The sequence below is a fragment of the Cicer arietinum genome, chromosome 7 (genome assembly GCF_000331145.2).
Source record: "Cicer arietinum cultivar CDC Frontier isolate Library 1 chromosome 7, Cicar.CDCFrontier_v2.0, whole genome shotgun sequence".
NCBI lineage: Eukaryota > Viridiplantae > Streptophyta > Magnoliopsida > Fabales > Fabaceae > Cicer > Cicer arietinum.
Genome location: NC_021166.2, coordinates 5,569,296 through 5,706,410, shown reverse-complemented (window position 1 = coordinate 5,706,410; position 137,115 = coordinate 5,569,296). Strand labels below are relative to the sequence as shown.

At 28.7% G+C, this 137,115-nt stretch overlaps 13 protein-coding genes across 20 annotated transcripts; 6 read left to right on the top strand and 7 right to left on the bottom strand.

Annotated features, from left to right (window-relative positions):
• Positions 1-1,370: 1,370 nt before the first annotated feature.
• LOC101499521 (dual specificity protein phosphatase 1) lies at positions 1,371-5,743 on the top strand. 2 transcript variants are annotated; one of them, XM_004508321.4, is made up of 6 exons: positions 1,371-1,522; positions 1,771-1,910; positions 2,009-2,144; positions 3,461-3,581; positions 4,184-4,329; positions 5,356-5,743. In XM_004508321.4, the coding sequence occupies exons 2-6, from the start codon at positions 1,782-1,784 to the stop codon at positions 5,373-5,375; spliced, it is 552 nt and encodes a 183-aa protein (XP_004508378.1). In that variant the 5' UTR covers positions 1,371-1,522; positions 1,771-1,781; the 3' UTR covers positions 5,376-5,743. The 2 variants fall into 2 exon arrangements, with proteins under 2 accessions (XP_004508378.1, XP_004508377.1); XM_004508320.4 differs by lacking the exon at positions 5,356-5,743 and having other exon boundaries at positions 4,184-4,417.
• Positions 5,744-18,266: 12,523 nt separating this feature from the next.
• On the bottom strand, positions 18,267-20,524 carry LOC101499203 (heavy metal-associated isoprenylated plant protein 32). Its single transcript, XM_004508319.4, has 3 exons — positions 20,260-20,524; positions 20,028-20,103; positions 18,267-19,881 (listed from the first exon to the last, which is right to left on the bottom strand). Exons 1-3 carry the CDS (start codon positions 20,287-20,289, stop codon positions 18,545-18,547), a joined length of 1,443 nt encoding a protein of 480 aa, XP_004508376.1. The 5' UTR covers positions 20,290-20,524; the 3' UTR covers positions 18,267-18,544.
• A 10,010-nt stretch (positions 20,525-30,534) lies between these two features.
• LOC101498881 (protein BUD31 homolog 2-like) lies at positions 30,535-33,746 on the bottom strand. Its single transcript, XM_004508318.4, has 4 exons — positions 33,608-33,746; positions 32,968-33,067; positions 32,686-32,873; positions 30,535-30,930 (listed from the first exon to the last, which is right to left on the bottom strand). Exons 2-4 carry the CDS (start codon positions 33,059-33,061, stop codon positions 30,775-30,777), a joined length of 438 nt encoding a protein of 145 aa, XP_004508375.1. The 5' UTR covers positions 33,062-33,067; positions 33,608-33,746; the 3' UTR covers positions 30,535-30,774.
• Positions 33,747-35,134: 1,388 nt separating this feature from the next.
• On the bottom strand, positions 35,135-35,881 carry LOC101498543 (uncharacterized). Its single transcript, XM_004508317.4, has one exon. It carries the CDS (start codon positions 35,746-35,748, stop codon positions 35,257-35,259), a length of 492 nt encoding a protein of 163 aa, XP_004508374.1. The 5' UTR covers positions 35,749-35,881; the 3' UTR covers positions 35,135-35,256.
• Positions 35,882-37,021: 1,140 nt separating this feature from the next.
• Positions 37,022-41,128, bottom strand: LOC101497990 (uncharacterized). Of its 2 annotated transcripts, none has more exons than XM_004508315.4 (10): positions 40,989-41,128; positions 40,776-40,878; positions 39,949-40,010; positions 39,373-39,427; positions 39,101-39,199; positions 38,592-38,678; positions 38,160-38,276; positions 37,802-37,894; positions 37,589-37,619; positions 37,022-37,360 (listed from the first exon to the last, which is right to left on the bottom strand). In XM_004508315.4, exons 2-10 carry the CDS (start codon positions 40,869-40,871, stop codon positions 37,155-37,157), a joined length of 846 nt encoding a protein of 281 aa, XP_004508372.1. In that variant the 5' UTR covers positions 40,872-40,878; positions 40,989-41,128; the 3' UTR covers positions 37,022-37,154. The 2 variants fall into 2 exon arrangements, with proteins under 2 accessions (XP_004508372.1, XP_004508373.1); XM_004508316.4 differs by having other exon boundaries at positions 40,975-41,111.
• A 2,613-nt stretch (positions 41,129-43,741) lies between these two features.
• Positions 43,742-46,171, bottom strand: LOC101497658 (uncharacterized). Its single transcript, XM_004508314.4, has one exon. The coding sequence runs from the start codon at positions 45,731-45,733 to the stop codon at positions 44,012-44,014; it is 1,722 nt and encodes a 573-aa protein (XP_004508371.1). The 5' UTR covers positions 45,734-46,171; the 3' UTR covers positions 43,742-44,011.
• Positions 46,172-49,168: 2,997 nt separating this feature from the next.
• On the bottom strand, positions 49,169-55,405 carry LOC101497232 (UPF0613 protein PB24D3.06c). 3 transcript variants are annotated; one of them, XM_027337110.2, is made up of 10 exons: positions 54,902-55,405; positions 54,084-54,160; positions 53,192-53,297; positions 52,261-52,353; positions 52,101-52,166; positions 51,353-51,498; positions 50,436-50,544; positions 50,130-50,247; positions 49,640-49,704; positions 49,300-49,534 (listed from the first exon to the last, which is right to left on the bottom strand). In XM_027337110.2, the coding sequence occupies exons 1-9, from the start codon at positions 55,136-55,138 to the stop codon at positions 49,685-49,687; spliced, it is 972 nt and encodes a 323-aa protein (XP_027192911.1). In that variant the 5' UTR covers positions 55,139-55,405; the 3' UTR covers positions 49,300-49,534; positions 49,640-49,684. The 3 variants fall into 3 exon arrangements, with proteins under 3 accessions (XP_004508370.1, XP_027192911.1, XP_073220024.1); XM_004508313.4 differs by lacking the exon at positions 50,130-50,247 and having other exon boundaries at positions 49,169-49,534; positions 54,902-55,399; XM_073363923.1 differs by lacking the exons at positions 49,300-49,534; positions 49,640-49,704 and having other exon boundaries at positions 50,147-50,263; positions 54,902-55,402.
• Positions 55,406-72,412: 17,007 nt separating this feature from the next.
• LOC101496908 (adenylate isopentenyltransferase 5, chloroplastic) lies at positions 72,413-74,316 on the top strand. The gene is made up of 2 exons (XM_004508312.4): positions 72,413-72,738; positions 73,138-74,316. The coding sequence occupies exon 2, from the start codon at positions 73,176-73,178 to the stop codon at positions 74,109-74,111; it is 936 nt and encodes a 311-aa protein (XP_004508369.1). The 5' UTR covers positions 72,413-72,738; positions 73,138-73,175; the 3' UTR covers positions 74,112-74,316.
• An 8,488-nt stretch (positions 74,317-82,804) lies between these two features.
• On the top strand, positions 82,805-84,863 carry LOC101496584 (glycine-rich RNA-binding protein 4, mitochondrial). The gene is made up of 4 exons (XM_004508311.4): positions 82,805-83,098; positions 83,730-83,798; positions 83,976-84,082; positions 84,456-84,863. The coding sequence occupies exons 1-4, from the start codon at positions 82,873-82,875 to the stop codon at positions 84,540-84,542; spliced, it is 489 nt and encodes a 162-aa protein (XP_004508368.1). The 5' UTR covers positions 82,805-82,872; the 3' UTR covers positions 84,543-84,863.
• A 3,082-nt stretch (positions 84,864-87,945) lies between these two features.
• On the top strand, positions 87,946-93,370 carry LOC101495819 (DUF21 domain-containing protein At4g14240-like). Its single transcript, XM_004508309.4, has 13 exons — positions 87,946-88,333; positions 88,437-88,513; positions 88,927-89,010; positions 89,123-89,236; positions 89,854-89,937; positions 90,056-90,127; positions 90,623-90,690; positions 91,010-91,097; positions 91,190-91,263; positions 91,352-91,724; positions 91,808-91,854; positions 91,961-92,042; positions 93,006-93,370. Exons 1-13 carry the CDS (start codon positions 88,090-88,092, stop codon positions 93,075-93,077), a joined length of 1,479 nt encoding a protein of 492 aa, XP_004508366.1. The 5' UTR covers positions 87,946-88,089; the 3' UTR covers positions 93,078-93,370.
• Positions 93,371-102,620: 9,250 nt separating this feature from the next.
• Positions 102,621-107,043, bottom strand: LOC101495492 (ribonucleoside-diphosphate reductase small chain A). Of its 3 annotated transcripts, none has more exons than XM_004508307.4 (9): positions 106,634-107,038; positions 105,496-105,656; positions 105,110-105,158; positions 104,897-105,023; positions 104,039-104,104; positions 103,800-103,916; positions 103,557-103,719; positions 103,364-103,434; positions 102,621-103,038 (listed from the first exon to the last, which is right to left on the bottom strand). In XM_004508307.4, the coding sequence occupies exons 1-9, from the start codon at positions 106,791-106,793 to the stop codon at positions 102,924-102,926; spliced, it is 1,029 nt and encodes a 342-aa protein (XP_004508364.1). In that variant the 5' UTR covers positions 106,794-107,038; the 3' UTR covers positions 102,621-102,923. The 3 variants fall into 3 exon arrangements, with proteins under 3 accessions (XP_004508364.1, XP_073220156.1, XP_073220157.1); XM_073364056.1 differs by having other exon boundaries at positions 102,956-103,082; positions 106,634-107,043; XM_073364055.1 differs by lacking the exon at positions 104,039-104,104 and having other exon boundaries at positions 106,634-107,041.
• Positions 107,044-109,742: 2,699 nt separating this feature from the next.
• LOC101495167 (endo-1,3;1,4-beta-D-glucanase-like) lies at positions 109,743-112,893 on the top strand. Its single transcript, XM_004508306.3, has 7 exons — positions 109,743-109,982; positions 110,223-110,244; positions 110,441-110,567; positions 110,883-110,973; positions 111,138-111,227; positions 112,216-112,316; positions 112,503-112,893. The coding sequence occupies exons 1-7, from the start codon at positions 109,835-109,837 to the stop codon at positions 112,635-112,637; spliced, it is 714 nt and encodes a 237-aa protein (XP_004508363.1). The 5' UTR covers positions 109,743-109,834; the 3' UTR covers positions 112,638-112,893.
• A 6,180-nt stretch (positions 112,894-119,073) lies between these two features.
• Positions 119,074-130,858, top strand: LOC101493569 (endo-1,3;1,4-beta-D-glucanase). Of its 2 annotated transcripts, XM_004508300.4 has the most exons (8): positions 119,079-119,284; positions 119,849-119,870; positions 120,057-120,183; positions 120,320-120,410; positions 120,549-120,638; positions 128,339-128,821; positions 128,934-129,882; positions 130,294-130,858. In XM_004508300.4, the coding sequence occupies exons 1-6, from the start codon at positions 119,137-119,139 to the stop codon at positions 128,413-128,415; spliced, it is 555 nt and encodes a 184-aa protein (XP_004508357.1). In that variant the 5' UTR covers positions 119,079-119,136; the 3' UTR covers positions 128,416-128,821; positions 128,934-129,882; positions 130,294-130,858. The 2 variants fall into 2 exon arrangements, with proteins under 2 accessions (XP_027192244.1, XP_004508357.1); XM_027336443.2 differs by lacking the exon at positions 119,849-119,870 and having other exon boundaries at positions 119,074-119,284; positions 120,057-120,118.
• The last annotated feature ends 6,257 nt before the right edge of the window (positions 130,859-137,115 follow it).

Below are 137,115 nucleotides of genomic sequence, written 5' to 3'. Positions count from 1 at the left end.
TTATTTTTGTGTTATATATATATATATATATATATATATATATATTAATTACACACAAATAATAACATTAATTATTTGGATCTAGATAAATTTAATTGTATTATTACTGTATTATTTAATTTAATCACATTTGAAAATAAATATTATATAATATTATATGTTTTATTTATTTTAGATTTCCTTAAAGTTTATTTACACGATGAGTAAAAAATACGAGTATTTTGTTATTGAGTCAATCATGAAGGTGAATACACTATTTACAGTTAAACAACCACGATGAAAACAAATAAGAGTTCGAGCATAACCTTTACTCCAAGTTTAGTTGTAGGGTGTTCAACTATAAATTTTTACAGTTTCATAGAGACTTTATTTAGGTATGAAATTTATCAAATTTTCAGCCGAATACGCTGCTACTACTTTACCTTGGGGACGATATTGACAAATAATATCGTTAACAATGTAGAATTATATAGAAATATCGTTTGTAATGTTAAAGGCTTCGGTATTTAGCACAATATGTACACTATCAAGGACCTACTGTTTATCAATATTTGGATTTAGGGTTCCATACAAAACTACCTAAATATTATGCGAAGGAGCAATTATGGAATACTATTCCATTAACTGTAGTTAATCAATCATTCTTTTTGGTTGTCTCATAATTGTCTTCTTATGGCCATGTGGGTTGGGTTCAAATTATTTTTGTGATATATTGTATACACCGATTGATGATTATAATGAAGATGAGTTATGGATTACATTCTACCATTTTCTTAGTAAAAATTAAAGTAGCATGAAAAAGTATCACTATCAGTGTACTCATCTCAACTACCTTGAGATCATTACACTCAATAATCATTTGTAGTATTTTATAAATATAATTAATAAATCATAAAATAATAAACAAATTAAGAAGACAAAAACTCTTGGAAAAAATATTATTTGGAACGATAAGATTACAAAAAAATTCCTTTACAAATCCAAAAATGTTAATCCACCAAGTAAAGCCATGTAGAATAAAAGCATAAAAAGTGTAATTTTGCTTCCATGTGAGTTTTTGTATACCTAAGTCTAAAGGTACAACAATTGACTTATGAAGCTGGAGCAATAACAAGATAAGCAAAAATAAATTAATATATTTAATTTAAAATTTGAATTAAATATAACAACTTTTATTTATAAATAATAACGGATAGATAAAATAATTATCAAAAGTATTGTTTTATATCTATAAAGAGGGAAAACAAAAAAAGTCATAAATCATCATTTCTAAAAATATCTCTCATGATCATCTTTAAAATTCCAGTTGATTTTTAAATACGGGACCATTGTGTACCAAGTGACCCATAAATAGAATGATGACACGTGGAATTAATTTGTGCTTCCATCATTTTGATTTTCACGAGACAGGCAAACAAGATCTTTAAAAAAAAAAAAGTCAAGTTAACGAGAGGAAAATTAAATTAAATTAAATACAAGTATAATTCGAGTTTGTCCCTGCAAAATCGTAAACGCTTTGGTGGTGAGTTCTTCTTCCTTCAGTTGATTATCGAATCAGCTTTATATCGCATTCTTATACTGTATTTATAATCACTATTTTCGCATCACACGAAAGCCTTGAATTGAATTATTCGTGCTTCATCGCAATTCGCAATCACATCAGTATTTATATTCGTTATAATTTGATTATCTGCCTTACAATCGATTAAATCACATAATTGATTATTAACCCTAATGTGAGTATTCAACTCGTGTATATTTGATTAATAGAATATCAGAAAATGGCGGCAACGTCAGAAGCTATTAATCAATTTGATGATTCGATGAAGAAACAAATGGAATCATTTTTGCGGGCTTTTCTTTCAATCAAATCACTGAAAGAGGACAAGACTCCTTGCGAAATTGACGAGGTATTTACTGCATTTTATTATCTCAATATTCACTGCATTTTTTTTTTCTTAATTATTCTTGTGAATATTGTAAATAATGGTAACTGTTATTGTTCTAGGATCTCTTTTTGGGTTCGTTTGGCTCTGCTGCGAACAAAGTAGCTTTGAAAAATGTCAATGTTACTCACATTTTGACTGTGGCTGGGAAATTGGTACCTGTACATCCTGCAGATTTCGTCTATAAAATTATTGATGGTACAATAATTTTGGTAGAACCAGATGATTGTGTTTGTTTTTAATTTCTTTTATTGGTTTTTAGTTTCATGATTTTTATCACTTGTGATGATTTGTGAACTGATTTTGACAATGATGCAGTTTTATTCTTTTAGGTTTTGGTCTTGGGGTAGCTTTTGATTTTGTTGCTATTAAAGTAATGCAAGTGAATTCACTATATACGGGAACAGGGAATGAGACTAAACAAATAGTAGTGTATTAGATGTACACTATCACTATCATTGTGAGAGACTGCTATTTTTTCATGTAATACTATTAATTTCAAAATACACTTGCAAATGCATATTATACCAACTCTGATAGAGGTGTAAAATTAGTTTACAATGATAATGCATATTATACTTTTATTCCAAAAGGTAGACATATAAATGGTGTGGACAAGTTTGGAAATACATACCTTCATTAAAATCAAACATTTACCCAGAGTGATTAAATTACAATGATAGTGAAAATATAAGATTGACCTTACCTATATGTATTAGAAAGATGATTTGGATGTAAACAGTTTTTTTTTACCTCGATTCTCAATGTCCATGTTTCTAGATTATTTGAGTTACATTGTATTTAATATGAGGTTTATTTAAAGAAGTCATGTAAAAGTACAGTTAAAAGAAGTGGTGGTAGGATGAGTTTTCTAGAACCCTGATTAGCACAGAGTAGGGTACCCATTTTTCATTTTGGGCGAGGAGAGGATTGGGTGGGTTTAGGGAGGTGAGGTCTGGTGGAGAGCAAAACCAACTCTGTTGCCACGACCATTGTGTGTGCTTTAGAACAGCATTTCAATTGCAATTTTGAAAGTGCGTACTGTGATCTTTGACAGTGTAGCATGGGTTAAGATCCTTCCACTCCATACTTGATACTTTTACTGAGAAATTGATGTACTAATTTTTTTTCATTCATTTGTGTCTATTTCTCTTCTAATGGATGTATCAAGTACTGGAGAGGATCACAATCTGTTTAGCATGCAGTTGCCGTAAAAATACTTCCTTCGATCATATAAATTGTATTTTGTAGATTCAGATAGCTTTATAATATAGATGCCATCATCTCAGAATGTCACTTGGTTTTTAACTGACTCATATAGTCTTATGTTCTATTAAATGAGACTGCACTGCATTTGAGATCCATATTGCTTGCAATTAAGGTTGGTTATGATTACATTAATTACAATATAATTATGAATGAACTGAGTGTGTTTTGTATTTTGTCTTAAGTTTTTTAGACATGTATTACTGTATCCATACTAAAGTTATGCTTTTGTTGGAAAATTGAGGAAGTTGCTGACAGAGAGGATACCAACATAAAACAATACTTCAATGAGTGTTTTGATTTTATTGACGAAGCCAAAAGAAATGGTGGGTCTGTTTTGGTTCATTGTTTTGCTGGAAGATCAAGGAGGTAAGTTTCGCTGCTCCTATCTTTCTCTCTCGCAGACATGATTTTGTTGTTTTCTCTGTTACATTATTGTTTTCTTTTTCAGAAATCTGCTTTTGTGTCGACCATTTTAGTTTTAGCTTTCAAGTATTAAACATTTGAACCAGTCATTGAAGTGCATGCTTCAACATTATTTGCTGTCGTCTCAATGAATTAGAAGCTCAAAACGCTTTATAGTATAAATCGAGTCAACTTAAGATTTTCCTTACTTCTGTTTGTGAAATGCTATTAAAATTTTTGTTTAATATGTAGAATGGAAAGTTAAGGACATAGCTTGAGTTTCAAGAATGATGATTGTGTCCTCGTTTACTTGGGCCTATGGCTTAAGTTCTGCACAAAGTTCATGTCAGTGTAGAGTTTGCGGGTCGAGAACTGCTTCCTCTTTTTCAAAACCCGATTCATTTTTCATAGAGAAATCTCTGATCAACAATAGAACTTTTTCACTACTTCCTTTTTTAATGTTCACATTGGAACTGAAACTTGATATTTGTAGTGTTCATTTCACTATTTTCCTTTTCAGTAGTTTAACTGGGAAATATTGGTTCTAATTTATTTCCATCTTCCAGTGTGACCATCATTGTGGCATATCTGATGAAGACTTGTGGAATGAGCTTATCTGAAGCTCTGCAACATGTAAAGGACAGAAGACCACAGGCAGCTCCAAATCGTGGTTTCATTTGTCAGCTGGAAGACTTTGAGAAGTCTCTTCTAGGTGAAAACTGCACTAGTCTTAAATAACAACAAATATCAACATATAAAATACATTTACATCTTTCATATATTTTAAATTGATTCACCTATCTAGCCATCAAAATACATTTATGATTTTCATTTAACACATGATACAAGCTTTTATAAAATAAAAGTAAGTAAACTTTGCTTAAAAGCTTTTATAGTGCTTGTTTAAACAAAGAAAAGTTAACTTGTACCCAATATAATAATCTAGCAGAGTGTGCATGGTAAAGGAAGTCACTTGAAACTCTAACGACGATCGATGACACTCATCGGAAGTATAACTTATAAGTTAATGGCCCTCCTAGTCTTTATGACCGAGACAAGACAATGACTCTATCAATGTCATTTTGATAAAAAAAATAAGGGAAGTGTCCCTCAAAACTCAATTCGTCAAACGACACCAATAAGATCACTGTCTCTGCTGTAAAGACGAAGAGAACCATTAACTTATACTTCTGAAGAGTTGTCAATCGTCGTTAGAATTTCAAATGACTTTTAAACAATGGTTCACGGTAGTCCACCTATCAAGGTGGTCGGTCTACTTTAGAATTTTCCCTAAACATTATTGTTACAATTGTCAAACATTTTTTCCATAAAATGATTCAATCACATGATAGTTCGATTAATGTTCATGCTTCATAATACCTCTCTATGTATTCACTACAATCTTTACCAGAAAAATCAGCATCAATATGCTCATTTTGATGTGAAACTGTGATTTCAGAATTTTTTTCCTTTTATTTTGTTTGAATCTCTAAATAGTAATGATCTACATTATGAAAATGAAATATTAATGCAGTGCTGTAAAAAATTGGAGCTTCAAAAATCTATTTCCAACTTTAAAACTACTGCTATTCTCTATTATATGATGGCTTTTTGTTCATTTTCTTCACTGCTGGACTTGGCGTTTCATTTTTTCTTCGTATAGTTTTATCTACACAGATCAAATTGAAAGTAGATTGTGTGAACATACCATTGATGGGTCTAATTTGTTTTTGTAAAGACATCGAAGTGTCTTTGTAGAGAACATGATGGTGATTAGACAAGGTAGTGTAGATGATTTTTAGTGTAACAATGGCAATCACGTGAAGACAATGCAGCATGAGTTAGATATTGGCAGTTTGGCACTGAATCTTCATCCTCATATGAGTAAGTCCCAGTTTATAACAACATGAATTGCGGCTATGCACACCAGCTTATTTCCTTTTCACACTATATATTTTCTCATTCCATGTTCTAGTGCTTACAAGAGAGGATAAATAGCTAGTTTTTAAATAACTTATTCTGTTTGAGGATATATACTTCTCCAGAAACACTTATGAGCAAAGAAATATAAAAAAAATCTTACAATAAGTACGAGTTTTTAAATAAACAGCTTGTGTTTGAGAATAGACACTTGGGTTTTTTGAAGTACTTTTCTGTTTATATTTAAGGTATGCACCTAAAAAAATGCTTGAGTTTTTGAAGTGGATAGCACAAGGGAAAATAATGAGAATCAAAATGCCATAAACGCAATTGTAGGCCTACTTCATATACAACAAATTACACGTCAAATAATCTAATTTTGAGCTCTCGTGAAAAAAAATTATTACACAATCGTGATGCATAAGCAATTGCCAGATATCTTATCATGGTCGTGAAGAATAGGGGGTAATTGTAAAATGGGAATAAAATCCACCAAAGATATATTTTTAGATTAAAAAAAAAAAGTCCTTCTGAAATAACTTTGTAGGCGAGAAAAGAAGGTATAAATACAACTTCTCAGTTCTCCCTGGAAAAGTTACAACACGACAAGCTTTGCCTAAATCCAACGTTTCCGTCTATAAGAAAAAATCGTGTCCAGTTTAGGTGATGGGTCCTAAGTCCTAACTCATGTTTGGAAATTATAGTCTGTACAACTCAAATTTTATCTCTATCCTCACAAATATAATGAAATGAGATATATATGTCTTTGTATAAATATTAAAACTTGTCACTTTTCACTCTCCTATGATTTCAGTTTTTTTAGTATACAAGTGAATATCAATTTTTTCTTTTTTCTTTTTTTCGAATTTTTTTAAAAGTTTTTTTAGTATAAAAGTTATATTCTAGAAAATTTATTTTCCAAATTTTCGATAGCAGAAAACTTATTTGAAGTTTTTTTTTTAAATTTCTGCGATACTTTTTATAAGTTTTTCGACAATTATTGGAAAACTTGAAACCACAAATTTTTCGGAAGGTTTTCTAACTTTTATTTTTTTGTTATTTATTTAATTCATTTTTTAACTCATTTTAAAAAAAAAATACGTACTGAAAAACTTTTTCACTAATTTTTTGGTACAGAAGAGTTTATTAATACACAATATTTTTAACCTTCTATGCCTGAAAATTTTGGACGCTTTTTTATCTTTTGTATCGAAAAACTTATAAAAAAATTCTGGTAATTTTTGAAAATCTTTTACATATTAAAAAATTTAAATTATTTGGTAGTTAGTAAAATAGTAAAAAAAAGTTAAGGATAAATTTGAAATTTTAAAAATATTGTAGGGGTATAGGTAAAATTGAGGGTGCAGGATATAACTTCCATCGTGTTTTTTTTTTTTTGAAAATATATAATCAGTTTTTGGGTCTTCATCCACCGAGATTTGAGTTTTGGTCAATTTATAGGCCTAACAGAATGACATGAACTGTTGCCGAGAAAAACAATTTTATTCTTTTAACTATTTATAATAAATTTTAAAATTGGTAGTTTTTGGAAGTTTTAAATTTTTGAAATAAAAATTACATTTCAAAAATTTGAAAAGTTTAAACTTTCCAAATCACAAATTTTGAAAATTTCCAAATTTGAAAAGTTTCAAAAGTTTTGAAATATGAAAAGTCTCGAAATTTTCCTATTTCGAAAGTTTTGAAAATTCTGTAATTTTCTATTTAGGAAGTTTCGAATTGTTTGAGAGTTTCAAAAATTCTAGAAATTGTCATTTCGAAACTTTAAAATATTCTGGAAATTTTATATTTTGAAATTTTCGAATGCCTCTTATTTTTTATTTCGAATATTTTGAAAATTTTTAAGGCTAAGATAATTTTTCTAAAGTTTTGAAATAGAGGTGCAAAAATGAGTAGTTAAAAAAGTTTAAAGTATTATATATGGTTAAAAAGGAAAATTGTATTTTCACGTTGATTGAGGGTGACAAATTTATGTGTGGGGTGCAGGGTAGAATCTTCGTTGTGTTGCATCATTTCGTTTGCCCTCGACTTCAAACTCTGATGTTTGAGGTACTTTTTTTCCATCCCTTATATTTTAAAAAATATCTAACAAATGCCTTTGGATTAATTAATTCGAAAGTTTTTTTTTTTGTTAAAATACATTTTTAGATTGACTAATTCTTATAACATTAGGGGAAGGAAAATAAACTCTCAAAGTTTGAACTAGTTACGACAAAAAACTAAAAATAATACTACTTCTGATTATTTATAAAAGAGAAAAATGTGTAAACAAAAAATTATGTATTTGATTTAAAATTATGAATAAGCTTAATAAATTATGTATTTGATTTAAAATTATGAATAAGCTTAATAAATTATTCAAAATATCATCTATTAGAGGAAAAATGATTATTTTTGTGATTAAGTTGTGGTGTAATAAAAAATTATAGCTTAAACAGAATTTTGTTATAAGCTTTGCAAAAGATAGACATAAGTCAAATGATATCAGTGGTTGTGATAATATTATTTTCCTAAAAAACTTGAACGTTTCATTATATAAACCATTTGCTTAGCAACTGTTTGGAACTGCAATTACATATGCTCGAACGTACGTCCAATTTATACACTACTGTTTGTAGTTTTGGAAATTTTAAGTTCAAATATCTTTGGGAAAGCGAAAAATAAAATTTAAACGTGAATCCAAACAATGTATTAGTCAATATTCCTTAAAAGCACGACAAACACTCCATGCTTTAGTGTCAACTTACGATTTGGGATTCCATAACATATAATCTCAATCAAAAACTCTATGTAAACCAATCTCCTTGTAGCACATAATTCTCATATCATTGGTAAGGTGTGTCATAACTCAAAATGTTATTTTTTCACAAAGTCATTAACATTTTCTTCAAATTCTAAAGTTGCTAAAAATTGTTTGTCTTTGAAATAGATTTGCACCACTATATTTATGTGTAATATCAGTATAAACAAGCTCAACCTTTGAAATTAACGGATTTTCACATTGTTGAATATACAAATCTTCATCAGAGCTTTATAATTTTCATATGCATCCAAGTCGCCATTCTTATTTGGGGTATCTAATCAACAATTTTTTTTAATTTCATTAGCTGATTGATCTATTATTGCAACATTTAACCTCATGTTTTTTGTGACCATCAAAACATTGCAAGTTTCTCATAAATGTGAAGAGTTAATAACATTCTTAAGTTTTGTTTGAGTTGATGAAATAAGATTAGAATGAAGTGGAATGGAATGGCATATAATGTAATTTCATTGGTGACACCCATTTTATCTCATTCTATCCTCTTCCCTTATTTTTTCCCTCCAATTTTGAGGATATGGGATGAAGTATTTTATTTTATTTTTTTGTTATATTTGGCCTCTATAATGACTCGAAAAAGACGCGTCCATTTTGTATCATTTACTCTTTTTTGTCCCCCAATTCGTGATGTGAAATGTTTCCTTCCTCAGTAAATCACGTGAATGTCCATAAAAGAAGTAAATCATGTGAATAATACAACGGATTTTATATTGAACTTTTATTAACAGTCAAATTTTGATGTTATTATACTACTACTACTATATAACTGCCCACCTATGTATACCTCTCTTTTGACTAATCAGTCCTCTACTCCTCTCTAAATAATGTCTCTTTTGTCTAATTTTATAAAAACGGCTTTTTTTCTCAAAATGATTTTATATTTAGGAAATGATAATATATTATCAAATCGTTACTAAGTGATGCATCATAATCTTCATTTACTTTTCCTCCATTATGCTTAAGATTTAACAATCTTGTAGGAAATTATATATATATATTTTTTTTTCTTTTCTAACTCTTGCTATACAAGAAGGGGTAAAAACTATAAAATGCAATTTTACTATATTTTAAAGAACAAAAAGTTGAGCCGAAAGCCAAAACTAGCTGCCAATATTTTACTTATGAAAGAAACTGTTAGGCAGCACTCTCACTTATGATATTATTTTCTATTTTCCCTTGGAACCTGTTATCCTTATTTTATTTTATTTTGTCTAAAACATGTTATCATTTTTTAATACAAGTTAATATTCATCTCTAAATTATTTACATGGTATGGACCCATTGTTGGAAAATGGATGGATCTAGCCATATCTATCCATCTCACTCTGACCACAATGCTGTTCCAGTCTGTGTGTATATAATTTCGTCTTTTTATTTTTATTTTTTTTATTCATATGCTTACACGTGATTTAGCATAAATTATAATTGTGCATAATCATTGAATCGAGTTGCTGAGAGTATTTAACAAAAAGCCACGAAGATAAAGACATGGATGCATCCACGTTTTATTCCTAACCCTTTTTCTTCAATGGATTTACCAATTTGCCAACCGATCGTATATGATTTATGATGGGATTCAGCTTCATTTCAATAAGGCTGTTTATTTATAAAAATGCCACTTTAGTTTCTTTGATATCAACTCTTGTGTCTGTCAATCATTTCTCAAAGACATGATTATGTTTTTGGTTTTCTAATTAAGAGAAAAAAAGTAAAGGTTCATTCGAATTCAAATTCCTTTTGTTGGACCCAAGGCTTAAAATTTAACACAAATACTAGTCTCGTGAAATTACATCTTTGTCGTTCAGGTGCCGCATGACTTTAGGGAATTTTAAATAAACATAAAAGAATAATAAAAAGTATAGAATATTATAATACTTAGTAACAAAGTCTTTGAGCCGACAAAGCTACTTTTTTAGATAGGCTCAATGTTGTAACAATTTAAGTCATTAGAAAAATAATTCATAAATTAAACATCATATCTCAGATTCAATCTTAAAATTTTAAAGTTGTTAGTTTCTAATATTTTATTTATAAAATAAATAAATAAATTATAAATACAACTCAATTAATTACTATAAAAATATTAAAAATAAAGTTTTAAATTTAACATTAAGATTTTCTATTCTTCCACATTCAAGGTGTATGAATTTAATAACTAAATTACTTGCACAAATATAATTGTCACAAGATTTAAAATACTTGATGAAATATACATTTGTTTCAATTAATAATCTTTGAAAAAGATTTTCTATCTCACACATGTATGAAGTTGTAACTTCAATTTTCATCAAAATTTACTTATAAACATGGGCGAACCCCAATTTATAGGTAAATTAAATGCTAAAGATACTTCTTAGATTACTAAAAATCAACCTATGTGCCTAACTTTCACAATATGCTTCTAAAGAAAACTAAATTAATTGTCACAGTTACAAAAGTAAATAACTACAAATTATAATAGCTAAGTTCAACAAATTTTATTACACATCCATGAAGGCTCATAACAAGAAGCAAGCAACACTTTGGAATAATTTTTATTCATTAGACTCACCACCAAGTTTCAAACTGAGAAAACTTAAATAACCAAATTGAGAAAAAGAAAAAAAGTTAAAAAATCAAATTATTACTTATAATTAAGTTAAAGGATTAAATAGTTACTGGTATTTTATTTGGCTTGTCACATCAGCTTGTTTTAAAGCACATCATAATTTGTTTTTTAAAAGACCTAATTGAAAAATAAAATGATAAAGGATACTTTTGTACATTTTTTAAAGATAAATGGCGTAAAGGAAGTAAAAAAGATAAATAAGTTACAACTAAATAAGATTAAAAAAAAATCTCATAGGTTTTATAGAACTTAATACAAAAAGTTATTTTTGTTGAATTTTTAAAGTAACTTTCTTTAATTTTTAAATAGGTGGACCTCGTTGTACCAAACTAAGTCAACTTATTTTTGATCGATTTGGATTGATTCGAATTTTGTAAAAATATATTGTAAAATCCAAATCAAAATGACTATTTTTATTGGTTCAAATTTTCTCAATAAAAAATAAAATATTCTAGTAAAAATTAGTTGATAAATAAACCTGAGTGTAAAAATTACATTTACAATAAAAAATTACGATTCATAATTGCACGTTAGAATCATTTATAGAAGCGCAAAATATTATTCAGCATTAATCAAACATGTCAACATAACTTTTATGTGTCTAGAATCACTTTTAATTCTCTACTGAGATATTAAACACACTTAATGTTTATTTGATTATACATTGATAAAAATTATATTTGAATTAATAAATTTTATAAAATTATTTTAATTAAAAGTGAGTTGAATATAAAGTGATTTAAAAATAGATAAATTCACGTAAAAGTGAGTAAAATAATAAATTTAAGTGGAAAAATCATGTTTGTGAATTGGTTATGATCCCTCGAATCGGATAGGACTACAACGGAAGGCAAAATTCTCCCTCAAGAGATTTAACATTGCATTCTCAGTGCTGGATTTGAACTCATAACATCTGATTAAACTGAAAGAGGCCCGACCCATTCCATTAAGTGTTCTTAAGAGTGATAGTCAAGGGAAAAAAAAAACCAAATTTTTTTTCTTCAAATCACATAGATTTTTTTGCCTCTTTGACGTAAATTATATACTATAACGACATCCTACATATTATTTTTCTTTGCATTAAAAATCATATATATATAAAGTTCTTCATTGGTCGTAGAGCGATTCTTCAAATCAATGTTTGTTGTCTTCTCATCATTTATGTGATTTGTTTTGTTAACATATTTTTTTAATTTTTTTTAATTATTGCAATATCTTCAAGTCATAAGGAATCATGGGCGGTAAATTATCGTTGGTAACAATTAAATTTGAATATATCATATTTGACACCATAAAATTTAAATTGACTTCCAAATCATAAAAGATTTTCTAGTTTTGAACATTGTTTTTCTCTTACACTGCATCACCCCAAAAACCAACAATATGCATATCTGCATATTAATGATCTTCTTAGTTGAATTAAATAAACTAGAACCAAATACTTCATGAATAACATTTTTAAGACTCTTTATAGTCTAGATCTCATATTTAAGAAGTATCTCTCGGATGGTTTTTTATTCTCCAAAATCAATTGAGTCATAGTCATAAGTTTATTCACGATTTTTATCAATATTTTTCTGATCATAGAAGAAAAAAAACTTAAATAACACTAGTGTCTCCTAGGTCAACTTAAAAATATAATGGACAAAATAGAGTTAACAACATGATGTGCACTATTACCCTAATTACCTAATCTAAAATTATTTTAACTCGAAGAATATGTAATTTTTTCTCTATAATTTAATTTCAATATGAAATTTATCATTCAACTAATTTCATCATAAAGATATATTTGAATATAAAAATCATTTTATCTTTTAATTCATATTTATAAAAAGATATATATTTTTCAAAGTAATACTGTTTGTTACCAGAAAATCAAACACAAAAGTTTTTATAGGGAACGGGCCCACATGATTCTAGAGGTGGATTCAATATGGTCAAAACTAGAGGGCCCTAATAAATATAAAGAAAACAAGTGCAAAACTGCAATGCATGAAACATGAGCTTCAGCATCTTCCATGATTAACTTCTTTCCACTTTGTCTATATACATTCACCTACCAGTGACCGCACCACCTAAGTGATTTTGAAAAGTTAAAACAAATTCAACTAATTAAGTTAAAACTTATATAATTTGAAAAAGTTATTGGATTTTATATCAGAACTCTATTGTGATTTTCAAAACATATTGAATATAATGCAGACTACAACTAAGCTTATAAGTTATAATACAAATATAGTGCAGACTACAAAAATTTAAAAAATTAATTAAAATTTTTAAACAAAATCATAAAATTAATTATCATCTTTTATATAATATAAATTTCATTAAATTTATAATTAAATCTTTAAATAAATTCATATTGTCATCTCTAACAACATCAAATAAAAAATAAAAATATAAGTTTATTTGAAAATTTTGAGTTACGAATTTGATTAAATTTATATTATATTGAAGAGTATAATTAATTTTATGGATTTTGTTTTAAAATTTTGATAATTTTATTGAATTTTAGTAATTAAAAGGATAAAATTATTGAAATTTTAAAACATAAAAGAACAAGTTGTTATTTAAAATTAAAATAAATGATCAAATAAAAAATAAATAAATAAAAAGTTAAAACATTAATATAAATTAAATTAAAAATTACGGGTGGTATTTAGTGTACACGATATTATTAAATGATATCATTATTTCTGATTTCATTTCGTATTGTTATTGCGGGAGTTAAATGTTTTACCTTTTTTAATACTTTTTATTTCATAGAGTTCCACGGTTGACTTTTTTCTTCTTTCTGTTTTCAATGGGAAAAGGTAAAAAAGTAATAAAAATAAAATAAAATAATAATCTATTAATTTTGTGAAAACCTTTTATATATGTTTTTTTAATTAAAAAAAAAAAGCATATTTTAACTTGTTAACAAGAAAATGGGATATTTCTAAAGTAAAAAAGTGTAACAAAGACAAGGTGATGAAATGTTTGTCGATGAATATATGTTTCAGAAGAAAATAAATAAATTATTTTTAATTATATTTCAATATTTATAAAAAATTATTTACTTTAAAAACATCTCTCAGTTCATTATTAGTTAATAAAATTAGTTAAATTTTTTTTTTTTCACTTTATAATAAGTAACCCTTTGAGTATCTACTACTAAGCTAGAGCAGGGGGAGGGGCATGAAGAACCACAATTGGGAAAAATTATAAATAATGATTTTAATAATGCAAAATATCATCTATTTGTGCAAATAAATAGATACATCAGAATAAATAATAACACATTGCAATTATAATGGCAAAAAACATTAAATATCATACACGATTTTTAATGTAGATAATTTCCTTTAAAGTGAAATAATAAAACAGATTTAGTCTAATAAAATTATAAATTATATAAATAGTGGATACACAAAAAAAAAAAAAAAAACACCAAACATAGATGATTTCCGAATAATATAAATAACATCCACAAAAGTGGATATAAAAATCTCAAACAAAGAGAATATAAAATTATTGATAAAATATATCAATAAATCAAACTCAAAGACACAACATACTAAAATTAGACAAAAATTAAAGAAGTGTGTTGCACAACTCTCCAGAGCCAAATACCAATTTTCTAAGGCAAAGAAAAGAAATTGCAATATGGTTCACGTTTTGAAGAACTTTTTTAATTTTTTCTTTTCTCTTCTCTTTCTGTGAGTAGGATTTATCTTTCCCGGTTTATTTTTGTTTTAAATAAAAATTAAGTATAAAAAATCAATTTTCTTCTCTTTCTCATGTTGCTTGTGTTCTCTACTTTTTATTTTATACCTTAAACTCGTGTATTTCATTTATAACTTAATGATAATACAATATAGAATAAGATTGAAAACTTTTTTTTTTCTTCATAAAAATAGTATTCATTAATTTAAATGGGTAGAATACATCAGGTACAAATACAGATTCAATATTATTCATAATAAAAAGTATAAATCTTGTAATATACTCATAACATCTAAATTAATAATATAAAACAACAAAATGCCTACAGATAATGTAACAAAATCAAATTGACCGAAATATTAGCCACAACTTTCGATTTAATGTTGAAAATCTAGTCAATGATTGAATTAGTAATTGATCGAAGTTGATATATCAATCTAAATCAAATAAGCACTACAATAAAATGATAAATCATATTTAGAATAAAACAGTGAGAAAAAAATGCACAAAAGTGATTAAGTGTCAAAAACTAAACCAAAATCACCCATTTTTTGGTGAATGAAGAAGAAGAGAAAACATAGAAGAAAAAAATTTTTTCTCTAAAAAACTTAGGGCTTGCACTTTTGTAGTGTTCGATATTATTAATTTTAATATGATTGAACTTGGGGACTAGCTAATGACAACATCACTCGTGCCAAAGTATGAACCTTATTGTTTGTTTGTCTCTAAATAAAACTCACATTAATGTTTGGACAAGATAATAACATATCTATGCTTATGAGAATTTTAATTGCGTTTTGCTCAGAAGGCCTAGCTCAATAAATATCTTTTATTTATTTTCTTCTTCTTCTTCTTCTTTATTTTCTATAACTAGCAAAGAATAGTGCATTCGCATATGTCATATGTCGTTAATTAATGGACTAGTCTTGAAAGTGAACTCACCCACTAAATTTTTCCAAAGCAATTCATGTGGAGAAGTATTGTTGAACCATGTAGGTTTTCTTTCTCCAGCAAATATTATTCTCATAAATTAGGTCATTATGATCATATTTGAACTATTTCTTATTAGTATGAATCTTTTAAATTAAAAACGAATTCATGTTTAACATATTTAGCATAAAGACTTTCGTTCAAAGACAATTTATTTTGAAGAACTCGAGTTTATATTATGTCTGGAAAAAACTTTGATCTAAAGTTACTTCTCGATTGAACGCAATTTAAATCTTCTAAATTGTATGTTCGAAAATGAATAATGTTAAATGTGTTTGAATATCACTTTTAAAAGTTAACTCGAGATATGATTATGTCAAAACACACATATTTAATACTGTAAATATCTTCACACTCACATCTAACATAAATACTTATTTAAATTTTCACATTATCATTTTTAATGAAAATGTGATATATATTAAATGTGTTTGAATTTTATCTCAAAAACTAATTCAAAAAACAAAAATGTCCAAACAACATACTTTCAATTGTATGAGATGCTTAAACAATATGGAATTTCAATATATTCGATAATATAATAAAAGAAATGATTTATAGACATTATATTAATATCGAACACCATTTAATAATAAGATTATGAATTGTTTAATAATTAATCATTTGTAGTTGAAATGGTATTTAGATTGTGGGTAGGCGATGTTAAATAATAAAGTGGCGGTAGGTAGTAGTAAGTAGTAAGTAGTAAGGTATATGCGTATAGTGTGTGGGCAGTTGTAGGTAGGTGAGTGGACAATCCCACATAGTTAAGATGAGATCAGGAAACTGTGATTAGATGGATGGATGAGATGACCCTATCATCCTGTCTCTCACACATCACATCACATCCAACCAAACCACATGATCATTATTATCACCATCAACACTGTTAATAAATGCCTCTCACCTCACTCTTTTCTATTTCCATAACTTTGCCGTTAGATTTTCGAAATATCAAAAAGTAGTTAACTTGTCCCCGTCAACAAAACCTATTACTCTCTTCACGTCATTTCTCTCTTCACATCAATTATTTTTTAATATAAGTATCTCATCAAAAACTATTAAATCATTTTAGTAATATTTATTTATTAAATTATTATTTTAAAATTATTAATATATATTTTATTATCATAAATTTAAAAATACAATTGTGAAAATATTTAAATTATTACATTGAAATTAAGAGTAATACTTATTTTAAGATAACTTTTTTAAATAAAATAATATTTATTATAAAATGTGTAAAATAATATATTTATTGTAAAATTCTAAATACTTTTAAGATACTATTTGGTGAGACAATGGGATGAATCATACATTAGTGTTTGGTGTGTAATATTAGAAGTGTTCATAATGTAAAGATTGAACTAATTGGATCATCGAATCAAATTTAGTGTACTTATAAGAGATTTGAAATTGATTTATAAATATAACTCAGTTTAATATTTTAAATAAATTTTTACTTAAAATATATATTTTTTTTTTGAAAAAATGGATATAAAAAAATTCTGATTATTTTTTAAAAATACAAAATCAAAAATATTTTAAGAAAAAATTGTTTTCTAAAAAAAAGTTGAAGAAAAAAATAACTTAAAATTTTTTTTTTTGAAGAAAGATTTCTCTATTTTTCTTTTTTGAGGAAAATAAATTTCAAAACTTTTTTAAGATAAATTTAAATTAAATTTGATTAACTAAATTATTTTAAAATATAATTAAAATTAATTTAATTAACTAAATTATTTTAAATATGTAATTTAATTTAAACTATTTAATTTGATATTTTTTTGTGAAGTACAACCCAATTAACTATATATTTTGTACAAATATTGATAGTTTATAATTAATGCTCTAGGCTTGAAAACATGAACCCATATGATTATGGTGAAGATGATTGTTCCAGTTACGGAACTTTAGGAGTAATTTTATTCCCTTCGAATTAGTTCAGCCTCAGCTGGTTCAACAGTGAACCTCCTATGGATGTGTTATTTATGTGGCTAATATTTAATCTGCACCGAAATCATGAATTACACACAGATTTTGCCATTACTTGCACAACATTCATTTGTAGCAACAATAATAACCGGAATAATTCTGTTACTTGGGATTGATCATACACTGTCACTGTTTTAATGAACATTCATTCGTTCCCAAATCACGCGATTGTGGGATGGCTCATAATCATATCATACGGCGTGCCCCACCAACTCCACTTACTATCTAGTTTTTTTAGATATACTTTCTTTTTTGTATTAATGTAAGTGTAAAATAATTCATACTTAATGCAACCTTAAAATAGAAATAACTGTGAATGTTTGATATCATATTAAATTTGACACAAATTAAAACTTGTAACTTGCAGTTCAACTAAAGTCTAGTGGTGAAGAAGTTCCAAATAATGGTGGGTCCAAGCCAGGCCTGAATTTGGCAAGTAAATGTACGCACTCCACCACACACAAATATCCATAATTTGCCTCACATCTCACATCGCAACAAGGGAGACAAAAAATAATAATATGAAGGAGAGATAGAGAGAGAGAGGCAGAAGATTAGCCAAGCCAATAATTAAATAGAGAAGCATACTATGTAAGAGGTAGAAATGTGGTTGTAATTTTTTTTATTACTATTTCCAAAATATAAACACATATATGATATAGTACTACTACTACTACAACCGAAGAACATAATAATAATAATAATATGATAAGATATAGTACTATATATCTATAAACTACTAGTCCCTCTGATGAAAGAGGATCATAATCAAAGAAAAATGAAGAAAAAAAAACTCACGTTCCATTGGTATGATGATATATATTTGATAAAATAAAATTAGAGAGGATAGGTGAATGATGATTGATAGAGTCACATGATATTGCAGCTGGAAGTATTCTCATCACTGAAAAAGTGAGTGTAAGGATCTGGAGGAGGATAAGGATAAGGATAAGGAGGGTACATATAATTAACAGCAGGAGGTGGCCTTGCATACATCATTGCACGTTGTTGGTTCATCATCGCAGCAGCAGCCATCATCTGTTGTTGTTGTTGTTGCTGCTGCTGCTGCTGAGGATTCCCTGCCATCATTTCCGGACCACCACCTTGGAAGTATCCACCACCGCCGTTTGCCGGTAGACCTTGAACGGCAGGGATTGGCATACCTCCACCCATAGCGGGGTGAGGATGACCACCACCACCACCACCCATCATCATTTTTTGAAATCCATTATTGTTCATAGCTTGAACATTATTACCACCACCACCACCACTTATTGGTACAGAAATACCCTTTTTACCCCCACTGTTCTGATTATTATTGTTATTGTTATTTCCACCACCACCACCACCACTGTTTTTACCCTCTGGTATGCCACCGTTATTTTTGTTACCTCCACCATGATTCTGATTATTACCACCACCACCACCACCCCCATTCTTTCCTCCATTTCCATTTCCACCGACCATGCCCTGCATTTGAAACGGCAAAGGTCCACCACCAGGTTTCTTTCCATCGCCGCCGTTAAAATTTCCAGCTTTCATGGCATTGATAAGCTGTGGATGATTCCCATTCATCATCATGTGAGGTCCATTCCCCATAGGCACAGGGTTAGGGGGTTTCATCTTATTAGGTGGTAACTCATCCATTTCATCATCAAACTCATCATCAAAATCATCATCTTCTTCGTCATCATCCTCCTCATCAAAATCATCTAATTCACCGTCACTAAAATCATCCTCGTCTTCATCAAATTTAACAGCTTTAGCATTCTGGTTCGGATTTTGATTGGGTGGTTTCATACCCTTAAATTGAGGTAGATTCAGATCTTGAAACCCTTTCATCTGTTGAAGCTGCTGTAACTGTTGCTGAAGCTGAAGCTGTTGTAATTGCTGAGGATTAGGTCCTTGTTGACCACTTTTCGGTTGATTATTGTTTCCATCTTTCTGATTCTGATTCTGATTCTGAATCTGTCCTTTGTTATTGTTGTTGTTTCCACCACCTTTACCATTATCAATTTGCATGTTCTTTAATTGATTAACAAGGTGGTTTTGGTTGTTATTATTATTGTTGTTGTTTGGTTTGGGTGAAGGCCATAACTCTGCGTGTTTTCCTGATTTAGCAAGCTTCTTGATGAGAACGTTAGGGTCCACATTCCCTGAAACTGTAACCTTTCCTTGCTCTGCATCTATTTCAGTTGTAAACACCCCTGTTTTTCATTCATCAACGTATATTACTCTAATTAATAACTTTTCTTTTTGTTTTACTTGGGATAATTTCAATTCAAACCACAAATTTTTGTTTGTTTGATTTTAAAGAAAAACAGCAAATGTAATAAGGGTAGTGGTTACTTACCATCAATTTTCTGCAAGATTTTCTTCACTTTGTGCTTGCATCCATCGCAGTGTATGTTCACTTTAAGAACACTTTTCTACATAAGGATAAGTTTCATTTCTTTGTTAAAATAAATCAAATGGGACAAAACTTCTCATACTAAATAAATAAATAAATAATAAACTGTTCAATTTATAAAAATACTATTTTGAACAGAAGAAGAAAAAAACATGGAAGAATGTGATGGGAGTACCTGTATCTTCAAAAATTCTTCTTTACTCATGTCTACAAACACAAACAGAAAAAAAAAAAAAAAAAAAAAGATCTGGGTGATTATAGATCTGAGAAACAGAGAAGAAATGAGGAAAAAAGAAAGGAAAATGAAGCTTGTTGGTTTGGTAAGGTTATAAGAATGAAAGTAGAAGCAAATGAGAGAAAAGAAGAGAAATGGTTGAGAGCAGAGAGAATGGTGAGTAGTGATTGGAAGAAAATGGGTAACGGTGTTGAAAGAGTTTGTTTGGTGCCATTATTTATTAGTACTGTATTTTGCTACGGAAGTGACTTCATCATTTTATTTATCACTGTTAACTTCCCTCAAAATTTAACCGTGCCCATGTGGGTTGTTTGGCTTGGATAAGAATCCACCTTAAATTATATTTCTCTCTCTCTCTCTCTCTCTTCTTTGCTTGAAGACTGTGAGGTGGGAATGCTAAAAAATCATCATAAATCACAATGACACAACACTGGAGAGAGAGAGAGAGAGACTCTTTGAGAAGTGCTACTAGTATATCAAATCTCATGTGAGATTTTTTATTCATTAAAGTTCTTGTAATTATTATCACTACCAAAGTAAGAATGAAGTAAGATCACTTTTTCTTTTAAGTATTCATCTCAGTTAACTATTATAATGTTTAATTATTAAAAAGTAGTATAAAAATTATTAGTAACATTTGTTTTTTTTTTTGTTGTTAAAATGAGATTCATCTTAAATAGTTGGAATACAAAATTAGATGATACAAATTTAATAATGTAATTTCATTGGTACATTTGACACCAATCCTCTCACAATTAAATAAATTTACTTTACTTTTCTATTTCTGCTTTGAGAAATGCCAAGAAATTTAGCTGCATCAATCTCTACCAACAAATTTCTCATTTTTGAGCTCCTCCTTTTCTGGTATTTTTATCTTCTATCAAAGGAGGTAAACATATGGTCCCCAATTTAATAATTAGATCTAATTTTCCTTCTTCATTCCAAAATTAGAATATGTTTTTTTTAATGGGTCACTCATTTAACGTCGGTGCATTCCATTTTTCAGTTTACCTAACATATAACAATGAAAATTTTATTTTTGGAAATTGCAAAATAAATTGTATTTTTTGGAAAATACCGGAAATGCATTATAGAGGATGAGAAGGAAGAGCTACCCCATCTTATCTTATTCTTATCTGAAATACCATCACCCATTTATTTACTACTACTACTACTAGTTATAAAAAGTTCATTTTTTATTTTTTTTTTCATCCCTGATTGCTGGATTGCTGGATAAGCCAAACATAAATCAATTGTATATTAAATACATTCTGATGCACATGGTTATCTGTGTGTTAGATCATCGAGAATTAAAATTACTTTTAAATTAATTAATTTTTGTAAAATTAATTGTAGTTAAATTTTAATTATAAAATTATTTCAAATATGGCATAATTAATGTTTGAATATCTTAAATCAAAAGTGAATTAATTATCAATTTCTAATGTAAAATTACATTTAGATTCAGCAATTACAAATTATAATAATAATATATAATTAATTTTAAAGGAAAAATTAATTTTATTCAATAAAACACAAAGATATTAGAACGACTCATGTACCTTTAAAGCTGGTTTTGACCCAAACAACATTATGTAAGAAATACATGTAACTATTATATATATATATATATATATATATATATATATATAAGTTACATGTAAGTACTTGGGAACAACATTCTGTATACATCTTGAATAAGTAAAATTTGGTTATGTTTTTTATTTAAGTTCAGTTGATCGAGTTTATTATTAACTTATGAAATAATCAAAATGAAAAGAAAATAATTAAATCTAAAAAGATATTAAATATTTTTATTCCTAATTATAAGTATTATTTGAGATAAAAATACGTCCTTAATTATAAACATTTTTTCAACTAATTAGATGTATTTATTATTATTATATTCAAATATGTCATATTAATATAACTAATGTATTTGAAAGCATTCTATAGCTAACGATAACATCGAAGATATATGCGTCACGTTTTTCTTTTCGTTAAAAGTATAGTATAAGTGTTTAAAAAAATCAAAATTTGAACTGACCTGCAAAACTGAACTGAAATTTTTGAACTGAACTGATTTATAAAATTTGAGAATCGAACTATTTTCGAACTGATTTTTTAAAATTAGAACTGAATCAAACCGGTTTTCAATTTGAAAAAACTGAACCAAACTGGTTTTCAATTCAAAAAACTGAATCGAACCAGTTTTTATTTTAAAAAACTTGAACCAAATTTATTTTTTTAGAAGTAATTAGGGATAATTATGTAAATTTTGGTCTATATTAACAAAAAATCTAAGTTAAACCAGCTCAGTTCAAAATAATAAATCGGTTCACCAACTTATAAAATAGTTTGGTACAGTTTTTTGAATTGAAAACCAATTCGATTCAATTTTTTCAAACTGAAAATCAGTTTCGGTCAATTTTTAAACAATTATAATTCAAAACTGAACTTTTATTCACTTCTACTTAAAAGGTATAACATTGCGAAAATCAACACAATAATATAAAGAATAAAATAGTGTTTTAGATTCAAACTTATATTCTAACATATTAAATTTTTGACAGTTACTATTTAAATTATACCTACAAAATTATACCTACAAGACAATTTTATATTTTTTCTGTGTTATTAAATAAGTTTTTTTTTTCTTTTTAATTATGTGATATCCCAATAAAAATTATTAATCATTTCATTTGCGAAGAATTGAATGCATACTGGTGCAATAGATAAATTATTAAACGCTTTTCCGGTCACATAGAAATATATATTTTTTTTGATAGTTTTAAAAATAGGTTAAATTACATTTGCGGTCCCTTAACTTAATTTCAGGTAACGTTTTAGTCATTTATATATTTTTTTTCTCGAGTTGGTCCTTTATTTTAATTTTAAGTGACAATTTGATATTTTATGTTATAAAATGTCAACAATGTTGTCCTTTTTTTTTACAAAAATTCAAAAAAATTATCAAATTTTTCAAACAAAATCCATCAAATTCACTATCATCATCGATAAAATACAAATTTAATCAAATTCATAACTTAAATCTTGAAATAAACTCATATTTTTATTCTTTATTTGATGTTGTTGGAGATGAAAATATGAGTGTATTTGAATATTTGAGTTATGGATTTGATAAAATTTGCATTATATTGAAGATGATTGTTAATTTTATGGGTTTTGGTTGAAAATTTTGATGATTTTTTTTGTATAAAAGATGATAACATTGTTGAAATTTTAAAACATAAAATATCAAATTGTCACTTAAAATTAAAATAAAAGACCAACTTGAGAAAAAAAAGACTAAAACTTTACCTGAAATTAAGTTAAGGGACCACATACATAAAATAATTTTTAAATATAAAATCACATAGAGAATAATTATATATCGTAGATTTTGATATATTTAACTCATTTAAATGGGTAATAGTACTATTCTATAATTTCCAATATTTTTTTAATGATAAGAATATCATTATATTTTATCATGTAGGCATTGATGTAATATTTTATTTTACCTTTGTTAATCAAAATTTCTAAATAAGTCCCTAGCTGGAGAGGTAGAGAGTGGTGGCTAACAAGCTACTAGTGGTGACGTGATTTTTATATTAGTACAAATCAATTCAAATTTATTGTTAAAATTATGTTTGAACAAAAAAAAACACAACGAAACTTCGATAGTAATTGTGATAACATATATATAAAATGCTCGGTTATTATGTTGTATATAAATATTGATAAATATAAACATTAATATTATATATTTTTATTTATTTTATCTATAAATTATCTCTAGTCTTTAATATAAGAAAAAAAAATAAAAAAAAGTTATAACAAATAAAGTTATTCGTTGTATTAACTTTTTGAATATTTTTCTAAATATACTTTCACAGAAAATTATGACGATACTAAATGAATTTATTAATATTAATTTATAAACAATAAATATTTTTTAACAGTTATTATTTTTTTTATAAATAAAAAAGACATGAGGGGAGTATTACAGTCTTGACTAGAAAACTTGCACTTATTACACATCTATGTATCTATATTAGATTAGATAGGTAACTATTTTGTATTTCATTATACTTAAGTTTTAGAAAGTCAAGAGTTAGTTAGATTTGACCCTTTCAGTTATTGTTGTTAGTTAGCCTCTTCTATTTTCTCGTTATATAAGTATTGGATTTGACCCCTAATTAATAAGATAGAGTAGTATTATTCAATAATTCTATTTTATTCATTAATTAGTTTGTGCCCTTTAATTCAATTTGTTTAAAAATTTATTTTATTTTTATAGTTTGAGCTATAATCTAAAATACTGGAGTTGGGATTTACTAGAACGCTGATTCACGTTGTTGGTTGTAAGGATTTGACACACACTTCTAAATTACATCATACACAATTCCTTGTACCGAATAACATCATTATCAAACTATAGTAGACACTTGTACTCAATTCCCTTTCGAAATAACATTAAATACTTAGGTCATGGTAGTTGCACATTTACTAACATCGTTATCCTACAGTACCTCATTTTTTCTACCACCAAGTAACTCATACTTTACTTGATTAATAAATCAATAAGGATGTTTAATTTACTTATAATTAAACATTTTTTTTGTTACATATGCGACATTTGATCATTCACGTTAAAAAAATATTAAATGGTTAGTTTAATTCATAATAAAACTTGCAGTTAATTAAAGTGTATAATTAATTATAATACGTAAAATAAATTAATCATCTATTTAATTGAATAAATTACAACTTTACATCAAATGTAGTAAGTGTAGAAAAAATAATGTGAATAAAATATTATTTTTGAAGGTTTATAATTACTAGACATCTTAAAGATATTAAAATAAGATATAAATTAAATTAGTTTATAATTTTTTAACTTTGATTCTCAAGATAAATGAATCTTGATAATTCAAAATTCAACTGAGAGGTAAGTAAAATTTAATTAATAATTTTTAATTAAAATTCAAATTTGAATTATATCAAGCAATTTATTTATAATTGAAGTTCATTAACCACTTGATTAAAATAGTTTACATTTGAATTCTATAAAATTGTCAATAATTTTCAATCAAGCATGTTAGTAATTATATCTAAATTGAGAGATTTAATTCTAAATTATTTAAAATTTCAGATACTATTATAAAACTTTTTAGTTCATAAACTTAATCGCAAATTATTAATAATTAAGTTGATGGATTCAAATTTTAATTTCAAACTTATTTAATTAAAGAGATTCATTTGAAAATTTCCACAAACATTTCAAAAGTAACTAATACAGTGTGTCCCTTGTTGATAAGTAGTTATCAACAAACTAAGGAAATATACTATGGAAAAATAGTTTTGCCATGTTTGTTCAGAAGAAGGGGCCTCACCCTAATGGAAGACAGTTATGTATGTTATTCCGGAAGAGGAAAAAATTAAATACTCCATTTGCATTCAAAATATAAATAAAAATAGCAGTGAATTTAAAATTAATATTAAATCCATTAATTTTATTTTATATTTTTTTAATTATATTTTATTCTATAATAATATTAACTTTTTTTGAATTAATATAATTTATTATTTTAAAATGAAATATAAACAAAAAAAAAATCATTTAAAATCTTAATCTATCTAATCTTAATCAGATAATCAATTTTCAACTTTTTTATATAATTTTCTTTTTATATTTTATTGCAGAACGATTATTTGTTTTCAGAAAAAGTAGAAACAACCTTATACCCTGTGGCTGCCAGAAATTATGGTTATTTTTGTTGTTGGTACCAAACTTGTGTGAAATGAAAATGGAGTTGCTGCAGCTTGTCACGTTTTATGGGTTTCAAAAAGGCAAAGTTAGACACATAGGTCATTTTTTCAACTGATAATAATGCTTTTTAGCTGATTAAATCATGCATGTGCTACTTTAACAACAATTAGGTGAAGAAAGCAACAAAAAACTAGCCAAGCTAGTAGCCCTATGGATACACTAATGAATCACGTTCAAGGTTTCTTGTTTTTTTCTGTTTTGTTCACCTTAGAAATTTTTCTCCAAGCAAATTATTGTTTCCATTCTTAAAAGCCTAACCGTGATCAAGTTGTCCTTTTTATTTTTATTTTCCCTTTATATCTTTGAATATGTCACTTTACCCGTCAAAGGGTATTTGAACGGTGGTTACAATTATAGATATTAATATTATTTTTTAATTAAAAAATATACTTAATCATTTAAATTGATAAAATTTTCATAAAAAATAATACAATTTAAAATTGTTAAAATAAAAAAAAAATTGCAAACAGATTCACAATACTCCAATTAAATAATATAAAATACAAAATAACTATTGTGACAAAATCTATTTATATAACAAAATTATAAGAATCATTTAGCAAATTGGTTTAGGGTTTACAAAGACATCACCATAAATTTTTAATTATAACAACACATGGCATGTTTTTCTATTATGTAGTGGTATATGCGCATAGTTTATTATAATAAAATCAATAGAGTTTGGCTGAATTGAACATCTTTAGAAATTTTGTCCAAAACTCAAGTGATATTTTTTCTTACGTATTATTTGCTTTAAATATGATTTACATTTATGGTTTTGTCTTTTCTAAATTATACTTTAGTAAATTGAAAAATAAATACTATTTATAAATTACACTTAACTTTAATTTTAATTTTTTAAGTATGTATTTGATTTCAATTTTGAAGTGATTAAAAATGATTTTAGAATTGTAAAATTAATTTTAACATATTTTAATATCGTCAAGTATAATTGATTATATTTCCATAGTTTATTTTAATTTTAAATTAAAACTTATAATTTTTGAATTTAAATTTAATTTTTATATTTAAATTTATTATAAAATTTACTTTTACCTAAATATATTTATATATAAATTATTTTATATTTAATTTATTTTTAAGTAAAATTAATTCAAAAAATTAATTTCTTTAAAATTAATTTCAATCACCGCATGACTAAACACTACTTGCAATTTTTTGGTGTATAGGAATCAAATGCAAAGCTTCTATTTTGTCACTTTGTGACTATGGTAGATCTATTGACGACTTTTTATGACCTCAAATACCACCAAAGAAAAAAAAAACTTTAATAGTTATGATTGTGACTGGCACAGCTGTGATGTCATAAAGTTTATATAAGTGACATAAATATTGGGTAATTTTATTTGTGAGTTTAATCAACTATCTATATTTGGATATGATATTTACAAATTATGTCCCTGAGGTTCTAATGTGGAATGACTTGGGCAACTATGCAAATACCCACTACTGTATATGTTGATGGATTCACATGATCAACCACATGGTGTTTGGACAGTGATTGATTGTAGACAATATGTAATTTGCATAATAAATTCAAAGGAAGTGGAGGGTGGGAGAGATATAGATTCGATGCAGTTGACATACTATCATTCTATACATCTGAACAGTGTAATCAAATTAAATGATTTATATTTTAAATTTTAAAAAATAAATTTTAAAATTAAAATTTAAACCGTCTGATCTTATATCAAACAGTTACATATGTTGATTGTAGAACAATCAACTGCATATAAGTATGATGGAGAGGGACTATTTATTGAATCTCACCTAGAAGAGTACAATTTTAGTTGAAGTTTGCATCTCACACATGGGCTTTTTTTTCTTCTTCTTTCTATAGGTTTAGATTTTAGTATGGTATGGGAAAATAATAATGGAGTTTAGGTGTTGAGAAGCTTTGACCACAAGGGAAAGTTTTGTTTGTTGTACTGTTTAACTTCAACCTTTCCTTCTACTTACTTGGGAGTTGGAGGAGATAATGCATACACACTTTAATTATTAATTTATTACCATTATTCCAAATAATTGTTATAACATTAAAATCCAAAGCAAGTGGAAAAAAGTGGCAACATGTAATTGAAGTACACATGAATATCTATTCTAGATGCCTCCAATTTTTTTTTTCTTTTGTATATTCAAGCATTTTGATTTTGGTCCTTTCTTCATAAAAGATATCAGAATATATTTGAGTCGGTATCTTTAAATTGTAGGGAGTTTTGATTTATACGATGGTACCTCACCCTGCCTCTTGGTTTTTAAACTTTTTATCTTTTGATGAACCAAAATAAAAGGTCTATGATTGACTTTGTCTTTTGTGATATCTAAGAGCTTGTTCTAAGAGAAGAGAACATGTTTTATTTTTATTTTTAAAAAGCTATTCAATTTGACAATAATAACTGTTCTGCAATAATAGTGCCATAATTCTAAAGGTAATTTTTATCATATACAATTATTTTGCCTCTAGTAAAAAATAATACTTTTAAAGATGAAGAATTAGATAGTCCAAATAAAAATATATTTAAGAATTAGCAGAAATTTAAGACAGAAGACTGTCTAATGCAAATTAATTAATTGGACTGGAAATTAGTTAATTATCTTTATTCCATAATTCTGTCAAAAAAGTCTTCACCCCATAATTAATCTTGAGTGGTTTGCCATTGAATCTAGTCAATTGATTACTAGAAGAGACAGATTTGTAGTGCCATATAAACTACCTTTACTATGGTGAAGTGAATTGCAAGAAAGGTCGTTATCATTTTCTAAATTGAGTATCACAGGGGTAGGAATCTTGAAAAACCAATTATTTTTTTAGGGAGAAACTTGGTTTAATGGTTGAACAAATGAATAATGATATTTTAAACAATGTTGTCAATTACAAATAGTAAAGTACAAAAAAGGCTACTATAATTGTTATTTAACAACATTGATTTTAAGCTAAAAAGTATTTAGGCATATGTGATGCAGTTATTGCCTATTTAGCAATACATGTTTAATGTTTTATACTAATTTGAATACATAACAATGCAGACTTCCAGATATTACAAGTTAAACTTATTTATGTTTTTAACAATCTTGAAATATAAATATTTTCTACACCTCAGCAGTTGCAAACTGAAATGGTGAAAACCAATTTCAAATGAAGTGCAGATAAAAAAAGACTTGTTACCTATGATTTAGTTATTCATTGGTTCAAAAGTTAATGTCTGAAAACAACTCAAAGCTGTGAAGATTCTGATTTTGTACCTACATAAACGGTACCTTGTATGGCAATATTAGGTGACCGTCTTTCTTTTTGTTAGTGAAAAGAAGAAAAAAGAACGTCCAACACCAAAGATTTACTTTTTTCTTTATACCACTTATTACATCACATTCATTGATAAACCAACTCTTCAATCAAAGTCATTTAAGAGCAGAAGTTTTTAAATTTTAACTAATGGATAAAGCATAAAGGAAGAGCAAGAACTTTGAACACTATAGCTTTATATTATATATATGATTAAATTAAAGCTATGATAATTTCCAAACAATTAATCAGAGGAACCTTAACCTTCAAGGAGTTGTTTCGGCACATATTATGAGGGGAAATACATCTTCTTCAGGTGAGAATGTGATTGGTTCAAATGCTTCATGGAATAGAGGAATAAACCTACAATGAAGCACCCATCTAATCTAACACTCTTCACTCTCAATTGAACCGTGTTTATCAACTCCACAATATATCATTTTTTTAGTATATATGTTGGACGAGATGAAATATTAATTAATTCATTAATAAATTAAAGAAGAAAAACAGAAATTTATTTTTGAAAATCATCCGTTTAATGACTTGAAATTTGAAAAGTTAAAAAGTGACTTTTTTACATTAAATATTTTTTATTTTTAGTTTATTAAAAAGTGTTTTAGGACATTTATTAGCATTGAAAAAAATTGTACTCTATTTTTGGTCCAATCAGCACTTGATGGTATTTAAGAAAATATTCCAACTCACAATAATTATCGGTGGTCATTGCTTGCATTCATTCGTCAAACCAATGTCTTTTGTTTTTTTTACAAATGGATTAAGGAGATGGATAAACTTAGACTTGATATAAGAAACATGATTTAGTCGTTTTGTATTGACAATTGAGCAAAGACATAAATCTAACAAATAATAATACAACTAAAAAGTTTAGGTTATGATGAATCTCCCAAAACTCCTCCAAGCAGACCTCAAAGTTCAGAAAACAGTAACAAATCCATTTACGGATTATCCACCCATAAAATCCTCTAGCTAACAACGAAATTTGAACTCAAACATTACGGGTATAGGTCAACTCTTACCATCCGAATCAGCATTTGTTGGCAAATAATAATACACGTTTTTAAGGTAAATCTTCGTTCGACTATTCTACACCAAATGTTACAAAACTCAAGTCAGGTTTTGAACTATGCAGATATTAATAGTTATCTAAAAATATTCCCAGTGCATAGCTCATGTGAAGTTATTAAACTGTATTACAAAGTGGAGAAGTTGAGCCTAGATGGAAGAGTTTCAGAAAACAAAAACAGAATGATTCCAACAAATCCTCCAGATAATAGAATTGATGTCCAATCACAAATTAGTCCCCACTTGCACAACCTTTGCAACCACAATGGACACACTCTATAACCTTCTCCTCCCTAAGTTGCTTCGGCACTCTGCAAACACATGTGGTGGCAAAATTGTGATCACGTGGCTGTATGCACCTCAAGCAACATAGCCGTTCATAGCCGGGCTGCAATTCAGAAACAATAACATAATGACTCAAGTACTCGCAAAATAAATATCACTACTCAGAAAGAAGATAAAAAACAACATATATTTCATTTTCATTAGTTCTTAGGAATAAAAAGTAAATCAGTTAACTGAAGGCAATCAGAAAGGCTGCAAACAACATTGATATTAGTGATTTTTAGAATATTTCAACTTTTTATCTCATATAACCTCTTGGAAAAAGAAAAAAATTCCTAAAGCAATGATATAATAACAGACTGACAATATGACTCTCCAATTGTATGGATTAGATATAGTTTATCTCTCACAATCAAGACATCTTTATAGCTAGCAACTATGATGAATACAAAGTTAATCTTTGATGTAAATGTAGAAAGCCCCACTTTGAGTGAGATCATATGACCTAAAAATATGTTTATAAGTGGGAGAAATTCATTGTCTTATAAGCCAATTTTGTAAGAATTGAGTTAGACTCAACTCAAATTCTAAGATGGTATCAAAGTCTATTTAAGTCCGCTTGGCCACGCTATCGGGTCACGCCCCAAATGTCTAGTACTAGACGTGAGAGGTGTGTTGAGAGACTCACATCAATTGGGATATGACCTAAAACTATGTTTATAACTGGGAGGCATCCATCACCATATAAGCTGATTTTGTAAGGGTTGGGTTAGCCAGTTAGATCCAACCCAAATTCTAAGATGGTATTAGAGTAAATATAAGTCTGCTTGGCCACTCGTTATCGGGTCACGCATCAGATGATCAGTCATAGACGTAAGAGAGGTGTGCTGAGAGTCTCACATTGGATGAGATATGACCTAAAGATATGCTTATAAGTGGGAGGCATCTAGGGGTGGGATGCCAGACCAACCGACAATGGTCTTTGGCCAGATCTACAGCAGGCCCATACCAGACTTTATTTATATAAGTCAGACTAAGATTTTTTTAAAAGCCTATTTAGCTAAAAAGGTCAGGCTACATTACATTGAAAACTCAAACAACAATTCATGATTAAACGAGTCAGGGAGGCAGCCAAGATTTGCGCCATTTGGTTCATTCATTGAATGTTAATCTAGTCTGTTACAATCAGTGAACTATGGCTAAACCAGTAAACTACAATCACCTTTAGGTTTTAATTCAGTTTATATATCTCTCAATCAATTTATTTGAGACCTTGGTTCCTTACTCGCATGAATAACTTTAAAAGGCCTCATATAAAACCCATTTTAAAACATAAAACTCACTAAAAGATCAAGTCGTTTGCTTTGGATTTGGACAGTGTTACTTAACATGCTTATTATAAATGATTTGTTGCAAGTTCAAAACCTTATACCACTCTTTCTCCTAAACATGCTTGTCATAAATGGATCTAGCTCAGAAGCATTAAGCAATTTATTCTTGCACTATAAGGTGAAAATTTTCCTATGAAATGGCCTTTTAGGATTATCAGAGAGCACTAGGTGCTCTACCTACTACAGCAATTATTTATGGTTCTATAGCAAATATTTGACAAAAACCAGGAGATTGGAATTTAAGGAACTAAGGAAGCGTGCATCATTTGCAGTCCTACAGAGTGTGTGGTTGGAGAGAAAGTGTTAGGCCCAAGGCAAGTGTTGCTATTTCATATTCTAATATATGGATTTCTCACTGCCTCCTGGTCATATTTATTCTATTTTCCCTCAGCATAAAATTTATTTTCCTATGAAAAATAATGTAAAAACAGAAGCAATTTCAAATAAAAGAAATTCATTATAGGTACCTTCTTCCATTTCGCAATTAGATTGCGGTCAGCATATCCTTGGTCTAAACAGAATTCATACAACTCTTTAGAAATTTCCTTTCTCCGATGGTAGAGGTCAAATACGTAGCGGCTCTTCTGGTGAGCAATTTTAAATATAGGCCATAAAGTCTCGCATTTTCTTTTGCCGTCATGTGGATCATTCTCAGCTGCCATGTAAAGGATATAACAATATTACTTTCAAATATTTCAGAATGAAAAAAAAAAGTATAGTAAGGACTGCATAACATATAATATTCCAACCTTCCCTCATCTTTGCTTGAAGTTCACGAAGCGTAGGCTCAATCAATTCCCATCCTTCTGGGTATTGAACTCGGCTTGTCTTTACTTTCGGCATTTTAATCTGTCAAAGGAAAATATTATGTGGAAGGGTCACTTTAAATACATTCTAAAGTAACATAAATGAAACATGAAAAGGGATAAACTATGAAGTTGGTAGTTAATAAACAAAGATATAAGCTCAAATAAAGTGAATAAGACAAACAGTTTATAATGTTACCACACTTGCTCTAAATTCTGAAATAAAAGACATCTTACAAATATGTTTGAATTATCTTAAACAATAAACATCTGAAAATACAAAACATTACATTTGAAGAATAAAATTAAAATTCAAAATTCAAGAGCAAAAGAACATTGCTAAAGCGATAATGCAATAGTTTGAGTGAAATGGCAATGTTTGGTAGAAGTATTTAAATCCCTAATAATTAAAAAGAGGATTATTGCAACCCACAGAGACGCATGTATAGAATAGAGTAATGAAAAGGGAAGGGGTTATTTCACTCACGGAAGTTTCAAGTGAGGATAGAGTAACGCTCGCAGCAAAAAAACTTTGAAAGGGGTATTTTTTGCTTTAATAAAATAAAATAAAATAAATACTAACCCTTCCTTAGACGAGAGAGTAAACAAAGGTGAGCGGTGGTTGATCGCACAGCGGCCGGAGGAGATGGGGTTTACCGGTCTATGGATGAGACCTGAGAAGAAGAATATGAACGAGACAGGGGAATTCTTTATTTATATGATAAATAAATAAAATAATTTACTCAAATATAAAGTGATTAGTTAATAAATCAGTAGGTAAATTTCATTCTTGAGTAAAAAAAAAAAGTAACTTTCATTCTTTTAAAGAAAAGGTAAATTTCATCAAAATTGTGACCATCTACCGTTATTAGAGGTGTTAATATTAATTTCAATGTTTATAAATTTCAAGGATCAATTTTATGATTTCATCAAAATAATTTTGAGAAAAGATTATCTTGACTATATTACAATTTCAAAATTAACTTTTTTATTTGGTTATTTAAAGATATTTATAAAATCAAAATATCGATAATAATAATATATTAAGTGACTACTAAAAACAACTTAAATAAGTAAGAGTAAAAATTTGTATTATAGATTCGAGCCGAACAATTAGCTATAAAAACGAATACTACGAATCTAAATATAAATATTTTAGAGATGTGATAAGGATGTGAATTTTATTATGGTAAATAATATTAATCTTATAAATTTAATTAAAAGTATCTTCCAGGCGCAAATATAAAGACTAATTCTTCAAGATTTATGAGATTTAAATGAGTGACAAACTCTTTTAAAGAGATTTACACGTATTTATCTCTCCGATCACGAATTTGAATTTGAACTTAAATTAAACTAAAAGAGATTCTTGACATCTCACATTATAATTTGATCAAACTTCTCTTAATTTTTTTGGGTCTGATACAAATATTCCATAACAAATACATATATAAAATTAATAATTAATTTTGCGTTAATTGTTTTCTAAATTTTATTTTATTTTTTATTGATTATCAATATATATATATATATATATATGAATTACAAATGTGTGCTTTATTTCCAAGTCTTTAATTATGATTATGATAAGATGAATATCAAGGAAGATTTCTTTTGTTGAGAAAATAATAAAAGAAGCAAGATGAACCAATTGTAAAAACGTATTTAGGAAAAAAATTTAGTGGGACTACACTTAAATAAGAGATTATATATATAATAAAACCCAAAAGAAGTTGTAACCTCTACTCATTGTTCCCACTTTTTCATTCTTGTGTCATCATCATCATCATATCAGCTTCTCCCTTGATCATAAATCACAACTGTGTAATGTATTCATGAAGTTCAATCTTAAAATTTCAATGCACAAATTTTATTTTATTTTTACTCACTTTCAATACACTAGTTAAACACATGATCATAAATAATTGCATTCTGCAATTAATATCACACAATATAGACATAAGGAAAAAAAAAAACACAAAAAAAAAATGTCACTTCCTACTCATGATAAACAATAATGTCAAGTTCACGTCCGAATTGCATGTTGTCGAAATTGTACGCATTCATGCCATCGACGGATTTGTAGTCGTTCAATTAAGATCAAATAATCTAAATTTCAAGTTTAATTTTATTATTTTTCAAATATAAAAGACGAGCTTACAATTAAAACGGTTTGATTTCAATTCAACGACCACAAACATATCAATTGCAGACAATCCAAATCCGTAAAATTCAAATTGAGCATAAATCTGGTCTCACTCTCTTTCGAACTGAAATAGAACCTTTTTGATGATCCCTAAAGATTTTGATCTCACAAGAATCCCTCAGATCCTCAAGACTAACATACTGCTGCTTAACCATCTTTAAGGAATGACACCCTACCTCATGAATCCAAATATAAGGGTGACTAGTTTCATCATAGTAATACAACATGTTCTTCATGCTTTCACCAACACTTCCACTCCTAGGCATAAATGCCTTATATATGCTTTTACATTTGAATCTCTTTGAAGACCCTGGCTTCAATGTATAAATCTTCTTTAGTATTGATCCTACCCTTATTTGCAGCTCCACTGGCTTATCACTGAGGTTCCATATCCTCGTCCCGAATCCCGAGCCTTGTGTATGGTCGCGGCAGCTATCGAAGCAACCGCCAAGAGATGGAACACCAAAATGTTGCACTTTTCCCATGAGAGACTTCAAATGTTTCTTATTCATGGTCATTTCATATGCAGTATATGTTTATATGCTATAGAGCCTTCACTTTAAAGTTTGATATCCCAAAATTAAAGTTTAGTTCTTTTGTGAACCAAGGTGTCTCATTCTTTCCGGTGAAACTTAACCATGAGGCTATGGTCAAAGAAGATAATAAAAGAAAAAAGTGTGTAGAGTTGCACTTTAGAAAACCTTACAATTATAGAATAATACTGTTTAGTCCTTCCATCAAGGAATTGGTAGGGTCCCTTGAACCCCAAGATTCAGCAACAAGACAGTACAAAAGTTTGTTTGTGAGAAAATTTCATAAAACTAGTGTGTTACTTTTCTTTTGTTTCTTTGGGAACAAAAAAGAGGCTATTGGGAACCACTTTTAGGCGTTCAAATGTTCATGATGAGGTCTCATGTGATGTTGCCTCACCTTTATATCAAGAGGTTGCTTTTGATTTAATCTATCATATGTATAAATAACATTCCTTTTTTCTGTATTATTGAGATTATTTGTTAACACTTGTGAGTCTTTTTGGAAAAATTTACGGAAACAACTAATGACATGTCCATAAACTCGTCACGATAACTTGCAAAAACAATTTATAACTTACATAAAAACAATTTAACATTATTTGATCTTTTGTTATAAAAATAATTTATAAATAAACACTTATGTTATAAGCAGTTCATTAAACTATTTATCCAAACAAAGTGTGAAAGTGAATCTGGTAACAAGCATGACCCAAGGCTGTTGGTTACAGCATAAAATAGATATGGTGGTTAGTGCTGGTTGTTGCCAGTCAAATTCTTGTCATTTTTTCAAACAAACCTTCCTTTTTTTGCTTCATAAATAAGCATGCAGTAAAGAAAACAACAGGATAGGTTGAATATGCACAAATAGCATCAACTATTTTCATTTTTCTTTGCTTTAGAAACCACAAATGAAAACACTAACCACCATATATTTGTTAATTTTAAAACATTTCTATTTTATGACTAATTGCAATTAGAATAGTCAATGCAAATATCCATGCTACACTGCTATGCTAATGATTTTAAGTTGAAAAATTAGGGTTAGAATTTCCCAACCTTCATTACATATTTTAAGAACCGCGGGTTTTATATAATTTATTTTGAAAGAATTGGGAATTTTCGAGCAGTCTATGTTGAAAGAGAATAGAAATCAAGCACGGACATACCTGAGGTGCCCAATGAAGAACCAAATACCCTAATTACGGTCGATTAGCAAAAAAATAAATTAACAAACATAAAACCAGTGCAAAGTAGAAAGTAAAAACCAACAGAAAGAATCTGAAATATTTCATATTATGAACTTTTCTTCTGTTAGACATATTTAATACCATCATCTACATATTGTATGATTAGAAGGCGGAGGCGTAGAAAGAATTTACACGCTGAGCAGTTTATTTCTGATGATTGTCTTGATCCTGGTCTATTTTATTCATGAGAGGCTGATCGAGATCTCGAGGCTGATTGTGATCTACTGAAGGTTCGGTCACAGTGGATGGCTCCGCGGAAGATATAGTGCCCTCCATATCTTCTTCACATTCAGCCAAGGCTTTATCCAAAGCCGACTTCGCAATTTTTGTAACACAAATCATCAGAACCACTGCAAGTATCCAAAATTAACACTTCAGCCTGACTTATAGAAAGAATAGTGGATTATTGGTCTTGAACTACTTTTCCAAGATCAAGAACCTTCTAATTGATTATAGATTCTTTAATATAATATAATATAATATAATTGATTATGGTTATTTATTTATACCATGTGAAACATAGTATGTCATCAAATATATCAATTATATATACTATGTGAGCAAAGAATGCGACTTACCAGATATCACTAGACTAAAAATTATCATCGCCTGCATTCAAAAGAGAATAATTTATGATATATCGATTGAAAATAATTTGAAATAAATCTCACCTATTTGATCCTGTCAAGATACTCAAACAATAACACCCTCCAAGGCATCTTAGATGTTCATCAGAAAAAGATACCTTTAAAGGCTCATTAATAGATGTAACTAAGGATGGCATCTCTTACCCAACGAGATTTTGAGAATTCTCCCCAACCATGTGTCACATCAGATAGATCTTTGAGCGTTGTTCCAGCATACACAAGCGCCACTGTTATTGGCTGCGAAACAAACATTGGAGGTATTAAGAAACTGCTGTAAGTAACTGAAACACCATCAAGTGAGCTACTAAAGGTGTCTTGTTTTCCATTAATCATATGCAACTCTTAAATAAAAATCCATCTGGCATGCAAGAAGAAACTTAAAAGGAGAAATCCTATTAGCACGCAACAATTTTGAGTATTATAAAGTATGAAAACAGAAATTTATTGTTACTTTGTTAGATTAAGTCCCCCAATATATAATAATCAGGGACCAAGAACATACCATCATTCCTAACCAGGATGCCAGCGCGTATTCCCCTAATGGAACTGGAGTCACAGATAGGAGGTAGTTTAACATGTTAAATGGTAGTAATGGAACAAGCCGAAGCAGAAACACAATCTGAAAAAAAAGTCAGATATCAGTCGGAAAAAATGAAAAAGGAACACAATGTAACCAATCAATAAAGTACTGAGCAAAGATTTATAAGAACAAGCCTTCTTAAGCAATGATCAGTAATTGCCATTTATCAATAAATAAGCCACTGACTGAGTAATAGAACATTAGAAAATAAACAAAAAAGTTCGAGAACTTAAATATGTTTCAATTAATTTTAGAGATGCAATAAAACCACTCATTTGCCTTTACAGTTTCACCTAACAGATTAAACTTTAGAGAGAGAGTTGTTTCATGACTACTAATATTAACTATACATACCTTAAAGCCAGATCTCTGAACTGCAACTGACACTGATCTAAACTGTGGATAATCCTTCAACATTGAAGCAACAAAAGATTTCCCGATCTGTATAAAGAGACAAATATATGAATAAATAACCTCATAAGTGTGTTGTCAAATAGCGCCTACAGCGTAACGTTATCTGAACAAACACTATTGTTCTGTGAAACGATATTTAGTACAAAATGTTTTCAAATAGCGGCTTTACTTGTGCAGCTTGCGCTATAGCACTGTACCATAGAGGAATTTGAACAAACTACTATTTTTCGCGATCCGAGATTGACAACACTTCAGGAAACAAATAACTATACACATGGACCAATATGCAGCCCAACTTGAAGGCACATCAAATTTCAAGAATCATGTTCATGAAGAAAGATTATTTGGTATTAATTAAGAGAAACCTCAATTAATGTATATCCAACAGAAACTAGTGGACTAGTTTTCACTTTTTTACTTTCACAAATATAAATTAATGTAAAACTTACTGTTCTACCAAGAAGAAATGCAGCCACAGCACCAATGGTTGCACCAACAGAGTCAGCAACAATGCCAATTGGAAGGCCAAATAGATAACCACCACCAAGCTGAACAAAAAGTACCAAGAATTCGACTCAATAAATTAATTTCTAACTAACTAAAGGATTTACGTATCATGCAGACAGGTCAAAAGTGTTCTGCAGTTACTTGAGAATTCAAAGTACTCTATAAGAAGTTTAACAAGATTTGAAAGAAATGGCAGTTCATTAAAGATACTTACTGTAAGTACAGATGCAGGAACTGCCAATATAGTCAAAGGAATGTAAGCAATTGCCCTGAAAATAACCAAACAAATATGAGTGGTTAAGTTTACAAATTGAAGCACTCAAATCAGTCATTATCCACATTAATGACCTAACATTAATAGCCATGTCATATTTTAATATACTTGTATAAAGAATTTAACTGTTATGCACTGTCAGTGTAAAAAGTTTTACATTGTGAGCACATTACAACCATTCATGGGCATGAATTTAGAGGTAGTTATCGTAAAAGTCAAACATCTCTAATGATCTAACGACTGTGATTGACTGAAAATGTAAAAACTCTTTACACTGACAATGTATATGAATTAAATTCTTGCATAAATACTCTTTTACATAGTATTATGATTAATATTAAAATAATCGGAATAAAGAAGCACATGGACAATCTCCCATGGAGATTACCTTGCATTCTAAACTGAAGTGTTGACACGAACACAAATAAGTATCAAGGCGATGAGATTGACAAAAATTACAACGGGAGATAATTGGCAAGTGAAAATGTTATTAGTCAAAAGTTAATATTGACTTACAAAGCAAGCGGACCCCATGGCCCAAGATCGCGTTCAACCCATACCAAGAAATCCTTCAAAATCTGCAGAGCAAAAATGGGGAGATAACCAGAATGTTTGGGGTGATTTTCTGGTATGAAAATCTAAATGTGGTGCATGTAATGAAGAATAATATAAAAGTGGCATTGCAATTTGATTCTATGAAGCACTAACAAAGATAAAAACACAAAGCTGACACAGACACGTAGACAATTGATAATAATTTTAGAAAATATAAGTGATTGAATGTAACCACAAGGATTCTAGACATGCATTCCATTTGAAGTGTTGGTACTCGGTAATACATAGGTTTGAATGCATGAACAAGGGAGAAGGGATTCCCATATGCAATACTATGCTATGAACTCATGCGATGTCATCTTATCTTCTATTAAAAAAAAATATCAATAGATAGCTGACACCGTAGTATGTAGATTTGAATCAAAATTCGAAAGAATCTTCGTATTTCAATGATACTCCAATTATGAACATTGTATGAGACCAATAAATTGGTACTTATGTTATCAATTGGTTGAATTTCCTGTATGCAAAACTAGGAGAAACAAAAATTCCAAGCTCGCGACATGCATCAGAGAAATGACACCATCATTGTAACATCTTCGGAAAAGGAATCGATATAATTATAATTGCGTGATCAAAAAGTGATTTAAAGCGTATGCATCGGAAATTAATCAATTGAATAGAAATGCAGCCACCCATTTGAACAATTCTAAAGAGCTTAATAAATTTTTTTACAAAAAGAATGAAATTAGAGAGACCCAGAAGTGAAATTGAAGAAAAAAACGAACCTTTTCAATAGGGAGAGTTAAGACAGCGGCAACAACAGCGGAAATAAGGAGAAGCAGAAGAGTGGTCCTGAGATAAGAGACCCATGTGGTAAACATGTTTAACCTGCGAATACGAGGTTGTTTGTTTCATCAACATTCATTCACAAACAATAATCAGTGATGATAATCTTTTAAATCATACGATATCTCTGAGTTTCACCTTGTGGTTTGTACCTGCAAATCCAATCATGACTCGAAATAAAATTTCCGTAACGATAAATGTTTAGGTTTTCTTGCTTTTGTGATTTGCGCGCGTTCTGCCAAAAACATTAATCATCTTACACTTACGTTCATATATTTTGGCTCAATTTATGAAGAGATGTCGTTAACATATGAAAAAACTAATTGTGGAGGTTAAAAAAGAAAATGAGTATTTAATATATTTTTATTTTATTAAAATTTAAAGAAGAGCTTCTATTTTTTTATCACTATATTTTTTAAGACTCAAAATATAAATTATTATATTTTAATATATTAGTTTTTTTTGATTGAAACCATAACTTCTGATCGTGTATTTTTATTTATAGATATAACGTTCAATGTAATAATTTCAATATTTCTCAATTGAATTAATACTAAAAGACACATTAAAAATTAAATTAATATATTATTTTATTTATTTGACAAAATTAAATATATTAATCTTTGACTGAATTTAATATGTTGTTATTGATTAAGAAATATCTTGTTTTTATGGTCAAAAGAAATATTTATGTTTTTCTAATTGGTCAAGAGTTTTAGTTGATTGAATTTAGTTCTCATCTCTCAATTTATAAATATTCATTGTAATTATAAATTAAAAGAATTAATCAAACAATTATCTTTTGTTCGTAATTTATCTCAATATTTATGACACTTATGTTTTTAATTAACTCTTAACTAGTAGACATTTTTCATCGTCTGAAGTCACGGTATTTGAATTAGTTAAGAAATCCTTGTATAAAGGACAAAGTTTATGTCTAGACATAATTGTTTAAAAGTAAAAGAATAGTTTGTTGATATATTTTTAGTCGATTTTGCAGTTCATTTTTAAATTCACAAAACAGTTTTAAATTAAATAAGACTTTCTTTGACAAAAAATAGTAGATGACATATAAACTACTTGATTGATTTAAAATATTTGATAAAATTAACAATTGAGTTAACTAATAAATATAAAATAACATATAAATATATTTTAGTTTATATTTAATATTTTCGATTAAGATAAGGAGAATAAAAGGAGAAAATATTATGAAACGTTATAAATTTCAAAAACTAACTAAAGTATAATATCTCATGAAAACATAGGTGAGAGAATTTCTATTTCGGTGTTACCAAACAACTGGATTCCTTGATCACTATTCACTAGCATTGCTATTTGTTCCGGAAAAGGGGGAGAGAAAAACTCACCCAGGTTTCATGAAAGAAAATTACTAAATTTAAATGATTGGTTTAATTGTGTCAGAATATATGTTTTCTCTTCGTAATGCTTTGGTGAGACACAAATCAGCGATAAATATCATTTCCGTTTCTCATATTGCGATGGTTTACATATATGTTTATTCCCTTTGCTTTTTAAAAAATAAATTAGCTCAAATAAAAGTAATTCCAATTTTTCTAATATAAGTAACGTATTTACATAGTAGTGACAATTGTCTAAAAAAAAGACAAGATTAAATGACGTTAGTTGTCAAATTATTTTTAGGCAATTTTGCCCTTGTTACGTAAATATGTTACTTTCAGACAAAATTACATGGAATTTCATAAAGTTAGATCTGACTTTTATTTCTTCGTAAATTTGATCTTACTTTATAGACCTAAATATCCCTTTAATTCTTTAACTTATTTTAAAAGTCAATTTTTACCTCATAACTCTAAATCCAATTAAATTGATTAATATAAAATTATTTTCCATCGATATAACACACTATTAATTATCATCTTCTATCGTACATAAAGTTATTAATTGCGCCGTCAAAGAAAAATAAAATTTATTAATTGCATGTCTTTACATGTTGAGTTGAATCAAGAATCCAGGTCTGTCAACGATGAATTGATTATATAAATAGAACAGTGAATTTACTGTAGATGTTTTAAGAAATTAATTGGGAAAAATAAAGAAACAATTAATTTAAAAGAAAAAGAATTTTCATTAATTTAATGACAATCTGACATTTGGGTTAAAATCAATCCAATTAAAAAATAGGTGAAATGGATGTCCCTTGTCAATCTTAAAGAATTCCATTAAAATCCTCAGTTAGCTATGGGACTGATGTGTTCTTCACCCATAAGATGACTTATGGTAAAGGGATTAGGATAATGAAGCAGATGTTTGAGTTGATAATTAATTGTGTTCCTTCGTAGTATTAATTAACAACTTTGTTAAGTTGTTTGGTGCCATCATTAGTTGTACTTTGTCCACTACTAACAACAAAGCCACAAAAGCAATTCATTCAACCTAACTAACTAACTACTAGTAGTAGTAACTAACTCACCACATTTTTAAATATATAATCAAGTTGACTAAATCACATTAATTATACTACTAATACTGAATTTATTAACAACTTAATTTATCAACAAAATTTATTAATAACTGCCATTGTTTTTCCAAGTTTTCCCTTCATAGAACCGTAATAACATATAAACAAAAGTTAGTCAAAGAAAATCACTAAATATTCCACCTAATACATTAACTTTCTTTAACTATTTTGTACTTAATTATGACAAAGGGAGTACTTTTTATATATATATATATATATATATATATATATATATATATATATAAGAAAATGTTGTAAAATAATTAATGGTATTTTTGTTAAAAAAATAAAATAATTAATAGAATTATAAATTCGGAGATTCATGTGAAAAAAGAAAGGAAAATTCTTAAGAGTATCGGGGTAGTAATATTTGAAGTCCATTGGTGTTCGAAACAAGAAATATACAAAGAAAGAATAGCCTTTGAACTATGATAGTAGTAAAATGTGTTGAAGTTAAAATCCTCAATGTTAATCTACAAATGGAACAATACATACTCTAACAAAAATATATGATTGAGCAAGAAAGAATATCAAACCTAAATTTTCAGAAAATTCAATAGTGTAACAAAATGAACTCTAACTCAATAATCTTCAACCAAGCACCTTCAAAGTTGCATGCAAAGTATAAAATGTGCATTATTTTAAAGGCTATGCCTACACCTTCCTTAAGTGCTATCTTGCACATAGTGCATTGAGAAGAACATGAGCTAACATGAGGTCCACAAAATATTGATGTCCAATTTCACCATCTCTCCATTTCATCTTTGCCGGCGCCCTTCCGTAATGAACTCCATCGTTACATCGGTTATCAAAATGCCACGGAAATGTCATATCGAAGTTATCAATCACACCGGCTACAACGCCAGCTTGCTTCAATTTTTCTAAGAAAACGCCGTTGAACACTTCCATCTTGTTAGGATTAAATGCTAGTGATCTTGCGTATCCACCGGTTGCAACCGTAGTCCGGTAAAACACTTTTGGCAATGCCAATCCCCTTTGCTTCACCGTCTTCAAAACATCCGCCCAAAAGGATGCTGCATAGTCTGCTCCGACGGAGAATGCTCTTATATTACGCCAGTGGACACCATCATGCAAGCCAGAGTTCATGATCACAGCGTCCGGGACCGTGTCTTCCAAGAAGTAATTCTTCAACAAATTTTGAAACCCTTCATTTCTCAAAGAATCCAGCCCCAGATAGTTTTGTGTTTCATTCCAATGGCCATTGAAGATGCTTGTAATCCTAATGGTTTGAGACGGATCTTTCGGGTTTGAAAAGTTCATGTCAAATCGTCTCGGAACAGAATGTACATCAGGCAAATCCAAAATAAAATTGAGTGTGTTACGAATCGTGTCAACATGATTTGAATCGCCCCAAAAGAAAATCCATCGATCCTTCAAGCAATTCCAAGCCGACTCAGCTGAATACATCTTGAATGAACAATGAGTTGAGTACACCCAACCATTACTCTCCAAAACTCCCAAGGAACCATCACACCAAGGAGCTTTGCAAGGAAAATCCGATGCTAAACATCGGTATCTACCATCATTACCAACGGAACATTCATCATTCTTTCCATGCCTTGTCCACCTTCCACACCAAACATCCCTGCTAAAATCAGCAGCCTTACAAGTCTGCAATTCCGGTATCCGAACATCGCTCTTGTAGAACCTAATTGCAAAACTACGAAGCACTCGATCATAAACAAATCTCCACGGAGTAAATTTCAGTCCTTCAAAGTGTCTATAAAGCAATATAATAGTGAGATTGTAAACACCAACAAAATCAGGATGAACTTGAAGCGAAATCGAGTAAGATCCATTACTAAAATCTTTCACTAAAGGCCGCGATTTCCACGATTCCCCCGAAAGATCAGTCTCAAAGTAATCACCACCTAAACACCGTGGCTTCCCCGAATCATCCAAAGCTTGAAAAGTAAACTCATGTATATCTCCACTTGATAACTCAATCAAATTCCCACCATCCAAACCAGGAATTTCAATCTCAACTGTCTTAGAATCTCTACAAGGTTCACCTCCCCTAGCTAACCATCTAGCTAAAAGATTTGAACTCAAATTAACCTCTAATTCACTTGAAATCCAACTTGAACTCCTTTTAACAAGATCAAAACTTTTTGGTTTTTTATCAGACAAAGTAATGTTAACAGAAACATGGGTTCTATTTATATTACTTTGGTTTTGATCTAAACTAAGAGTAAACAAATTTTGATGTGAAATAGTGAAATTTGGAGAATGAGGAAGATAAACTTGAAAAACATTTTTAACATTGCATCCATTAATACTCCAAACTATGAACATTCCAAATAGAAAAAAAACAGTGAGCAACCCAACTCTCCAATGAAGTATTGAAATCACAACCTTTTCCTTTTCTGGCATCACAAACTTCCAAAAACATACAAATCCAACCAAATCTAACACACTACACTACAAAAGTTTCTTGAAAGCACAATAATGTTGATTTACTCAATGAAACAAAAGATGAAAGAAAGGGATAAAAAAAACAAAAACTTGAAGATACTCACAAGGTGGTAGTTGAAAGTTGAAGGAGAAAACACAACATGCATCAAATGGGTTGGAGAATTTTTCCAGAGAAAAAGGGAAGAAGGTATTTGAAGTCCAAATAGAATCTCAAAGTTTTTTTTTTTTTTTTAATAATAGAAACTCAAAGTTTTCTATTAACTTATCTTTTTGCCCTTTATTTTGTAAAGTTTGATTTGTTTACAGCTATGGATATTTCTACACTTTTTTGGGTTTCACTGTTTCTAATCAAAGCTATGAATTTTGCCATTACTATTATTCTTTGTTGTTGTTGTGGTTGTTAGGGAAGTTTTAAGTATTTATTTAACCTAAATTGATTTAACCATTGAATATGAATTTTAATGACAAAGATTCACCGCCGTTTATTATGGGTTCTAATTATTAATTTACTCTCAATAGTTTCTTAGTGTTGGTAAGTAAATTATTATTTTCCTTGAAAATAGTAAATTATTATTTTTTAACTATAAATATATTACATACATTTTGCGCGGTAACTTGCTAATTTAGATCAATTAAAAATATTAGTAGTACTAGTGTAAGTAAGCAAATAATTTACTAATTTCCTTGTTAATTTACACTTATTTATAATTATAAATTTTTTAATAAATTAAAATTTTAAGTTAGAATTACATAAAATGTTAAGAAATTTATGATTTAATAAATAAAAAATTAATAGATAATTAACAATAATAAAAATATTATTCATATTTAATTAAGTAAATTAGTTTCATAAATTTAAAAGACTTTTTGATGCTACTTAAATTTATCGTTTTAACTAAATAACTTCTAAAAAATCCTCTAGCCTAATAGTACTATGAACTTGACATAGACTATATATTAGTTCTTGTGTTTTAATTTCTCCTCTGTAAAAAACATAAATGAATGGTTTCTTTTTTTTATTTAGTGAGTAAAAGTTATTAAGAATCTAAACTCTTCGTAAAATAAAATCTAAAACAAATGTTAACAAGTGATTAAGAAATGAGATAGACTAATTAAAGATTTGACATAACCTATGTATAAAAAACTTGTTAATTATAAAATAAATAAAAAACATTAATTTTTTTAATGATCTTGTTACCAAACACCGATTTTATTATTTATCACTAAACTGATTTGATTTAGGTTTTTTAAATAACTAATCTATTTATTATCTAATCAATTAATACATATTTTTTTATAGGAGATATAAATTAGGTTTATAATTTCGGTCAAACAAGAAGATAGTTCGATAATTAGAAAACACACAAATTAATTTGATAATTCAAGTGTGAAGTTAAAAAATAGAGTGATCGAAGATTAAAAAGTCAATCTCCTTTTATAGACAATTAAATATAAATGTTTAATACAAAATTTTAAGACGAGACAATTTTAAAGTCGATAATAATATAATTGTTTTACTAAAACTCATAATAATATATTAAATAATATTTTAGTAGAATTATTATTTTAGTCTAAATTTTATTTTTGTAAACCTTTTAGAATATCTTATCATATTAAATTTAAATTAATGTAATCAATTTTGTTTATTTTTAATGGATAATAAGATCAGTTATTGTTAATAAAAATTAATTCAATTGATAAAATATTAATTTAGATTCTATAAAATTGTAGGTTCAATTTTCAGTACCAATATAAAGACACTTTAATAGATAATCCATAAGTATCAACGCCAATATCTCGTGAGACCTACCTTGCAAAACTCAACTAATCTAAACTTTTATTTATAAAAATGATTAATTTTTTATAAGAAAATATTAATCTTTTTTTAAGTCAGATGACGATAGTGCCCTTGACACGTGGAGCATGAAGTTGCTGCAGTGCAGCACACCGACACAATGAAATATGAACCGTTTAGAATGGAATTTGAATTAGGGACTAGCCAGCTAGCGCCACTGATAAAAGAAGGGAGACAGATGGGGCATTTATGTCTATTTGGAGTACTATTAAAATGTAAGAGTAAATCTTATTTGATCACAAGATCAAATGGGTATTAATTAAAAATTATTTTTTATCGATAATTAATACAAATAATATGTTTGTATGTGTATGCATTTAATCTTGTGATTTTTGAAGATTAACTCAGAAATTGAAATGGGAAAGCCTCGCGATAGGTATGTGACCACGTGAAGTGCAATGTACCGTCCAAACCAAACCACACCGCACCACACCTGTCTCTTGTATTTGTCAACATCAAAGGCAACATTAATTGGAGTGGAGCATTTTGGTCGATTCTCACCAGAACATTACAGATAAAGTTATATGGTTGGTCACGCATTGTTTTCGTGATAATAGTATTAATATTAGGATTATTCTGTCAAAAAGTGATATTGATATTAGGATTACGAGCTGTCTACTATATTATCCAATTGCTTTAAATTTGGGTTGTGGTTATGAATGGTTTGTAAACCCACTAAATGTATATACTCTTTTACTGAGCAAAATGTATATGATTCTTTCTTTACTGGAAAAAATGCATACGTTCTTGGCCTTAGGGTTATTATTCTTTTGGGGTTATCCTTTTGGATGCTATGGTGCTGGATTTAAACTTTTATGTTTTGTCACCCCAACATCAATTTGGATACATAAATCCAAAATATATAACAAATTTTTACATTTTAGATATGTCCTTGTTATTGATTTGAACAGTCTAAAAGTGCACTTTAAAAAAATCTAAACGATTTTTTAACAATGATAGAAAGAAAAATATTCATATTGCTTATCTTTAATGAACTTTGATGCACAATAAGAACAAATATGGTGCATTAAAAGCACCAAAAAAGGTAACTTATTGACACCTTTTGTCAAACTATAATTAAATACTCTCCATAGTCTTATTAAAAAAATACCTTTTTTGTAGACCTATTGTCAAATACATTGTAACTTTTGCTTATATTTAAGATTGGAGGTAGTAAATAGTTTAGAAAGCATTCTTTAAATGCATCCATGGCATGTTTTGCTTAAGAATATTTCTGACAGAAGCATCTGTGATTCTCTTTCTCACAGTATGAAAACCTGCAAAAATCAAAATACTGTATTTTCTTCTTCAAATCTCCAATTTTCCAAGCTGTGGGCAGGCGCACTGTTAAGAGCTACATTGAGATCAGTTCAGTAATTGAGTGTGTGACTGCAGTAGATGGCATGATTTAGATCTCTCCCAAGAATCTCTCTCCCCTCTTCATCCTTTCTATCTCATTTTTCTCTCTCTATTTCTCTTTTCCAATTTGGTGGAGACTGCTGCATGTGGGAAAGGATCCAAACACATGCCACATGTGCTAGACGAATGCTACTGTCGTGATTAATTAATTTAAAAAAATACAAATTTTTTCCTTAACACAATGTATATTACCATCTATTATATTAACAAAAAATAAGGCTGCAATAACAACCCAATCAATAAAAAAACGAGAGAAAAATAGAAGATAGAAATTATTGAGAAAAGGAAACAACAACAATGGCAACCAAAAAAAAGGGAAAATTGATAGACACCCGCATTAATTCCACGGGTCGTCCCAGCCCTTGGGTCCCTCTCTTTTTAAGAAGTCGACAATAGCATTGACTGCTTCTTCAACTCTGTTAGAAAGGGAATGGTTTCCATATTCGATCTCTACTTTTTCTGCGCCTCCCATCGCTCTGCATAATCTGCAAGTATTCAAAATGTACCCAATGACCATCATATCTGTTCACTCCTCTCAAAGTGTGCTTATTGCAGAATAAAAAGCACCAGTTTAGGAATAGAAAATTTACCGTTCAACTAGTGCTTTCTTATCAACATAATCTGGCACATATTCATCAGCCATTGAAAATATAACCTGCCAAACCAAGGCATACCAAGAAGACAAACTTTAGCTAGCCATTTTCTTTACTTTTACAAAATAATTAAGGCAACCGACTCTACTCAGTAGAATAAGGCTTTGTTGTTGATGTTACATAATAACTAAGGCAGCCATCAACCTATCAGATCTCCAGTCTCTGACTCCAAATAAGAAAAAAGATTTACTTCGTTGTAGTAGGCACTTGTCAGTTGAAATTTTACATGACATTATAATGTTTTTTGATTCATATAATTAGACTCCACTCATTAGGAAAAGGCTTTTGTTGTTGTTTTAACTTTTTACAGGGTATCATTTCACTATGAAGGCACCAACATTTAGCATCACTCACCAATAATGAGTTCCTATTGATAATTCAATGGTAAAAAACTTGAAGCCCTGTTTTTCGGTACATGTGGACTCACCAGCATGATATAAACTTATATCTTCAAACCCAGCTCCCTTACCACCAGAGCCAACTCTAGGTGACCTTTTCCTTCTTTTTTTTTTATATAAAAAAGAAACTCCAGGCGACCTTTTAGACTGCAATTTATGCCTCCTTATGTTGCCAAATTAGTAATTACATTTCAAAAGAACATTATTGTATACCTTTTGCATAGAGGAGAAAGTAGGAAGGAAATTTATTCACCTAGCCAAGGTTTTTCTCAGCCAAAAGTTTTATTGGAAAAAAAAAAAAGAACAAAAGTTATGTTACAGGGATATATGCACACCTGGCAATGTGTGCTAGACATGTGCCCAAGTCTCATCCTCAACTGATCATCACTCAGGTCAGAACTGAACAAGTCATCATCACCATTATAAGCGCAAAGGGAGTGATATCTGCAAAAGAAACTGGTTGTGTTAGGAAATGAGAAATAACAAATACCTTTCAGCAGTATTGAATCAATGTCAACACTAATAAACAGTAAATAGTTCTTACGCATCAACAAGTTGGGCATGGGGTTTTATTCCACTGGGGAAAGAAAGGCAAGGAGGGTGAAAGAAGAGGAATATAAGGTTTAAATAATGTCTTTAAAAACACAAAGGACTTAATAGGGGACAAGTAGTCTATTGGACACCTAATATAGCTAAGTTAAAAAGTAATATCTAACAACTTGAAACCTTGTAGAAATATACAGTATAAAAGTATAACACTGACTTATTTGAAAGTCTTTCATCATCTGGATTTAGCAGTAGAGGAATCTCAAGAAAGTCAAAGAGTAAAACTTGTGGCTTTTGCAATTGACATGCATAACAGAATGAAGGATGCTTGGGTTTACTAACACCATTTTTTGAAGGGATAAAGAATAAACATAGACAAGTAAATTAGGTTAGGCTATCATATAATTCAAAGTATGATGAGTAAATAAAAAAAATCATACTTGTGAATTAGTAGGCATTTAAAATTGCGTATGCTTACAGGTCATTATTACTTAGGCATGCCCAAAATTAAGCAGTGTAGGGGCCTGCTTGTAGAAATGCACTAATCTTAAAAATTGACAGTCCACATGATAATAATGATTTAAGTGTCCAAGAGATTATTTGGACCTAGCTTACCTATGAATACATACATACATACATACATTTGGGATTGAAAATTAGACTAATTGGGATTGAAAGTTAGAGTAGAAGATTTATGTACACTCACCGATAAGCACTAATTGGGGCACTAGGATCTGCTTCCCTTGGCATTAGCTCTGAACCCTGGCCCTCACTTATCATTTTCGCAGCCAAGTCAATCATAGCAGCTGTCTGAGGGAGTGTAGATTGATATTCCCTATCACTGACTGGAGCCTGAACAATTAAACAGAAACAGGAAACTAAGGTTTCAGGGACAGAGAACCAACACTATAACAAGTTATATATTGACATTGACCAAACTATGCAGTATGCATCTACTATTTGATTTTGGTTTGAGTAACACTACAATCTAACATTTCAATCCCCTGATTTCAAAATTTTAAATTATACGGACCTTAGAAACTACAGTAAATACATTAGTCGGAGGAACTGATCCACAATAATGCAAGGTTCTGAAAATTTGGGCAGGCCATTATATTAGATAATAGACTAATTTTCCATTTAATGGCATACCTTGGTCATACTAATACGCACACAGACATACAATTCATCATATTCAATTTAGGATTTTATTTTCTGTGGTATAAAGACCCTTTAGGTTATTTATGTAATATATTTTTTTATGATTGAATATACAATTTTTCTTCAGAATATATTATTTGAGTGAGTACTTTGCACCTAAAGGAATAAATCAGATAGTGACGGAAGATCACTCAACACCTAAGGGAAGGAGTACCCCACCAAAACAAGTATTCTAGGATTACTTGGTTCTAAATAAAACAAAGTTCATAAACTGATGTACTATCAACAAGTACCTGCAAGATGGCAGCACGAACAGCTCGGGAGCAAGCAAAATTTGTGCGCATGTAATGCACAATGTCCTAGAGAAAATGTTCAAAACTAGATAAGTTTATCAGTTGCAAGAAAATAAGTGGAAGTAAAGTAGGGTTAAGGATTTAAGGAATAAATTATGACCTGACAGCCAGTACTATGCCCAAGTAATGCCACACCTTCAGAATCCTCTTTGTTAATTAAATGATTAATAAGCTGATCAAGATCCTTAGCATCCTTCAACATCAATTCAATTAAGAAATTGCAAACTCAATCATCAAAATAATTATTCTCATCAATCAAATAGAAATACTAATATTTCACTTTTCACTTAATCCTGAGAATGAAAATAGAGTACATTAAAGCTTGAGAATAGAGGTCTCAAATGGCCATGATATTTAGGTAATGTATTCCAACTGTACTACCTCCACAGCTAAATATAGAACCCTCATGAGAAACTTATCTCTTTATAGGGCCCCTTCAAATTTGCCACTACATTAATTATTTCTTTACCAAAATGCTCCAACTAGTTCACATATTTTTTATAACCAATAAGTAAGCAATAAATATCATGAAGAGTGAACTTGGAAAATTTGATCAAAAAGTAAAAAACATTGTCTTTCGTGGTGTTGAGATTTCCTTCTGTACCTTGTTAAATGTCACTATTTCCTAACTACCTTGTTTCCTTTTATATTCTGATCTGATAATTGAACATAAATATAAAAGAAATATAAAATGCTTAGGAAATTATGGATTCTTACAGTAAATAATTTGTCAAATCCCTGAAATATAGGAATTCAAGTCAATCAACTATGTTACAGAAATAAAAATCATGAGGCTGAGACCTAATCTCTCAAGTTATTCACATATCAAATACCCTTAGCTAGGTCATGTTTGTGCAAATACTAAATACACTATGTCATTCTTAAAAAGGCATTTCACATTTCACTGGAAGCTTATTCTTAATATTCTTAACATTTCACTAGGTCAAACTAGTAAGCAAAAAATTGTCAACTAGAAAGTTTGCAACACTTAAAAGCATCAGCAAGCTAGGAATTAAAATTTAATTTATTACTTGTTGCAAGCTGGAGGTGCCATATCCACTATAAGAAGATGACATAAGAAATTGAACTAGTGACCAATTCTCACGGTCCAGAGCAATTGCCAGAGGTTCTAAATATCTACAAGAAGACAAAATGGACATTAGACCACAACTCTTATAAGGTTCATATCCAGAGGCAGAGCCTAAAACCATAGAACAGTGCAGGGACCATTACAAATAATCTATTAATAAATAAACTTACAATAATACAAGCATCTTGCATGCTTTTACAAAATATGCTAAAAACCAGCATATTATTTTATTTTATTCAACAATTTTATTCTATCTCTTACCTTTAATTCGATAATGTCCATCATCATTTATTTGGAAACAGTAGATAAGGTCTTAAGCAAATCAAGCCGAAGCAATAACTAAACTCTTATAAGGACATTTGGTCTTATGTTTTAACCCTGAAGAGAAGAATTTGGTGTTTGAAGCCCACATGGGAAGAACAGAGCATTCTACTACCATAAAAAACCAAATTGAAGAGTAGAATGAAACAGAGATCAATGGAGAGAATTTGAGACACATTGAAGGGGTTGAGAAGCAGGTCAAAATTGTATAGATCATCATAAATAAGAATTTTTTTTTCTGCACGATTACACTCACAACAAGATCAAAAGATTATAAAAATCTCATGCACAAATGTATTACAGTAGCTTATATTTCTTCTAATGTTTGCGAGCATAATGTTTTATATAATTATAGGTTATAGATTCACTGGCTTGACAAATTTTATGAAGGTTTATACTATGAATTGACATTCATGGAACATTCACATGCTCCAGTTCATCGATGACATATAGTAAAAAGAAATTGTTTGAGATTATATTCAATGAAATAAATTATCAAATATTAAACTTACGCGGTAGCAAGAAATCCATCAGTTAATCCACCAATAAAAATAACTTGTCTCTTGAAATCACCACTTTTGAACGCAACCTGCAAATAAAAGAGTTTATCACAAGACAGTTTGGGAAAAACATAAAAGGGGAAAAATGCAGTGACACCAAAACAGAGACTGAGTCAGATCAACTCAGGCGTTAGACTAACAAAAGAGAAATAGAATACAACCCCAACCCGTGAATTTAAATACAATCTCCATAACTTTCAGAATAATTCCCAAATTCAAAGAGAAAAAATCAATTTAAATAAATTAGGAATGTTAATTCTTCTTCTGTGCAACAAATTTCAGCATCCCCTTTGGGGAGTCTAATCCTCTGAAGCACTGACGCACAAACTCCAGAAACCACACTAACAAAGGTAATAATTCGATAAAATAGAAGTATTATAAATGAATGTAACTACATGCATTGGTGTCGTAACCGCCGTGGCTCATACACCGAAACACCTTCAATCTAAAGTGTTACTGCTACATAGGTCTAAGTCTATAACGTACTGCAAGGGCCACACGAAGATGCAAGTTAAACTAAAATAGCTATTAATTACAATTTAAGGTACATTACACATTTTAGTCACTGAAAGTTTACGATTCAAACTGTTTCAGATTTGTTTCAATTCATACTGAAAATGGCTTACATTATAATCTAATTACACTTAATCACGTGCCAGAATAGCAGTCAAGTTAAACAACATCAAGTAAATTCGAAGCTCTGCAATTAAATCATTGACAAATAAATCAGATCAGAAGCAAAAAATTGAAAAAAGCAACAACTAACGGACCTGAATAGGATTAGGACCGTACTTGAAAAGAACTCCTCGGAGTTGATTTTTGCGGACGACGGGACCAGCGACGTCTGCAGAGGCAATAACTGCGACGGCAGAGTTACCTGACATTTTCAAACTGGATGACCTATCGGTACGGCCAACTCGAACGATTCCGGAAAACCAGGAGGAGGCGGAAGAAGAAGAAGATGAAGACGAAGACGATGTGATTGAAGAGGAGATAGATGGATTCATTGCCTTATCAGCAAGCCATTGTGTTAAGGTCTTCAGATTAGGGAATGGAGATTGAAGAGTCGATGGACTCTTTCGGTTTCAGGGAAGGTTCACGCACACGAGTAAACAGGTTACCGGTTACCGATTTACCACTGTGGTGTGTGTAGGTTTGTCACCGGTTCATTTCATGAGTCATGTGAGCGTGGTTCTTACGCGCCTGGAACTGATTCTAATTTTGCGGTTTTATTTGCGGTTGGTGAACTGAACGGAACGGAACTTAATGCCGTTGTAATAAAGAACGAAAATCAGAAACGGGCATATGAAAAAGCCTGGTCTTTAAATGGGCATGGGCTTTTGTTGGGTTGGTAGTTTGTATGGATAATTAACGACCTGGAATACGAGGCTTATTAAATAAAAAATGTTACAAAGAAAGTTAGTAAAAACTCAATTCTATGTTGGATTGGGTTTTGCACCCCCAATTATTTAATGTGAAATTCTAACAAATGTCCGGAAAACAAAGGAAAGTGATTCAAATAGAGAAATAAAGTATTTAAAATATAAATTTAATTTATGTATATGGTCAGTCAAACGCAAGTGTTAGATCATTGGAGATATTTGATTTTTACTAAAACTACTTCTAAAGTCATTTTATTAAAAGGATGGTGATGTGTGTAAAATATTTTACACTGATAGTACATAAAAATCAAAATTTTAAAAATACATTGAAAACTTATATATTCAATTGTTTAAAAGTTCATATTTTTTAATGTAAAATTTGTATTTCCGATGATTTTTTGTTAATTTGGTTCATTTAAATGTTTTGTTGTGGTTATATATGTATTTTAAGTATTAAATGATATGTTGTGAAAGAATTTTATTATTTTTGTAATGTTAAAGTATTAAAATTTATATATTTTTTAGAATAGTTTTTTTTATGACCGGCAAACCCAATTCAACTCAACTCGTTCTTTAATTGGATTGGGTCGATTCAAATTTAAATAAAAATTCAATCTAACTCAAATATAATTGACTGATCCAAATATTATAGGCAACAAAAATCGACTTAACTCAACTTATGACCACCCTTACATGCAGTTAATAATTATATACGATTATTTTCATACCTCATACTGTCAATTTGTTATAAAGTATAGATTAGTTACCATATTATATTTTAAAACATTGGTGAAAACCGTCGAGTTTCTTTTTTTGGTCCAAAAACCGTGGAGTTTGAAAGAGAAGCATAGGGCTTATGAACTTATATTTGCTCGTGGGCTCATGAACTTATATTCGCTAAAAAAACATAGCCCACCAAAGAATTCACGCTATAAGAGTTGGTGTTGGGGTGTGTGAATTCTTTTTCTGGAGGAGTATTGTTATACATCACGAACTATATATAACATGTCCTTGCTTTAAAAAATTGATCAAATTTTCAACCCTTATTTAATGGAAAATATGGATTGATAGTGGTGTAGTAAACCAATCATCTTGCTTCATTACTATTCACAAAAATTACAATTCACGAAAATGCTATTCGTGATAAATAGTATTTTCCTTTCTTAAGACATGCGAATGTGATTATTATTATTTCTGTGACGAAAAAGAGTATATATATATATATATATATATATATCTCTTGTATGTAATTATATTCTAACAGTTATGCACTATAATTGTTTTATAAATTTGAAAAAATACATCAAACTTACATTCGTTTATTGTTTGTTAGATATATTTATATTCCTACAATAAGTTATTATTGAAATTTGTATTTCATTTAAACATTTTCCTCATTGAACTTTTTTTTTTGTTTTGTTATATCTTTAGAATGACAAAATTAATGTAGAAAGTATTACAATTTTTAATTTAAATCATCGATATAAAGGTAAATTGAATATTATTTATAAAATGAGATAATAAATTATATTAATGGTTACATAATTAACTATAATATAAGATAACTAACTAAACAATTTAATTAATTAATCAACGAAGATATCTAACATCCCCGCAAGTTATAACATATTTAATACAATTCGAACTTGGAAAATTGCAAGAAAGAAATACACAAAAAAACATTGGTTAAAATGAATTTGTAATGTAAAAAATAAATCAACGAAAAATATGATTTTTGTGTTTGACTGTCTAAATTATTAATAGAATCTAATATTTATAGAATATAAAATGTCAATTAAGGCTACAAATGAAATTGTGATGAACAATTCAATATATAATTTTTTTATAGAAGTATGAATGCCAATTAGGCTAAAAAAAACATGAATTTTGCTAATTTATTCATTTATTTATGGACATAAGCTATAATATCAAATAAGACTACAAGAAATAATGAATTTTGTAAATTATTAATGAATATTGCATTTGAGATGAAGCACTAGAATGTTGATGAAGAAATATTACAATCGTGGAGAAAAAAAGATGCTTCAATAAAAAAAATCCCACAAAAATATTGAGATAAAAATAATATAGTATAATAACTACTCTTTGATACCATATTACAATTTTTGATTTAAGCAATTGATTAAAAAAAATGAGTCATATTAATAATAGACAAAATTTTAATTACATTAATAATTACATATACTTATATAATCAATTAGATAAATAACTAACTAATATAAAATAACTAATTAATTAATATAACTAACTAATTAATTTAACGAACTAATTCAATAAAGATTTTGAACGTATTAAAATATATCTTATACAAAGATAGAACGTTGTATTATATATCATCACAAATATTTGACATTTTTTATTCTGATATATAACCTCATTTAATATTTGAAAGAATATTGTGAGATCTTTAACATAAAGTTACATGTATAATTTTTTTTATAAAATGAAATAAACTAATCATGAAGTATAGTGAACAATTAATATTCAAGTTAATTTCACATTAATTAGCTTGGTTGATACTTTGAGAGTTCAAATAATATATAGAATATGATCATGTTTCAGTGTCAGTTCAAATAACCCGTTGGTTTATAAATAGTATTATTCTAGAAAAATTAGATGCAACATAAAATAATCTAGAATAAATGTATAGTACACCTTTCACTATAAGTTTTCCTCCTTGTGAAACAACATTTCTAATTTGGCCAGACGGCTCTATACACAAAGATACTCTATAAACTGTGTGTCTTGATCTATGTTTAAAAAATATATATAGAAATGATAACTTGAGATTTCCTTAGAGGAAATTGAGATATTAATATATCAAACCGATATGGATAAACTACGTACTCCTTTCAATATATGTTGCTCACGATATCCAAAGACATTGACTTAATGGAACTATATAGTAGCTCATTTTATTCTCATTGATCAAAAACAAGTAATGTCTTAATCCACATTGCTTTTGGATCATAGAAAAAGGCCGGCTTTGGAACTAATAATAAGCAAAAAATGCTTATAGAATCAAAAACTGCATCCAAATACCTAAACAAGAAACAATTATGTCTCCTCATAACCGAGAAGAATTTTTGTTGTGTTGAAAGAAAATAATAAACATTATATATATGTCCCTATAACTAAGTATCTTTAGATTACATAGGTAATGTGGGAAACAAACCCGACATGTCCCAAATCGACCATACCACGCGTGTGTGCAGGCCCTAGAGAAAATGGATGCCGCTAAGCCTTATTTTTAATTTTGATATATATAAATTTTACATATGATTGAGACATGCAATTTGCTTCATTACATATCAAGCTTATAAAAACAATATCCGGTAAATGTATGTGAAAGCCTAGCTAACGTCCCAAACCCATGTTTGTGAAAATTCATATCCCTAATTCCTAGGCACGATATGGAAGTTGGGGAGCAATGGAAGTCAGCTTTCTTACCCCCATAATTTATTCCCCACCCATCCTACCTAGCGGAATTCAATAATCAAGTTGGGACAGAATTAACAAGAGACGCATACTTGTACATATACACTTTTATGAGCAAAAAGTTATTAAAAAATGAGTATAAAAGAGTTGTTGTTCAACTAGAAGTCAATGGAGAAAAAAAGCTATATTTTTTGGCCGTGTTTCTTTAACTATTCTAAAAGTGTTAAGTGTGGCTAAGATTGTTTTGAGAGTTGAATGAATAATAAAACATAAAGGATAGTGAACAGAAAACTAAAAGATAAAAATGGGAGTAAAAACTTCTTTAGTTGATTTTATGTTTTAAATAAAATGTTCTCGGCGGTATTTGTAGACAAAAATCAAAACTTAAGACTCTATTAGTCACCAGGATGACCCAACAAAGACTAAATCCTAACTATCACGAGTTGGCTAGACCTACAGAAAATGTGGTGGACATAATAGTTGCTTTTGCATGTGAGGCAAGTCACATTTTGCCTATGTCTTTGCCACATTTTAGTAAGCATTTGGTATGCCTCATATATAAACAAGTAAAATGAGCATGAGGTCGAACTATTTGATTTTCTTTTTATATGGAAATGTTAGAATTTAGTGGTTACTATAGATTCCTAGTTTGAACTCGATACACCGTTCTAAATATTACTTCAATATTTCTTACCTCATCAAACGAGCTACCTACGGGAAACTAAGCTGAAATATTATCAATTGTGAGTAAGGTTTCAGGGTGAAGATATAATGTTCAACTCACTTATATGGTTGCTATTGATTCACAAAATATGATATCAATTCGAGCATGATATTGTATTGTTGCAATGCTTATAAATTTTATAGTTATAAATATTTGTTTATTATTGACATTCTTGTGGCCACATTAATTCATATCGTTATTTCATATTTAAACCAAATGTCTATGTTAATCCCATTGAAAATATTTAGATTTCCTAATTCTTTGTGAATTTTCATAGCCACTCAATATTAAATCTTTAATTAATTAAATGTCGAGTATTGTGAAACATTTATTGATTTTGACTAAATGTAATAACTCTTGTAAATGTGATACACCTATATGTAATTGTTGAGACAAAATCTCAAATTAATGTTTTGATGATAATCAAATAAGAGTTAATTAAGACATATAATTATGATTCTAAATATTTTGTTGTTTAACATGTGTTTTTGAGTGTATTAATCAAAGATAGGTATTAAGCATATCAACACAAGATCATATTAGAAGAAACAAGTTCGTTCAAATAAACAAATAACTTTATGAAAAAATTCTAAAAATAGAGATTGTTATTCACAGTTTTTAGTTATCTTCAAAACCAAGAATGTTCATGTTCTTAAGGAAAAAGTCGTTTCTAGTTTATTCAATTTATCTCTAGAAAGCTACCAGAAGTATACAAGGATCATATCAGTAAACGAATCATTCCAAAGAACAAAGAAAAAAGCTATGCATTATAATCAAACAAGCAAAATCATTCTCCAAATTTGAGCAAGTAGCAAGTACGATTCTAACAAACTCGATTGGACACTGCAACTGCATCTTTCAGCAGCCTGTACACGTGACAAAAAGCAGAGAAATACTTCAAGACGATTGCCAAAGAAATTTAACCTCAACATCCCTCAAAACAGCAACGAAGATCGTTATGGTTTTGTAAGAACAATCCTGTTTTAAGACAACATTTATCTACTTAAACTGACACAAGACAACTGGATCTTCTTCAATGTTTAGATGAGCTGTCATAAGCCTTTTTGAAGCTTATAAAAGGAACCAAAAGATCAAGGATAAGGCACAACTTCAAGTGTAAAGCAATCTATCATTTATACTATCATACTCGAAAGTTCATAAGCTCTTCAAGCAAAAGCAAATGTTCAGTTCTGTTTTTGTCTAGATATCAGAATCATTCTATTGAATCCTTAGCCAAATCTAAACTCAAACAAGAGTTGAGTACACTTAGATTCTATATAACTCTTTAAATCATCACTTTGTAATTCAAGACTATTGTGTTGAATATAGTTTTAGTAAATTATAAAAATCATTTTATGAATAAAAGGTAATATGTAAAAAAATATCTCTAAAGATTGAAAGGCAACATATATATTATAAATTGACGCACGAACACTATGTTATAGTTTATATATATGCAAACGTAAAATTAAAAGTTCTTATTGAGTAGATGAACTCCATAAATTTTTATAAAATTTTAAACTACTTAATACTTTATTAAATAGTTTTAAATAAATGTATAATAAACTTTTAAAAAATATAAGTAAATATTAATAGGTTAATTATATAACTGCGTAATTCAAATTTTTATAAAATTTTGTATATTTAATTATTAATATATTATATTAATAATTAACGTTTAAATTTGTAAAATTCACGGTATATATTACTCTTAGAGTTCACATATCTTGACTCTATATATAAATGTAAGATATTGTTTTTATTCAATAATCGGGTGAAAAATAATTAGGATTTAGTCTCGAAAAAACATATATTTTATAACGATGATATATTCTCAATTCCTTAGCGGGTGGAAATTGTAGCTAATATGAATCGCAATTTGACAGTTAGCTTCATATGCGGTATAAGCCATTCAACGGTCAGATTTATATTATATTATATTATGACCAATTGCTTAATAGAAATGTCAACTGGTTAAGATGCGAGGAGTACTCTCTCGCTTCTCGCACCCTATCTCCATTTTCTACATTGCGGAATTTTTTATTTCGTGTTCGACCTCCATAAAAATAATTAAAGTTCTATTAATTTAATCAAATTAAATATAAATTGTTCAACAATATAGTTCTTGTGAAACGAAAGCTTATTGTGGGGAAAAAATATCTACTTAGACATCCTATTCTTAGGCACATGACCAAGGCGTTGACAACGATATCGAACACATTGTAAAGATTCGTACAAATTATACAATACTTAGTTATAACCTTTTGTTTTTTGTTATATGTATAGTAGCTAAATTAATTAATAATAATATACGAGTATATGTACATTCATTGAAGAACAGAACAAGACAACTAAGCATAGACCCCGGAATCTGCTCATATTGACATCCGAAAATGTCAAAATGGTCTTAGCACAAATATTCCGTTAATTGAGTTCTAAAACTATATGGAAGTAAGTAGTATATATGACAATTTGATTACTTTGTATAAAATATAAACAGAGCATATGGAACTCTAGCTAGGACGAATGCACTGAAAAATTGTGGGGTCGTTAGGAATCAAAATATCAAGAAACAAACGTACACTTTAAATAATGTTATATATATGCAATAATGTATTTATGCCCTCTAAAAAGTCATTCATTATTATATCATCATTATAATTAATAATGGGTTTCTGCACGGGTTCATACTTAGTGGTTATCATATCTTGAAATAAAAATTTAACTAGATTGATGAAAATCCCATTATTTACTTTATAATTGCCCATGATTGCCATTCAACGTTACTTTTGCGTCGAATATATATATAGTTATCCTAAGACCCTATATAGGGTAACTAATTAAACATCTTAAGTTCATAATTTATATAGGGAATTTATGGTGGACTTTGTATATCAATGTTTAAAGACTACTTAAAATTTTAACATATATTAATATTTTATATAAATTATTAATATTTTAACAACGTCCATTAGGTTATTATATCAATCGTAAATACGTATTAAATTATTAACTTATATCGATGAAGAATTTCGTTGATTAATAATAAAATTTCACATGATTTTTAAACATTAATCTACGATAGAATCATATATTAAGATGTTCCATCGTATAATTTGTTGAATATATAATGGTTTTGGGTTGGTGGATGTAGATGTGAATTGGTGAAAAAACTAGATATCGTAAACTCTATTTACACGAGTAATGATTGCAAATACAAGTTAATTATATAAATAAGGAAAACAATGTTGCGTTGAAATATTATGCATCGTCAAACGGAAGCATCTAATTGACATTGCTAATTTGATCTTTATTACATTTCACGCTTCCCACATATTGATGATTAGTTTGTGGGCATTGATTTTATTATTTGAAATGTTTTATTGGTCGAAGATGTTCAAAATTAGAGTGTGCTATTTATCTCTCCTCACTATATTTAGTGCGACTAGCATTTTGATTTTGTAATGCAAGAAAGCAACTTTAGGTTCACATAAAACCCCACCACAAGCACTCATAGATTGATAGAGATCATAAGAAAAAACAAACGGCTCTTTTATATGTGGTAATGTTAAGTGGACAAATATTATATTGTATAAAAGATAAGTCATTTTTATATAAAAATATATATAGCAAACAACAGAAAGAAAGAGTAGAATGAGTGCTCTAACTCGATATAAAAAACAGTTTACAACATTGATAATTTGAGATACACCTCAATGGACAATTACATTAATCTTTAAAAGTATACCAAATTTTGCTGCCTACTTTTGCAATAACCCATTTTCTAGACAATGACTCCGTAGAGTTGATATTAATCATGCCATCTTTGAATATGATCTCATTTCGTAATGGTCGTATCAATCAAACAATTAACATATTTACGTGTTAGTTCAGCTATTAATTTTATTAAAGTAATCAAATTTAAATAATTAATTTATCTATTATCAATTATTATCTATTATAATTTAATTATCTACTATCAATTAATTAGTTTATCCAATTTCTATTTTTTTTATCAAATATGATTATAGTACTACTTTTTTGCGACAGTGTATACTTTCAACATTGTCATTTCTAAAATCTAAAATATATCTAACCCTCAAATTAAATTCTCCAAAAAAAAATCAACAAGAAATACTACTCCGACTTCAAACATAAATAAAAAATAAGACATATTTAGAGGTGTCAATATAAGTAAAAAATCTAATTAGTTTGATCATATTCAATGTTAACTATCAAAACACCTTTTCATAAAATAAGTTCTCATACAAAATTATATGGAAAAAACAATTGGTTTAGGAAATGCACTTATTTTTCTTTACATATAGAAAATGCTAAATTACATTTGTGGTCCTTTAACTTAATTTCAGGTAACGTTTTAGTCCTTTATCTTTTTTTTTCCCCGATTTAGTCCTTTACTCCTAACAATATCAAATAAAGTATGAAAAATATGAGTTTATTTGAAGATTTGCGTTACGAATTTGATGAAATTTGTATTATATTGAAGAATATAACTAATTTTATGAGTTTTGATTGAATTTTTTTTTTTGAATTTTTGTATAAAAAAGGATAACATTGTTGAAATTTTAAAACATAAAATATCAAATTGTCACTTAAAATTAAAATAAAGGATCAAGTCGGGATAAAAAAAAGATAAAGGACTAAAACGTTACCTGAGATTAAGTTAAAGGACCACAAATGTAATTTAGCCTATAGAAAAATTATAATGAAGTTAACCATTATTTTTTAAAAATGTGTAAAATCTCCATCATTTTCTGTTTTTGACAAATCTCCTCCTTCTCTCTCTAAATAGTTAAAATTTAAAATAAAAATTTAATTTATATATATAATCAATCACCACGGATTTGGTGGATGGTAAGGGTGGCTCTAGCCACTCCCTCCCTCCAATTTACACTTATATATTATATATAAATAAGTTTTATTTTGTTATATATATTCAATCAAATTTTTTTGGGATATATATATAACATTAATACCATATATTACATATTAGAATGTTTAATTTAATTTGTACTTCTTTCATTTCATAATAATTTTTTTATTAGTCATTTTTTTGTCTTAAATTATTTGTCATTTTACAATATAAATGTTACTTTTATAAAAAAAATTCCACTAATATATATTTATTTATTGTATCTCAATTCATTAAATTTGTTCACTAACTGCAACTAATAAATATATTTGAGTAAATGAAACACATTTTAATCATTGAAATCATCACAATTAATTATTTTTTTAAGAAACTTACATAACTCAAATAAGAAATTTAAATGACAAAGAGGAAGTGTGTACTATTGACCTAAATTAGTTGTACAAAAGTGTCTAATTAGATATCACAATAGATGTTTAGTGATATTATTTCTTAAATTACATATACAAAAATCTAAATGATGGTATATGATTATTTTTTGTTGAAGAAGTGATATGTAGTTATAGATATGTGTATTTTACGTTATCAAAATGTATACAAACTAATTTTTTAATTAATATATATTTATTACTATAGAATTTTATGCAATATTTAATCATGATTTTTATGTTGGCCTCATGTTTAATTGATTTATGGTTTCGTCTATATTGTCAGTATAAAAAAAATTATATTATCAATTAATCACAATCGTTAGATAATTAATAATGTTTGAATTTTATCATAATTACTTATAAAGTTATGACCAACATAATTGATAATAATTTATTGATTATGTAAAATTTTTTACACTGATAATACATAAAAATTAAACTTTTAAAATAATATCCCTCATTTTTCCTTCATGGTCACCCGAAACATAAAAGATATTAGAATTCATAACAAATACCAAACTTTCAATTAAAATAAGTGATGTCTATAGTTTACATGGTTTTGCCAAAAGTTTATTTTTTGACCCAAAAGCTTATAACAAGTTGGTACCCGTAGATAATATAAATTATTCTTCTTCTAATTATTAAGACCAATTCACTTGAGTGCATTAGACTCGTGCTTTTACTACAGGATGTTGAGTTTTGTGAATTATTTATGCTAAGTAATGGGATCAGTTGCTGACAAGTGTAATAAAAAAAGATAGTCAATATTTAGTGTTTGTCACTATATATGTTTTTTAATTTAATTACTAGAGTACAATTAAATATGTGCCTTTAACTCTGGCCTTGAGTGCTCAGTAGTCTCTGTTTCTTTCTTAATTGTCACATCTATAAAATAAATTCTCATTTTATGGTCATAATACTATCAAATATTTATAGTAACATTAATTATTATTTTTTAATAATACTCTCAATTATTTATTGTATAGAGAAAAACAAATTAATTGAGATAATAAATAATTAAGTGTGTGATATATGAAATAGAAAAATAATTCTATAAAAAATAACATAATTTATTAATTGTTTTGGTATGTACATAAAGTTGCAAAAGTACAATTAAAAAATAACAGAGGAAGTATAAGAAAAATAATTCATGCAATTTGTCAATAGTCAATATTGCGGGTTCGAATATAAAAAAAAAAGTTGTGATTTAAAATTTAAGTAAAACTTCATTAATTATATTATATTCAATATAAAAAACTATTTAATTGATTATGTTCATCAAAACTCTCATTTATCTATTTTTTATTTATTAGTTCATAACTCTATTTTAAGATCATTTATTTCATTATGATTTAATTATTTTCAAATTTAATTGATAGAAAGAGGTTGATTGACTTGAAAACACCAAGAAGTGATATGACAGACTATTGATTATTTTACATTTGTTATTTAATAAATTTATTATAATGTTGTAAATAATAGATAATAATTTTAAAGCGACAGCATAGTAATGATGTGAATATGGTTTTGTATTCTAATTTTTTGCTAAAAAAACACCATTAATTTGACTTCAAATGAGACATTTATTCTTATCTCGAAAGTGAATACAGCATCCATATGAGCTAACAAATCATTTATCCTCAACAAACTACAACTCCTATTATGGGCCAACAACTATGTCTCAAAATTTGCATGCTTAAGTAACTTCAAAAATTAATTGTAATATGTGTATCTAAGATTAGGTTATGAAGTGATTGGTTAAATTGACTATAGTTGATTTGGATGTGATTTGCCATTAAAGGTTACAAGTGACCGAACAACTGTTAAGTAATATTTTGGTATCGAATATAAAAAGAAATAAAGGTAAAAAACATAGATATATTTGGTTCAAAAATAAAAGTTAGATACATTCTTTTTATTTACTTTTGTTTATATTTGGGATTAGAGAGAGTTTTGTAAAAGTCAATTTGATAGTAAATTAAAGGATTCATAATTCTTTATTATTATTTCGAAATCTCAATCTGATAGAAAAATATTGAAAAAGTTACGGCGCACATAAATGTGTAATGTTCGATCTTAAAATGGTTTTTAAATATAATCTTTAATATCATTTTTTGTCTTCTTTTTTCTTAAAATGTTCTTCTTTTTTCCAAGGTTATGCAGTTATGTTGGATAAAACATTTAATTAATCAATTAGTATGAATTATTATAAATATATAATATAGTCAATTGTTATTAATTGACCAATATATTAACACAAGAGGTATATTTCTTCAACGGTTTAACTATTTAATTGTTGTCACGCTAAACTTATTATCTTGATAATAATAAAAACTCTAAACGACAATTAATGTAGTTAAGCACACATTTAATCTATCTCTCAAATTCTATAGGTATGTTGTTCTTTATACATTATCGTATTATATTAAATATTTAAGAGCATAAATTTATAGATACATTGAACAATTAACAATAACACACCAGTAAGGAATGATTATTAACAATACAATTTTAATTATTATTAAAATAAATTTAATTATTAAACTTAGACAAATCTATTTTCATTGATAAGAATTTCAAAATAACTATCATATATCTAATAAATTGTCAATTATTAAAATATCATACATAAAACAAGTTCTCGTTGATAAGTTTTTAAAAATAATTATCATGTATAAGACAAATTGTAATTTATGAAATTGAACTATCAATCACGATATAAATTTTTATTAATAAAATATGATATACATAATAAATTGACATTTATGAGATTAAATAATTATAATCCGGACAAATATTCACTGAGTTCAAATTTTAAAATCATTATCGCGCAGTGTAAAATAAATTTGTCATCAATGAGATTATCATGTAATAAATTTTATCATTATAATTTTTTTTATTCATATTTAAAGTATGCACACATTTCCGCGCTTACAGATGCACAGTAAATTAAATCATAGTCATGGTTTTTGTAGTTTTGGAATCCTTTTATATATATATTTGGCATTAAAGAAAAAACTTACCAAACTATCAAGTTAGAGAAATGTTAACTAAAAGTTAAAATTTAACATTAAAAGGTGTGTATTAACGGCATAAAATAAAATAAAAATAACTGATAAGTACAGTTAAAAAAGTTGTGAGCATTAATGATGAAATTATCATAAACTGGTATGATCCGTGCGAATGCAAATATAGGGAAGTAATGGAGATGTTTCCACGTGTTGGTTCGTAGTTACTGTCGCACTATCAAATCGGGAGTGCATGCGTTGAGTCCCATACATATCACCTATACACTGTAGGAGAGGTCAGGTCAATGAAGGATGAGTTGAGTTATAATTAGGTGTATAAACTCTATTTTGCCCCTTCGCATTATCTCACTCTTTTTTGTTGCCAATTTCGGGCCACGTTACAACCCTCTTCCCAAATGCCGACATTGCATAAGACAAATCTAAGTAGAAATAGTATGATCTTAGAAGAATACTACTCCTTCCCGTTCCCGTCCTATATATATCAAAAATAAATAATTTAAAGGATTTGAATCCTGGACATAAATGTAAACCTCAAGTGAAAATAACCCCCACCCCCACAAATTATTGCTGCCATTGTCAAGTTTATTGCCCTCAACTGAACCAATCCAGTTCAACCACTAACATCCAAAATTAATTATAATTTTTTTAAAAAAATTATAAAAATATTTTTCGGTTTATAATTGATAACTATTAAATTATTTTGAACCTTCGGTAAAATAAGCGGTCTAATTAAATGAATAATATAAAATAATATTCTTAATTAAAAACAAACTTATAAATTAATGTTTAAAATATTTTAAAATAGTAATTTAAAATTTATCACATATATATATATATATATATTATCTATTTATTTATTTTCAATTAAAATAAATCAATAAATTTTTTACTTTAAAATACTAATTATTTTAAAATTTAAATTATTTATTAATCACATATATTTTTGTTTTATTTAGCTAGTTTATTTTTAAAATAAGAAGTAATTATTTACTTTAAAACATTATTTATTAAAATTATTTTAAACTAATATATATTATTTATAAATAAATTATTTATCTAAACAAATTCAAATTAATTTAAATTTCTAAAATTATTTATTTTAAATTATAATTAATAAATTATAGGCTCTATTTGATAAGACCCAAAAATTGAGTGTATAGTTTATAAGTTATAAACTCTATTTGATAACACTTGTTAATGAGCTTATAACTTATCATTTTTTATCTAATTTTACATTTATTACTATAACTAATTTTTTTTTACCTATATAATTTATTTACCACAATTTAAAATTTTAAAATAATTTAAATAAATAATTTGTATAATTTAAAGTACTTTTAATAAATAATATTTTAAAGTAAATCATTTAAAATAATTTATTTTTATAATTAATAACTATTAAATTATTTTGAACCTTCGGTAAAATAAGCGGTCTAATTAAATGAATAATATAAAATAATATTCTTAATTAAAAACAAACTTATAAATTAATGTTTAAAATATTTTAAAATAGTAATTTAAAATTTATCACATATATATATATATATATATTATCTATTTATTTATTTTCAATTAAAATAAATCAATAAATTTTTTACTTTAAAATACTAATTATTTTAAAATTTAAATTATTTATTAATCACATATATTTTTGTTTTATTTAGCTAGTTTATTTTTAAAATAAGAAGTAATTATTTACTTTAAAACATTATTTATTAAAATTATTTTAAACTAATATATATTATTTATAAATAAATTATTTATCTAAACAAATTCAAATTAATTTAAATTTCTAAAATTATTTATTTTAAATTATAATTAATAAATTATAGGCTCTATTTGATAAGACCCAAAAATTGAGTGTATAGTTTATAAGTTATAAACTCTATTTGATAACACTTGTTAATGAGCTTATAACTTATCATTTTTTATCTAATTTTACATTTATTACTATAACTAATTTTTTTTTACCTATATAATTTATTTACCACAATTTAAAATTTTAAAATAATTTAAATAAATAATTTGTATAATTTAAAGTACTTTTAATAAATAATATTTTAAAGTAAATCATTTAAAATAATTTATTTATTATAATTTAAAATAAATAAACTAACTAAATAAATAAAAATCATATTAATAAATAATTGATTTATTCTAATTCTAAATTATTTATAAATAATTTATATTCTAAAATAACTAACATTTTAAAGTAAATTATTTGTTTATTTATTTTAATATAAATGATTAAAATAGATAAATACTAATATATATATATATAAGACTGATAAATTTGAAATTAATAAAAAAATTAAATTACCACTTTTAAAATATTTTAAGTATTAATTAATAAATTTTATTTTTAATTAAGAATGTCCTTCTATATTATTTTACATTTTAAGTTAACTTAACCAGTAATTTTACTAGAAACTTCAATTATAACAGCTAACAACTATAAACTATTATCTATCAGCTAATTTTACCAAACACAATCTTAATCTATATGATCTCAAAAGTTAAATCTTGTGCTTAAATTATCCTCAATAACTAATAAATTATGTCAATGAAAATGGAAAAAGTTATATAATATATAGGTACATAGTTTAGAAATTTTATCATTTGATATAAAATAATTTATTAATTTTTATTTATATTTAATTCTAAAAAATTTAAACTAATTTTACTTATATTTTATTTTCATCGTAGGGACTAATTCCTTATAATGTCAAGTTAGTTTTACATGGAATTATATTAGCATGCACGACAATCATAAATGTACTAGAAGTGAGCTAACATGAATCCGGTCGAATTTTTTAAACACAAAATTTAAAGTGCAAAAGCATCTTATGATAGAAAAATACATTTCCATTATGTTAGCACATCAAATCCATATAATTTGTAGCATCTTGATAAATTTGATTTGTTGGAAAGAAAATGAAAATCAACTCAATGTATTTTTTTAAATGAAAATAACACAAATATAACATGATTTATGAATTTGTGATTATCTGAGTTGACTCGCTTAAACTACAAAATAACAAATTAACATAAAATGATGCAGATAAATAAATATAATAATTTATTTTATAAGTTTTTTTTAGAAAAAGTTCAAATAATTCACATAACTTTTCAATTATTTATACTTAAAAAGGAACATTGTACAATACTTCGAGAGAAATATTACATCATACTCTGATTTATGTCGGTCATGTTAAAGTTTCACTTGTGATTGTTTTTGAACCACCTGTATCGTTGCCTATACCCAACAACGATGAATATATGAAGTTTTTGGGAGAAACAATAGGTAGTTATGTGGCATGACCCAAAAATCTTGTTGGCATAGAACTATATATTTAATTGCTATGGATATTTAATTGTATGATTATGTTTAATTGCTGATTTTTCCGCTGTCAACAATAATTTCACATTTATTTAGATTCTTACAAAGTCTAAAGGGAATGATAAAAAAATTTCTAACAATGAATCAGTCACTTCACCAGAAAAGGTTTGACATATACATCAATTGTATACGAAATGATTAACTTGCTATAATAACTTACAAACTAATCAACTTCATTTTTTCAGATTCAAGCAAAATCCGCCGTACCGCAAATCTGCCAAAAATCAATCGCACCACAAATGCAGGATCGTGGAAAATCAGTTGTTGCTCCTAAAATAAGTCATTCACGCCTTTCTCGATTTAGGTCGTATCTTGACATACAAGTAAAGATGAATATGGAAAACAATGATTCACGTATCATACACATTGAGAAAGATATTTTCGGAGATGAATATACATAATTACTTGATAAAGAGCACGTATATGAACTTCTCAATCATATGACGTTGAGTGCTATTATCATCAGCATATACATTAGTTAATTGCATCACTGCCCTTAAGTTAATTTGTTGGTAATTAATTTTAATTGTATTACTGCCACATTTATTAGTAATTAATTTAATTTAATATTTTCATTAAAGGTTTTTGTATGAAAAATTGGTGTGCATCTGTAAATTGTCGTTGATATACTTTTGGAAAATAAAGAGACGGTTTTCCGGTAGTTTCCCGAAAATATTATTTTTTCTAGAATACTTGAAATAAGTTTCCCGGTAGTTATGGAGAACTTCAAAAATGTTTTTCGATATTGAAGCTGTGTATCGGAAACCTTAAAAAAAATTTCCGAAAAAAAAGAATTTTTTGACACCCACTTGTATATTTTGAAAATGTTTGAATGAATAAATAGTTTTTTTTTACTAAATACGAGGGTATTTTAGTACTTTTGTTTTTATTTTGAAGGTACATTAAATTATGGTATTATAAATAGATGATTTAGCAGTGTCTTGCCACAAGCTTAGTTACTCACAATTCCTTTGCTCTCCCGCAAATATTAATATTTTCAATGAACACTAACCAGTTTCTTTCAAAATCTAGCTCCTTATTCCTATCTCGCCACTCCTCTTTTCATTTTTTGTGAACCAAAATTAATTTCCTTCGAGACTAATTCTTCAAGCTACATAATTTCATAATCAATCAAGAAACATATAAATCCAACACTAAAAATATCGCACTCTCCTACAATTTAATCTTGCGAGGGTCTACCTACAAGTGTGCAACCAAAGTATAACCAACAATCTATTTTGCAAATATTCTTCAGCTTGGATCGCCGCGTGTTTAATTTTTGACATTAAAGGTACGGGTGATCAATGGATATAAAATTATTTGTAAAATTTATTAATTTCTTGTCAGTGTTCTTTTGCTTTACATGGATAATAAAAACTTTAACTATAGCTTACAAGACATGCATGTTTGTGTTGGTTGTCTTGTCTAGGCACTTAAGAAAAACTCTTTGTATATATATATATATAACCATACACAAGGCATTGCTTTAATTTGCTTAATCGCATATTAAGCTGATCATATACATATTATTTTTTAATTTGGATGAATTTATATTCTCTCTTCCCCCCTTGTTAGATTCTATTTGTAGTTGGATGTAATAATAATTAAACTAATATACATATGAGCTGGTTTTGTTAATGCAATTCAAAACACAAGTAAATTAAAAATGTTAGTCAACTTTGTTTTGCAGGTATAAATTTCATCAATTTGATAAAGAAGAAAAAAAAAATGAATATATTTTCGGTGTCGGGTGCTTGCAAGCCTCCAGTGAGTTTCCAACCGGCACTAATGGATAATTCATTTTTCCACCAACATCGTAAAGAGAAAGTAGTTGTTATAATGGGGGCAACCGGAACCGGCAAATCCAAGTTGGCAATAGACTTAGCAACTCTTTTTCGACCGGCTGAGATTATCAACTCCGACAAAATGCAAGTTTACAAAGGCTTAGACATAACAACAAACAAAGTTACCGAAGAAGAATGTCGTGGGGTCCCACATCATTTACTGGGAACCATTGATCCTAATTCCAATTTTTCATCGAACGAGTTTTGTCACCACGCGACGCTTGCTATTGGTTCCATCGTAGGGAGAGACGGGTTACCTATTATAGCCGGTGGGTCAAACTCGTACATTGATGCTTTGGTCAACCATCACAACGAATTTCGTTCAAGGTACGAATGTTGTTTCCTTTGGTTGGATGTTGCTTTTCCAGTGCTTCATTCTTCTTTGTCAGCACGTGTGTATCGCATGATTGAAGCTGGTCAAATCAAGGAAGTTCGTGAATTTTTTGACGAAAATAATAATGATTACAATAGAGGGATACGAAGGGCCATTGGGGTACCAGAGTTTGACAAGTTTTTCAGAGCTGAATTAGAAGGAAAAACAGACGAAATAACTATGAAAAAGCTTCTAGAAGATGCCATTGATGCTGTCAAGATTAATAACTGCAAGCTCGCAAACAAACAGGTTCAAAAGATTAATAGACTTTATGGTATGTGGAAAAAGAACATGCACCGTATTGATGCCACGGACGTATTACTTAAGAAAGATTGTTGGGAAGATCGTGTTTTGGCAAAGAGTGTTAGAATTGTTCACAAGTTTCTATATGCTGAAACTCGTGTTCCAATCGCTTCTTCTGCCACGGTGGCAACCGTAACCCATTAGAGGTTGGGTCGAGACAGCAAGAGAGGAATAAAAAGTATATATTATACCTCACAACTGACATGTCTTTCAATATTATTTGGCATTCCACATATCTTTTTGTTCTTTCATTTTTCACCCCACTACTTGTGGTTAGAGTCATGTCATTTGTATACTTACTACTAGCTACCGGTTAATTACTACATAATATATACAATATTATACTACATATTTGTGAAAGGTGTACTGTGTTGGAACTTACAACAGCCCATCGAAATACTTAATAGTGATATTCAATATTTTAATAATACACAATGCTTAATAGTTGTAAACTTGCCCCGAAAAAATAGTATTTACATTCTTTATAGCAGCTTTGCGAGACATCAATTTGAATTTGAGAGATACATATTTTATGTCTCAAAGTTTATTAATCTTTATAGCTGCTGCATCTTAAAATTATAATATTTTCTATTATTTGTGTTTTCGAATTATTTTAATTTACTGATGATTTCACCTACTTTAATAAGAAAACGTGTGTCGGAAATGGAAAAAAATTGAACCAACAAATTGCCTAATAGATAATTGACTATTATTTGAGAAATTAATTAGTGTTGATGGAAAAACTTTATTATGTATATTTAGACCGACTAAAAACAAAAACAAAATTACATAGAATACAAAAGTAAAAGTTTATATATTTGTATGGTCCCAAAACACATTTGTTATAAAAATATCAATGTGATAAATATTACTCACTTCAAGTGTGTTAAAAGTTTCGGATCAAATATATAACATACTTCAAGTGTGTTAAAAGTTTCGGATCAAATATATAACATAATTTTTTTGTGTTGTTTTAGATTCAATTTAAATTTTAAGAAGAACGTCGTTATTTCTTAAAAAACATTTATAAAAAAAAAAGAAGAAGAAAAATAAGATGTTTGACTAGTTGAAAACTGTGTCATCATATATGTAGAAGTGAATGATTAAAAGTTGTGAGTATTACATGCTGACCCATACGATTCTTCTCTTTCTTGCAAATGATTGTTTAGTAAAAATTATATATCCAAGAATAATTGATCGATTTATAGCAGAAAATTATTCTAAAATAATTGACATTTTCAATTTTCAATGAAGTACTTTCTATTTGTATTTTTGAACTAATACTGCTAAATCATTTTCAACGCAATATTTTTACTATGTATTTACAATATTAATAATACACATATATTTAATAAAAATAATATTATTATAAAATGATCAAATAATTTAATTATTTTAATATGCATCTATTTTACTTGTAAGAAATATAGAGTGATGATAGGAGAGAAAGCAAATTTAATAGGGATAATGCAGCACGAGTGGATGAATGAATGGATGCGTTCTACACTTCTTTGTGTTTCTCTAGAGAATAATGAGGATCAACTAAATTCCTAGTGTTTGATTTATTTATTTGTTGTTTTTCCTTTTTGACTATATGCAGTTTGGAGCATGCTCTCTGTCCCTTTTAATTTGTATGAATCTTCCGTACTGATTGATCGAATACGGTGCACCTGCATCAAACATGATATAGTTGCGTCTTCGTGGGGTCCAATCCATTCTCGGTGATTTGTGATGGCCCACCGCCCAATGCCCTCTTTTATTATGTTTATAATTTTTGTCTTTCAATTTCACTTTTACAAATTTTTTACTAGAAATTTTACTTTCGTAATTTTTCTAAATTCTAATTCTAATATATATTATTGGGGATAATAAGCTGCACCAAGAGTTTTTCTTTTTTTAAGTTTATAATATTTTAATAAAATTATTAATTTTTTGATGAAATTTTTAAATAAAAAGTTATTTAAGAAATTAATATGATCAAGTTTATATAATATTTATTTTTTGGATTTAAAAATATTAAAATATGAGACATTTTTATTAAATGTAAAACCAGATTAGAAGTATTTTTATTATTAAGTAAAAATATAATTTTTTAAAATAAAAAATATTATTTTAGTGATCTTATCTTTAGGCCAACTTGTTGTTATATCGACAATTCACAATTATGCAATACAAATATGTGTATATATAAATTATGCGTTTTATATTACTTAGAAAAATAAATGTTTAATAGTATATAAGTAAAATGAATCATAAAATTATAAGCGACCTGGTATAAAAGTTACTTATGTGATTGTTTTTAACTTAATAATGTGGATGATCATTGATACGTACTCCATTCATAATCCAACACAATATCAATTATCATTTCTCAATTAAAATCCCGTTGATGTATGTAAAAAAATAACCTATTAATCACCAATATAAAATTGTCTCATATAAAAAAAAGTCAATCTTCAATTGATCAAATTAAAAAGAACCTACATAGAGATTTGACCAATTAAAATATTCATTTATCATTTTATTCATCTATTCGATTATATATATATATATATATATATATATTATTTTTAAAGCATATAATATAAATTAAATATTATTAACTTTATAGATATAAAAACTATAATAATAGAGAAATAGAAAATAGAGAAAATCCATAAGGGTTATTAATGAGTACTTGGTATGCTAAATATGTCTTGTAAAATAAATGTTCTCTTGAAGAATATGTAGTATTTGACAGTTATTTGATTGTGGTTGTTAAATCAGATTGGTTAATATTTTAACAGGTGCATTGGTTGTGTGAGTGAAACTATATACCGAATTAACTATACCCAAAATATTATATTCTTATGCGAAGTGTTTGCTTATGGGGAATCTTGAAAACGAGACAAAAGGCGGGAAGTTATAAAAATGATGGTGGCACAATGCACTCTCTGACTTCTAATCCCACATGATTCCAACTAATATACTACACACGATTTTGCTTTTATACTCCCACTCACCATCCAATATTATTGTAATTTATTATTATTATTATTATTATTATTATTATTATTATTATTATTATTATTATTATTATACTACTTCGTTCTAGTTCCTTCGTAAGAATATTTTTTGACAACTTTTTTGTCTAAATATAATAAAAAATACCGAGTTTTGAGATTTATATTATATATATATTATTATTTTTTTATATGTGTGTGTTCAAATAGAGTGTTCAAATTATTGTGACTACGAGAATTATTCACTTTCAATACACTTTTAATTGATTATCTCTATATTTGTTCCTTAAATTAGTTAGAATTTCTCATTATAATTGTTCTTGTACACTAATAATAAACTTTTACCGTAAAATGTCTTAAATTTTAAATTCTTGATTAATATAATATTTAGATTCATTTTCTTAATTCCAATAATATAGTTATAATAAAATTTATATATGTATATTCATGCCCCACTACTACTAAAAAAAAAAAACTAGCATAAAAAATATATATAGACAGAGAAAAATGAAATCCATCTCTAATTTTATCATTAAATTTATTAAAGGGAGAATTATAAATAAATTAGTTAATATTTTAAAATCTTTAATTTTGATTGTTAATTCTAATATTAGTAGTATCCGTACTCTTGTACTTATCGTCAAATTTAAAATTGATTTCTCACACTGATCATGATCATACTCATTAGTAAGTATTAATTAAGCTTCTAATTCTTTATGTGTTGTAGATAATATTTTACAAATTATCTTTTATTCCATCACCTATATCATTCTTATCCGCAACAACCTACCTTTTAACTCCCCACGCCCAAAATGCTAAAATTTGTTTGCATGACACCAATTTGGATATAAGAGAATGAAGGATCACATTCATGAATTTACTAGTTCAAGTATGGTCAAAATCACCTTTAGTAAAGAGGCATATATAGTTTCTTTGCCTTTGCATCCCATGATTAATTAAAAAGAAAAGGTTATAAGGAGTAATTGTTTTTACCAATGCTTCTTGAGATTCTTACTCCACATCAAACATGCAAACTAATTAAGAATATATTTGTCATAGTCAGAAAATTAAAAGTAGTATATGTTCTTCCTTATTTTTAGTTTCAAGGTATACTGTATGAAAGTGATTTACATTCACTTCAGCACTTTGGTGAATGATCTATATATATTCTTTTACTTTTTTGGTACATGAATGATCTTATTCTATTCTATTTATTGATAAGCAATAGTCGTATCATTATCAGCGTATACACAAACATGATTTTTAATTTGGGCTCCTTTTTCATATTTGTGAACAAATATATGGTATATAACTAATAGTATATATTATCATTATATATGATTGCTGCCAACTGGGCACGCAACAAGCCTCAATTAAGAGGGGTGCATGTTTACTAAGAATTGAAATAAATAATAGCTTAACACAATACGAAAGAGATTTTTTTTAATAAGCAAAATTTATTAAAAGTAGTACAAAGAGAAAAACCAATTACAAAGAAAAAGTTATCAATAACTATTAAAAAAAAAGATCATGTACTTTCAAGCATGATAGAGGACTAAAATTTCAGCAGTTTTGCAAAGTCAGATTATGTTTCTCTCTATCTCTTTTTTATTAGGTATTTTGGTTTAATTTGTTTTGATATGTAATGTTTTTTGTATTTTATCCATTTATTTTAGACTCTGTTGTATTGTATTTTTATATCCTTTTGTAATAGGTTGGAGTACTCATTGTCTACTCTTAAACACACTAAGTGGAAAACATTTCTTTTCATTTTTTCCTTCCACAAAAAAACTAAATACAAAATTCTCCACCACTTCGACCACTCTTAGTAATTTACGAAGAGATTATATTGATAAACATATATTATATTGAATAAACAGTCTTAGAATAACTATCAAGAAAATAATCTAAAAGCATAGCATGTTGCATATTATTTTATGATACTCCATTCCTTCTGTTTTAATTGTCACAGTTATAAAAAAAAATTGTCTAAAATAAGATAATAAATCAATTAAGACATTATAGAAAAATATTATTAGTTTTCTTATTTTCATATCGTCATTCGTTTCTGTAAAGCAATTAATCATGATAGATTAACAAAGTAAAACTATAGACTATTCACTATTGTCAAAATTTGGTTGATTACTTAATATGTTTCTTAGATGGTGACTTCTTAAATTGGGATGATACCAATTTAAAGGTATCATCAAATCGAAGAAAAATAACATTCAAACTTCTTTGCTCCACATTATTATTACTTCTAGTTCACACAATCTTAATCACAATAAGTGTTGCACAAATCTTTCTACATCAAGAACAAATCTAGTCAAAGTATAACTTCGAGAAAATCCAAATTGGACATGATCAATTATTGGCAATCACTTTTATCAATGGATATCACTTTTATCTTTTATTTGAGTAAAAATCATCTCACTATTTTCCACACATATTCTTAACTATTTGTCATTTGAATGGATTTTCTACTAAATTCATGCGAGTCTACGCAATTTATCAATATCCATTTATATTTATATTTCAGCTAATTAGAGAGTAAGTATTAAAAAAATGTGTAAGGAAATATTTTGCTAATACATTGTTTTCAAAAACATTCACGTCACGTGTGCTTGTTCATTTGTGGAATATTAATTTGGAAATTAGTTATGACGTTACACGAATGGTGAAATTTTTGCCATATGGATTTTAATGTTATCACGAAAATAGAGTTTCTAGTAGCCACCGTCGTTGTCTAGGAGCAGGTCCTTAACAACATGAAAAATGTATATATATATATATATATGTAATGTATGTCGTATACGACGGTGCCGTCAATCGTGGCTTCAGGACAATGCATGATAATGAAATGACCATCTATCTACTTGATTCGCCAAAATATCAATCAGAAGTGCACGTGTGCATGTTGACCATGATAAATAACTCAATTAGAGATGTTATGTTTTTGTCGTTTTTATATTTTTTAGAAAATGATAGAAAATTCGTCCAAAAAAAGGTATGGCAGAAAAAAATAAAAGAAGTGACGTGATGGTTAAAGATATACTTAATTAAGAATATATATATTTTTCATCCTCTATTTTCTTATTTTCGATTTTAATTTTTTTATTTTAAAAATTAAAAAATCCGTCTTATCACTTAACTTTATGTCTATTTTTGTTGATAGATCAAGTTCAATAGTGAATTATTAAATTGTGTAGTGGTTGTACAACACATATTTAAATTAACTTTAATTATTTTATATTATTTTTTAATTATTAAAGTATATTTTTCTAAAAACTAAATCTTTAATTATAAAATATAAAGTTTTAAAAGATAAAACTACTAAAAACATTTATTTTCTTATATCATTCAATAACTAGTCAACTTATTATTCAACATGAAATATTAACAAAAGTAAATTTAAATTTCTTTGGTGGTATATAAAATTTTAAAAATAGTTAATTTTTAAGTTCTCTTGAGTATTGTTAGCGATACTTTGATAGATTATATATTTGGATTTTAAAATTATGAAAAAAAAGGCTTCAATATAATGCTAATATCTTTAGTCTTGGTCAACCTAATTTCCCCCACTTTTTTAGCTTCCAAATTGAAGTATTTGTTTCCTTCTAACTTATCTACCTTGTCCACTTTTTGGATACGTAACTCTACCAAATTGGCACCTTCATGGAAGTTGTTTTCATCTATTTTGTCAGTTCCCAGCTACTATTTTGTTTTGATCTTTGGGGAAGTTAATTTACTAGCATGTTGATGCTTCTTGTCCTTAATACGGAGTGGGTGATTGTCCTATACTACCTTCCACGTTAGCTAATTTACAACTAAGAAACGCGTAGCTAGCTGGAGGAGATTCAAGACACGGTTTTGGAGGGTTGAGACTTGAGCATTGAAATTGGAATCATTAACCAACTAAATTATTATTAGTTTTATAACCTTAATGAGTTTTAGATTTAGTATAGTATATTTGTTACGTCAACATTTGATTCCCTTACAAAAATGCTTGTCATGTTATATCTTACCTACGTAGATCCCGTGTTATTCCTATGTATATATGTCTTTCACTTAGATTCTTGTTATGATCATTTTGGATATTGGATTTCTTTGCTTGCTAATCTTCCAGGGACTATTAGATCATGAGCCGTCGTCGTATCTCCATATATAAATAGGGTTGCCTTAGATTTGCTTCTGTATATATATAATTAATTAAATGTTAAAATTACCAACAAAGAAGATGAATTATGTGAACAAATAGTCAATCTTTTGTAGAAAGATTTGATGGGTTTCATCAAATTTTCAATCATCGTGTCCTTTGTCCGGCCGTAGCTAGATACGCATGTGAATATTGATTAGTTCCGTTGAATTCAATCATGTTCTTTGGAATGATACTTCATACTCAGTGTCCAAAAAAAAAAAAAAAAAAACTTAAAAGAAAATATTATAATATTCCTACCGTACGTTACATAGTAATTATCACATTTTATTTAATACTTAATCTAAAATGAAATAAATTAAAAACATATTTGAAAAATTAATATATTTAATTTATATTTTAGATTAAATATATAATTTTTAAGATAAGTTTTTATTTATGTTTCGGTCTAAAGAAGTATAAATTAAAAAAATGGGGAGTTTAACATAGTACAAATTAATTAAGAAAATGCAGTATAAAGGAATAAAATAAAATATTTCGCTGATCTATTTATAAAAAAATTATACTAAAATAATTGATATTTTCAATTTTTAAAGTGATATTAATTATATTTTTTCAATAATAATATATGCATCACTCTTAATTTAATATCATATACTTTAAAATTGCAATAATACTAATAAATACACCAATAATTAATAAAATGAATTTTATTAAAAATAATATTTTATTTATTCTATTTGTACATTTTTTATGTGTGAAAATAATTAGAATGTTGTAGGATAGAGTAGTGTATTGATTATTATGAATACGTAGTTGAATATAATGATTTGAAAGTGATTCAAATAATAATAATAATAATTATTATTATTATTATTGTTATTATTATTACTATTATTATTATTATTATTATTGAATGATATAATTAAAAAATAATTAATATTTCATATTGAAATTTAAAATTGATGTTCATTTTTAGAGAATTTTTTTTATCTTAACCCTCAGATTTATGACAATTCCAGAATTCGATTGAAATATAAACTAAATCTTACAAAAAAAAAAATATATTTTAGAAAGAATTTCGAACTTAAATTCCCTAAAATAATTTATCCTATTTGAAACTTATTTACCTCCCGAACTCAATTATTTGATTTGGAAGGAAAAAGTACTGTAAGTGAGATATTTACAAAGTTTTAATTACTTTTCATACATATATTATGTTTTATAGTTTCATCTAAACCAATAGATATAAGAAATTATAGAATCTATATTTCTCTTGATAATTTTAAATCCTATATTTTCTCATCTATCAAAAAATTGGTTCTGATTTTTTTTTCTTCAAAATTTTGAGAATATTTGAAAAAAATGAAAATAGTTAAAAGTAAAAAATAGTAAAATGACATTTTTGTAAAATTATAGGGTTGGCGGTACTAGTTTGTTACATATTTTCTAAAAATTGATCCAACATTTTTAGATCCATGAGCAGCACGTTGAGAAATTGTGAAGTTAGCAGTACTAGATGGGGGTGTTAAAAGAAAATTAGTTATCAGATTATAGTACCATTATTATACTTCATGGGTCTTTAGACTCTCATGGACTATATTTGATCCGAATTTGGCCCAACAAATGATCCAGTTACTTTCATGGGTCAAACCATTTTTGATAAACCATAAAGCAGACCCAAAAAAACGAAGTTCCACGTTCTCTGCTATCACGCGATACAGTAACTGTCGCGTTTCAAAATCGAATGGCACTGGAAGAACTTGCATGTTGTAAACCCCAAATTGAATTGCTTCCGCGGCTTGGAAAATGGAAGCAATCTGTGTCGAGAATCAATTTTTCATTATCAAATTTAGCTTCCATCGCTCTTCCCAATGCACCTTATCCAAGGTTTTGCTGCAGAGCCGCCTCCACCTCAGAGTCTTCTGTCGAATATACTATTCCTTCTTCTTCAACCAAAATCTTCATCAAAGGTAACTTTATTTTGTCTATTATTCAGTCTCTTTCAATTTTGTTGTAATTGGCCATATAATAGGGTTGTTCGAACACTTGCCAAATAAATTTGAATTAGAATAGATAGCATGTTTGAATAGTGAGTTTTATGGTTTGGGATTATGTTACACTTTAATTAAATGAATAGTGGATATCATTTTTACTTTATTATTAGAACATTCAGTTATCAATTCTATTTGCTTCCTGTTAAGCTTAATCAAGTTTGTTAGAGTAACTAACTTAATAGGATGGTAACATAATTGATAACTGAATGTTGTAATAATTATTATTGACAGAGTAGAGAAGAGAAGGCTCTTACTTAAATTGTGTATCAGGGTCTGTCCCATCTTAACGACTCCATTAGGAATTGAAGGCTACATTGCAGCCACTTGTTCTTAGTTCAATAACAACTTCCAAAACTTGACGTCATAATCTCTTATCATAAATAATGTGAGATGACATAGCCATGTAGTTTAATATTCCCTCCATTTGATATCGTTGGTAGTTTAAGGTTTTTGTACTCCGTGTTAGTCTACAAAAGTTCTCCATTTTCATTTTCAGTGTTATGTAATTATATATACTGAAGTCTTCATGGTGGGCCAATATATACAGGGCTTCCTCTCTCAATCTCTGAAGTGCGTTTAACGAAAGTGTTTTCGGGGTTCGGTGAAGTTACTCAAGGTAATAATAAATCCTTTTTGTGTGTTGGTTTGCTTTAGAGGCAGGCTAGCTTTGCTTTAACCTTTATTAAGACAGACACTTCCTAGAGTATATATGTTTTGCATTAATGGAACCTCAAGTATTGGAAATCTTGAGCTTCTAAGGAACTTTAGTTTTGATTGATTTATCTTTTGGCAGTGAAGATTTTAATAGATAAAGAATCTGGACAATCTCTAGGATTTGCATATATTTCCTTTGACAAGGAAGAATCTGCGCAGTTGGCTGCAAAAGAGATGAATGGAAAGGTATGCATTAACTTGTAAGAGCCATAGTTCCAACTGTAAGAGGAATCTTGTACAGGGACTGATCCAGAGATCTATCAGACGGGGGGCCATAAATTATTTTAATAATAAATACTATGTTTTTGAGTAATAATGATAAATATTATGTAAAAATAAGTTTTGATAATTTAATTTTAAAAAATAAATACTGTATAAAATTAAATTATCATAACTTTTTTTTAAAGATAAAAATATAATTAAATAACATATGATAATGCATATATATTAAATAGTTAACTAATATAATAGTAAAGTGTATATATAATACTAGTATAGTTTATATTCTTGTACATACTTTAAAATGTTGATGACATGGGAGCTGGTTTTTGTGGTGCAGTTTTTTGATGGCAGGTTTATTTATGTTTCAATTGCAAAGCCTGGATCATCAAAAAGTTGGAAGAGGACAACAGCTTACAAATTTTAATGACATGAACTCTGATAGGAATGGGTTTGGTCCTCCGCTCTATCAAACTCTGTCTCTTTGAACCACTTGAGTAAGTTTACATGTAAAAGACAGCTTAATTATGAATTTCTAGCATTGTGGCTGTGCATTGTGCTTGGGGTTCGTTTTAGTAAATAATAGTTTTGTATTTCACTAACAACAACAACAACAAGAAATATGCTACCTTGATCTGAAAACTAATGGTAACTGAACGAATTTTGTAAAGAATGGAGAAGTTAAAGGATGCAGTGCATTACTAAGTGATTGGTACCTAGCAATCCGATTGAACTTTCACTTCTTATATTTCTGTCTGTCTATGTGTGCAATATAACTGTAGTCTATTAAGAGCACCAGTTTGTGCCAATGAAGGTTGTTTGTGTTGAATAATATTTCAAACACTTATTAATATTTGAGTTAAAAATATGAGCAACCATCTAGAAGCAAACTAGAATGGCCCGCTTTTGAAAAGTTGTGAGTGAATTTTTGTTCTCTTCAATCACAAAAACCACAGAAATATCATGAACCTAAATTTAGTCCTTGAAAAAAAGGAGAAAATCCTTTTTAGACCATCCTTTAAATTCTTACATGTATTAAGGCGACGACATAGTATTAGCGTTGTTTAGTAGGAGAAACATAATATTAACACAATGTAAAAGGACAAGTGAGTCTCTCGTATGTTTGAATAAAAAATATGCAAGTGAACCAAATTGTTCCAAGACAAAATCATAAAAACTCAGTTTGGTATCTCTTGATATATCTGTCCATGACAACATCATAAAAACTCAGCCTATGTTTGGAAACCCAGTGATTTTGAATATGATGGAGAAGCTTGTGATCTAGCACCACTCATCACCATATGAATGCACCAAGTGATTTTGTTCCTTCAATGGAGGAAAAAGAGAGGAAAAGAATGAGGAAGAAGATGAAAGATGTTTTAGCAATTTAAAATTTTGATATAGAGACCAAGTTGTCCTCGTATATTTTCGTTATGGGAATCTAATTGTCCCTTAACTCCTTTCATATGTTTTCGTTATATAGATCTAATTGTTCCTTAAATTCTTTCATATATTTTAGGGATCTAATTGTTCCTTAAATCCTTTAATGTGAAATTTGGTCAATGTTATAACAAGTGGAATGCTACATTAACACTAACGTATTGTGCTTCAAAGAAGCTCAAAACCTAGTTGTATTACAGACTAATGTGCCGGTAGTTTATTTTTGTGACAAATTTAAAATTGTGTTTTTGTTCTCAAGGATTAAACTAAATTTTGTGGTTGGTTAAATTTTATTATCATTTTTTTTTTGTTATTTAGTTGCAACAAGACACCAAGAAACGTCTTAAAAATTGATATAGGTATTGTTCGTATTATTTGTTTGAGTTGTGTTTCACCAATTAATCTCTGATTCTCTACCAAACATTACGGAAAGTTGATTAAGAAAACCTTATGTAAAGTTTTTAGCTTTTTGTCTAAAATCCTTGGAGATTTTTTATTTTTCGCTAGGGGTATGATGGGGAGTAAACGTCAATTTATTTCTCAAATAATACTAAATAGTTTTTAAATTATATGAAAATCTGCCTAAGTAGTTTTGCTATTGAGATTTACTTTTGTATACTTTAATTTTTAATGAGACAGTTTTTGTATAATTTGATTGAAGATTTAGTTTTTATCTGAATAAATTGAAGATTTAGTGAGTATCACACGAATAGATTTTTATTCATTAAAATAAAAATAAAAATAAAAATAAAAATAAAAGAATTTAAGTTTAGATGACACATGCTGTGTAAATTGTTAATCTTCTTCAATTTCAATGTGGTTTCTAGTTTGTGATTTTGGCCCTCTTTTCTCTCAAACAAATTTACATGAAAATGTGGGCTCACAAATTAAAGGTTATTTTATATTTATAAATTGAGCTGGATGTTATATTTTGATTGATGCTTTTATTTCACTAATTTGTAAAAAGTTTTATACTGAACATATAAATTAGTTTCAATATAGTATAAATTTATAGTAATAAAACAACCACAAATACAATCAAACTTTTTTTTGGGACAAAGAATACAATCAAACCTTGCTCGACTTGATTGCATTATTTTTTCTGCTTATAAACTTTATTACATTATTGGGAGCTCGAGACATGTCATTGTCATGCTTATAAACTTGACTGCATTATTGAGGGATGTATTATGTCATGAATATTTTTATTTTTTTTAATAAATTGGGGCAATAGTTATACACTTCAACTAATGAATTTCCGAACTAATGAATATTGACTTAGTCGATTATTCATCTGAATCTTAAAATTATATGTCTAAATATTATGAATTTAGTATTGTAACCTAATTTGTTGCCTAATACTTCATATTTTTTGAGTGTGTGTTTTTTTGTTTTATAATAGAATTGATAAAATTATTACGAGTTATTATATATTTTTTTACAAAATTTAAATTTTCAACCATGATTATTTCAATGTCATTGTGAAACGAAACATTCACTTAACTGCAATTGTACTTTTATCTCTTATGGTGAAGTTACTTTTTTTTCGACAAATTATTGTATATTTACTTGATTACATTTACTTAATATTTTTTATTGTGTAAGTATTTCCTTCATTGATCAAAATTTAAATATATATACTAAACTAGCTGTACTTTTAATATTTATAGTATATTATTTTTCCTTCATTAATCAATATATATATTTTATTATTTATTTATAATTCAAAAATAATTTTTTACTTGAAAATTGAAATATTTAATAATTATTTTGTATGATATATTTAATTAAAATTAAAACCTTAGCTTTTATATTAAATTCCTTTTAATGTTTATATTGTGCCAATTTAATGATAAAAGTTTAACTTTGTAATTTTAGAATAATAGTTTAAATAATCTCATAATGCTATAAAATTGTTATCAGTGTCACTTGATAATAACTGTTTTTAGAAAAATCTTAGATGTATGTTTTAGATATTTTTTTATATAATGGTTAACATAAAATACACATTTTGTTGTACTTTTGTGTTTTTACAAAATTATGATTGATTAAATTAAGAAGCATATGGAAAGTACTTAAATAAATGAAATGAGATTTGTCCATTTCTTTTCTCTATTTTTTAAATAATCTTTTTTAATAAAACTGTAAAAGGGTATATACCGTTCAAATATTTTTTTATTAAATTATCGGGATTTGAAAAGTAGAAAAGGATCTTTGTATCAAAAATCCAATAGTAGAGGAAGAAAGTTGTACGAAACCTTCAGACAAAAAAAAAAAAGGTGTACGAAATATACGTAAGCTAGAAAAAATGAAGTAACGCGCGCGGGATGCGTTGTTTAGTTGCGGCTCGGTTATGAATTATGATTGATATATGATGACGTGGGTTCACGATCACCGTCTAAACCAACCCCAACGATTTCCGATTCATCTTAATATCACGTGACCATATAGATTCACAACAAAGGAACTGAAGAGGAAGAAGAAGAAGTAGAAGAAGTAGAAGAAGAAGAAGAAGAAGAGGGAGATAAACGACGATGATGAATTCTGTGGTGAACGCGTTGACGCTGAGTCGGATGTTGACTCGCGAGCACTTGGTTCTTGCAAATGAAGGCATACCTTTTGGATCCATACGGTGGGTAGTTTACGCCGGAATCTGCTGTTTTCTCGTTCTCTTTGCCGGTATAATGTCCGGTCTCACCCTCGGTCTCATGTCTCTAAGCCTCGTCGACCTCGAAATTCTTGAACGAAGTGGTTCTCCTTCTGAGAAAAAACAAGCCGGTACAAAATTTCATTAACAAACCGCATGGTTTAATTTCTTGATTAATTATTTAGTTAATTGATTGATATTGTTACCTTTTGAAATTTGAAATACCTTATGCAGCGATCATACTTCCTGTGGTTAAAAAACAACATCAGCTTCTTGTTACTCTGCTTCTCTGTAATGCTGTTGCTATGGAGGTAATTCAACTGCAAATCCCCCTTTTCCTTTCAAATTTTTTTTAATGTTTTTTCTGTCACTTCAGATTTCAGATTGAAGTTGTGTCTCGTTCGACATGACACTTACACATATAATTATATTCAATTACTTTCACTTTTTCAGATTAATTTCGGTGTTGATCTTTATCTTCTTGCAAATACTTTGTTTCTTAAAAGAAAGAATGTTATGTTTTTATCAGAAAATGGATTAGGAAGATTAAAATAGCTTATTTGAAATGGTATTGATAATTCACTTTTATTGCTGAATATGCTTTTCTATGCCACAAGTCTTGATAATTATGTTTCATATTGATTTTGCTTACACTTTGTATGCTGAATCCTAAACCTTGCCTAACTTTTTGACAGCCATTGGCTTTGAAACTTCCCATCTGCAGGCTCTTCCTATATACCTAGATAAACTCTTCAATCAATTTCTTGCTATCATTCTCTCTGTAACTTTCGTTCTGTTTTTCGGGGAGGTATGTCATTTTTTCTATCTTTCCAGTTCAGTGGTTAGTCTCAGCATTTTTACCAGTAAATTTTACAAGCTCCATATCTTTCACTAATTATAACTTGCGTCTCTGATTTCAGGTTATTCCACAAGCAATTTGTAGTAGATATGGTCTTGCTGTAGGTGCCAACTTTGCATGGCTTGTGCGGATTTTAATGATTATATGTTACCCAGTTTCTTACCCAGTTGGAAAGGTATATTCTATTACTATTGAAGTTGTTCCATGGCATTCTTTTGTTAACCAATATAATGTAATTGAGAAGAGGACAAAGAAATGAAAATTAATAGTATATTGTCTCATGATGTATTATTTCCATGGCACATTGATATGCTAAGATGTTATGCTGATTATGATAGGATGATGCATACACATATTAAGGCCTTTTAAAAGTTGTTTTGTGGAGACTGTTATGTCTGCGCTGTGTAGTTTAAAAGAATGTTCTGATGCAACGGGGATAAAAAAATATAAATAGGGAAATGCTAACAAGGCACTTGTAATTTGGAATCTTGGAATTTGTACATTTAATACTTTAAATTGTAAAAATTGAAATTTTCTACGCAAATGTTTTTTTTTTTATTTCCTTTTTTGTTTTCTTAACAAATGCCCTTAAAGCACTTGTTAGCATGACCCTTATAAATATTATTACGGGTTGACACCATGGTCAATTTCCTAACAAATGTAGACAAAAGCTCTATGGCTCTTCACCCCTAGGAGCATAGAGCTCTGGTTATTTTCATCTATAGATGGTGGCTTTTATTTTAATCATGATGCTCCCCAAGTATTTTTTCTCCTAACAAACATTTGTTCCAGGTTTTGGATTACCTATTGGGGCATGATGAGGCTTTATTTAGGCGAGCTCAGTTAAAAGCTCTTGTCTCCATTCATGGCAAGGAGGTATTACTCCGTAATTAGTGTTTAGTATGCAGAATCAGTCTTGTCAACTTTGGTGAAGCTACTCAACTGTTTTGTTAAGGTGTTTGATTCGTAAGTGTTGAACTTGCTTGTTTTTTAGGCTGGGAAAGGGGGTGAGCTTACACACGATGAGACAACAATTATCAGTGGAGCTCTTGATTTGACTGAAAAGGTAAGGTGCTGCAATTCACCTTCCACATTGAATGCCAATCTATTTGTTTGTGTTCCATTTCATGTCAATACAATACAATTTATCAATGTATGATATTCAATGCAGAAGAATACGAAGTTTCTTGCCTGTGTTAAGTTTTAATTACATTGATGGTGAAAAGTGGAAACAAGTGAAGGTTGCTTCATTTACGTGAAAACTTTTTACTAGTGTATACTATTTGTGGGAAATGGAATAGGGAACTGGGGTTTATTAATTATTTATCAGTGTGCCATGCCATGTTATTCCAATACTCATCGTCCAGTTCTAGTGATTTTGTGTTCCATTAGTAATACATTCTAATGCATACTTGAGTTCTCTCTATGTTTTGCTTCATTATTAACTATATGATGCTGTAAGCCATTTGCTTGTATAAAGAGCATATTTACTGCATTATTTTTCCATCTTGTTATTTAACTTGGCTTTGCCTTTTGCTTTTTAATTTGTGATTTTGAACAGACTGCTGAGGAGGCTATGACTCCTATTGAATCAACATTTTCTTTAGATGTTAATTCAAAACTGGACTGGTAAGCTTTCTTAGTTTCTATGTCGTTATTCTTCAGTAGGTTTACCAATAAGTGAATGGATTTGTTTTGAAAATGACTTTTCTCTTTGACAAAGTTCATTTGCTTCCTCTTTATGACTTATTGTTGCTGAAATTTTCTTTTTAGCTACACCAATTACTAGACCATGTGGAAAATATTATTATTGTTTCCCATAAACTCTAGTAGGATCTTCCTTCCCTCGTAAGGTATATGCAAAGCATATGCATAGAGTAAAATCTTGTTTTTTCTCCTTTATTTTATTTTCCCTAAAACTTCTTTTATCCTGCCAATCTCAAACCAGGGAGGCAATGGGAAAAATTCTTGCTCGAGGGCACAGCCGAGTTCCTGTCTATTCTGGAAATCCAAAGAATGTTATTGGGCTTCTACTTGTGTGTATTTTTCACATTTTGAATTTATTTATATTATTTCATTACTTTTAGGTTCTTTCTTCCTCATGTTTGTTTTTTCTTATTATAATTAGGTAAAAAATCTTCTTACTGTAAGACCTGAAACAGAGACCCCAGTTAGTGCTGTATCTATCCGGAGAATTCCACGGTGTGTTTTTGTAAATTTATTAGTTTGCTGTGGTTGTTCAAACAAATTGTGAAATATCCTTAGTTTATGTAATGATGTTTATCTACAGGGTTCCATCTGATATGCCTCTTTATGATATACTGAATGAGTTCCAAAAGGGAAGTAGCCATATGGCTGCTGTTGTTAAAGCTAAGGGAAAAGGCAAAGAAACTCCACAAATAATCGACGAAGAAAAATTTGAAGCTAAGAAAAGTGTTGGTGGGGATTCGCAGTTGACTACTCCATTGTTACAAAAGCATGATGCAAATTTAGAAAATGTTGTTGTTGACATTGACAAGCCTTCAAAGCTTCCCATCATTAATAAGCAAACTGGTTTGCAGCGTACTAGTGATGGCTCATTAAACGGTCCTTCAGAAAATATTGAAGATGGTGAAGTGATTGGTATTATCACTTTGGAAGATGTATTTGAAGAACTTCTGCAAGTAAATTTCTGTCTTCTGAGATATACACATCCGCCAAGTGTTTAATATGCATAACACTGAATATAACTGCTTCTTGGATGCAGGAAGAAATTGTGGACGAGACAGATGAATATGTTGACGTTCATAAGAGGTAATAGAGAGTATGCGTGTGCAAAATTTCAAAAATTAAGCTGCAGATATGGATGAAACGGCTGCAAATATGAATTTTGATGTTATATAAATTTTATATTTTGCAGAATACGTGTTGCAGCAGCTGCAGCTGCTTCCTCAATGGCACGAGCTCCATCAATCCGTAGGATGACTGGCCAAAAGGGAACGGTAAGTGATTTATCATTCTACATCTTTTATGGTTTTAATATTTTGTATTCCTTATTGTTTTTGAAGGTTTTTTCAACTGAACAATCATCTGCTTTTATTCATTGTATTTCCTAGTAACGGTTCATTCTTCTTCCTTCCGTATGTAAGTAATCTGTCCAGTAAAAACAAACGATGATTCCCTTATTTGTATATATTATTGAAAAGTGAAAAACATTATGGAAGTTAAAATTTGTAAACTTATGTGACGGGAGTATGAAGGAACTGGTACTTTCCTGTCATAAATGTGTTGCATCCAATCTTTCTACATCATATTCATTTTCACTGGTAGCCATTTTTGTAATATAAACAATTCTGCTGTCGAGTCATTGGATATATTTTCTTTTCTTACAACTCTGTAGGAAAGACTATGCTGACAACGAAACTATCAATAAAAAAAGGAAAACCCATGTTTAGATGGATTTGGCTCTTTTAAAGTGAGAAAACAAAAGTTGATATTTCGACGAAACCATGATATGTTATACATGTACATACAATATCAATCGTTGATTTGTTTATCATCGATTAATACTACTCACTTTACATTCAATGTGATTTGCTCGCTTTAGAGGAGCTAGATTTTGTTTACATTTTTGCATGGCTAAAACAACTAATCGATTTCACACTTCAGAGATCTGATGGCTCCTCAAGAGGGGTGTTACCCATTTGGATCACTTGTGACTTTGATTAGCAATTAGTTGCAGATTCCACCTCTCAAACCCTTTGCAATAATTTAAAAATTTAAAGTTAGTTGCTCTATCTTTTATGGATTTGTATTTCAACTGAAGTTTCCACATTTCTAAATCCAGAAATATTATTGGCTTTGATAATGGTATAACATTTGTTGTTGAAAAGGCTGCTTTACTGAATTCTCCTGTATGGATTGTAATTGTTTTTGTATTTATGATCTTGTTTTCAACCATCCAGGGAGGCCAAAGTAAGGGAGGGCAAACTCCAAAGTCATCTGTAGAGGAAAATGCATTGAATTCTACAAGATAACAAGGAACTCCGTGTCAGAGAAAAATGCCCTTAATATATTAACGGTTGGTTTTTGTATCAGTTATCTGATGCTGAAAAAGAAGCCATGAAGAGTATTTAAGTCATTTGATCTTGTGTATTAATTAAACATACTTTTCCTTTTTGGTAGTGCTTAAATTCATTTTTATTCTAGTAGAAGCTTTTTGTGTTACTCCTAATAGAAGCTTTTTGAACTGATGCTGCATGCCTGCCGCAATATTATTGTATCTAAAATGTTTATAATATGTGCCTAAACGAACAGTTTTCTACTTCAATACTCAATGTGCAGATGGCTTTAAAAGTATGTCAAAGAAGTTAAGAAAGGGACACGGATTCCCTGCTGGAATCTTGCAGTTACATAGTCAGTATATTGAATTTCGTTTGATGGAAATCAGACGGATTGGATAACTAAGATTTTCTACAGCCATTGTTTGACTGTAGAGAATTTATTTCCGAAAAGAGTTCATATCCTAGACGTGGTAATTGATGGTTTACAAGGTGAACTACTACATGGTAATTGATCTCGATAATTATATAATAATCTAATTAAACCAATTTCAATAACTCAATGGAATGTATCTAGCAACCCTTAAGCTTCCTCTGCTGGGCAGTAGGAAGGCATTGAGGGACATAGTTAGAGACGGATTTAAGGTTGGACCGTAGCTCTTATCCTCTATATAAATTTGTTAGTATATTATATAAATATCATAATAATAATTATATAATAATATTTATTAATAAAAAAAAATCCGATCTCCATTCGATTAATTTCTGGAATGTCATGAAAAGTTATTTAGTTGATACTATCTATCAAATATCTATATTTCTTTTTGATCTGGTTGGTGTTGTCCTTTCTTCACTCTTTTGGAACTACACTCTAATTTTGAATTTGATTTAAAAGATAAATAACTTATCAAAATACATGTCGCTAATAATAATTAATATAGCCAACAACTATGGTATAGTACAAGTGGCTGATGTACATGTGCGTGTAAACTCTGGAGTTTTGAGTTTGATATTTACTAATTAAAAAATTTAAGTTCTCTTTGGTAAAATTAGTTTATTTATAGTTTTTATGTTAATTGAAGTGTTTCATAAAATTAACGATTTAATTAGTTTAAAATATAAAATGACTTAAAAAAGATATTCTTGATTAAAAATAAATTTTATTAATTAACATTTAAAATACTTTTAAAACAGTAATTTTAAAAAAATTATTAACTTAAAATTAATGAATTGGATATATATTTTTATTTATTTTTCTATTTTATTTATTTTAAATTAAAATAGATAATTTAAAATAAATAAATTATTCACTTTAAAATTTAAATTATTTATTATAAATAAATTATTTTAAAAAATTATTTATTAAGAATATTTTTAATTTTAAATTATATAAATTATTTTAAAATTATTTATTTAAAATTATTATAAATAAATTTTAAAAAATAAAAAAAGATTTTAGTTATAATAATATGGATAATTTATTGAAAGTTAAAACGATAAATTATAAACTATTTAAATTAGCTTATCAAAGAATGTATAAGTAATAAACTTATAACCTACTTGAATTTGGTTATAAAAAACGTTATAATCTATAAGTTTATAAATCACTGTTACCGAATAAAATTTATAGTCTATAATCTATAAACTATTTTCTTAGCTCTATCGAAGAGCCTTAAAATGTGTATATATATATATATAAACACAAACAAAATAAACTTCTAGAATGAAGATTATATGCATAAAGAGAAAATATTTATATTTTAAATTGTTACATGCATGTTAGACAAAGATCATCCTCAATTTATTCATGTCGATAAAAACTCAAATTCCACCGAAAATATGTTTATATGTAGGAATACATGTTGATTTACTTTCCTCCAAAGTACAGATGGATTTTACACCATATGTAAGAGAAGAAAACATAATCCTTAACTTAACTATTATGATATATGTAAATAAATATATGATGAATTAATCCTCCCAGAATAGAAGCAAAACAATGCACCTCCACATGATATAAAATCTAGTTTTCTGCTCCTTGAAGTGCCTTGAACACCGTCGCATTATTAATTTAGGCTTTGGAATATTATTTGTCATTGATAGTAAGAATAAGGAGGATGGTGTTGAGTGTTGACATATACTTGTTAATTTGGAGCTATATATAGAAGGTAGTAGTGTTAGTAACCGGCAAGAGTTAAGAAGAAGACGACAAAGCAATGTTGGTCACACTGCCAAAGGGACTTTCTTTCAACAGCTCATCCTCATACCACTCACCAAACCTGTCTGTACTCTTTTTCTTAATATATGGAACCCAATTTCACCCTTCTTTTTTCTATGGATTCTATTTCAGAATATTTCAGAATACCAACCCTGTCTGTACTCTTTTACACTATGATTATTTAATCTATTACATTATATTTATACCATTTTTAAATTTATCTAATTTTTTTATTGACGTGATAAAATAATTTACGGAGCTTGTACTTTAAATGCTGTTATTATAATTAAAAACTGAATAGTCACTTCCAGCTATGATTTTTTCTTTTTTACCTTGTTGTTAGGTTCTTTTCGTTGGTAATAGTTTTGCACCAATGCTATGGCTTTCACTGAATAGAACATTGTGATTATTAATTAGCTTTATATATATATAGTAGATTATGTTCATGTTTAGTGAAAATTGAAAAACAAACTGTTGTATTTACATGCAAGGTATTGGTATGTAATACAATTATTAATTACTAATTGCTAACTATTTTTTCAGATTTTAATCACACATATACAAAACATTTACGACGTTAATTTTTAATTACCGTTAACAATCCTGTCCAATTAGTAACATAAGATAAAGCTAAATTAAATTACACTAAAGTTTAAACACACTTTTTTCTAAAGATACACTAAACACACTTAAGTTTGACAATATATACTTTTTTCTATTTGCATGTTTTTTTCGACAACACATAAAATATACAAATACCAAATTGTCCTTGGGGGTAGGAAGACTGGAAGAGTAATTTTCTAGATCTAGCTTATATTTCATTATTCAAATAAATGATAATAATAAATAACCCTTGACATGTTATAAATAGTCCCAAATATTTTATCACATTTGTCTAATTATAGTCTCTACTCTTATACATTGATAAAATATTAGAGACTAAAAAGATGAATTTGACAAAATATTAGAGACCAATGAAACATAAACATTTGAAGTTTATACTTAATATTTTCATTTACTTGTTAGACAAAGTATGAGAGAGTAGAAGTTTAAAGAAATTGATAGGTCACTCAAATTTTCAACCACAAACTACACCCCTAGATGTTAAACTAATACTCATTGAGGTAGATGATGAGAGATAGCTCAAGGTTGAAAAGTGCTTGTTGTGGCTAAGAGTACTTATGCCAATTAAGAAGCATAGATATACAAACCTTCATAATATAAAGTTTCCCCTTTTGTTGCCTAACAATTCTCCTCAACTTAGACATTCTCATCACTCCCATTTTTTTTTAAACTCTAATATAATTAATTGTAACTTGAACATTTATAGCTCCCCTTTGGCCTCAATTTATATTGAATTCAAGATCGAAGATAAATTCCTACCTGGCAAGCCACTAATATTGTAACTTAATCTACGTGTATACTTGCATGGCTATTGTCTTAAGGATCCACTTGTACTTGAATTTCACTTCAATGTCACATGTCTTTCTTCTCTTTTCCAAAACAATCAACTCAAAAGTTTTTTGTTTTTTTATTTATTTAAATTAAATAAATAATTCACAACTACAAAAGTGTCGAATTCGAATTTATGACAAAATGTTCAATATAATAATATCAAATTTTGTTAATAAATTAAAATTTAAGATCATTTTTTTTATGACTCACAACTACAAAATGTTGAATATAATTTTAAAACAATCTATTAATAAATAAGTTTATCAATGAATTAAAATTTAAAAATAATTTACTTATTTTTTTCTGGTTAAGTTGAAATTATGTCGGCCATTAATAAATAGTAATTGTCGCTTCCTTGAAAACGATTAGCAAGAACAGAAACACCACCCTTATCTTAAATAGTAGCTAAAACTCACATCTTATCCTATCATCAAATTATAGAGGGTCCTATTTAACTTTATTGATAATCAACTAGCTCAAATTAGAGACAACACAGGTGAGTCCTTCATTTTCACTTAAATAATAGTTTTCTTTATTTATTTTCACTTAAATTATTTCTAAACGATTTTGTAAATTTAATTTTGATTAAAGATGAGTTGAAAGTAAAGTATTTTATATTTATATATATTAATACAAAAGTGAATTAAATAACAAATTAACTTTAGACAAAAAAAAAACTTTAAGCAAAAAGTAATTTTATGTTAATATTAATTTTAAAAGTAAAATCAATTATATTCAATAATAATTAACTATATCAAAATCAGTTCTTCAATTCTAATCAATTTTAACTTTAAAAAAAAATAAAACTAAACATATACTAACATCGAAATTAAACCAACAAAATAAACTAGAATCTTAACATCAACTTTTTCTCTTATGTCATTTTTAAAAAAGAATATTTTTTGTTGAGAATTTATTCTCCTACCCTCTAATTCACTTCAAATTGACCAATCTAAAAATATTTTAAGGGCTTTTATGAACATAGGAAATGGGAGAAAAAGATACCTAATTTGTTATATTTCAAATTGGGTCAAGCATGTGACTTACATTACATCTTATAAGCTTTTGTCAATTAATGTCTCACTATATATAATGTCTGACTGTTTAGAAAATAAAAAAGATTGGCCTTAAATAGTATTACATCTTATCTTTAAGAAGAAAGTATATTGAAGATAAGATTCTCATTATAGATATCTAATTTTTGTGGACCTATAGGATTAATTTAGTGAACTGTTATTCCAGCTTGTAGCTTTATAATGGGTCCAAGCTAAATTGGGCCAAATAAAATCTGAATCACTAGTAGAAGATATCTCAAAGGGACATGTCATTTCAATTGTTGTGGTTTTGTTCTGTTAAAGAAAGTACCACGCTTGTGGGGAGTCCTACAGTGCTACCATTTGTTGGGTCTTTAACACAACAGTGTGGGAAAAGAGTTTCTTAGTAGTTTGATTGATATGTGTAATTCATTGATGTGACTAACTGAGACCACACATGATCATTGTGGCAACATTCCCTTTAGGGAAACATCGTGAAAATGTGTGTAACATTTTGGATGAGATCGGGTGTCTTATTTTTTGGTAGTAATTGATCGTTACTTGATTATTGTTTTCTTTGGATTCTCGAATAAGTAGTATTATAGTTTAATTTGTCTTGTTATAAGAGAGAATGTGGATTTTGGTGTATTGAATAATTATTGAAAGTTTTTCTATTAAACATTTTTTCGAATTGTTAATATGCAAATATATGATAAGCTGAATTCAAATTTAATAACGAAAGATATATCAGATAAATAAGAGGGAATAAAAATATAGGAAACAGATTCTTATTGTTATGGTGAAGATGAAGTCAATTTGAAATTAAAACAATTAGAAAATGACAAATCTAAACTAAATTATTTTGCATAAATAGCAGTCATATTAGTTGCATTGTTAATGTTAGGGACAAACCAACAACAACAGCTTTTAAACTCTACCATAAAGTTAAAAAGTAAAATTGTTTTTTTTTTTCACTAAATCAAATTGACCAAAATATTGGGGTTATATTGGAAATTTGGGGATTTGCTTGAGGTCAAAATGATGAACTTGGATTGAATAATATGAATTTTAAGGAACTTTGCTATGATGTAAGAAAATAAGTTTATAAAGGAAAAACAGCGAAAATTTAATTTAGTCCAAAATTTGAGTGGCACAGAGGCATTGGCCATAGTAGACTAAATAAGGGTTGAATTTTCAAAGGGTATTTAGCAGCACATGCTTTTGAAAAAGACAACATCAATAAAATTATAATACACACGGTCATGTAATTAATTTTAAATTAGAGTAAAAGTCCATTTTATTTTTTTAGAAAATTTTAAGAGATCTAATTGAGTCTTTTAGAAAAATAAAAATATTCTTTTTTGTTTTTTTTTAAAAAATAAAATAAACTAAATTAATCATTTTTATAATCCACAGTTATAAAATTGAGTTTTTAAAAAAAATAAAACTTGACTATATATAAAAACATTTTATAGAATTTTTTCTATAAGACATTCTATAGAAATATTAATTTTTTTTTAATTTTCTTTTTATCAAAATACTTTAAGATATTAATGTAAACTTTTATTGTATCTATTGTATAAATATTATTTTATCAAATAAAATAAAAAAATTGTACTCATAAATATTTCATGTATATAAAAAATTGCTATAATTCATAATATTCATAAGATAAACTATGAAGAAAATACATATAAATATCATATTATACAACAATTTATGTACATTGACCCATCATCTAAATAAGAAAAATAAATAATTCAATTTTCAAAATTATCTTTCAATTATATTGTACAACAACTTATCATGACCCATCATCTACATAAAAAAAAATATTCAATTTTTAAAATTATCTTTCAATTGCAACGATTTAACTTTCCAAATGCAATTATTCAATTTTCAAAATTATCTTTCAATTGCAATAAAAAATAAAAAAAAATAAAAAAATTGAGCTAAATATTTAGCTTTTCCATTATCAGATGAAATTGTACCTCTAAATTGGTTCCTTTCAAGATCAAAAAGTTTCAAATCTGGAATACTCCATATACTTGAAGAAACAATATCTGAAATTCATTTTTTTTTTTTAATCTAAAACGAATCAAAGCAGTACAATTTGCATAGTTTTTTTGGTATATTTCTTGTGAAACTGTTATTCAACATTTCTATATGGGTGATTTGATTGTTCTTGCACATATCAAGTGGTATAAGATCAAAAAGTAAATTATCTGAAACATCTATAAATTCCATCCATATTCAATAACCAAATATTTGTCGAAAAACACCATTGAATTTGTTATCATAAAAAGAGCTTTTAGATTCACTCTCTATTGTTGAAATCAGACACTCAGACACATACGCTCTCTATCTCTCCGCACACACCCTCTCCTATCCTCATTTCTCATTCATAATTTTGTTTTTGTTAGATTCAGATTCAGTCCAACACATGAAGACCTTGTTAATCACTACATCAAGAACAATTTACTTGTAATGATTCATTAATGTAGACAGTGTCATAACTGAGGTTGATGTTTGCAAGTTTGAAACTCGAGACTTATCAAGTAAATATAAAAACAAACAAAACCCATCATTATTTTGTTATGAAAATGTTATCTTTTTAATTTATTTATTTTTTTACCTTGTTCGACAATAAAATCTGATGATGACCATAATGATTTTTCTTGTGTTTTCGTGATTACAAGTATGTAAAGACTAAAAGGTTTAACACAAAAAGTAGCTTATAAAGACTAAAATATTTATGACATATTACGTTTATTTGGTACCTTAAATGCATTTAAGTCAATTCAGTAATGACAAATAACAATTTTGATGTTGAAGTTATTGCAAGAATGTTGCATTTAAGATATCATTCATGAACTAACTTGATTGAAGAATAATGAAAGAAACTTTTTTATGATACCAAATAAAGGTAATATGTCATAAAGACTTTGAATGATTCAATATAGATGTCATGCCTTGACACTCTAAAGATGACTCACAATTTTGAAGAGAACACTCTTATTGTTCTCTCAATTGAAAATCACAAATAGATAAAACCAAGTACAAGCAAATACAAGTGACAGTCAACACTTTGTCTCTTACTCGTGCTACTATAGTAAATAATTTAGAGGTGACACAAGTTGCAAATTTTGTAACAACTTGTTATTCACAAAAAGCATGAGAACATTTTGCAGATGAAGAGAACATTATTTTCATTTTACTCTTAGAATAAAGACAACTAATTAAAGAATTTGATTTTTGCAAAGATTGATGTGTACAATAGCTCTCTTTTCATACAATAATATGAAGATCTCCTCATCTATAAATAGGAATGATTGTTTCACTTAAAGAGCAAGCATCTAAGCTACAATATCATTATCTACTTGTTTTATTCTCACAAGTTTTTCTTATGGCTCTTATTTGATCATACACATATTAGTTTTGGCAATTTAAACTTGTGGTACATACTTCTGAGTGTGGTGATTTAATTTCACTTTGCTTCTCAAATTTGTCTTTGAATTTTCATAAGCAAATAACTTATACACTTCTTCATATATTGTAAAAGCTATCAAAATCTTTCCTATGTGATTATTGAAACTGAAATTGTGTAAAATCTATTTAGACTAAGGTTGTAAGTCTCTTAAGACTTTGATAATACATGTTGTATTAGATTAGATTGTGATTTAAAAAAAAATTGTAACAATGCTAAAAAGTTGTTCTCTTTAGCAAAATAGTGGACAATCTCATAATGCGTGAAGACTGGACGTAGCCCAATGTCAAGGGTGAATCAAATTAAATTTTGTACGATTCACTTTAACTTACTCTCTTAATTTTAAGCATAACACATCACTTTCATTAAATTTTTATTGCATTTATATTATAAAGATCATTCTTTCTATTGTAACTAACATTTTATCCAAGTAATAATTTGAGATAATTGATTTAGATTTAAAAAATTTATAAGGTCACAATTCAAACCCCAACTCCCTTCTTGTGACGTAATATTCTACTTCAAAAGTTGTTTTTATTATCTCTCAATTTTTTGAAGATTTGGAGGGGAGAGACTCAATATAACTTAAAAACCATTTAAAATATCTCTCCTCCTCCTTAAACAAACACAAAATCATTAAAAATCTCTTATTTTCTGTGTTCTCCCCTCTTTAAGAATCAAACATACCTCTTCTTCTCATCTCCATTAAAATCCCTCTTCTCTCCTCCCCTCAGTTGAATCAAAGAGACGGTAGGTGTACAAACAATGTTATTAGAGACTAAAAAAACTTATTTTCAAATATTTCATCTCGTATTCCTTAAAAATAATTTTGTAAAGGAAAATGGTAACAACTTGGTTTAGTTGTGGATAAATCAATGATCCGGATATAAATATGGTCCAGATTTTTCTTAAAAAATGTCTGAGGCACTTGCTAGTATTTGCTTATATTATGCAATAAGAAAAAACTCATATAGTAAAAAATTTGCAATTTGTAAAACACACTCAGCAATAATTTAGTTTTAGGTTTTGTATTTCTTACATTATCACACACAAGTTACATTGTTATTGATTTTACTTGATTAAGATTAGTAACACTAAAAAGAGTTACTCCTAGAGAAACTTGATCAACATGTAAAAGAATGAGATCAACTCATATCAGCACAACAATTTATGAAGCATGATATTTAATGGTTCTAGTATTAGTTACTTATATTTAAGGTGTATTTGATACAGCTTTTTACGGACTTAAATAAAAAATTAAAACTAAAAACGATAGCTTTGTAATGTCCTTCTATTGAAATATAGAGAAATGAGACAAAGAAGAGTTAGATAATTATTGATCATAAACTTATTGCTCTACGCACTAACAGAGTGCTTCTGAGACAGAAAATAGAGTATCTTGGCCGTTTTGGCAGCCATAAAAAACATTACAATTCATGTCAATACCATTGAGCAACAGAACATAAAAATATTATACAAGTGCCCTAATTGATAACACCAGCTCAGAATTATTACCTATATGTGTACTATATGCTATATTGTAACTTGACAAAGAAAATAAACAAAAATTCTGATGCCCAATTAAACATCATCGCATAATACTTGAAGCTGTAACTTAACAATCATGATTAGAAGTCCTCATCAAGCTTGAAAACAAAGTTCTTCCCAGCATCTTGGAGGCCTGACATCACAGATGCCTTCTGATAATCACCCACCCTTCTCTCAAAAAAGTTGGCCTTTCCTCTGCTCAATCATGTCTCATATTAGGTGAAATGAGATAAGCCATTCTATTATGAGTTTGGATAAACACTTTAATTAAATACTTATTCAATAAGTTGTTTAAAATGTTTAATTAAGCGTTTATTCATAAGTCGTCATTGAAAGCTTTTCAATATAAGTTAAAAACAACTTATAGATGCCCTGCAACTATTTTTTCAAGTGTATCCGAACATTGACATAGTATTTATGTCATGAAATACAGGTCATGCTTGAAAATCAATTATTTTTTTCAAGAATGATAAAATAGAAATAGTAGAATAAATCATATCGATGAAATAGAAATACTCACTGCAGAGAAATAAACTCCATCCAATCAAAGGGATTTTCCACATTGTAATTTTTTGCGCATCCCAAGGAAATCTGAAAGGCAAAAAGAAAAGGGTGAAATGAAAAGCGCATAACCAATCTTGGGAGAAGAAGGAAGGATCAACTTCTAATTCCCGTGTCGACAATGAAAAACAAAACAATTTATTTTCACATACCAATAGCCTGTCAGCAACAAATTTTATGTACTGGCTCATAAGCTTTGAGTTCATGCCAATCAATGCACAAGGGAGGGCATCACAGACAAACTCAGTTTCAATTTCAACAGCTTCATGTACAATATTATGAACTCGCTCGGAGTCTAGCTGTCTCAGTAACAAGCTGCAGGCAAAACAAATATGAAAGCATTACATCTTTACAACTTCATTATTTAGATTAATGAATGAAAAAGTCAACACTACCTGTATAGCAGGCAAGCAAAATCACAGTGAAGACCTTCATCTCTAGAGATGAGCTCATTTGAGAATGTCAAACCTGGCATCAATCCTCTCTTTTTAAGCCAGAATATGGCACAGAAGCTGAAAGCAAAAACCGATTGAAAAGGAAGAACAAAAAGTTAAATAAATAGAACTAGACTCATTACAACTCATTAAAAAAAACTAGGGAAGGTCTGTAAGCTTTTTTTTCTTGAGATTACTACCTTCCTGAGAAAAATATCCCTTCAACACATGCAAAGCCAACAAGTCTCTCAGCAAATGAAGTGGAACTGTAGTCCATGCATTACGAGAAGTTGTTAGAAAGGAACTTCTATGTTCATTTTAAAAGATAACATAAACCCAAAGGTCATTTTTGGCAGAATATTTCTCAAATATCTATATTCCATGACAATTTCGGACTGTTTAAAAAAACTGAACCGAACTGTGGTGGGCAGTTCAGGAACCTAACTTAACTATTTGTCACTGTTCGGTTCTTTTCGGTGTGGTTTGTTTGATTTAACAGTTTGATTCGATTTTTTGGCTTTTTAAATATCTTTAGTATTCGGTTTTCTTAACACTCCTAATATCAATTAATAATGGCAATGTGGTACAGTTCAGTTCATAAATAATTAATTCAGTTCAAAAAGGTATATTTTTGTTTGTTGTAAAGGTAATTCCATTTTGGAAATAGAAACCCAATGCACAGAACCTTTATAACAGGTCGGTTTTACTGAACTGTTATTACAATTCAGTTTGTTTTTTTTACTGAACCGAACAATATAGAGTCATACAAGACATGTACGCTCAGCTTTCAAAGGACTATTGTTTGCTTACACTTGACGCATCCAAATTTCATCACTGAAAACAAACCAGAACACCAAGATTTATCTTTTGTGCTTTCCTGGCTTTGCCATTGTATTTTGGCCTGGCAGGCTGGTCCATCAGACCAATCAATCTCTCCAGACCAGGCCTAACTTCATTTTAGTTTTTTCGGGACATGTACAGGGACAGCCTTTTACGGGTGTAAATTTAACAGGCCTACATGACAGGTTATTCTTTATTCAATTAGGATTAACTGTCACCTGTTAATCCAACTCAATGCCCATTCAGCCTTCCTTGCAACACAAGGAAGATTTTCAATTGCATTGAATAATTTATGCTTTTCTCTTGAATCTTTGATAAATGTCTCCAACAGCAAGCTGTACATCTCTGACAAAAATAAAACCTCAAATCAGGCAGCGAGCAAGTGTTGGTATGCTACGTAAGAGAGGACAACATAAAATACAAAGCTTTACCAGAATGAATATTCTCTATTGCTATCTGAAACCCATAGAATGCCCGAGCCTGTCGATCAATATAGTCAATAGTTAAAAAATTTAACACATGAAATGCTGGTTCCAAATAAATAAAAACTAAAGAGAAGAAAAACAAAATCACAACTCTTGGAACAATGCATTAAGAAGCAAAAAAATAATGGGGAAAAGAGTCCTATAAAAAAAAGACATGAAAATTTGAAAAAGAAAGTTTACGTCACACCAAAAAAACTAAGTTGTACAGCCTCAGATTCCACTGCTCATTCTTCAATTTATCTAACAGAGTAGTATGTGAAACTGATTGGTAACTTAAGGGCATAGTTAATAATGCAACCATTAGAGCAAAATACAAAAGCTTAAAACACTACCTCCGGAATTTGAACATCGTTCAGAAACCTAGCAGCCAAATTTTCCAAGACTATTCCATCAGATGTAGCAAAAAAGGCAAGGACATGTGATATGAAATGCTTCTCAGAGTCGGACAAGGTTTCCCAATGATGTACATCATATGAGAGATCGACCTCTTCGGCTGTCAAACAAATTCAGAGTTATTAAAATTGAATGATCAAGGTAAAAACTATTCAGGGATATTAAAATTGAATGATCAAGGTAAAAACTATGCTTCCAATCAATAATCACATGAAAATAACAAAACTCAATTATAGTTTCCAAGAGAAGTTGGCTTTGGCAACAAAAGAAAACATACATACACTTCAAATAATAAGTTATCATCTATTAGAATCTCATCAGAGTAAGCAAAAGAACCATCTTCCAATGCTAATATATAGATATAGAATATAACAAATTAAATTCTCAGTATTGAACTATATTTTATTATCATAAAAATAGACACTAATCTGTGTTCAGGAAAAAAGAACAACTTTATCAGATCCCTTCAGAGAAATCGGTGTAATATGATTTAATTACTAATTACTAATAAATATGAAAATGTTTGAATTAATGGTTGGAAATTATGTATATTCACTATACGGTAAATGAATAATCCATACTGAAATGTTAAAATTGAAATGTCTACCAACGAACTACAAGTTGTTATCATGAAAATGCTACACACCAAACCAAGCAACACGAATTTAAAATGGAAGAATATTAGAACTCCTAATGCATAAATGCTCATTTATTGACTGTAATAACAAATAGGGACTTTCCAAAAGAATTTAATTTGTACACACTATCAATATAAATGTGTTTAACCGTTAAACTATTAAAAATAAAAAATGTTTGACTTTAATAATAAGAGTAACCCGTGTATGGAGATTAAACTTTTCCCAAAAAGGGGAGGAATTAAAAATAGAATGCGAAATTCAAGGTGGATAAATTGAAATTGAAATAGATTTCCAATAATTCTTCAATTCATATAGAATTGTCTTGGTTAGAAGTTAAACGGTGCAAGAGGATAGTGAAAAAAAATATGGAAATAAAATAGCGGTAGTAAGAAATGAAGATTACGGTTGAATTTGGAAGAATAATAAAGAGTAATATTACCGGTCCAGAAACTGGCTTCAGCCTTTTTGTACATCTCCCAAAGTTGTTTGTAACGAACGGGGAACATACAAAACCTCTGAGTTTGTTTCATTAGTATGGGTTCTTCTTCTTTTTCTTTTTCTTCTATTGTTTTGGGTGTTCCGTTCTCCAAAGAACCCATGGTTTAAGGATGAAATTGAAAGATAAGAGTAAACCCTGCAAAAACCCTCTTCTCGAAGAAACAGGGACAAGTTGTTTGCTACCAAAATGATGATTTTACAGTTTTGTTAGTTTTCATATCCATTTTTAGTTTTTTTCATCGTCCAATTACACTTTACGACGACGTTTTTGCTCCATGCTTAACGAAAATAATCTTAGTTCTCAACCGAGTTTTAAATCTTGTTTGTCAAAATCTAACGTCTCCCACTTGAATCAATCTTTCTCTAAAATAATTCCCTTCACAATAAATAATACTTTTTAATTTCTTAATTCTTTTACATCGGAGATTGGGAGTGCATTTCTTAATTAAGGTTTCTTAATTTTTACCTAGTTAATCAAAGTGGATTTCTTACCATTTGCACTTTTTTTTATTAAAAATTTCTCATCTCAAGTTCATTTCAGCATAAAATAACATTTTTCATCAGATTATACATAATGTAATGTATTCTCATTGTTTTTTTTTATGACAAATAGTACTTGTTTTTTTTAGAGAAAGTAAACTCATTACTTTTTTTTTAACAGTATAAAGTCTAATCTCAAACTACCAAGTCATCTCATATCACTTCTTATATTTTCGTCGTTTTAACTTTTGACATAAGCCCATAAATATATAAGTGTTTTAATAACACGAGTTTAAGAATAAAAATATATTATATTGAAAGTGGTGTATCAGTTCTTTCGAAATTTGAAAATTGTCTTAGAAATAGTTTTAATTTAAAAATTCTATTTTTCATTTTTTAACTATATTAACAAATATAAATAAATTAAAAATACTAATTATAAAAAACTAATAATTTTTTATATTTAATATATATATACTTATTAATTAATTAATTAATATATAAAAATTGAAGATGAGTGACGTTACTTATTAATGTATATATTTTGTGAAGAGTGGATGGATTTGATCAACTTTGATTTGAATTATAATAGATGAATAAAAATAATCTCTTAATTAATTATTATTTGATAAAGTTTTTATTGAAATTCAATTATAGACAATCCACGTATAAATAGGGACAACAAAATAGTGAGTTTATTTAGAAAACTCATTTAAATTTATTATTTTAGATAAAACACATTGAAATTTTGAATGATATCATTTAAATTGAGTCAGTCTACTTAATTCACCTAAAAAACATTAAACACGACATAGTAGTTAAATTATATTTTATAATATATTTATCATATTTTCTTAGTATAACCTAATAAAATTATATTTTTATCACTTGCCTAAAGATTGATGGATTAAGTAATTTTTAATATACTAATTTTAAAGTTTTATTTTTATTTTTAGAGTAACTCCCTAAAAATCAATATGTTTTATTTTATTTACTGTCAGCTCACCACCCACCCACCCAACCAAAAAACACGGTAATTTCTTAAAATCTCATATCACTTCTTATATTTTCGTCGTTTTAACTTTTGACATAAGCCCATAAATATATAAGTGTTTTAATAACACGAGTTTAAGAATAAAAATATATTATATTGAAAGTGGTGTATCAGTTCTTTCGAAATTTGAAAATTGTCTTAGAAATAGTTTTAATTTAAAAATTCTATTTTTCATTTTTTAACTATATTAACAAATATAAATAAATTAAAAATACTAATTATAAAAAACTAATAATTTTTTATATTTAATATATATATACTTATTAATTAATTAATTAATATATAAAAATTGAAGATGAGTGACGTTACTTATTAATGTATATATTTTGTGAAGAGTGGATGGATTTGATCAACTTTGATTTGAATTATAATAGATGAATAAAAATAATCTCTTAATTAATTATTATTTGATAAAGTTTTTATTGAAATTCAATTATAGACAATCCACGTATAAATAGGGACAACAAAATAGTGAGTTTATTTAGAAAACTCATTTAAATTTATTATTTTAGATAAAACACATTGAAATTTTGAATGATATCATTTAAATTGAGTCAGTCTACTTAATTCACCTAAAAAACATTAAACACGACATAGTAGTTAAATTATATTTTATAATATATTTATCATATTTTCTTAGTATAACCTAATAAAATTATATTTTTATCACTTGCCTAAAGATTGATGGATTAAGTAATTTTTAATATACTAATTTTAAAGTTTTATTTTTATTTTTAGAGTAACTCCCTAAAAATCAATATGTTTTATTTTATTTACTGTCAGCTCACCACCCACCCACCCAACCAAAAAACACGGTAATTTCTTAAATTTGATAATTGAGTACTTAAAATTTGTATGAAAAACACCACAAAAATGTGATTCCTGTAGTATATTTTGTAACAGTGAGTGAAATTAGAGGTTGAATGAGCAATTACAATTTTTTTTGTTATTGACAAATCAATCCAGTGTTTCGTCAAACCAATAAAGATTTAAAGTGGGAATTTCGACCACATGTCTGTCTCGTCTTATTTTAAACGGATTGATTATTTAAAAAAATACACAACTTTAAATACAATTCCAATTCAAAATTTATATTTTTAAATTTTTAACAAATATCACTCTGTTAGAGCATTTGTTAGCATCTGACTTACTTGTTTTTAAGGAAGCACTAGCAAGGACAGTTTGTCTTCATTGTCAAATTATATGGTATATTCACAGGCAGAACAAATCAAAAGGTAATCCGTTACTTTCAATCATTTATTTTCATTGACGTAAGTGCTAACGCACAATTAAGTCATCAATTTTTATTAGGTACCAAAAAAAAAGTCCATTCTTTTTTCTGACCATGTACATTTTCCAAATATTTTGGGGTACAGTCTTCAATAACATATATTTTAATTTAATTTTTTTTTTAAATTCGAAATCTAGGTTTCCGATTTGGATCCAATTGGTGTGTAACACGTGGATTGTCAAGGTCAACGAGTCGATCCATATGTATGAAGTTTATTGTTGTGGTGGTCAAATAACGATGTGTAATAAGAAGTAGCACCTACCACCTAGAAATCAAATCAGTGAAACAGATTGAAGAGTGTGTGAAAGAAAGTAACGATGTCAGGTGCAGAGTGTTGTTCGAATCCACCAACACTGAATCCAAGTGCAGGATCTGGTCACGTTGATAAGCTTGCTTCTCTCAATGCCTATATCACCGGTTCTCCTAATTCCAACCTTGCAGTTCTTCTCGTCTCTGATATTTTTGGTATTTTTTTTTTCTGTACTCTTTACACCCCCTTTTTTCGGATCATTTACATTTCACATACTAGAGTGTAGATACTACTACTGTTTTTCAAAATTAATACCAACACTATAGGGTTCGGTATACTGTTTTATTTCTTATTATATTTTATTGATCTTATTTTGATCAAAATATTTTAAGTTATTATTATTGCATGCAACCAAAACCTACTACTAACTGCACTTGCTCAATTTTTTGTTGCAGGATATGAAGCGCCAAACTTAAGGTATAAATAATTTTCATGTCTATTTTTTACATCTAATTTAGTAATTTTTTGGTAGTTTTCATATATCGATTTCAGTTTCAGTAGGGAAATTATCACTATCAAATTATGATAATCTATTTCTTACAAAACTAGAAGGACATATAAGTGTAATTTAGAGAGTAATGATTCACCTGATTTTTTGGTTCTCTGGTTGAAGGAAGCTTGCAGACAAAATTGCAGCTGCTGGGTATTATGTGGTTGTTCCCGACTTCTTTAATGGTGACCCCTACAATCCTGAGAACCCTGATAGGCCCTTGCTTGTTTGGTTAAAAGATCATGGAGCGGTTAGTTCTTATTTAACAATATACTTGGTTGTTTATGATTTTTTTTTTCTTTGATAAGTGAAAAATAAACAAATTTGTTTTTAAATTGAAATCCAATTACTGTATGATCCTTAATTGTATTTTGATTTTGGAAGGTGCGTGACTGAATCCAGATGTCGTGTTTATTTATCTTTTTATCCCTTCAGCCATTGACCTCCCTCCTTTATTGGTGGTTTTGAATTTGATTCGATGATTGAACATTACAAATTCTTTTAGAATTAATGTACAAAGTCACGTCCTTCTCTGATGCATACCTATTATTATATTAATTTATAGGACAAAGGCTTTGAAGATGCAAAATCCATAATTGAGGCCATTAAAAGTAAAGGTGTTTCATCTGTTGGGGCTGCTGGCTTTTGTTGGGGTGGTGAGTGTACTCATTCTACTTATTTCATATGCACCCTCCCTTGCTTTTCTGCATGAAGAAGTTTCAGCTTGCATCGGTCTATGTATCAGCCGGATTTGATGTTCGAATGCCTCTAAGCTAAAAATTGAACTCACATAATGTACTAAATTTACTTATTTTTTCAGCTAAGGTTGTTGTTGGACTCGCAAAGTCTAGACTTATCCCAGCTGCTGTGCTATTGCATCCATCATTTGTCACTGTGGACGACATAAAAAGTATGAATTTTCAATGTTTGAATTTTTTCTTTTAATTTGTGTTTTCTATATTTATAAAACATGTTTAAAATCTTCTGCCGAAAGAAACTACTAAATTTATGTTTTGGCTTCTTTTTTTTTAAAAAAAAAAAAAGCTTTTCAATTGTGATTACCATCAATTGAATGCAGCATGTTTTCAAGTAACAGACCTACTGTTACCTCCTAAATAACCATAGTTATCTTCATGCTGATGTCTTCCTAAATGGTCAAAATACTGCAGAGAGATGTTTCAGCTGAAAGTTGTTTTATTGTAAAAAAAATTAGCAAAGCCAAAAATATGCTTATTAAATTGTAGCGTACTAGGACAGAGGTATTTCAAAAACAAGTTTGAATTTTGAAATACCAGCTTAATATTTATACTTGTCAGCCTCATGATTGGTTATTTTTATCTATATGCTAAATTAACATATAAACAATTAGGAGTATGTCCGTTTGCAGACTATACAAGTATTAAGAGTAGTAGTTAGTTGTTAATTGTGCAACTACCATAACCACTTTAGTTTTTCTGTTATTAGTTGGTTAAGCATCATCTCGTGTATATATGTATGATGATGAGCTACTCTTTGTACTTCACTTGATAAATAAACACTCATCTATCTTGAATGAATTTTCCAATTTCGACTATCTTAAGTGACCACTTCAATAATAAGAAGCAGTTTTTAATGGACTAGACATTTAATTTATGTTTCTAGAGGCCAATTACATGCCACACGGGTAATTTAGGTTGATTGTTCTTTATTTTCCTGTTGTCTTTTCTTCTTTTGTTAGACTTTATGGCAGTACTGATTGATTATACGAAGGTTCTATTTTATTTGGAGTTTCTTTTATGCAAACTCAAGTCATTTTTCACTTTGCAACGGTTGAATAAAGACAAAGAAGTAGGAGAAATGTATTTCTTAACTACCGAGATGTTCATATTCTAACAATTAAGTATTGGCCGTTCGTTCAGGTGTTGACATTCCAATTTCTATACTTGGAGCTGAGATTGACCAAATTTCTCCTCCAGAGCTTGTCAAACAGTTTGAAGAAGTCCTATCTGCTAAATCTGTGGTCAGATTAAATTTTTCCTTTGTTTGTGATTATCTGCCATCCTTTGATATGCTAATCTTATCTTATAGACACCACACACACATATTGTTAGTCACAAGAATATATATATAAACGGTACAATTGTTTTATTTAGCTTTTTCACCCTTATAAACACTAGTGACTCATGAACCTATTTTTGTTGTGCAGGCCAGTTTTGTGAAAATATTTCCTAAAGCACATGGTTGGACTGTGAGATACAATCCGGATGATGCAGAAGCTGTGAAGGCTGCAGAGGAGGCACATAAGGACTTGTTGGACTGGTTTGCTAAACATCTCAAGTGAGAAATCTTTGTCAGTTGATATCTTCTGTATCTACATCTACTTGAATTGCAGCTTGCAACATGCCACTCATTCCTCCACGTAGCTGCAGTTTACAACAAAATAAATGGTGTATTGCTTTGTGTCAAACACAGATCATAGATAGATTCAGTGTATGTGTAATAATATAAAGTTGCTTCCGGTGAACAGTTACGATTTGCGATTTTAAGACATCATATTTTAAGTCTTTTATTTGAAATATCTGGTTCTAATTGTCCTATATGCTCTTTGTTTTTTTACACGATGAGTGAACGGAAAATCTGTTTTTCCCCCACGGCTAGGACACTTTGTTTCATTGTGATCGAGCAAAGGAAACACATTGGTAGGTTAAACCCATTTGATCATGGACTAAATGTTTTCGCTGCAATGACTATCCCGAATATGTCTTATGAAATTGTTCTTGAATGAAGGATTACGCCTTTAATTTATATGTGATCTAGTATTATGTATATGTATCTCTATTTTTTACAGAAATATTAAGTATTTCTTCTGTTTTCACAGCTAAATGGTGTATTGCTTTGTGTCAAACACAGATCATAGATGGATTCAGTAAATCTGCTTTGATTGGATGTGGATTTTCTCTGAAATAAAAACTCGAGACAGGTTTCGGAGTGTCGATATTCACCCTGCACCCTAACCTATTTCGTTAATAATATTATTGTCATTTTTAAATTTTACATACATGTACATATTTGGTCCTTTTATTTTTATCAATTCACATATTTGATGCTCTATTTTAAAAGTTGACAATTTTTGTCCCTCTTTCATATTTTTGAATTAAAAAAAAAATGATATTTTGATATATTTTAAATGAAGTGACACGATTTTATGATATGAAATCATCTAGTTTCAATAATTATTCATATTTTATGAAGTTACAAATTAAATTTTTAAAAGGTTTTATTGTGATTTCATATATATTAATTATTCTACATCATAGTATCTTATTTTCACGTTATTTAAAGCAAATCACATTGTCATTTTTTAGTTAAAAATTAGAATGAAGACCAAAATTGACATATTCTTAAAATAGAGAAACTGGTTTCGTGAATTAGTAAACAATAGATAAAATAAAACTACAATTAAAAAACAACAAAATAGTGGTTATTGACGAAAGAAATTAATTAGAGATATTTTTTTGTAGGAACTCATATGGACGGTATTATCTGTTTTTAATTATTATTAAAATTTCACTACCCCTTTTTAAATATTATTAACGTGTGAATTAGGTGGGTAGGGACTAAATTGTTGCATTTTTGTTTCAAGAACCAAAGATTTAGAAGGTGACGAATCAAAAGAAATTTAGCGATTAATTAGGGTAACATTGGTTGGTGAAGAAGATGACCAGCATTTTTTTATTTCATAATTTCATTTTTAAATAATTAATTACAAAAAATAATTAAAAGTAATTTCAAGTTTTTTAAAAGTAAGAAATTGTGACATAACATCCCCATAGAAATTTTAATGTATACTACATCACTTTAAAATATTTCACATCATCATTTTTTAATTAATTTTTTAGGCGTACATAATTTCAAAATTTTTAAAATAAAAGAATTAGAATTGTAAAATTAAAAAAGAGAGGACTAAATTCATTTATCAAAATAAAATAATGTGGCCAAAACTGTAATTAAAGATAAAAAAAAACTAAAATATTGATTATAAGTTCATATGAATAGTGACATCCAATTTTTATAATGTTTGGTCTGCATGATAATTAAGAAAATATAATTGAAGTAACAATGTCGATTTACAAGGAAAGAGGGTTTGAATTGTAAATGTACCTTTTAAAAATTCCTGTTAAAAGTTTAAGAAAATAACTCAAGATTGATCTTGGTTAAGAAAACAGAGAAACAGATAACGTTCTTGATTTTATTATAAAACATAGAACGTTCCTTGATTAGCTTAAAACAGAAAATTAATTTGTGTTTTATCTTAGTTAATCAATTAAGTTTAACAAATAAAGAGATAGGATAGAGAATACCACACAAAGAAATATTCTAGTTCACCCAACTTGGGTTACGTCCAGTCCTCACACTGTGAGATTTTCCACTAAGTGTTTAAAACAAAGAACCTTCTTGATTTTACAGCACCTAGTCTAGATCAACCTTGATCTGTTTCAATCTCTATTACTTTCCACCCAGAAAGCAACAATAGCACTTATCTAACTTTGATAAGATTCAATACAATCTAAACAAACTATAAAGAAACTCTTATAGTTTGAGTTTTTACAATAAGATTGATTTTGACAGAATCTAAGATATCTCAACTCTTGTTTGAGATTTGATTCTTTACAAAGAAATCAGTAATGATCAAGCAATCTGATATGAGACCTTAGAACTGCTTCTTCTTTGCAAATTTTGAGAACTTCAAGTATGTGTATGTGATTGATTTGTGGGATTTTACAGCACTTGAATTTCTTGCCTTGCTCCTGGATATTGGCCTTCTATTTATAGTCTTTAGAAACATTTAATGAGAGTCAAAAAGAGTTGTTGGTAGTGATCCGTATTTTTTACTGAAACCAATATTTCAGAATAAAAATAATCCAGCCTTTGATTTAAAACTACTTTTGACTTTTCTGTTACTTTTGTCTTCTAGTTAAAAAGCCTTTGAAGTTTCTCCCTTGATCTTGGATAGTACAATTTCGATCTTGAGTCTTGAATGTAGCCAATCGAGTTCGGAGAAGAATTATAAGCCATTGCAGAAGAGAACAAATTGCTGCTGGAGTTATGCAGAAAACGAAGATTGATTATCAATCTGTATCTGTCAATTTGATCTTTCTGGAGTTTTGATGATCAATCTGAAGTTCCTGTTTTGATCATTCTGGATGTCCTTTGCAATGTCTTATCATATATCAAGGTTGATCAAACTTTCTTGACAGTTTGATTTTAGAGTTACAAACTGTTCTTATTTTTTACTGTTTTTGAGTCATTTTATTTTAGTGATCAGATAGCCTTTTTGATCTAGGGTGAATCCTACTTGTTCTTTGCCATGCACTGATTCTATTTGAATGAAATTTCGAGGCATAATCTTTGTTAAAGAGGTGGAGAATGATTGGTCAATATGCTGTGATGAACATTCTTAAAACTGGAGATCATTCTCTGTTTTTATGCCGAATGTTCTTATTGCTGTCTTTTCTGATTTGTTTGATTCTGTTCTTAAATAAATTCACTCAAAAGCTCAAGTTAAATTAACATAACATTTTAGAATCATAATTAACTTTCTTAATTAACATTTGTTTATTTTCATCAAAACTTTAAATATGGAGTTTGTCTCAACAATAATAATATTTAACAGTTATATTTGTGAAATTTAATGATTATTGCCATGAGCATATCTAATTTTGGATCAAATGTAAAATTAAGTGTACAATTTTAAATGAAGATACATGAAATATGTTGAGAAATTTTTTTCAAGGTCAGGCATCTCATTTTTTTCATTATAGAAGTCGTTATTTGATATTATATATACATGGGGAATGTATTTTGTGAAAAATAGGTTTATATATGAGAGTGAGAGGAATAATTGTGAGCCTTTAGATTGTAATGAATGACCGAGCTTAAAAGTTCAATTAAAATTCCTCAAGTAACTTGCTTCCTCTTCCCAGTTTACATCTGTGTATTTCTGTTCCATGTTTAAACTATATATATAAAAAATATTTTAAGAGTTATTGCATGAAACCAAAATCTTCTACTAACTGCACTGCACATGCTCAAATTTTTTGTTGCAGAATTTGATGACCCAAATATGTGGTATAGCCAATTCTCATGTTTATTTTCTATATCTAAAGTTTCTTTATGCTCTCTCCCTCCCTCCCTTGTAACAAATTGTTTGTTCTCTGCTTGAAGGAAGATTGCATACAAAGCTGCAGCTATAGGGTATTATGTGCATCATGGAACGGTTAGTTCTTATTTAACAATATACTATCCATTTTTATTTTCTTCTTTGTTAAGTGAAAAATAAACAAAATTTGTATTCCTAATAAATAGAAATCCAATTTTTGTATCATTATTTTGAATTTGGATTTTGGAAGGTGCGTGACTAAATTTAGATGTGCATGTGATTCGTGGATTGAACATTACAAATTATTCGACTGTGAGAAACAACCCGCATGTGAGTTGTGTTACCGACTTTTAGTGGATGTGAGTTGTACAATGTTCTCGTTCTCGTTATTCTACTTTTTGGTACAACTCATTCTCATTGTTCTAACATTTTATTGTCCCGTTTATTATTTTGGATACTATTTGTAGGAAACAATATTATAAATATATTTTATATCGTCACATTATCACAATACTTTTATTTTGATCAATAATGTAAAATAATTTATATGATAATGCATAAAAATTAAACTTATATAGGATTTAATATATATAAATTATCAATGGAAATTGTTTTACATTAATAGTTAATATAAATTATTGATTTATTAATTATTTTAGGACGACAATTATTAATCTTAAGATAGAAGGATATAATCAATGATGGTTAATATAAATTATTGATTTGTTAATTATTTCAGGATGACAATTATTAATCCTGAGATAGAAGGATAGAATCAATGATGATTATTAAATATTAGTATAAAATTCATTTGCATCGACAGTTCATGAGAGTTTTTTTTACGTATATATCCATTTTTTATTATTTTTTTCTTTAAATGCCCCACTCCCAAATTAAATTTCTTGAATACTCTATTTTTTAGTTTCAACAAGAAGTCGTTTCTTGAGGAAGCGACTTCCTGAAGAGGAAATTTTTTTATTTCAATAGAAAGTCGTTTTCCGGGGATCGACCTCCAACTGCATAACAATAATTTATTATAACATTTATTTAACATTTTATTTAGTTGGAGGTCGCTTCTCCGGAAAACGACTTATTATTGAAATAAAAAAATTTCCTCTTCACGAGGTCGTTTCCCCCAGAGAACGACTTCATGTTAAAACAAAAAAATAGGACATTCAGAGAATTTAATTTAAGAATGGAGCATTTAAGGAAAAAAATAATAATAAAAAACTCAGTTCACGATCTATTTTTTCTAAAATATATTAAAAAAATTTGTAAGAGAACAATGATATGATATTGTATCAAACATATAAAAGAATAAGATGTACAAAATAGTTATTTGTTATAATTCAACTGTACTTTTGAATTGGTTTAAATTTTTCAATATTTATATGTATTTTTTTAGTTTTCCTTTAATGATATTTTATTTTGCTATAAATTGTATTAAAAAGCAATATAACATTAACTTCACAAGGATAATGTTGTTTATCCATCTTTATCAATATTATTGTACAAACATAATGTTTCTGTTATTATAAATAAAACAAATAAGGACCCTAATCTTATTTTTTTCACACTTGCAATTTATATCTACTAGAATGGACCTACACGTTGGGTGAGTTAGTTTGTGAATTTTTTTGTAACTTTTTTTAAAATGAATTTTTGTATTTTATTACTTAAAATTTATATATTATTTGTGTATCTAATTTATAATTCGTAACTATACTTTATAGAATACAATATTTGGAATGATAAATTGCATTTTGGCTGAGTTCAACCATCAAAACTCATCAATTCTTGATGCAGTAAACAAAGCGCATATATATATATATATATTATGTGTATTATGATATTATGAAATTTTATAAATTTTTTATTTTTAATGTATCGAGATTCGATTGAATATATGATAGAGCATAAAATAGAGGTAAGTGATCAATCAAAATGGCATCCTTTAAGTTTTAATTAATTTTATTTTAATGTTTTATGTGATTTTTTTTATATTTATTCCATCTCTTATATATATATATATATATATGTGTGTGAAGTTTCAATTTTTTATTTGAACAAGAGAAATCCACGAATTAATCCATAAATGTACAAAAATAAACATAATAATTTCAAACAAACTATTTAGTTCAAAAAAATTTACCAACAAATTATTTAAACTAAAATGTATATTATAAATTATGAAACATAGAATTATCAAGCTTAGTTTATTTATGTTGTGTTTTTCTTTTCATTGAGAGTTTTTGTCTCAACTCTTTACTTTTATTTTTCTTTATCATCTAAACTTTTGAAAAATGATTAGAGTTACTTAAGTGAAACAATTACATAATTATATTAATTATTTGTGTAAAATTGATTTCTAACCACAATACAGTTTTTTTTTCTTTTTTTATTATTGGTTGCACTTTAAAAACACTAAAAAATCATTCAATAGTTGATCTTACTATTTTTAATAAATATCACATAATTTGTTACTCGACAAAATACACTATTTTTCTAAAAATTGTAAGGGTACATACATCCTTGGACAATTTTCGAAAGTCCATATTAAGTGCACCCTTAATTATTACTAATTAAATATCTTACGGATAATTATTTATAACTATAAATAGAAAAGTCAGAGTTGGAGGGAAGAGGAGTTAGCAAAAGAAAAGAATAAAGTCAAAGAAAAATGTCAGGTCCGGAATGCTGCTCTAACCCGCCAATTCTGAACTCCTTCACCGGAGTTGGCCATGTTGATAATATCGGTGGCCTTCTTGCCTATCTCACCGGCTCTCCGCTTTCCACCATCGCCGTTCTCTTTGTCTCCGATATTTTTGGTATCATTTTCCACTCTTTTTTTATTATTTACCTCTTATAGTATCATGATGATCGATCATGATACATAATAAATGCACTTTTATTCAATATGACTATGGCTAATTAGGAAACAAATAAAGGTATGGACATTTATTTTGTTATGCCTTCCTATTGCAAGATTATTGAAAGAATTAAAGTCAACTCAACTCTATTGAATCAGTTAAGGTAATAACAAACTAATCTAACTCAATAAACTAAGTAAAAGGAGGAAAAACAGTTACAAGGTAAAGGAAAAAGAGAGGAAATGATTGTTTATCCAATATTTCTTAATTTAATCTTATATATATATATTCCATTGGAACTATGTTTGACTTGCCTAGCCGATGATTTCAAAAAGTCACTACTATGAAGGTTAGATCTGACACCAACGTTAATACGTCAACGCCAGTGATAATTTAAGAAAAATTGAATATAATCAATGTGTTGGTGTTGGATATGAATGCATCCAGATCATAGTTTAATAGTATTTGACTTTAATGAATATATATCTTCTATTAACTTTGCATGTTCAATTTGTCTTGTAGGATATGAATCCCCAATTATAAGGTATGATGACCAATTCTCACGTTCGCTTTCTGTTTCTAATTTAGTATATTTTGTTAATCTGCATTTAAGATGTTTGTCAAAAGGATATAATGCATTATGTTGGTTAGGAAATTATCAAATGAAAATTATTACTGTACTTAAATGTAACTGTTCCCCTGGTTTTACTGTTTGTTATGTATTGTGAAGGAAGCTTGCAGACAAGGTTGCAGCATGTGGATATTATGTCGTGGTTCCTGATTTCTTTAATGGTGATCCCTTTGATCCTGAAAATGTTGACAGGCCTTTACCTATTTGGATGAAAGACCATGAACCAGTTAGTTACTTTTTAAAGATAATATTCACATTTATAGGTGGTTTGGAGTTGTTGATTGTAAAAAAAATATTGACTTGTCTGGAAATTGTAAATTTGTAATGAATAATTTTCTGGTGCTTACATATTATATTTATAGGACAAAGGTTTTGAAGCTTCACAACCCATAATTGAAGCCTTAAAAAGTAAAGGTGTTTCTGCTATTGGAGCTGCTGGTTTTTGTTGGGGTGGTGAGTGTCTTTCACTTACTTGGTTTTCATTTCTTCCTTTGTGTATAAAGATTAATACTTATATTATAAACTCCTTTAATTAAAATAATACTTATATATTAGCTCACTGAATGCACTATGTTTGCTTCATTCTCACAGCTAAGACTGTGTGTGAACTTGGGAAATCCAGACTCACTCAGGCTATTGTGTTAGCACATCCATCATCTATCACAGTAGAGGACATCAATGGTATGAATTTTAAATGTTTGGATTATTTCTCAATTCGTACATTCCTCATTTAGGGGTGTTCCAGTACGAGTATCTTCTAAGGAAAAAAGATTACTAAAACCATGTTGCAGCTACTTGTCAATTGTCATGCTTGAGGCTCATAACTTCTTAAACAGTGTTATTGTCTACATTCTGACGTGGAGTGTTTCCCTACTAGCTATGAAACATATATACACTTATCTTGACCCTAAATTTAATCACAAATGGATTTTGACCCAAAACGTGGCTTCGAATACGAATTTTTATTCGTATGAAATTGAGATGGTATGTTTGGATGACCCAAAATTTAATTATGAGATGAATTCTTGACCCAAAATGTGGTTAACAATATGAACTATTTGTTCATATGAAATCGGGATAATATGATTGGATGACCCTAAATTTAATCATAAATGGATTTTGACCCAAAATGTGGCTAGCAATATGAACTATTTGTTCATATGAAATTGAGAAAATATGATTGGATGACTCTAAATTTAATCACAAATGGATTTTGACCTAAAATGTGGCTTCGAATATAAATTTTTATTCGTATAAAATTGAGATAGTATGTTTGGATGACTCAAAATTTAATTATGAGATGGATTCTTGACCCAATATGTAGCTAACAATATGAACTATTTGTTCATATGAAATTGGGATAATATGATTGGATTACCCTAAATTTAATCACAAATGGATTTTGACCCAAAATGTGGCTAACAATATGAATTATTTGTTCATATGAAATTGAGATGGTATGTTTGGATGACACAAAATTTAATTATGAGATGGATTCTTGACCCAAAATGTGGCTAACAATATGAATTATTTGTTCATATGAAATTGAGATAATATGATTGGATGACCCTAAATTTAATCACAAATGGATTTTGACCCAAAATGTGACTTCGAATACGAATTTTTATTCGTATGAAATTGAGATGGTATGTTTGGATGACCCAAAATTTAATTATGAGATGGATTCTTGACCGAAAATGTGGCTAACAATAAGAACTATTTGTTCATATGAAATTGAGATAATAAGATTGGATGACCCTAAATTTAGTCACAAATGGATTTTGACCCAAAATGTGGCTTCGAATACGAATTTTTATTCGTATGAAATTGAGATGGTATGTTTGGATGACCCAAAATTTAATTATGAGATGGATTCTTGACCCAAAATGTGGCTTCGAATACGAATTTTTATTCGTATGAAATTGAGATGGTATGTTTGGATGACCCCAAATTTAATTATGAGATGGATTCTTGACTCAAAATGTGGCTTACAATATGAACAATTTGTTCATATGAAATTGGGATAATATGATTGAATGACCCTAAATTTAATCACAAATGGATTTTGACCCAAAATGTGGCTTCAAATACGAATTTTTATTTGTATGAAATTGAGATAGTATGTTTGGATGACTCAAATTTTAATTATGAGATGGATTCTTGACCCAAAATGTAGCTAACAATATGAACAATTTGTTCATATGAAATTGGGATAATATGATTAGATGACCCTAAATTTAATCACAAATGGATTTTGACCCAAAATGTGGCTTCGAATACGAATTTTTATTCGTATGAAATTGAGATGGTATGTTTGGATGACCCAAAATTTAATTATGAGATGGATTCTTGACCCAAAATGTGGCTAACAATATGAATTATTTGTTCATATGAAATTGAGATGGTATGTTTGGATGACCCAAAATTTAATTATGAGATGGATTCTTGACCCAAAATGTGGCTAACAATATGAATTATTTGTTCATATGAAATTGAGATAATATGATTGGATGATCCTAAATTTAATCACAAATGGATTTTGACACAAAATGTGGTTTCGAATACGAATTTTTATTCGTATGAAATTGAGATGGTATGTTTGAATGACCCAAAATTTAATTATGAGATGGATTCTTGACCCAAAATGTGGCTAACAATATGAATTATTTGTTCATATGAAATTGAGATAATATGATTGGATGATCCTAAATTTAATCACAAATGGATTTTGACACAAAATGTGGTTTCGCATAGGAATTTTTATTCGTATGAAATTGAGATGGTAAGTTTGAATGACCCAAAATTTAATTATGAGATGGATTCTTGACCCAAAATGTGGCTAACAATATGAATTATTTGTTCATATGAAATTGAGATGGTATGTTTGGATGACCCAAAATTTAATTATGAGATGGATTCTTGACCCAAAATGTGGCTAACAATATGAATTATTTGTTCATATGAAATTGAGATAATATGATTGGATGATCCTAAATTTAATCACAAATGGATTTTGACCCAAAATGTGGTTTCGAATACGAATTTTTATTCGTATGAAATTGAGATTATGTTTGGATGACCCAAAATTTAATTATGAGATGGATTCTTGACCCAAAATGTGGCTAACAGTATGAACTATTTGTTCATATGAAATTGAGATAATATGATTGGATGATCCTAAATTTAGTCACAAATGGATTTTGACCCAAAATGTGACTTCGAATACGAATTTTTATTCGTATGAAATTGAGATGGTATGTTTGTATGACCCAAAATTTAATTATGAGATGGATTCTTGACCCAAAATGTGGCTAACAATATGAATTATTTGTTCATATGAGATTGAGATAATATGATGGGATGATCCTAAATTTAATCACAAATGGATTTTGACCCAAAACGTGACTTCCAATACGAATTTTTATTCGTATGAAATTGAGATAATATGATGGGATGATCCTAAATTTAATCACAAATGGATTTTGACCCAAAACGTGACTTCCAATACGAATTTTTATTCGTATGAAATTGAGATGGTATGTTTGTATGACCCAAAATTTAATTATGAGATGGATTCTTGACCCAAAATGTGGCTAACAATATGAATTATTTGTTCATATGAGATTAGGATGATATGATTGGATGACCCTAAATTTAATCACAAATGGATTTTGACCCAAAATGTGGCTTCGAATACGAATTTTTATTCGTATGAAATTGAGATACTATGTTTTGATGACCCAAAATTTAATTATGAGATGGATTCTTGACCCAAAATATGGCTAACAATATGAATTATTTGTTCATATGAAATTGGGATAATATGATTGGATGACCCTAAATTTAATCACAAATGGATTTTGACCCAAAATGTGGCTTCGAATACGAATTTTTATTCGTATGAAATTGAGATACTATGTTTTGATGACCCAAAATTTAATTATGAGATGGATTCTTGACCCAAAATGTGGCTTACAATATGAATTATTTGTTCATATGAAATTGGGATAATATGATTGGATGACCCTAAATTTAATCCCAAATGGATTTTGACCGAAAATGTGGCTTCAAATACGAATTTTTATTCGTATGAAATTGAGATGGTATGTTTGGATGACCCAAAATTTAATTATGAGATGGATTCTTGACCCAAAATGTGGCTTGCAATATAAATTTATATTTTTATTAATATAAAATTGAGATGGTATGTTTGGATGTTTCGAAATTTAATTATGAGATGGATTCTTGACTCAAAATGTGGCTTGAGATATGAATTTTTTTGTTCATATGAAATTGAGATAACATGATTAGATGACCCTAAAGTTAATCACAAGATGGATTCTGAACTCAAAATATGGCTTGAAATATGAGTGTTTATTCATATGAAATTAGTATTCTATAGTATGTTTGATAACTCGAAATTTAATCTTGAGATGGATTCTGGACCTTTCATGTCGCTTGCAATTTGAATTTTTAATTTATGATAGTATGTTTGGATGACTCATACTTTAATCCCGAGAGATAGATTCTTGACTCAAAATGTGGCTTGTAATATCAATTATTTTTTCGTATAAAATTGGGTTATGATTGGATGATCATATATTTAATCACGAGATGGACTCTTGACCTAAAAATGGTTTGCAATACGAATTTTCCTTCATATGAAAATGGGATGGTATGTTTGGATGCCCCAAAATTTAATTACGAGATGAATTCTTGATTCAAAATGTGTCTCGCAATGTGAGTTTTTTGTTCATATGAAAATTGCGATAATATGATTGGATGGCTGACCCTAAATTTAATTACGAGATGAATTTTTGACCAATACTTTTACTTGCAATATGAATTTTTAATTCTTATTAAATTGTGATAGTATGTTTGGATTACTCGAAATTTAATTACGAGCTGGATTATTGAATCTAAACGTGGCTTGCAATCTGAATTTTTTTGTTTATATGAAATTGAGATAACATGATTAGATGACCCTAAAGTTAATCATGAGATGGATTCTGGACTCAAAATATGGCTTGAAATATGAGTTTTTATTCATATGAAATTAGTATAGTATGTTTGGATGACCCGAAATTTAATCCTGAGATAGATTCTTGGCCTATCATGTGGCTTGCAATATGAATTTTTTATTTATGATAGTATGTTTGGATGACTCATACATTAATCACGAGAGGTGGATTGTTGACCCAAAATGTAGCTTGTAATATCAATTATTTTCCCTTATAAAACTGAATATGATTGGATGATCCTATATCTAATCAGCAGATGGATTCTTGACCCAAAAATAGTTTGCAATATGAATTTTTCTTCATACGAAAATGGGATGGTATGTTTGGATGACCCAAAATTTAATCACGAGATAAATTCTTGATTCAAAATGTGGCTCGCAATGTGAGTTTTTTGTTCATATGAAATTGGGATAATATGATTGGATGACTGACCCTAAATTTAAATACGAGATGAATTTTTGATAAAAAATTTGACTTGCAATATGAATTTTTAATTCATATTAAATTGAGATAGTATGGGTTGATGACTCGAAATTTAATTACTAGCTAGATTATTGACTCTAAATGTGGTTTGCAATATGAATTTTTTTTATTCAAATGAAATTGGGATAATATGATAGGATGACCCTAAATTTAATCATGAGATGAATTCTTGACCCTAAATGTGGTTTGTAATATAAATGCTTTTATTCATATGAAATTGAGATAGTATAATTTGATGACCCTAAATTTAATCACAAGATGTATTCTTGACCCAAAATGTACCTTTCAATATAAATTTCTTTATTCATGATAGTATGCTTGGATGACCCAAATTTTAATCACTGAAAGGATTCTTGATCCAAAATATGGCTTGCAATATGAATTATTTGTTCATATGAAACTGAGATAATATGATTTGATGACCCTAAATTTAATCGTGAGATGGATTCTCGATCCAAAATGTGGTTTGCAATATGAATTTTTATTCTTATGCCTTTAATAGTTTTTCAATATTGATTGAGCACGAGAGACAAACCTTATTGATGGTATGAAACCATTCTAGCATTATTGCTAACACTTATTACAAGAAACAAGGTAATTTTTTGTTGCTTTCAAGATGAAGTCTAATGTGAATTTTGTGTCTCAAGATGAAGAGAGAAAATGTGATAATACAAAACAATAGGGAGTGTCAAGTGATTTTATTCATGAATAGTGCAAATAGATGATGGATATCTTGAAGAAAAATATCAACAGATTTCCCATTGCAGCTGGTGCATAATACTTGATAATTATTTGAGCTCTCATTCACTTGTTTATACTTGTTTGAGTTCTCATTTAGTTGTTAATGATTCTTTTAATGTGTCTTGCCTTGGTTAATTGATTTTGGGGCAACTGGCCTTACATGTAATGACTTGAAGGCATTCAAAATCATGTCATGGAATCAAATTCCTTGTGGTGGGTGAGGTTACCAAGAGAGATCTCATATATTTTCCTAATTTCAGTGCCAATTTTTTTGATGATTATTGTGTGATTTAGAACCTCTCGCTGTAGAGGATTGGTTCGGTTAGCCTCCAACATAGTTGATATCATTAGGGTTATGGAATAGGTGATATTTTTCCTATTGCAAAAAATGCGACTTGAAGTGATAGTAGTTCTTTTAATGTTTCAATGTCTGCCCTTTGGCATTATAGGTTTTGACATGCCTCTTCTACAAAGTTAGATATGCTTCACAAATACTTTCCTATTATTGTTGTTAATAAATATTTGGTTTGTAGATTGACATTTTTTATTGAGTGGCAACAGAGCTATTAGTTATTTTTATTGTCCATTCAAATGACGGGGGGACCTTATCCCTTATTTCTTACCTTCAATTCATGCTAATAAGTACTTTTTGGTATGGTTGATGACAATACTAAATACACTTGGATTGTATTATTTAAAAAACAGATTTGAGGTAATGGGAAAAGTGGCAGACTTCATTACTATGGTAGAAAATCAGTTTGCAAGAAGGATTTAACTGTTTAGAAGTGATAATCCCATTGCGTTTCAGCGAGATGATTTGCATATGTAGAAGCAAGTGCATTGTTCATCATTTTTGTGTGTCGAAACACCTGACTAGAATGCTAGGGTGGAAAGAAAACATCAAGCACATTTTAGGAGTGGCTCGAACTCTAATGCAGCAGTCATTCTTAGCAAAATACTTGTGGACTTGTGAGGTTTCACATGTTGTATATCTCATTAACAAAATGACATTGATGATGCTGAATAAAAGTAATCCCTTCAAACTCTTACAATGTGCATTACTAGATGTTGATAGCCTATTAGCCTTAGAATTTGTTGATTTCCTTTGCTATGTTTCCAACAATTATGCATAATGAAATGTGTATCTTCTTAGGTTTCAAGATGAATAATGAAATGATGGGTTGTGTCTATGATGTCATTAGAAATAGGTTCTAAATTCTAATTTCAAGACATATTCTTTTCCTTGAGCATATTTTCCCGTACCAAAGTCCTCAATCTATTACCAACCTCAATGTGCTCACTCTTGAAATTTGTTTCCTATCCAAACCCTGCTGCCACAAACATAATCAATTCACTCCTCAATCCAAACCAGTGATTTCTTCTACACCTGTCTGGCCATATTATTATTGACAGATTCTCTTGCACCAGATTCCTTAGCAGACTTCCTAGTCTTTAACCCTACTATTTCAATAAATCCTACTGAACTAATGGTTGCTACCACATCTTCACTCTCAGATCTCCTAATCTATGCAGATGGCATTGTTGTAGTTGGTCACACCTTGATAGAAACGGTTAATGAATTTTCAAATACCCCAGGTAAGCCGGTCGAAAACGTGCATGTGACTGTTGAAAATATAGAAGCAAGTAAAGGGCGCCCATATTAGCAATAGATGTGCCTCTAGGTAATAATTTTACCATATTACTGATTGACAAGTCCATCAATAAACTTGTTTGTTTCCTATTTCATATGTACATATTGATATATCTCTAAAAAAATAGAGGTGTCGAGGTCATCAGTAATATCCTATTATAAGACCACATTTTCTTGTATAATATTTTAATTAGTTAATCCCAACATAATTAGTTACTTGAGCTTCCTGTATATATGACTTCTTTGTACACATTCATTCATTATGTTGAAGTCATACTATGATATTCAGTTTCTTCTTTTCTGGCATGAATTCTCTGATCCTATGAGTGAGAACAGAAAACACAAATCTAATTTCAAGCTTGAAAATTGCTTATTGCAAGAGGATAAAAATCGAAGGAATTAATTTGAAATTAAACTGAAATTAGTTAGTGCAGATTGTCAACTTGCTTTGATTAATAGTATATATTTATACATGTGTGACTTAGGTTTGGAGACTTGTGGCATTTCTCATTTACACTATCACAACTTTCACCCTCTACGTTCCTGGTTAGAGTTTCGTTGATCATATTAATGGCGACAAACCAAGGATATAAAGAAGCGATAATATGAGCTCTTCTAAGATTTTCTAAAATCCTATGTTTGAACATAGAGAAAGGGAGGAGGAGACTAATATTGGTGTTGCAAGAAGAAAGTTTGTTATTGGGAGGAGAATGATGAGGATAGTTCCAAGGGACAAAAAGAAGTACAGTTGGAGTGTGACCATGTGGGATCTTCTAAGCAAAAACTCTTCAATCTTTTTGAAGAAAAACTTCATGAAGGATCAGTTTGGTCAAGAGTTAGAAAGAATCAATACATCCAAAGACGGGAAAAAAATGGAAAATCGCAGCTATCCCAATTAACAAGCAACTCTATAGCATCAGCTATGTTTGTTTCACAGCTAGAGCTGCTGGAATTGCCTCTACGTATTGGTAATGCACTATATATTCATTGAAAAGTTTAAAAATTTATTCAATTGTTCATTATTGTTTTTGTTTATTTTTTCACCTTGTGGCTCATACACAACTCTCCTCATCTCTGTAGATGTCATTGTTACATTACTCGTAAGCTTTCCAAAGTTAAGAATGTGATTGATAGAAACATAGGCATAAAGGATATTGGAAAATTTTCTTGGGCTTTGATGTTTCCCATTCACCTAGTGATATCTCTTTGTCAACAGCAACACTGCCTCAATTTTCTCACAGATGAGGAAATTCTTGACAGCAAACTAGCCAGTAGCCACAACTCCCATAGAACCTGGTTCTCACTTGCATTAAGATGATTGGCCTCTCTTTTTTGATGCTGCTTTATATGGGTTTTTATTAATGAAATTCTATATGTGACCATTGCTTTGCTTGATATATCATTTCCAGCGCAATCACAATTGTTCAGTTTGGATTGGTTTCCCTGACTCATGTAGGGACAAGCAATGTAGTAGGGGCTCGCTGCTGCTGTTCGGAGTGTTGGTTAGGAGAGTCTGAGATAAGAGATAGACATAGAGGTTGAAAGAGAAACAGAGATGGGATGGGAGACCATCTCAAGGTTCCTTCTACTTGAGGTGTATTGCCCGATGGGCCCGTCGGGACGTGTCATGGTTACATGCATGGTTACACACCTGTCAGTAAGTGAATTTTCAAATACCAACAGTCAAGCTTGTCAAGAATGTGCAAGTGAGTATCGAGAAAATCAATAGACTTTTTACCGAGTGTCTTGGTTGAAAATGTGGCAGAAAATAAAGGGCACCAATATTAACAATAAATTGGTTATTAATTAGAGACTAGAAGTTGATTCAAATTGATGTCCATATCTTGAGATGGCTCTTAGTTGAGGGCAAGTAAACTTTGTAGTTACTATTTTGGATCGGAGTCAAGTTACAGTGTTCAGAAATTTAGGTCAAATCTTAGTCTTCAATTGAATGCAAATATTTGGTTTTGCGTTCATCTCTGTATGTGTTATGTTTCATCAGATTGGTGTTGTCCAGCTATTTATAAAGGTACCGAAATCTCTACTTAGTTTTATTGATTTGATTTCTAGCTGTGATATGCAATGACAAGCTCTACATCTTTCATTTTATAAGTACACTTCTTATTATAGTAAGTTTAATAAAACCTAGAATAGATGCTTTTGGGTGTGTCTATGTGTGGATGTAATAGAATTCATCTATTTTGTAGTGATTTTTGCTTGTTCCTAGTATTTTGGATCGATTTTCTTGCTTGTTTGTTATTTTTGTTGTAATATTTGGTTGTTTCGTGTTCCCCACATTTTGTTTGTGTTGCTTCTTCTAATGAGATTTATTAACCTCAAGCCACATATTGTGATCGTTGATAATGTAAATCTCTGCATCTTTAATTAATTCTTGTGCGACTGCTCACCAACGCTTTTCTGTTTCTGTTTCAAACTGAAGCTGAGTCAAGTCCTTTCAGGAAAGCGTGCAATGGAAACAGGTGATATATAGACCACTCTGACCAGTCTCCTTGCTGGTGTTCAAGTCTCTGGCTTTGGGCTACTTCTTGTTTCTTCCCAAGTTGATCATGATCCTCTATGAGATCTTCTGGTAATTTTTATCTTAATCCACTTAACTTTATCTTCATTTTTGTTAAGTGGAGTGAGAAAACTGTCTCACTGCTTTCAGTTAGTTTGGTAATGAATTTTTGGACAAAATTATTCAAGGGGTTAGCTTAGCATACATCATAGTTTGGAAAAAGGGCTGCAGTTATCAGAATGTGTGCAATTATCATATGTTATCCAATATTTACCAACCAGACATCTAAACTTGTTGGTTTTTTTTCCATATGATCACTACTGCAAAATAAAAATCTGATGAGATGACATTCTACCTAACTGAACAGTTTCAACATCAGACATCTCATGTTAATTTTGTTTCTCATTTGTGCCAACTCCAATATTGTTCTCTCTATATCAAACTTCATCTCCTTTATAGTTGAATCATTATCATTTTCATTTTTCAATTTACCATTCTGATTGATCTCTTCACTGTACATATTATTGTTTGACCTAGCTGGGGAATCATTAGATTTTCTATGAGAAGAAACATATTGTGATATTGCCTGTAGTTTTGCCTCAACAAGTGAAGCTGTTGTTCCATTCAATGAAATGGCTACATGCTTTTAGTCTGAAAAGTTTAACTCAGCACATTCTCCTTGGTAGATATGCTCCTGTGTCTAGTTTCTTATTTAGCTGTCCATTTTTTTGTTCTCTTCATGAAGTTGGTGTGCTTTGTGTCCACTTTTGGTTCTTGATTTTGTGTAAAATCTTTGCTTCTGGTATTTGAAATGTTGCTACCTATCACATTTCTTCAATAGTTTCACAACTTTAGGTCCCTTTTATTCTCATTGTTGAAGTTTTCATGTCCAGTTGATGTGTGGTGTTATTCTAGTGGCAGAGTTGCTTATATGTTTGTTTTATATGTGAGGTCTACCTTTGAACTCAAATTTATTGGTTCCTTTAGTTATGTATTTATTGGATCTCCCAACATTATGCTTTTGATTTATGAATATATTAAGAAAACTCTGCATTATGAGACTTGTTGTAATAAGAACAAGTAATGTTTCCAAGGGTTGTGCTACTATGTTTGCTAGTCTTACAATTTCTACTTTAATTCCCATGTGATGTGTGTGGTGTTTAAAATTAGGATATAAATAAACCAGAATTATTTGTATTTAAATTTGTTGTGTCATGAGGATGAATATGAGGATCATCATATTGAACAAGAGCAATTACGTACGTGGTTTGAATATCATATTTACACCTAAAACCTTAATGCATTAGGTATGAAGGCCCTTTCACTTATATGATATTCAACAATCGCTTTTCTATCTGATATGTAACTCTTACACTTAATTTACTAACAAAATTAAGTATAGTTCCAGCTGGCTATTTAAAATTGTGATTTTTGCCTCTATTTTTAAAATTAGGATGTGTTGTGTCCTTTTCTTTGGCCCTATTGATGTTTGTTTTAGTTGCATACATGGTTTGTGTCTTTTATGATATGGGTGGAATGTCTATGATGCATAAATATGAATTCGGTATTGGTACAAGTACGGTCAGTATTGGTACACTTACACTAATAAAAATCTGAGAGTTCATCCTAATAGGCTCCAAGACTTGTTTAGTTTTTCATAGGATCTTCTTAGTTTTCCAAGACAACTAAAATAATCTGAAATGAGAATTTCATTAATTTAGAGGGTAGACTAGTCTTAGTTTCTAAGAAAATTGTGAGACTCAATTTAGTCTTTGAAAAATAAAATTCAACTTTTAGTTAAAAATATTAGGACAAATAAGTTTCTACCAGAACAAAATCTCCATCTCTTTATTATTATTTCGATGATAAATGAACTGATAAGGAAGAAAATAAAAAAGAAAGAATGTAGAAGAATTTAAAAGGAGTCCAGAGTGTGATGACTTTTTGATTTGATAGAAAGAAAATGAAAGGAAATTGGTTTGATGGAGGAAATTGGTTCTCAGAGCACTTATTGAGAAAAATATATAATGGGGAGGATGCATTGTTTTGACATGATATGTGAGTGGATGGTTGACCTTTAAAGACTAGGTTTAGTAGATTGTTTGGTATGGTTAATGATAAAAATGTAATCGTGGCAAATACGTATAGGTTAGGGGGCAAGTTGGTGGGCTTAGGTGGAATTGACGACATAGCTTGTTTGATTGGGAGCTAGAGTTATTGGCGGACTGTGTTGCATTGTTTGCTTCTGTTCATGTGCAGGTTAAGGACAATGACTCGTGGGAGTAGAACAAATCTCACTCAAGACTATATTATGTAAAAGAGGCGTATCAATGTTTGATGCAGAATGTGGGAGATGAGTTTGTTACTTTTCAGAGTTTTGTGGAAATCAAGAAATCATATTATTTTTTGTCGAGAGTCTTTTGATGGTGTCATTGTGCAATGGAGCAAATTAAAGTGCTTAATTGGTGTTGGCTAAAATACAAAATATCAAAATTTGTGTTATAAAAAACATATACTCCTTATTTTGTCATCAGACAAAAAGAGTTGAGCAATAGAAGTAAATTGTACACAAAAAGATGTATTATAACTAACTAAAGATAACATTTGCATTAAACCAAAGGTTTGGATTGGCCAATCTAACTAAGATCAGTCTTTAGGTATTATGATTCTTGGTTGTATGTTCCATGAACGCCTTAGTGTTAGCTTACAGTCAATTAAAATCTTCCTTCTTTACAAACTAAGATGGGTTAAAAACAAGTGCATAAGGAATAACAGAAGGGCCTTAATGAAGGTAACTCAACTTATAGAATAATCACAAGAAACTTCAATGGTGTCAAGAGGCAACCACTGGTTGTTCCAAATGCATGTAGTTATAGTGGAAAGTTATCTTTACTCGATGAACCTTCTGATGTAGCAGTCAATTGCTTTTTAGTCTGGTCTCAATGAGCTTTCTAAAAATGCAAGACCCGAAGATAAAAGATCTCAACAATATGTCTGAAAGCACTAAAGTTTTGAGCTGCCGAATGAATGTCATGCTCCATGTTATCCCTAATCCAGGTTGTGACAAAAGAAAGAACATTGTCCCACTGATTGGAGACTTCATCAAGATCCAAACTCTGAACATTTGTATTCCTAATTTTGTTAATTTTAGCAGTGAAATAAGTGATGAATGAGTCATGTTTTGGGAATTCAAAGAGTAAAAAGGGAATAAAGTGGGCTAGGTCTAGGGGTATGGAAGTATTAGATTCATATTGAGGTTGGGTTGATTTAGAAGCATGTTAGTCATTTGAGGATGTTTCTAAGACTAAATCATTTACAACTTGAGTTTTTATTTCAATCGTTGTGTGGATAGGATCCATAAGCATAGGTGAGTGGGGGTCAAATGCAGGTATGGATGAGATATGTGAGGTTTGACTGATTGTTTGTGGATGGTTAATGTGGAAAGTTGATGGTGTGGAGGTTGGAAATTCAGTATTAAGGGGATAAAGATTTAATCTATATGTCCTTAAGGTACCAAAGTTTTCTGATATGATTGCATCAAATATCTCATATGAGGTGCCCGTATTTGAATTAGAGTTGGAGAAAATAGTAAAGTTATGTGAGGTTGTTTTGTTTGAGGGTGTAGATGGGGGTGGAGGTATAGCTAGTTCAAGTTCAACCATGCCATTACCATAATATTAGCAAAGGAATGAACAGGCTCATAAATGGAATTTACCTTTTCTCTCTTCGTCAAGATAGGGTTTGCTTCTTCCTTATTGGCATTTAGATCATCATCTTCTTCCATTATCACAGTAAATACCTTGACTGCTATTTTTCTTTTCTTCTCAAACCCTTGGGATGCTCTTGGCAGAGGGAAGCAGATTGGATACATCTATTGACTAGAGTGGTATATCCTTATATACTCTGCTATAACCTCTTCAATATCTTCCTCAAAGGTTGGTGCATACGAATCTCCAACCAGGAAAGGAATGTCTTGAGACCACTAGACTATCCTAAAAATCTCTTGACTTTAGTCCTTTGCTTTATCAAGTATGTCGCGGCTTAAAATTTTGAGTGTTTCTCGAATTCAATAGAGTCGCCACCAAAGTTTATTTTAAAATAGAGAAAAAATTGGGAAACTCTTAAAAAAAATGGTCTATCAAACCAAAATTTTTATTCGGGAGTCAAGTATGCGTTGGGAAGATATTAACACCCTACGACATCCGTTAAAATACGGTTACCTATAATTAATTGTGTAAAATTAATATTAACTTATATAAATTTATTAGAATTATTTTTAATTGGTCTGCCAAAATTTAGGTACTACAGCCGCATCTATTTAATCATATTTATTAATTGGTGCGTAGATTGATAAAAATATAAATGATCGTCTTCGAATTGGTTAGCGAGGCATAGATCAACAGTAAGGAAAATGATCGTCTTTGGATTGATTACCTATTCATAGATTGACATGAATGAAAGAAATGATCGTATTCAGACTGATTACTGATGTGTAGATCTATAAGAATGTAAATGGTCGTATTCAGATTGGTCAACATATATCATTCTGACGCTTTGAAAGGTTTTGTGAATGTCACAAATAGGAATCTTTTGTGAATTTGGTACCCGGTTTTTCCAACAAACCATCATGCTTTCTCTTTTTTCCTTCACAAATTTTTTTTCTGCCTTTTTGCCTTAACTGACAAAGGGGGAGAAAAATTATAACTTGCTTATGAATGTTGCATAATTTTGACACTCTGATGACTGATAATGAATTATTAAAATGCTCTGATTTTGTTAAAAAACATGTGTACTGTTATGCTGTGATATGATACTCTGATTTTATGATCTGATAATGGTACATATGATGCTATGAAATGTTGTTAATATTATGTCTTGAAATGCTCAACTCAAGTTAAAATTGTATGATTGTCACTTATGCAAAAAAAGGGAGATTGTTGGACTTTAGTCCTCTTAATCCTAATTTTGACATAATTAACAAACATACAATGTTCATACATCATATGATAAATCTAACATTTTAACTGAGCAAGATTTCAGGAACAACAACTCAACCCTACATACTTGAGACAAATTGCTTGGAACTCAAGAAATCAACAAAAGTTGAAAATCCACTGAGTAAATCGATTAGGAAATCGATTTCGTTAAAGGGTTGTAAGGAAACATACTGTTTGTGGTTACACAATCGATTAGGCAATCGACTGGCACAATTAGAAATAAAAATTGCGCAAGTCAGTGGCAACCTGTTTTACAGGCTAATCGATTGTGCACATCTCAAAGTAAAAATTGATTGAACCAAATCAATTGGAAAATCGATTGGGTAAGTCACAGGGACAATCCATTTACAAGCTAATCGATTGGCAAATCGATTGCTTAAATAATATTTCAAAAGTAACATGACATGTGACAAACACAATCGATTGGACAATCTATTGTGAGAATTTCAATCATGTTAAGTTTGGTATCAATCGATTGGAAAATCGATTGAACTAAACAACAGGTAAGAACTTTTCAGAAAAATACTACCAAATCGATTGGCACTCCGATTAACATGAAATTAACTGAGTCACTGTTTTAAACACAATCAATTGGCAAATCGATTGAAATAAATATTTTGAAACCACTGTGAACTCTCAATTTGTGGCCAAATCGATTATGTGTATTTGTGAATCGATTATGTGACTTAGTAAATCGATTAAGTAATCGATTGGTGTGACTTTATTATTGGAACAAAACACCTGACATCGATTATGCAATCGATTCATATAAGTCTGCACATAATTTACTGAAAAGTGTTTTTAAAAGAATCGATTGGGAAATCGATTAGTTTATGTAGTTTCAAGATTCAAGAAAAACAAGACTTGCGATAATCGATTGGCAAATCGATTAGGCCTGTTTTATCACTTTAATGAATCGATTGATAAATCGATTTATTAGTTGTTTTTCAGAAACTATATAAACAGTTTTCAATCATTCTCTCAATAACACATCAGAATACTTTTGAACACTTGAATATACTTCAGAACACATGAAAAACATTTTGATGACATTCTGATATTGCTTTTTCAGATCAAGACCAAAAGATTATCCATAATCATTAAGAGAGCTGAAAAAGTATTCTTGAGAGAAAAGACAATGTTCTCATAAACAATGAATGAACAACCAGATTCGTGTGAGATACATTGATCAAGATTGAAGACACATTCTGTACTTCTTTTATTTTGTTTGTAACAAATACTCTGCAAAGAAACGACTGCGAAAAATCCAGCTAGAAACTGGTGGCGATCTTCTTGGGTGAGAGGCCTCATCAAGAAGGAGTTGTACTTGATTTTGTGTGAGTCTGCCGAGTGACTGCAAGGATCAAGGGGTTAAGCAATAGGAAAGAGATTGAGTTAGATAGATAGGTTTCGAGGAAACTGGACAATCAGTAAACAAGTCTCAATTCTTTCTATTGGAGAAAAAGCTGAAATCCAGTTGGATTGTCAGGACTGGATGTAGGTTGTCTTATTGACAACTGAACCAGGATAAACCTTGGTGCATTCTATCCCTTATCCTTTTACTCTTAATTGTTAATCTTGTATGTCGCATTATAATTCCGCTGTGTGTATGAATCTGAATAAATCTTGCATCGTATGATTGTATGTTCGATCTTAATTGTATGCTAGACGTATTCGATTTTCTATATTGCTTTAATTTGTTAAAGACTGATATATTCTGATTATTTCGAGGTCATAATAATCAACA

Coding starts and splice junctions, on each gene's coding strand:
- LOC101498543 (XM_004508317.4), bottom strand. CDS start 35,748: ATGACCATGAATAAGAAACATTTGAAGTCTCTCATGGGAAAAGTGCAA.
- LOC101497990 (XM_004508315.4), bottom strand. CDS start 40,871: ATGTTTACCACATGGGTCTCTTATCTCAGGACCACTCTTCTGCTTCTC. Junction 39,428..39,948: donor CCATGGGGTCCGCTTGCTTT/GTAAGTCAATAT, acceptor GGTTATTTTCAG/GGCAATTGCTTACATTCCTT. Junction 37,895..38,159: donor CATCCTGGTTAGGAATGATG/GTATGTTCTTGG, acceptor TTTGTTTCGCAG/CCAATAACAGTGGCGCTTGT.
- LOC101499521 (XM_004508320.4), top strand. CDS start 1,782: ATGGCGGCAACGTCAGAAGCTATTAATCAATTTGATGATTCGATGAAG. Junction 1,911..2,008: donor CTCCTTGCGAAATTGACGAG/GTATTTACTGCA, acceptor TTATTGTTCTAG/GATCTCTTTTTGGGTTCGTT. Junction 3,582..4,183: donor TTTGCTGGAAGATCAAGGAG/GTAAGTTTCGCT, acceptor TCCATCTTCCAG/TGTGACCATCATTGTGGCAT.
- LOC101498881 (XM_004508318.4), bottom strand. CDS start 33,061: ATGCCGAAAGTAAAGACAAGCCGAGTTCAATACCCAGAAGGATGGGAA. Junction 32,874..32,967: donor TCAAGCAAAGATGAGGGAAG/GTTGGAATATTA, acceptor TTTACATGGCAG/CTGAGAATGATCCACATGAC. Junction 30,931..32,685: donor TAATTGCGAAATGGAAGAAG/GTACCTATAATG, acceptor TCTGAATTGCAG/CCCGGCTATGAACGGCTATG.
- LOC101496908 (XM_004508312.4), top strand. CDS start 73,176: ATGAATATATTTTCGGTGTCGGGTGCTTGCAAGCCTCCAGTGAGTTTC.
- LOC101497232 (XM_004508313.4), bottom strand. CDS start 55,138: ATGAATCCATCTATCTCCTCTTCAATCACATCGTCTTCGTCTTCATCT. Junction 54,161..54,901: donor ACGGTCCTAATCCTATTCAG/GTCCGTTAGTTG, acceptor TTTTATTTGCAG/GTTGCGTTCAAAAGTGGTGA. Junction 52,167..52,260: donor GGCATAGTACTGGCTGTCAG/GTCATAATTTAT, acceptor CATTTTCTCTAG/GACATTGTGCATTACATGCG.
- LOC101496584 (XM_004508311.4), top strand. CDS start 82,873: ATGGCACTGGAAGAACTTGCATGTTGTAAACCCCAAATTGAATTGCTT. Junction 83,099..83,729: donor AACCAAAATCTTCATCAAAG/GTAACTTTATTT, acceptor CAATATATACAG/GGCTTCCTCTCTCAATCTCT. Junction 84,083..84,455: donor CAAAAGAGATGAATGGAAAG/GTATGCATTAAC, acceptor TTTGTGGTGCAG/TTTTTTGATGGCAGGTTTAT.
- LOC101495819 (XM_004508309.4), top strand. CDS start 88,090: ATGATGAATTCTGTGGTGAACGCGTTGACGCTGAGTCGGATGTTGACT. Junction 88,514..88,926: donor GTAATGCTGTTGCTATGGAG/GTAATTCAACTG, acceptor TCCCATCTGCAG/GCTCTTCCTATATACCTAGA. Junction 89,011..89,122: donor TCGTTCTGTTTTTCGGGGAG/GTATGTCATTTT, acceptor CTCTGATTTCAG/GTTATTCCACAAGCAATTTG.
- LOC101499203 (XM_004508319.4), bottom strand. CDS start 20,289: ATGAGTAAAGAAGAATTTTTGAAGATACAG. Junction 20,104..20,259: donor AAGAATTTTTGAAGATACAG/GTACTCCCATCA, acceptor ATCCTTATGTAG/AAAAGTGTTCTTAAAGTGAA. Junction 19,882..20,027: donor AATCTTGCAGAAAATTGATG/GTAAGTAACCAC, acceptor AATGAAAAACAG/GGGTGTTTACAACTGAAATA.
- LOC101493569 (XM_004508300.4), top strand. CDS start 119,137: ATGTCAGGTCCGGAATGCTGCTCTAACCCGCCAATTCTGAACTCCTTC. Junction 119,285..119,848: donor CTTTGTCTCCGATATTTTTG/GTATCATTTTCC, acceptor TTTGTCTTGTAG/GATATGAATCCCCAATTATA. Junction 120,411..120,548: donor TGCTGGTTTTTGTTGGGGTG/GTGAGTGTCTTT, acceptor TCATTCTCACAG/CTAAGACTGTGTGTGAACTT.
- LOC101495167 (XM_004508306.3), top strand. CDS start 109,835: ATGTCAGGTGCAGAGTGTTGTTCGAATCCACCAACACTGAATCCAAGT. Junction 109,983..110,222: donor TCTCGTCTCTGATATTTTTG/GTATTTTTTTTT, acceptor TTTTTGTTGCAG/GATATGAAGCGCCAAACTTA. Junction 110,245..110,440: donor TATGAAGCGCCAAACTTAAG/GTATAAATAATT, acceptor CTCTGGTTGAAG/GAAGCTTGCAGACAAAATTG.
- LOC101497658 (XM_004508314.4), bottom strand. CDS start 45,733: ATGCCAGAAAAGGAAAAGGTTGTGATTTCAATACTTCATTGGAGAGTT.
- LOC101495492 (XM_004508307.4), bottom strand. CDS start 106,793: ATGGGTTCTTTGGAGAACGGAACACCCAAAACAATAGAAGAAAAAGAA. Junction 105,159..105,495: donor ACGATGTTCAAATTCCGGAG/GTAGTGTTTTAA, acceptor ATTGATCGACAG/GCTCGGGCATTCTATGGGTT. Junction 105,024..105,109: donor AATAGAGAATATTCATTCTG/GTAAAGCTTTGT, acceptor TATTTTTGTCAG/AGATGTACAGCTTGCTGTTG.